Below are 113573 nucleotides of genomic sequence, written 5' to 3'. Positions count from 1 at the left end.
TCCCTGTGTCAGGATCCTGAACTTGACCATCTCATGGTCACTGCCTCCCAGATTCCCATCCACTTTTGCTTCCCCCACTAATTCTTCCCGGTTTGTGAACAGCAGGTCAAGAAAAGCTCCCCCCCTAGTTGGCTCGTCTAGCACTTGCACCAGGAAATTGTCCCCTACGCTTTCCAAAAACTTCCTGGATTGTCTCTGCACCGCTGTATTGCTCTCCCAGCAAATATCAGGAAAATTAAAGTCACCCATGAGAACCAGGGCGTGCGATCTAGTAGCTTCTGCGAGTTGCCGGATGTAAGCCTCATCCACCTCATCCCCCTGGTCCGGTGGTCTATAGCAGACTCCCACCACTACATCACTCTTGTTACTCACACTTCTAAACTTAATCCAGAGACACTTACTCACACTTCTAAACTTAATCCAGAGGCAGTCGACCTGTAGTGAATAGAGAGATACCAGCAGAAGGCCCTGGAGTAGGGAGAAGGAAGAACTCAAAAAAGATATATTGCAATTTGAAAAGGTTCAGAAAAGAGCAACAAAAATGATTCGGGGAAGGGAACAACTTCTATATGAGAAGAGATTAATAAGATTGGGACTTTCAGCTTGGAAAAGAGATAACTACAGGGGGATATGATAGAAATCTATAAAATCATGACTGGCGTGGAGAAAGTAAATAAGGAAGTGTTGTTTACTCCTTCTCATAACACAAGAACCAGGGGTCACCCAATGAAATCAATAAGCAGCAGGTTTAAAACAAACAAAAGGAAGTATTTCTTCACCCAATGCACAGTCAACCTGGGGAACTCCTTGCCAGATGTTGTGAAGGCCAAGACTATAACAGGGTTCAAAAAAGAACTAGATACGTTCATGGAGGACAGGTCCACCAATGACTATTAGCCAGGATGGGCAGGGATGGTGTCCCTAGTCTCTGTTTGCCAGAAGCTGGGAATAGGCGACAGGATATGGATCATTTGATGATTCCCTGTTCTGTTCATTCCCTCTGGGACACCTGGCATTGGCCACTCTTGGAAGACAGGACACTGGGCTAGATGGACCTTTGGTCTGATCCAGTATGGCCGTTCTTATTTGTATTACAGAGAGAATGGGTTGAAATTTTCCAATCAAAGCGTTTTTCATCCAAAAAAAAAAAAGGCCGTGTTCAGGACCCTGACCCATTCCGTGAATTTTTGTCAGTTTCGTTCAATTGTTCTGGTTGGACTGAAAAAAGGAGGAAAGAACTCAGAAAAGGCAAATATCGTTCAGGGGTGTATTCACAGCAGTGTTATACACAAGACATGGGAAGTCATTGTCCTAGTGAGGCCTGGGGCCAATTGTGGGTGCCGCATTTTCAGAAAGAGGTGGGCAAATTGGACCACGTCCAGAGGAGAGCAGCAAAAAGGATCAGCAGGTTAGAAAAGCCAATCTACGAGGAAAGGTTACAAAAAACAGGCATGTTTAGTCTTGGGAAAAGCCGACTGGGGGGGGATCCAATACCAGTCTTCAAATATGATCAGAGCTGTTATAAAGATCCATTGTCCCACGTGTCCACGGAAGACAGGACAAGAAGTAAGGGGCTTAATCTGCAGCGAGGGAGATTTAGGGTAGATATTTGGAAAAACTTTCTAACTTTCTGGAATAGGTAGTTGGTCCTGCTTTGAGCAGGGGGTTGGACTAGATACCTCCTGAGGTCCCTTCCAACCCTGATCTGCTATGATTCTAGGTGTCCAAGAAAGGTGGTAGAATCCCCATCACTGGAGGGTTTTAAGAAGAGGTTGGACAAATACCGGTCAGGGATGGTCTAGGTTTACTTGGTCCTGCCAATCTGACATTTCTATGATTTTGATGCCTGCTTTTTGATGTCAAATGTCGTGGGTTCAAATCCCGCACGTGGCTGTGAAAGGGGCAGCGAAGATGGCTATTTCTTCCCATGAAATCCCATGGCCTGCAATAGGAGGGCAGACTAGATTATCACAGAGGTCCCTTTTGGCCTGGGAAATCTCTGAATGTCCCCCTCGTTTTTACAAATGCGTGGGGAAGCTAAACCTCTGTTCCATAGCATTGTAGGGTGGTGGCCTGACAGTTGTCTGACCTGCTTTCTGTTCCCAGCTCTGGCCTGCAGGCTGATCTCAGCTGACTCCCTTCTGTGGTTGCATGACTCAGTTTCCCCATCTATAAAATGAGGTTAAGGATACTGGGCTCCATTGCGATCTCCTTGTGAAACCTGCCAGGGATTATTCTGAAAGCCCCACGATGCCAGGGGCCACCTGGAAAGGAAAGCGAATCCCAGCCCACCCCAAGCAGTTTACAATGCGTGAGATGGGGGCAGGTGAGCAGCGAGATCTGATTCAGCTGAGTGGGTCTGCCAGGTGCTGAGAATCCACTCCAGCCCTTGGTAAATTGTCCCCGTGGTTAACTGCTCTCACCACTAGTTCCAGTCTCAGTTTGTCTAGTTTCTGGATCGTGTTGTACTTTGTCTGCTGGACTGAGGAGCCCATGATCCAGTATTTGTTCCCTGTGTTGCTATCTGCTGACTGGGATCAAGACACACCTTAACCTCCCCTTTGTTAAGCTAAATCGATCAAGTTCTTTCAGTGTCACTCCAAAGCCGATTTTCTAACCCTTTCATCATTTGCGTGGCTCTTCTCTGAATTCCCCTGCACTCTTATTTGCATCCACACCTCCCTCCCAGCCTTCTACCCAGCTCCCCAGATCCGCTTCCTGCCTGACACGCTGTCCCGTGGCTACGCAGGAAGTGCTTGCCCAAATCATGTTGCAAAAGGTCCCAGCCTCCTCAGAATGCTCATTAACTTGTGATTTATAGCCGGGATGAATGTTGCCGCCAGATCAAAGGGCATACCCATCTGCTTCACTCTGATGCCATGTCAAGGAGTCCGCCGGAGTGGAGGGTCTTTTTGTTGCCAGGATATGACTCATGGGCTTGCACAAAGGTGTGGTTAAAGCTGGTTTCAGTACTTTGGAAAGTGACATATGATGAGGAAAAAAATTTGACTAGCGCGCTGAGGCTACGTCAGCTTTTGGATTTCAATTATTTCCTGCAGCAGGGAGTTCCACAAATGAGTTATCTGTCACCGGAAGTGTATTTCCTTTTATATTGGACATCAGTTCGTTGCACTGTTGATATCATTCCCATAGTGCCTAGAGGTCCCAGCTGAGACCACAGCCCCCGGGTGCTGCACAGACCCCAAGCCAGATCAGGGCACCTCCCCCATTGTGCCATGCCACCTTGGTCTCGTGTTATGAAAAAGGGGTAAATAGCAACATACTGGCCCTAATCACATCTCTAACCCTAAGCAACTACTCAACCCTAAACTTAACTCCAAGTATTAAAATTAACCCCTACCCATAACTGTAACCCTATACCCCATCCCTAACCCTAAAACTAACTCCTACCCATAACTGTAAACCTATACCCCATCCCTAACCCTAAACTAACCCCTACCCATAACTGTAACTCTATACCCCATCCCTAACCCTAAAACTAACCCCTACCCATAACTGTAACCCTATACCCCATCTCTAATCCACCAAAAGTGATTTGAGGGCTGCAGAAATTGCCTGACAGGAAGAATGGTTTAGCTTATGACAGAGAGGATCATCGTGTTGTATAACAGGAAGAAAATCCCGGGAACTAAAGGGCTTTTAAGACTCGTGGCAAAAGTGAGAACAAGAACCAATGGCTGGCACTTAAACCAAGCAAATTCCAATTGGAAATATGGCACTTTAGAGATCAGCTAAATTCCTGGAGGATAGGTCTGTCCATGGCCGTTAGCCAAGATTTTCTGGGATGCAACCCCATCATGCTCTGGGGTTCGCTAGCCAGACGCTGGGACTGGACGACAGGGGATGGATCACTCACTAATTGTCCTGCCCTGTTCATTCCCTCTGGGGCACCTGGCTGTGACATTCTATACCTTGGGGGAGCGTATTGTAACCCCCGATGCTTCATTTTCATATAATCGTGATCTTACATATAAAACATGCCTTGTAAGGTATGCGGAGAAAGGTTACGAAGTGGCCAGCTGCAGGTCCGTTTTCTAGGCAGAGGGGCCACGGGGCTCCGTGCGCTGCCCCTGACCCGAGCACTGGCTCTGCACTGGAGAGGGGACAGTGCCAGCAGGCGAGAGCCGCGGGGAGCCGCTTGTGTACCTCCGCCTAGGAGCCGGACCTGCTACTGGCCACTTCCGGGCGCATCGTGGTCCGCGGAGTGAGGACAGGCAGGCAGCCTGCCTTAGCACCCCCAATGCGCCTCAGACCGGGAGCCAGCCGAGGTAACCTCTGCACCCCAACCCTGTACCCCAAACCCCTACCCCAGCCCTGAGCCCCCCCAAACCCGGAACCCCTTCCTGCACCCCAGACCCCTCATCCCCGGCCCTACCCCAGAGCCTGCACCACCAGCCCAGAGCCCTGACCCCCTCCCACACCCCAACCCCCTGCCCCAGCCCTGAGCCGCCCCAAACCCTGAACCCCTCATTCCCGGCCACATCCGGCAGCCCTGCACCTCAACCCTCTGCCCTAGCCCTGAGCCCCTCCCACACCTCAAACCCCTCAGCCCCAGCTCTGCTGAGTCGTGGACATCAACAATTTTCTTCAACTGAGTCCCCAGAAAAAAAGTTTGAAAACCACTGCTCTAGGAGATCCAGTACAAGTTCTGGGCCCTGTACAGAAATAACTCCCTGGCCCATGCCATGCCATAGTTCAGTCTGGAAGATCCTGGTGATCACTCATGAATCACCTTGAAAGGTGACCTGCCAAAGGAAAGACCAGCTGGAATTTGTTTCCTGGGCCACATGCCAGGTAATGAGAGGAGAGGACACTGCATTGGTATAAGTACATCGGCTCTTTATTAAGAGAGCTATTTCTAGAGACGCTCCTTGGGCAGCGCCATTCCAGCCACAGGCACACAGACCGACTTCCAGATGCCTCCTCCAAATGCTTCCCTCCTGCAGCCTGTGCCCCTCCCTCCGAGTTCCATGCAGGTGGCTGCAGGGTTTGTGCCCTTTTAAGAGACCTGAAAAAATTTCCAAAAGCGATTTATTTCCTGCCTGTCAAATGGGAAGTGTGGCTCAGTGGATGCAGCACTGGGGAGTAGGGGGTTGATTCCCAGCTTTGCTGCTCGCCTCTAAAAAAATTTTTGGTCCCAATCCACTTCCATAGCTTCTCCAAGGAGAGCACTGTGACATTATTGACATAAACTGTGACCATATAGATTATTGTTGCAACCACTGTTATATATTTGCAGCAAATATTGTACAAAGGTTGTCGTGTGAGGCGTCTATGAAAAGGTTATGATTTGCTGATTATGGTTATGCTGTCTGTATGTGTGTACCATTTTTGTAGTTGAAGTTATGAATATTGGCTTTGGACTTGTATCTCAATGTGTTTTGATTCTAAGTAGCCTCAGCTAAGCATTTGGTCAGCTTCTTCAGAAGGGACTATTCTCAGTAAGTGCCCAGTCAAGAAACACTTAACAGCCAGTGGACTTTGGGAGATGCCAATCCACATCAGAGCTTTCCTGGGAACGTTCAAACTAACATGTACACAATGGCGTCGGCCTGTAAAGAACTGAGTCATGCATGGACATGTGACTTGCCCAAGTGACTCCAAACTCCATCTTGCTGTGATCTTGCACAGGAGAACCAAGTTTCAGAGTAGCAGCCGGGTTAGTCTGTATCCGCAAAAAGAAAAGGAGAGTTCTTGTGGCACCTTAGAAACTAACAAATTTATTTGAGCATAAACTTTCGTGAGCTACAGCTCACTTCATTGGATGCACCAAGGGGTTTCCACCTACAAGAGAGAGAATATAAAAGGCCCTGGAAGCTCCTCCATCTTGTCTTCAATCCTGCTTCTTGCCTCTGGAGGAACTTTGCTACAAATGGAAGCTCTGAACAAAGGACTGAATGACCCATCCCTGCTGTGGATGTTCTCCAGAGACTTGATTTGAACCTGCAGTTTAATCCTTCACTGCTACAAGACTGAACCAAGATGGTTTTGGGGAAATATCAAGGATATAAAAACTGCTTTCCCCTGGTGCTTGGGTTTTCAAACTGGGGGGTGCTTCTCCCTGGGTCAGCAGGGGGTGTGCAACCAGGACCTTTTCCATGGAGCAGGGGCTGGCAGAGATGCTGTGACTTCAGGGGCAGGAGCGGTAGCATCAGGCGGTATGTGCTGGAGAAGATCCTGGGGGTGGGGATGGGCGTGGGAGCCCCTTGCTCTGTATCAGTGTCCCATCCTCTTCCTTATTTAGCACTCCCCAAATTTTGGATGTCCTTTGCACACCGTATTGGGGCTGGTTTTATGCTTCCTTTCAGCTCATGGATTAAAAACATTAAGTAGCATAAGACTAAGGGTATGTCTACAGTACAAAATTATTTCGAAATTATTCTATTCGAATTTTCGGAAGCTATTTTATACATTCGGTCTTCTGTGAATTCATTAAAGAGCGTGAATTCGGCAGATTGCATCCACAGTACCGAGGCTAGCACTGAATGTCGGAGCGGTGCACTGTGGGTAGCAATCCCACAGTTCCTGCAGTCCCCGCCACCCATTGGAATTCTGGGTTAAGTTCCCAATGCCTGATGGGGCAAAAACATTCTCGCGGGTGTTTCTGGGTGTGTGTTATCAGAAAGCTATGGCAGACAATCGTTTCGCGCCTTTTTTTGGCATGCAGACGCCATACTGCTCTCAGCAGACGGTGCACCGCGGCTCTCCTGCTACTATGAATCCACCTCTCATTTTCTCTCCTCTTCCTATGTAATCTCTACTATCTACTCTTTCTCTTCCTCATCGAACGCTTCCGCTGCCAACTCTGCTCGGCCATCGTGAACCGAGCAGCACACCTTCCACCGCCAACTCTGCTCTCCCGCTGGTGCCACGCTTCCGAGCTTCTCCACGTTGTCTGTCCTTGGCTCCCACCTCCGTGAAAGCCACAGAAGACAACCATTTCCTGCCTTTGTTCAGCTACCGTGAACCGAACAGCACCTCTTCCGCTGCCACTCTGCTCTCCTCCGTTTCGTGCCCTTTTTCCAGGATTACCCGTGCAGGCGCCATAGCCATGGAGCCCACTCAGATCTCTGCTGCAGTTTTGACCATTGTCAATACCTCGCGCATTATCCAGCAGTATGTGCAGTCCCCGCAAAACCGGGCGAGGAAGCAACGACAGCGTGATTACTATACCGATGAGGACATGGACACAGACGGCACAGCATATGGCGATTGGGAGATCATGGTGGTGTTGGCCCAGGTTCATGCCATGGAACGCTGATTCTGGGCCCGGGAAACAAGCACAGACTGGTGGGACCGCATAGTGTTGCAGGTATGGGATGATTCCCAGTGGCTGAGAAACTTTCGTATGCGTAGGGCCACTTTCATGGAATTTTGTGACTTGCTGTCTCCTGCCCTGAAGCGCAAAGACACCAAGATGAGAGCAGCCCTCACAGTTGAGAAGTGAGTGGCCATAGCCCTGTGGAAGCTTGCAACGCCCGACAGCTACCAGTCAGTCGGGAATCAGTGTGGAGTAGGCAAATCTACTGTGGGGGCTGCTGTGATGCAGGTAGCCAATGCAATCATTGACCAGCTGCTATCAAGGGTAGTGACTTTGGGAAATGTGCCGACCATTGTGGATGGCTTTAATGCACTGGGGTTCCCTGACTGCGGCGGGGTGATAGACGGAACCCATATCCCTATCTGGGTCCTGGAACACCAGAGCGGCCAGTACGTGAACTGCAAGGGGTACTTTTCCATGGTGCTCCAAGCACTGGTGGATCACAAGGGACGTTTCACTGACATCAATGTGGGATGGCGGGGAAAAGTGCATGACGCTCGCATCTTCAGGAACTCTGGTCTGTTTGAACAGCTGCAGGAAGGAACTTACTTCCCAGACCAGAATATTACCATTGGGGATGTTGAAATGCCTATAGTTATCCTTGGGGACCCAGCCTACCCCTTAATGCCATAGCTCATGAAGCCGTACACAGGCACCCTAGACAGTAATAAGGAGCAGTTCAACTATAGGCTGAGCAAGTGCAGAATGGTGGTAGAATGTGTGTTTGGATGTTTGAAAGCGCGCTGGTGCAGTTTACTGACTCGGTTAGATCTCAGCACAACCAATATTCCAGTTGTAACTGCTGCTTGTTGTGTGCTCCACAATATCTGTGAGAGTAAGGGGGAGACATTTATGGCGGGGTGGGAGGTTGAGACAACTTGCCTGGTGGCCAGTTTCGCACAGCCAGACAACAGGGCAATTAGAAGAGCGCATCAGAGAAGCTTTGAAAGCCAGTTTCATGACTGGCCAGGGTACGGTGTGAGAGCTGTGTTTGCTTCTCTTAAAGTTACCAGCCCCGTATATATATATATGAAAGGAAATACATTCACAGTTGTTTAAAAACCATTCTTTATTATTTGTTGCACAAAACATTGAGAGAAATCAGAAGCCAGACGGGTGGGCGGGGGGGGGGGGTATTGGGTTAGGGGGGTGGAGGAGGAGGGAAGGACAAGTCCAGAAACCAAATCAAAATTTAGGATATGCCAGCTTTCTTCTGCTTGTGCAATCCTCTGGGGTTGACTGTGTGGGTCCCCGTAGCCTCCCCGCCCATGTTCTTGGGCGTCTGGGTGAGGAGGCTATGGAACTTGGGGAGGAGGGAGGGCAGTTATTCAGAGGCTGCAGTGGCAGCCTGTGGTCTTGCTGCCTTTCCCACATTAGATCCACCATACAGCGGAGCATGTCAGTTTGCTCCCCCATGAGCTTGACCCTAGCATCCTGCCTGCTCTCGTCGCGCGAGTCCCTCCTCTCTTCGTGTTCACGTAACGCTTTACGCGACTCCGCAATTGTTTGCCTCCACGCATTCAGCGGGGCCCTATCAGTGCGGGAGGACTGCGTGAGCTCGGCAAACATGTCATCCCAAATTCTTTTTTTCCGCCTTCTAATCTGAACCAGCTTCTGGGACGGAGTAGATAGGGGCCACATTGAAACATTTGCACCTGCCGCAGGAGGAGAAAAAGGGAGGGTCGTATTTTAAAAGAGACATTTTAGAGAAGAAAGGGGACACTCTTTCTCAGTGAAACAGGCAATTCATAGTACACAGCACACGTTCTTTCTGTACAATGTCACATTTTGCCTCTTATACTGAAGTGCCTGCCACTTTGGTGTGAGTAAGCCATCACGTGCGGCCAGGCTACAGAATTCAGCTTGCAGGCAGCCTGCGGGCTCTCTGGGATGATCGCTTCACAAAACACCCTCCCTCCCCACACACCCCCCCACACACACACACCGTGGGGCTCCAATGAGGCTCTGAGCAGGAATGAGCCCTTTAAACTAAACACGAACAGCCCAGCGTGGCTGGGTTTCCCCCCACCGCCCACAGCATTGCATCGATCAAGCTCTCACTCACCAGAAGTGCCTTCTCCAGGGTCATGGTCCGGGAGCATGCTTTGGAAGTGTGGGGAGGCTATTGGCTCCAGCGTTAATAATAGTTCCTGGCTAGGGGGGGAAACAGATTCCCCACTTGCCACCTGTGCACTGTCCTCCTCCTCCTCCTCTTCATCCTCCAAAAACCCATCCTCCTCGCTCTGTGCTACTCCCCACTGGCAGGTGTCCACGGACAGTGGTGGGCTAGTGGTGTCGTCACCCCCCATAATTGCATGCAGCTCACGGTAGAAGCGGCGTGTATGGGGCTGTGACCCAGAGCACCCATTTGCCTCCCTGACTTTTTGGTACACTTGTCTGAGCTCCTTGATTTTTGTACGACACTGTTCTGTGTCCCTGGAGTAGCCTCTTTCCGTCATAGCCCGGGAGACTTTAGCGTATGTATTTGCGTTTCTTTTTTTGGAACAAGAACAGGAGGACTTGTGGCACCTTAGAGACTAACCAATTTATTTGAGCATAAGCTTTTGTGAGCTACAGCTCAACATCCGATGAAGTGAGCTGTAGCTCACGAAAGCTTATGCTCAAATAAATTGGTTAGTCTCTAAGGTGCCACAAGTCCTCCTGTTCTTTTTGCGAATACAGACTAAAACGGCTGCTACTCTGAAACCTTTTTTGGGACATAGTTCTGCCCTAACAGATTTGTCTCCCCAACATGCGATGGGATCCAGTACCTCCCATTCAGACCATGCTGGAGCTCATCTGCGAATCCAGGACTGCGTGGTCTCTTGAGATGGTGGACTCTGCATGGTCGCCTGTGATGGTGGACTGTGCTGATGGTGACCAAACAGGAAATTCAAAAGTTCTCAAGGCTTTTACTGCCTACCTGGCTCAGTGCATCGGAGTTCAGAGTGTTGTCCAGAGCAGTCACAAGGGAGCATTCTGGGATAGCTCCCGGAGGCCAATATCGTCGAATTGCGTCCACAGCACCTGTAACCCGGAACGGCGATCTCGATTTTAACGCTACTTCACTTGCCGAGGTGGAGAACAGAAATTGGAGTAAAGAGCCCTTTAAATCGAAAAAACTGGTTTGGTCGTGTGGACGGAATTAGTTTTATTTCGAGGTAACTCGGCTAATTCCTCGCTCGATGGTGGTTCCCTGGTGACAATTTTGAATCCATCGAACACGCCCCGTCTTACTTTCTAATTTGTTAATCGGGACGTCGGGTGGTACTACTCCAAATGCTGCACAGAAGTCCAGGTCGATTACATCAACTCCGTGACCTTTATCATACGAACAGTCAGACTGGGTCAGACCAAAGGTCCATCTAGCCCAGTGTCCTGTCTTCCGATGCCAGGTGCCCCAGAGGGAATGAACAGAACAGGTAATCACCAAGTGATCCATCCCCTGTCGCTCATTCCCAGCTTCTGGCAAACAGAACTTGTAATCTCATTATAAAATCAAAAGGTATCAAGTTAGTTTGACGGGATCTAGTTTCCATAAACCTTTGTTGATTGGCATTATAGATATTACCTATGTCAGCTGTTCCATTATCTTGCCTGGGAGCAGAGCCAGGCAGACAGGTCTATAATTACACACTTTGTGGTTTCTGTACGGTTGCCTCACCTTCACTGAGACTCAGACACATTGCGATCTTCTAGTCTGATATCCTGCATGTTGCTGGCCGCAGAACCTCGCCCACTCATTCTCCGCCGTTCACTCTAGCTTAAACCTGCAGCTGACGCTTGCCCCATGCTGCAGAGGAAGGCGAAACCCCACACCTCCACCCCGGGTCTCTACCAATCTGTCTCAGGGGAAAATTCCTTCCCAATCCCAAATCTGGTGATCAGTTAGACTCTGAGCGTGTGGGCAAGACCCATCAGCCAGGCACTGGGGAAAGAATTATCTGTAGTAACTCAGAGCCCTCCCCATCCAGTGTCCCACTTTTCAATCCTCCTTTCAATCCCCATCGTCTCCAGTTGAACGAATAATTTTCCACGTGGAACGGTATCAAATGCCTCACTGAAATCCAGGTGGATTAGATCTGCTGAGTTTTCTTTGTCTAAAAAATCAGTTCTCGTCTCAAAGACAGAGATCAGGTGGGTCTGGCACAATCCGATTTTGGTAAAACTGTCTTGTACTTTATCCCAGTTACCATTAACCTCTGTGTCCTTGACTGCTTTCTCTCCTCAAACTTTTGTTCCAAGTCCTGGTGTACAACTGAGGTCAAACGAACAGGCCGGTAGTTTCCCTGATTACTTTTTCCACCCCTTTCTGAAAAATAGGTAATACGTTAGCAATTCCCCAGTCATAGGGTTCGGCGACGCTGCATTCACAGATTGTTGTCGGGTTTGCAATTTCACATGCCAGTGCCTTTAATATTCTTGGATGGAAAAGAGGGAGGAGGCTTCGGGCCCGCATTTCAACGGGGTCCTGATGTGACCCAAGAGCAGCGGAGGCAAGGAGGGGATAAAAAAAAACCCCTGTGGTTCTCAGCCAGAAGGGATGGACCTAAGAAGTCGTGGGGGTGGGGGCAGGAAGAGACAGGGCGGAGGTGGGGCCGGTGCAGAGCAGGGGTGGGAAGAGGCAGGGTATGGGTGGGGCCTCAAGAGAAGGAGTGGGTTGAGGGGTGGGGTCTGGGGCAGAGCGGGGCCCGGAAGAGGCAGGGGTGGGAAGAGGCAGGGCGGGGGTGGGGCCTCGAGGGAAGGGGTCAAGTGGGGGCGAGATCCGGGGCAGAGCGCGGGTAGGAAGAGGTGGGGAGGGGGTGGGGCAGGGGCGGGGTAGGGGCAGAGTGGAGGTGGGGATGGGGTGGGAAGAGGCAGACGGGGTGGGGCCTCGAGGAAAGGGGCTGGCTGGGGGCTGGGGTCCAGGGCAGAGGGGGCACTAGGGTCAGGAGGACCCCCCACACACTGCGAGAAGTGCCGGCAATAGGGGGTGTTGCGACAGGATGCGTCGCTGCTCAGCCCCCTCACATGGACAAGGGCTTGAGGAGAACCTGGAATGAGCCTTGTATTTGTTCTCCCCCCACACCTCCCTGGGTGCCCCTTCCCATCCCCCACTATTTCACGGACTCGCCCCAACTCCCCCTGGCAGGGGCTCTGGCTGCCTTGCATTTGCCCCTGCCCCCCACGCCAGGTACCCTATTCTCCCTTCCATACCAGGGGCCCTGTGTACCCCCTTTCGCCCCATATCCACCTCTCCCTGGGTTCTCCTCTGGGTTTCCTGCTGAACTCCAAACACCCTCACACGCTGCAGATTCATTTATTAGCGGCCCGAAGATCAGGGCCTCATTAATGCTGGGCGCTGTAGGGATGGCCCCAGCTGAGATTGGGGCGCCGGGCTAGACCCCAGCTGAGATCGGGGCACCCCCATTGTGCCAGGCGCAGTGCAGAGCCTGGCCAAAATTGGGCCCCCCAATGATTCTGTTTCCTTTCGATCCTGATCCTTTTTTGCATCCGTTCCCATTTTGCATCCGTTTCCTTTTGATCCCCATCCACTTTGTTGTGAGCTCGGCGGAACGTGCCAGCCCGAATTGCCCGCGTTCAGCCCCGAACCGCCAAAGCTCCTGGCCTGCGTCTTCCTTCTCCGCCCTCCTCCCTTTGATTGTGGGGAATGACTCACCGCTCGCCGGCCAAAATCGGTGTCTGTAGCAACTCCACCTGCCTCACACCTTCTCAGGACCCATCCGCCCGTAACCTCCTGGCTCAGGCACGTTTTAATAAAGACAGAACACCATTTATTTCGGCGCCTTGGGCCTGACGGCTCCCTGGCGGGAGATTAAAGCGGTGGCATAAATTGTTATGAACAGGGCAACAACCAAAGCACTTTAACAGCTCTCAGCCCAAGCCGCCGATCAGCTGTTTTGTGGGTGGTAGGAGGTGCTTGGGGCAGGGGGCGGGAAGAGAGATAGAGATAGGTGGGGCTTAGGGGGAGTGGGCGGAGTGGGGGGCGTGGCCTTGGGGCGGAGCACCCGCGGGGAAAAATCAAAGCCAGCGCCTAGGCCCCACGTTCAAGTTGCTTCCTGTCCCAAGAGACCAGTCCCTTACCCCAGGTCAACTGGTTCCCCTAGGTCTCGCCTGTAGCCAATCCCGAAATAAACTTTCTGAAGGTTCATTTACAAGGACAAAGGGATCGGAGAGTTATTTACAGGCGAAAGCCAGCAAACAGCTACAGACCAATGAGCTGCCAGCAAAATCATACACAATTAGGGTTGGAAGAGACCTCAGGAGGTGTCTAGTCCAACCCCCTGCTCAAAGCAGGACCAACCCCCACTAAATCATCCCAGCCAGGGCTTTATCAAGCTGGGCCTTAAAAACCTCTAAGGATGGAGATTCCACCACCTCGGGAACCCATTCCAGTGCTTCACCACCCTCCTTGTGAAATAGTGTTTCCTAATATCTAACCTAGACCTCCCCACTGCAACGTGAGACCACTTCTCTTTGTTCTGTCATCTGCCACCACTGAGACCAGCCGAGCTCCATCCTCTTTGGGACCCCCCTTCAGGCAGTTGAAGGCTCCTATCAAATCCCCCCTCACTCTTCTCTTCTGCAGACTAAACAACCCCAGTTCCCTCAGCCTCTCCTCGTAAGTCATGTGCCCCAGCCCCCTGATCATTTTCGTTGTCCTCCACTAGACTCTCTCCAATGAGATGAACCTTTAATTAAATGTAAGTGGGGGAATGGTCCCGCTATTGTGGGGAACTTTCCTGGCTTCTGCACGACCCCAGTGAAGTGGGCTAGCGAAAGGATCTGAGTCCTCGCTCCCACTTCCTTTACCCAGTGGCCTCCCTGCCCTTGAGGACTCCCCTTCCCCTCTCCTGTCTGGCAGAGTCCTCGTAACCCCAACAAGGCTGGGCCCAGGATTCCTGGGCGGCTCGACCCCCAACCCTGCTGCGGTCACCTAGGGCAGGGGCTAGGGTGTCCCCACTCCGGGGTACTCTCTCTGCACTGGGCACTTCTCTGACCCACTGACCATTACATACAAGTTAAAGCAAATGCAAGTTATTTAATCAACAATTAATTTTAAAAAGAATAAGGGGAAACGGGAAAGGTTAAAGGAAACACATCACCCCGCTCTGTGGCAGGGAACATCACAAACAGCGTCTCTGGAACGTCAGGGCCGTTCACAGTCTGTTCCTTGTAAGTCCCAGGCCCCTTCTCCGGCCCTGGCCGTGCTGCAGGGATGCTGCGGGTTGGACACTCGCTCTGGCGGTGGCCACACGCTCTCAGGCTCTAAGTGGCAGGACCCTTCTTCCCAGTGTCACCCCCGCCCTGTCGGGGTTACGATCCAAGCCTGGTCTGCAAAGCCTCCTGGCTGAGGCGTCTCCCTGTGCTGGGCCCGCTGCCCAGGGTCCCCCTCGGCCCCCCCAGCTGCTCACCAAACCCGGCTCCGGACGGCTCCAGCCCCATCTTCACTCTGTCTTAGCTCCAGCTCCACTCTGCCTCGCTGCTCTGCCTCCAGCCCCCCGGGCTGCTCCTCTGGCTCCGGTTGCTGCAGCTCTGCTCCCAGGGCAAGTCTGCTCCCTCTGGGCTGCGCCTCTGGCTTTGGGGCTGCAGCTCTGCTCCCCGCACAGGGGCTGCTCTCTCTGGGCTGCGCCTCTGGTCCCTCTGGATCGGGCACAGCTCTGCTCCCCAGCTCAGCTCGGGCCCCTGCTCTCTCCTTAGCTCGGCCCCACTCTGTCTGACCCAGGCAAATCCCGCTCACACGGAGGATGGGACCTCCCTGGCCTCCTGACTCCCTGATTAGCCTGCTCGCCCTGTCATTCAGGCTGACCTGGAGCATGGGCCTCTCCCCATTGATCCTGGGGGCTGTCAGTCTCAGGGTCCTGATTCCCCATCGACCCTTCCCCCTTTTTAGTACTGGGGGCTAGCAACCAAAACACCCCCACTGAATGTTAGTAAGGGGGCAACAGTCCCCTTGCATAAAGATGACGTCACGTGAGGAATCTGTCCAAGCAACGTTGCAGTGATCCGTCGGTTCGACGCGTCTGTCAGGGCGGCCCCGGGAGGCAACTCTAGGGATCTCTGGCCCTTCAGAGCTCAAACAGCCAAATGGAGGGAAGGGGCAGTGCAGGGGGCAGGACCTCGGCTCAGGTGCCGGTGGCCCCTCCGCTTTTAGGAAGCTTCCACTGCTCCTGTCTGAAAGGGACCCCAAGACGTCACCGAGTCAAGCCCCCAGCATTGATGCAGGACCAAGTCACCTTATAATTAGAGCCAAGTGAAATTTTCCACCTGAAACTTTGATTTCGGTGAAAAATGCAGATTCAGTGACACGGAAATGCGTCATGGAGTCATATCAGTTTCGCCAAATTGTTCATTTAAATCTGTACCTTTTTCAAATCCCACATCATTTGAAATGGCCAAACAAAGGGGTTTCCAATTCTCCATTTGAAACGACCTGTTTCGAAATTGACTTTCATTTTATTTCTGAAAATTCTTTAAAAAAAAAGAAAAAAAGGGCACACGATTTACATGGAATGTTTCCCATGAAAACATGGAACATTTCAGTGGTTTGGCTCGAAAAGATTCATTTCAAAATGCCCTTTCATTGGGTGACAAAAAAACCCCACCCTGTTCTTTTTAAAAGCTTGCGATCAAAACAAAACGTTTCATTTTGTTGAAACAAAACATTTATTCGCCCCTCCCCTCCCCCGCTAGATTTGGTTTTGAGCTTTTTGATTCACAGGAAATCTGGAAAATTGTTTCATTCCGAACCAGATTGTCTTCTGATATTTCAGACTTGGCAAAGAACTGAAAAAATCCGTTTCCCCCACTTCCCAGTTCTTCAGATAATAGACAGTTGCAAAGAGAGAGCTTGCTTTCAATCAGCAAAAAAGATAAAATCTTATTCACAAGCCAAGAGTGTTCCTTTCGTATTTGCAAAGGAACTGAGCAATACAAACTTCAGCTTGCCGGGGGAAAAGAGGACACATATTCCTCCCGTGTGACTACCCATGGTCTCATCTTCCTTTTCCTCATATAGCCCAGTCATGTGATAGGCAGGGATCCTTTCAGCAGGTGGCTGCTTTACAATATAACAATGAGTAACTAACAGTTTGGAGAAAGGAAGTCAGTGTGAAAGATCTGACGTCACTTGCAGCTTCAGTGATGTTGCAAAAAGTTCGAAAGCAGATTTTACAGCCCTGATATTTCCAAAGTTAAAAAAAAAAAACCACGGAACCAACTTTTAAAAAGATAAACCTTCTTTCTCTATCATAAAGACACAGAAAATATAGTCAGTTGCCGGTTGCCTTTAAAAAAATGTAACAACCCCGCATCACAAATCACTGCGTGGAACTCGGAGGGAGTTGCAGAGGTTGCAGGAGGGAAGCATTTGGAGGAATCACCAGGAAGCCAGTCTGTGTGCCCGTGGCTGGAATGGCACCGCCATTGCATCACCTCTATAAATAGCTCTCTCAGTAAACAGCTGGTGCAGTTGCACAATCACGGCGTCCTCTCCTGTCATTACCTGGCACATGGCCCGTGAAACAAACCCCACCTGGACTTCCCTTCAGCAGGCCACCTTTCAAGATGACTCACCAAGGTGTTGTCCACGCTTCAAAGTTAGGTTGACGTAGCTATATCGGTCAGGGGTGTGAACTAAACAAACTCCTGACCTACCTAGCTCTGCCAACATACACCCCCAGTGTAGACACAGCTCTCTCAAGGGAAGTGATGTCCCCCCACCTACGGATAACCCCTTTCCACAGGTGTAGGGTATGTCTACACTACATCTGTGCCATTATAGTCTCTCTAGCATAAACACAGCCTTAATGATTGCTTTCCCCATCCGCATTCGATTAATAGATTTCTGCACAGAGCCCAGAACTTGCGGTGGGGTTGGATCTTCTAGACCAGCTGCTCTCAACCTTTCCAGACGACTGTCCCCCTTTTGGGAGGCTGATTTGTCTCTCGTAGCCCCAAGTTTCACCTCCCTTAAAAACGACGCGCTTACAAAATCAGACAGCAAAATACAGAAGTCTCACATTAGGCGGTGACTGAAAAATGGCTGACTTTCTCCTTGATACCAGATCATTATAAAATACATGGATCGGAATATAAATCTTGTCCTTCCGTTTCACTGTACAGTCTATAGAGCAGTCTAAATGAGTCATGGTATGAAATTTTGGTTTGCACTGACTTTGCTCGCACTTTTTATGTAGCTGGTGGTAAAACCAGGCAAATCTCTAGATGAGTTGATGGCCCCCCGGAAGACTTTAGTGTACCCCCGGGGGTATGTGTCCCCCCTGGTTGAGAATGAATGGCTCACACAGTGGCAAAGCCCGAAATGTTAGCCTTCATCTTCATCCTCACCCTTGCGTCTCCCACAGCGCACACAGGTCAGGGTAGAGTGTTTACAGTGTTACACTGAAGCCGGCCCGAGTTCATAGCCACCGATGAAGGTTTTAGTCCCCTTTGTCTTATTTGAACGTGCACTCTGGGGGTGCCTCGCCTTTTCACAGGCCAGCTCGTTCGTTCTCCGGGCGCCTGGTACCGATTCACATCGCCTTGTCGCTGTAGCGACAGGTTTCCTCGCCTTCAGGACGGCTCCGAGATTTCCCCCTGGCGACCGACGCGCGTCTGGCGGGGTCCCCCGGCTTTCGGAGACCTTCTTGTCCAAATGTGGCCGTCGTTTTCAAACCATCAGCACGTCGCAAACATAGACACAAGCGCAGCGGGTGTATTGTGCTGATCGGTCTTAAAGCTGAATGCCTGATTTGGCTAAGCTAGCCATCGTCCAGGCCCGAGGCCCGTAGGCCCTGTGCTACAACATTAATTAATACTTATGTTTGTCAAGGTTCCTTCCCCCACTCTGAACTCTAGGGTACAGATGTGGGGACCTGCATGAAAACCTCCTAAGCTTACTTTTACCAGCTTAGGTTAAAACTTCCCCAAGGTACAAACTATTTTACCCTTGGACTTCCACTGCCACCACCAAACTTTATCTGGGTTCCTGAAAAAATGTAGTTTGGAAACATCTTTCCCCCCAGAATCCTCAACCCTTGCACCCCACTTCCTGGGAAAGGTTTGGTAAAAATCCTCACCAATTTGCATAGGTGACCACAGACCCAAACCCTTGGATCTCAGAACAATGAAAAAGCAATCAGTTTCCTTACAAGAAGACTTTTAATAGAAGAAAAAAAGAATCACCTCTGTAAAATCAAGATGGTGAATACCTTACAGGGTAATTAGATTCAAAACATAGAGAATCCCTCTCGGCAAAACCTTAAGTTACAAAAAAGACACACAGACAGGAATAGTCATTCTATTCAGCACAGCTATTTTCTCAGCCATTTAAAGAAATCATAATCGAACACATACCTAGCTAGATTACTTACTAAATTCTCAGACTCCATTCCTGTTCTGTCCCCGGCAAAAGCAGCATACAGACAGACACAGACCCTTTGTTTTTCTCCCTCCTCCCAGCTTTTGAAAGTATCTTGTCTCCTCATTGGTCATTTTGGTCAGGTGCCAGTGAGGTTACCTTTAGCTCCTTAACCCTTTACAGGTGAGAGGATTTTTCCTCTGGCCAGGAGGGATTTTAAAGGGGTTTACCCTTCCCTTTATATTTATGACAAGAGCCATCCTCTTTGGAATCCCCTTTCAGGTAGTTGAAAGCAGCTATCAAATCCCCCCTCATTCTTCTCTTCTGCAGACTAAACAACCCCAGTTCCCTCAGCCTCTCCTCATAACTCATGTGTTCCAGTCCCCTAATCATTTTTGTTACCCTCCGCTGGACTCTCTCCAATTTTTCCACATCCTTCTTGTCGTGTGGGGCCCAAAACTGGACACAGTACTCCAGATGAGGCCTCACCAGTGTCGAATAGAGGGGAACGATCACGTCCCTCGATCTGCTGGCAATGCCCCTACGTATACATCCCAAAATGCCATTGGCCTTCTTGGCAACAAGGGCACACTTTTGACTCATAGCCAGCTTCTCGTCCACTGTAACCCCTAGGTCCTTTTCTGCAGAACTGCTGCCGAGCCATTCGGTCCCTAGTCTGTAGCGGTGCAAAGGATTCTTCTGTCCTAAATGCAGGACTCTGCACTTGTCCTTGTTGAACCTCATCAGATTTCTTTTGGCCCAATCCTCCAATTTGTCTAGGACTTGTGGCACCTTAGAGACTAACCAATTTATTTGAGCATAAGCTTTCGTGAGCTGCAGCCCACTTCATCGGATGAATCTTGGTCTTCCGGCCAGCCAGGTTCCAGATGATGATTTTCTAGACACAGGTTATTTTCACATCCGGCATTTTCTTTTTTTGCACACGCCAAATAATAATAAATATTGTATGGGGCAGTTCAAGGCAAAGTGGCCCATCAACACCTCTGCAGTCACAGGACAAATTCCAGATTGTTGTAAGAAGCCAGTAATCCAGTGTCTTTATCCAGTCCATGATGTTTAGCGTCCTGCCAAGTCATGAATTTCAGCTCGTCTTTGGCAGGTGTTGGGCGCCTTTGAAGACCGAGAGGTCAGAGGTGGAGCGATGGTTTTGTGGGAAGTGTTCGCCCACGGGTAACAGGGTGGTTTTGTCTTTTATCCTTTTTTTTCCATGTGAGTTTGTTCGAGAGCCCACGGATTGTCTGGTTTCACCCCCATAGGTGTTATTGGGCATTTGATGCCCACATGTCGTGATAAGCATCTGTAGGACCCATGGATCTTGAAAGGTATGTTGATCATCATAGCAGAGGACTTCAGTGTAGTTTAGTGTAGACCAGGCTGGGAGCAGGAAGAGGCGGAGCAAGGGCAGGGCCTTTGGGTGGAGCACCCACCCGGAAAGAAGAAAGTCGACACCCGTGTCTGGGGTGGCAAGAATGGGTCGGGAAAGGCTGAAACTGACCCATACCGATGGAGGCTCTGGGAAGGCAACAGGAGTCCGGACTGGAGACCACTGAGCCTGGAAGAGACAAGCCCTGGGGAGAGATGGGTGCTGAAGGCACCCCTTGCTGTGGTATCCTGGCTTCCCCAGATTTTTGTTCCCACCCTGATGCCATCCCCGGAGAGAGAGCCCTGTCCGGCAGGAGGGGAACTCAGCATGCAGGTTTCTGGAGGTACTAATTAGCTGAGCCAGCCTCCATTTGCCTCGCCCTTGTTCTCCCCTCAGGGCTGGGGAGTGACTGAACCATCAAAGAACCCACAGCCAAGTCACCGGCTGCATCACTGAGGGTGAGCAGCGAATATAAAAACTACAGCGTGGCCAGGAGCCAGAGACAACAACGCCGGATCTCCAGGACGGACAGACAGCAGGACAAGGAATCCTGCCAGATACGCTCCTCCGTGCCTCCCCAACTAAGATGGGCGTCTATAAAGTTCGTGTCGCCACCGGGAACTTCCTGCTAGCCGGGACATTCAGCTCCATCTCCATCACCCTGGTGGGGACCCACGAGGAGAGTGACAAGAAGCCCCTCGACAACTTCGGGAAGGACTTCAACCCCGGGGCGGTGAGTACTAGTAGAACGGGGCCAGGTTCTGTGGACAGATCCACCCCGTCGATACGGCGGGGTGTTCGATCATCAATCCCCAGCTTCTGGAGTCATGGGATCATGACGGGAGACGCTCCCTTTTTTGTTAAAAAAAAAATTCTGTCTCTAGCCCTTGTGGGTGGATAGAAAAGCCTAAAAACATGAACGTGGAGAAGGTAAAAGGGTCTGGAGATACTTTACGTTTTTCTTAAAGCTCCAGCTCCTGGAATCAAAGGATCATGCTAGGAAGAATTGCAGCTTTAGTTTTACAAAATACACTTTTAGTCCTCGGTAGTGTGGAGAAAAGCTTCCAAACTTTGCTGTGAAAATTTTCAATGGAAACTTTTTTTTTTAATGCAAAATGAAGATTCCGTGTCCCTGAAATGGTTTTTTTTTTTGCTAATTTGTGTCAGTTTTACCAAATTGTTTTGGTTAGGAGGGGGGCCCGAAAAAACACCCTCCCCCCACAAACCTTTGCTTTTGTTTTCATTTCAAAATGATGTTTCCTTGAATTTTATTTTTAAGAAAGTCGAAAGAAACTTTTTTCAAATGCCCCAAATCAAAACGAAACTTTTTGCTTCGGGCCCTTCGCCCTTCAATTATTTTTTTCCCCTTCCTGTTTCATTCCCCGAAGATTTCAGTTTTTGCTTTCACGCAAAAATGGCATTGTTTGATTTTTGTTCCTCAGAATGCCTCAAACTGAGAAGTCCATTATTTACACAGTTGTACTCGGCGGATGGGTCCAGGCAGGGGTAGCCAATTTTTTCTTAAGGTCCAAATTTCTTGGTCAAGGTCTAGTTAAGGTCCAGCCTCCAGAGAAATTAATAATAAAAAACCCCAGTAATGATAAGAAGTAAATAAAAAGATTTTCAGTCCATTCAAAAGCATCTTGGGGGGAGGGATAGCTCAGTGGTTTGAGCATTGGCCTGCTAAACCCAGGGTTGTGAGTTCAATCCTTGAGGGGGCCATTTAGGGATCTGGGGCAAAAATTGGGGATTGGTCCTGCTTTGAGCAGGGGGTTGGACTAGATGACCTCCTGAGGTCCCTTCCAACCCTGATATTCTATGATTCTATGATCTGGTGGTCCAAATTTGGCCTGTGATTGGCTTATTGACTACCCCTGGTCCAGTGGTTAGAGCAGTCGGCTGTCCTGCCACAGCCTTACTGCATGACCTTGAGCAAGTTACTTAGACCTTCTCTTCCTCCGTTTCCCCATCTGTACAATGAAGATAATAGCGTAGCCCTGCCTTAGAAGGTGTGGTGAGGCTAAATAAATTACAGAGTGTGAGGTGGTGATGGGTAGCAGATAAGTATTACAGATGCCTCAAAAAAAAACCCTCCTCCAACGCACGGAAAATATAAAGCGCCTGGAGTCATGTGAGAATCTCAGCTTGTGTGTGTGTGTGTGTGTGGGAGGGGAGCCAGTGCCTAGTCTTCATAGTGGCATAGACTAGCTTGAAAATGTGACTGCTGCTAACGAAACCAGGAATCAAATCAAACAAATTGATTGGAGAGGGGGGCGGAGAAAAGCCACTGGAATGGTCCGAGAGCTGGGAAGAAAGTGAGAGACTGAAAGATCCTGATTTCTTTCACTTCTCAAATGGGAGATAGAGCGGTGACTTGACTCCGGGGTGCCAGGACTTGCACGGGGAGAACATTCCCAGGGACTTAGCAGAGAAAGACACAACAGCCCCAACAGCTGGAAATTAAAGCCTGCGAAACGCAAGTTAGAAACAAGGCGGAAATTAACAGTCCGGGGGAATTAACCACTGCACCAAACTGCCAAGGGACGAGGCAGATTGTCAGCCTCTTGGCGGCATCAGATCCAGACCAAAGGCTGTCATAGATGCACAGAGTTTAAGAATGGGCGAAGCGGAGGAAATTGATGGGGAAACTTCTGTTCTTGTCTTGCAAAGAAATCTGACAATCGAGCAAAGAAGCAACTCAGGGAATCTCAAACAAGAGTAAGGAAGGGGGATTTTTTACCTCTGGATTTGGCCCTGGGGAGGCCGCTGCTGGTCCCGGTTCTGAGTCCGGTTCTGGGGTCTTCCCCCCCCCAGTTCAAGAGGGATGGGGATAAATTGGAGAGAGATCAGCGAAGAGCCGCAAGAATGATCAAGGACCTGGAAAACCTGCCTTCGAGGGAGAGACGCCAGGAGCTTGGCCCGTGTAGCTTCACAAAGAGAAGGGCGAGGGGTGACTTGGTCCCTCGCTGTAAGTACCTCCATGGGGGAGCAGAAATGTGATCACAGAGGATCCTTCCATCTAGCGGAGACAGGTCTAAGAAAATCCAATATCGGGAAGCTGAAACTGGGCAAATAAGACAGTTTGTTCACAGGGAGTGTAATTTGCCAGAGGAACTTACAGCGAACCAGACAATCTCCGTTGCAAAATGACCAGTGACGGAGTATCCCCCACTGCCCTCAACTGGGGATAAATTCAGTGCCGTTCTCTCAAGAGGTACAGCCCCATGCATAACCGGCTGCCAATCCATGACCGGGACCGCTACTGCCCCAATGGAATAATCATCATCATGATAAAAAGAACAAAAATGGGACAATCAACGAAAGCGGCAAAATATAATTGGATGCAAGGACTTTACATTCCCCACCCGCCCCAGTCCAGGATTCGTGGCAACTGAGTGGAGAGGTGCTTTTGCAAGAGGATTAAATATGTCTATGAACAACCAGAACAGCATCCAGCTTTCCACCTGCTGCAATAAACACAGGCGAGGGTTGTTTGCCCTCAGATCCCTGCTCTCCTGCCAGTTCCTAAGCGCCCGGGGCTGAGGGACAAATGGCATTTACGGGCTTGCTCCTTGATGGGGTTTCTTGCTTTCAAGCAGCTGGGACTGGACACTGTGGGAGACAGGATACTGGGTTAGATGGGCCCAATCCAGGGCAGCAAGGAGAAGGCAGGATGCCAGGGTAGATGGGCCCATGGGTCTGATCCATTGCAGCAGTTCCAATATCTCTTGGTGGATTCATAGGCTGACTTCTGAAAAACAACCCTTCTCCAGCAGGATAAGAGAGACTGCCCACAGGACCGCATTGTGCCGAGCACTGCCAGGCACTGCCCAGACCCCCCTGACTGAGATCAGGGCCCCGTCATGCTGGGCGCTGCCCAGAGCCCACTGCATCAACACAGAGTGTGAGTCACTCCCTCAACTGACAAACTCACAGAGCAAATAAACAAGAGAAATAAGGTGGGGAGGAAAAATGAAGTATTAACTGCGGGTCACATGCCTGGCGAGATGCAGGTACAAATTACAGAACCTGCTTCAAAGACAGGGAAACTGAGTCATTGTAAGAGGCAGGAAATTTGCCAAATGTGACACAGTGAGTCTGTCGGACAGAACCCAGGAGTCCGGGCTCCAGCTCCCTTCGACCCCCCACTCCCCACCCAGAGCCGGGGATAGAACCCAGGAGTCCTGGTTCCCAGCCACCTGTTTCTCCCGCAACTTTTAGGTCTGTAATCAAGTGACCAGAGAGATTGAAGTGTTCTCCAACTGGTTTTTGAATGTTATAATTCTTGACGTCTGATTTGTGTCCATTTATTCTTTTACGTAGAATAATTGGTTTGACCAATGTACATGGCAGAGGGGCATTGCTGACACACATAGAATCATAGAATATCAGGGTTGGAAGGGACCTCAGGTGGTGTCTAGTCCAACCCCCTGCTCAATGCAGGGCCAATCCCCAATTAAATCATCCCAGCCAGGGCTTTGTCAAGCCGGGCCTTAAAAATATCTAAGGAAGGAGATTCCACCACCTCCCTAGGTAACGCATTCCAGTGTTTCACCACCCTCCTAGTGAAAAAGTTTTTCCTAATATCCAACCTAAATCTCCCCCACTGCAACTTGAGACCATTACTCCTTGTTCTGATATCTGCCACCACTGAGAACAGTCTAGAGCCATCCTCTTTGGAACCCCCTCTCAGGTAGTTGAAAGCAGCTATCAAATCCCCCCTCATTCTTCTCTTCCGTAGACTAAACAATCCCAGTTCCCTCAGCCTCTCCTCATAACTCATGTGTTCCAGACCCCTAATCATTTTTGTTGCCCTCCGCTGGACTCTCTCCAATTTATCCACATCCTTCTTGTAGCGTGGGGCCCAAAACTGGACACAGTACTCCAGATGAGGCCTCACCAATGTCGAATAGAGGGGAACGATCACGTCCCTCGATCTGCTGGCAATGCCCCTACTTATACATCCCAAAATGCCATTGGCCTTCTTGGCAACAAGGGCACACTGCTGACTCATATCCAGCTTCTCGTCCACTGTCACCCCTAGGTCCTTTTCTGCAGAACTGCTGCCTAGCCATTCGGTCCCTAGTCTGTAGTGGTGCATTGGATTCTCCTGTCCTAAGTGCAGGACTCTGCACTTGTCCTTGTTGAACCTCATCAGATTTCTTTTGGCCCAATCCTCCAATTTGTCTAGGTCCCTCTGTATCCTATCCCTGCCCTCCAGCATATCTACCACTCCTCCCAGTTTAGTGTCATCTGCAAACTTGCTGAGGGTGCAATCCACACCATCCTGCAGATCATTTATGAAGATATTGAACAAAACCAGGCCCAGGACCTTGGGGCACTCCACTTAATACCGGCTGCCAACTAGACATGGAGCCATTAATCACTACCCGTTGAGCCCAACAATCTAGCCAACTTTCTACCCACCTTATAGTGCATTCATCCAGCCCAGACTTCTTTAACTTGCTGGCAAGAATACTGTGGGAGACCGTGTCAAAAGCTTTGCTAAAGTCAAGGAACAACACGTCCACTGCTTTACCTTCATCCACAGAGCCAGTTATCTCATCATAGAAGGCAATTAGATTAGTCAGGCATGAGTTGCCCTTGGTGAATCCATGCTGACTGTTCCTGATCACTTTCCTCTAAGTGCTTCAGAATTGATTCCTTGAGGACCTGCTCCATGATTTTTCCAGGGACTGAGGTGAGGCTGACTGGCCTGTAGTTCCCAGGATCCTCCTTCTTCCCTTTTTTAAAGATGGGCACTACATTAGCCTTTCTCCAGTCGTCTGGGACTTCCCCCGATCTCCATGAGTTTTCAAAGATAATGGCCAATGGCTCTGCAATCACATCCGCCAACTCCTTTAGCACTCTCGGATGCAACGCGTCCGACCCCATGGACTTGTGCACGTCCAGCTTTTCTAAATAGTCCCAAACCACTTCTTTCTCCACAGAGGGCTGGTCACCTCCTCCCCACGCTGTGCTGCCCAGTGCAGCAGTCTGGGAGTTGACCTTGTTCGTGAAGACAGAGGCAAAAAAAGCCTTGAGCACATTAGCTTTTTCCACATCCTCTGTCACTCGGTTGCCTCCCTCGTTCAGTAAGGGGCCCACACTTTCCTTGACTTTTTTTGTCCGAGAGTTGGGACAATCCTTTGAACACCGGGTGCAAGGCCGAGCGAAATCAATCCAGATGATCCCGTGGTCATTTTACCTTCTAGGCGCGGGTCTCCACCTCGTCGGTCCCACGTTTGTGGCCGGCCCGTGTGGTTTGCCGCGCTGGGGTAGCCGGGTTGGGCCCAGGGTAGGAGCGAGACACGGCAGGGCCAGTGAAGCCGTTCATCGGCCCAGCTTGAGCTAGTGACATAGAGGCACTCTCGAGCCGACACGGAGCTCGGTTTCGGGTCTCTCTTGCCGATATCGGCCCCAGGGCCGGATTAACCCTTCGGGAGCCCCGGCACCCGGACCGTGGCCCCACCCCCGCACCCTTCCCCCCACTCCTGGGGGGAGGGCAGAGAACAGTCAGTGATGGGGCAGGGGGGAAGAGGAGCGAGTGAGGGGGCAGAGAGGAGCGAGCAGTGGGTGCTGGGGGAGGGCCAGAGAGGAGAGGGGGGGAGGGGCAGAGAGGAGCGAGCCATGGGTGCTGGGGGAGGGGCAGAGAGGAGGGGGGGAGGGGCAGAGAGGAGAGAGCCGTGGGTGCTGGGGGAGGGGCAGAGAGGGGGGGGAGGGGCAGAGAGGAGCGAGCCGTGGGTGCTGGGGGAGGGGCAGAGAGGAGCGAGTGGGGGGAGGAGTGGAGAGGAGCGAGCCGTGGGTGCTGGGGGAGGGGCAGAGAGGAGGGGGGGAGGGGCAGAGAGGAGTGAGCAGTGGGTGCTAGGGGAGGGGCAGAGAGGAGCGAGCCGTGGGTGCTGGGGGAGGGGCAGAGAGGAGCAAGCCGTGGGTGCTGGGGGAGGGGCAGAGAGGAGCGAGTGGGGGGAGGGGCAGAGAGGAGCGAGCCGTGGGTGCTGGGGGAGGGGCAGAGAGGAGCGAGTGGGGGGAGGGGCAGAGAGGAGCGAGCCGTGGGTGCTGGGGGAGGGGCAGAGAGGAGAGAGGAGGGAGGGGCAGAGAGGAGCGAGCAGTGGGTGCTGGGGGAGGGGCAGAGAGGAGAGGGGGAGGGACAGAGAGGAGCGAGCAGTGGGTGCTGGGGGAGGGGCAGAGAGGAGAGAAGGGGGAGGGGCAGAGAGGAGCGAGCCGTGGGTGCTGGGGGAGGGGCAGAGAGGAGGGGGGGAGGGGCAGAGAGGAGCGAGCAGTGGGTGCTGGGGGAGGGGCAGAGAGGAGAGGGGGAGGGACAGAGAGGAGCGAGCAGTGGGTGCTGGGGGAGGGGCAGAGAGGAGCGAGCCGTGGGTGCTGGGGGAGGGGCAGAGAGGAGCGAGTGGGGGGAGGAGTGGAGAGGAGCGAGCCGTGGGTGCTGGGGGAGGGGCAGAGAGGAGGGGGGGAGGGGCAGAGAGGAGCGAGCAGTGGGTGCTGGGGGAGGGGCAGAGAGGAGCGAGCAGTGGGTGCTGGGGGAGGGGCAGAGAGGAGAGGGGGAGGGACAGAGAGGAGCGAGCAGTGGGTGCTGGGGGAGGGGCAGAGAGGAGCGAGCCGTGGGTGCTGGGGGAGGGGCAGAGAGGAGCGAGTGGGGGGAGGAGTGGAGAGGAGCGAGCCGTGGGTGCTGGGGGAGGGGCAGAGAGGAGGGGGGGAGGGGCAGAGAGGAGCGAGCAGTGGGTGCTGGGGGAGGGGCAGAGAGGAGGGGGGAGGGGCAGAGAGGAGCGAGCAGTGGGTGCTGGGGGAGGGGCAGAGAGGAGCGAGCAGTGGGTGCTGGGGGAGGGGCAGAGAGGAGAGAGGAGGGAGGGGCAGAGAGGAGCGAGCAGTGGGTGCTGGGGGAGGGGCAGAGAGGAGGGGGGGAGGGGCAGAGAGGAGCGAGCAGTGGGTGCTGGGGGAGGGGCAGAGAGGAGCGAGCAGTGGGTGCTGGGGGAGGGGCAGAGAGGAGTGGGGAGGGGCAGAGAGGAGCGAGTGGGGGGAGGAGTGGAGAGGAGCGAGCCGTGGGTGCTGGGGGAGGGGCAGAGAGGAGGGGGGGAGGGGCAGAGAGGAGCGAGCAGTGGGTGCTGGGGGAGGGGCAGAGAGGAGGGGGGGAGGGGCAGAGAGGAGCGAGCCGTGGGTGCTGGGGGAGGGGCAGAGAGGAGGGGGGGAGGGGCAGAGAGGAGCGAGCAGTGGGTGCTGGGGGAGGGGCAGAGAGGAGGGGGGGAGGGGCAGAGAGGAGCGAGCCGTGGGTGCTGGGGGAGGGGCAGAGAGGAGGGGGGGAGGGGCAGAGAGGAGCGAGCAGTGGGTGCTGGGGGAGGGGCAGAGAGGAGAGGGGGAGGGACAGAGAGGAGCGAGCAGTGGGTGCTGGGGGAGGGGCAGAGAGGAGCGAGCCGTGGGTGCTGGGGGAGGGGCAGAGAGGAGCGAGTGGGGGGAGGAGTGGAGAGGAGCGAGCCGTGGGTGCTGGGGGAGGGGCAGAGAGGAGGGGGGGAGGGGCAGAGAGGAGCGAGCAGTGGGTGCTGGGGGAGGGGCAGAGAGGAGGGGGGAGGGGCAGAGAGGAGCGAGCAGTGGGTGCTGGGGGAGGGGCAGAGAGGAGCGAGCAGTGGGTGCTGGGGGAGGGGCAGAGAGGAGAGAGGAGGGAGGGGCAGAGAGGAGCGAGCAGTGGGTGCTGGGGGAGGGGCAGAGAGGAGGGGGGGAGGGGCAGAGAGGAGCGAGCAGTGGGTGCTGGGGGAGGGGCAGAGAGGAGCGAGCAGTGGGTGCTGGGGGAGGGGCAGAGAGGAGTGGGGAGGGGCAGAGAGGAGCGAGCGGCAGGTGGTGGGGAGGAGTGAGTGGGGGGAGGAGTAGAGAGGAGTGAGCCGTGGGTGCTGGGGGAGGGGCAGAGAGGAGGGGGGGAGGGGCAGAGAGGAGCGAGCAGTGGGTGCTGGGGGAGGGGCAGAGAGGAGGGGGGAGGGGCAGAGAGGAGCGAGCAGTGGGTGCTGGGGGAGGGGCAGAGAGGAGCGAGCAGTGGGTGCTGGGGGAGGGGCAGAGAGGAGAGAGGAGGGAGGGGCAGAGAGGAGCGAGCAGTGGGTGCTGGGGGAGGGGCAGAGAGGAGGGGGGGAGGGGCAGAGAGGAGCGAGCAGTGGGTGCTGGGGGAGGGGCAGAGAGGAGCGAGCAGTGGGTGCTGGGGGAGGGGCAGAGAGGAGTGGGGAGGGGCAGAGAGGAGCGAGCGGCAGGTGGTGGGGAGGAGTGAGTGGGGGGAGGAGTAGAGAGGAGTGAGCCGTGGGTGCTGGGGGAGGGGCAGAGAGGAGCAAGAGGGGGGAGGGGGCAAGCGGGGGGGAGGGGCAGCGGCCAGCAGCGGGTGGGGGAAGGGTGGAGAGGAGCAAGCGGTGGGCGGGGCCTCAGGGCGGAGCGCAGGCAGAGCGGGGGCAGGGCCCCTTCTGAGCGTGGGTAGTGACAGAGAGGGCTAGCCCGGGCCCCGAGCGCCATCGGGGTCTGTGAACTGGGGGGGCCCATAATCTCCACTGGAGTCCGTGGATCTGCCGGCACGGTGAAGCACCCCGGATCTGTTCACCGCCAGCGGTGGATCTGCTCCCCTGGGTGCCAGTGCCAAACGGCCGCCTCTGGGGACGTGGCTGCCAAAATTAGCTGACAGCAGGACGTCGGCCTCTGCTTTAACTGAGGCCAAGCTTAGACGCACCCGGCTGCTCTGACCCATTTGGGGCAGCTTCTGAAACGTGGTGGGCACCAACAGAGGGCTCAGCAAGGCTTGAAAGGGATTGCACCCGTCTCCTAGACACGGCTAGGCTCCGCTGAGGTACCTCAAGCTGTAGCCAAACCGGTAAACCTTGGCCTCTACTTCCGGGCGAATGAAAGGCAGGTGCCAAGTAGAACACTAGTTGCAACAGTGACCGGGCTGATCTGTGTTTTCTTGGAGACTTCCACACAATGGGGGCACAGGAGGCCAACAAGTGTTTTATTTTGGGTAGGGGGTGGAGACAAATGCTGCCAGTTAACCCCTGAGTTGCTGGATTAATCCCTGAGCTACACCCTCATGCTCTGGTCCCCCCTCATTGCCCCCCGCTGCAGGTGGAGGAGTTCAAGCTGTGCTGCCGGCGCTGGCTGGGGGACATCGTCCTGGTGCGGCTACACAAGGAGCCCTACTCCTTCTACCCCAGCGACAACTGGTACTGCAGCTTCGTGGAGGTCGTCTCCCCCCACGGCCAGTGCTACCGCTTCCCCTGCTACCAGTGGATCGAGGGCTACCGCACCCTGGAGCTGCGGGAGGGCAAAGGTAGGGGGCTGCGGGCTGGGGGCAGGGCATGGGGGCCTACCTGGTGCCGCTTGGGGTCATAGCGAGCTAGCTATCCCCGTACACGACCCCTCTGTCTATCCATCCCCGTACACGACCCCTCTGTCTATCCATCCCCATACACACCCCTCTGTCTATCCATCCCTGTACACCCCTCTATCCATCTCCATACATGCCCCTCTGTCTATCCATCCCCATACACACCCCTCTGTCTATCCATCCCCGTACACAACCCCTCTGTCTAGCCATCCCCGTACACTCCCCTCTGTCTATCCATCCCCGTACACCCCTGCCAGGGTTCCCTCCCCACTCTGAACTCTGAGGTACAGATGTGGGTACCCGCATGAAAGACCCCCTACGCTTATTTCTACCAGCTTAGGTTAAAAATTTCCCTGAGGCAGAAATCCTTTCCTTGTCCTTGGATGGTACTGCTGCCACCACCAAGTGATTTAGACAAAAATTCAGGAAAAGGGTCACTTGGAGTCCTTATTCCCTCAAAATATCCCCCCAAGTCCCTTCACCCACTTTCCTGGGGAGGCTGGAGAATAATATATACCGGACCCTAGCTAGAACACGCGTCTATATAGTGCGAATTTGCATATAATGCGGTCACAGCCGTGGATCCCAAATTTAATTACTTTAATTGCAATTCATTTTAACGCAGTCCCCGCTATAACGCAGTTCCCACGTTAACGCAGTACCACACATGGATCCCAAATCCCACATTCTAACCAATTTAGCACAGACCAAACCCCTTGGTTTTTAGGACACTGAAAATTAATCAGGTTCTTAAAAGAAGAATTTTATTTATAAAAAAACGTAAGAGAATCACATCTGCAAAATCAGGATGGAAGGTAACTTTACAGGGTAAATAAAAAGGTTTTAAACACAGAGGATTCCCCTCTGATGCTGTTACAAAACAGGAATGAAATTACCTCTTAGCACAGGGAAAATTCACAAGCTAAAACAAAAGATAATCTAATGCATTTCCTTGCCATTACTTACAATTTTTGAAATCTTAGATGAATCATTTCAGGTATGTTTTCAGGAGATGTTTTACCTGCCTGGTCTCTCTCTCTGTCTAGAGGGGGAACAAACAAAGAAAGCACAAACAAAAACCTCCCCACCAGATTTGAAAGCATCTTCTTTCCTTATTGGTCCCTTTGGTCAGGTGCCATCGAGGTTATTTGAGCTTCTTAACCCTTTACAGGTAAAGATTCAGTACAGCTACCCAGGAGGGATTTTATGCTACCCGTATCTGTATGTATATGACAACCCGCCTCTGTCTATCCATCCCTGTACACCCCTCCTATCTATCTATCTATCCCATAAACACCCCTGTCTCTCTCTCTATCACCTTTTCTCCTCTCGCCCAGGCCAGACGGTTTGCGATGATGCCGATTCCCCGTGGCTGCTGGAGCAGCGGCAGGCTGAGTTGAAGCACCGACGAGAGTGCTATGGGTGAGTGAGACCCCGGTGGGGTTTGGGGGAGCTCTCCGGGGCTCAGGCCCGCGCGGGGTCCCGGGGATGGAGGGGTGGTAGGAACCGCAGGACAGGTAGGCCCGGGACTGCGGCTGAGGGTTAGTTGGGGCAGCGGCAGGCCAGGGCTAACGTCCCCGGCGGTCTCTCCCTGCCCAGGTGGAAGGAGTACGCCCCCGGCCTGCCCCGGTGCCTGGCGGTGGAGAGCATCATTGAGCTGGACTGCAACACCATGTACTCCTTCACCAAGAGCACCAACTTCCTGCTGCGCGGGGGGAACGCGTGAGTGCGGCTTCCCCACGGCCAGACCCATCCCCAGCGCCGAGCCCCTAGGCCTGCCCTTAGAAATTACCCCTAACCCTGTACAGTAACCGTAATCCTGTACACAGCCCTGTCCAGTAATCCTAACCCTATAAACTCCTGCTTGCGGTGAATCACGTCAGTGCAGCTGCCCCACAGCCCAGACCCCTTCCCAGGGACTAAGCTAACCCCAGACCCAATATACTAACCTCAACCTTAATCCGAGCTCCCTAACCCCACCCCATACACTGCAGCCTGACCCCAAACCTTCACCCAGGCCCGCACTTGCCTGCTGCAGGCGAGGAACCTCCCGCCCCCTCCAGCTCCGCCTCCGTCCCAGGGACGGGCCAGAACCTCCAGCCTGCTCCCCCACGCTCGCCCTGCCCCCCGCCCCGTCCATCTCCGCCCCATTCCCGGGGAGCGGCCTGAACCCGCGGCCTGCCCCCACACACTCCCTCTGCCCCCCAGGCAGGTGGAGCTGCGCCTGAAGGGTTTCCTGAGCTGCACCAACTCCTGGGCGAAGCTGGACGACATCAACAAGGTTTTCTGCTTCAAGAAGACCCCGATCACAGGTGGGTGACCCCTCCACCCCCATCCCGAGCCCGCTCGCCTGGGCCCTCGGGAGCCCCCACGCACAGAGCAGGATAATTGGGATAGGTGTGATGCAAGCGGCTAGAGACCCCAGTGATGCTTGTGCCAGGCGCTGCCCAGACACCCCCCGACTGCGATCAGGGACCCCCTAGTGCCAGGTGCTGCCCAGACCCCCCCCCCGACCGCGATCAGGGACCCCCTTGTGCCAGACTCCTCCGACTGCAATCAGGGACCCCTGTGTGCCGGGCACTGCACAGACCCCCCCCCCGACTGCGACCAGGGACCCCCTTGTGCCAGGTATTGCCCAGACCCCCCCGACCGCGATCAGGGACCCCCATGTGCCAGGCACTAACCAGACCCCCCCCCCCCCGACTGGGGATCCCCATGTGCCAGATGCTGTCCAGACCCCCCCCCCGACAGCAATCAGGGACCTCCTTGTGCCTGGTGCTGCCCAGACCCCCCCTGAGATCAGACCCCCCTCATGCTGGACCCGTCTCCCCTGAGTCCCGGCCCGGCATGTTAACCCCACGGCTGCCCTGCCCGTGTCCCCCCAGAGTACGTGCGGGCGCACTGGAGAGAGGACACGTTCTTCGGGTACCAGTTCCTGAACGGGGTCCATCCGGTGCTGATCCGGCGCTGCACGGAGCTGCCCTGCAACTTCCCCGTCACGCCGGCCATGGTGGCCTCCTCCCTGGGGGAGAGCACCAGCCTGCAGGACGAGCTGGAGGTAAGTGGGGCGCCGGGGACACCCCTGGGGGGACTCGGCCACGGTCTGGGCTCTCGGCTCCCTCTCCAGCGTCGCTCCGGGCATGAGCAGCCACGGGTCAGAGGTGTCCAGCCAGCCCAACTCCAGGGCCAGGGGCCGCACTTGCACTGGCCACTCAGCTCCAGGGGCTAGTCCCAGGGCACTGCTGCAGGGAAGCTCGCAGCGCTGGGAGAGGGCACTGCTGCGGGGAAGCTCGCAGCCCTGGGGTCTCAGCTTTCCCCCAGCCCCCGCACTCCGCTCTGCTCCCCCTGTGCCTTGCAGAAGGGGAACATCTTCCTCGCTGACTATCAAATCCTGGAGGGCATCCCGGCCAACACGATCAACGGCTACCAGCAGTACATTGCCGCGCCCCTCTGCCTGCTGCTCCTACAGCCCTCCGGGGAGCTCGTCCCCATAGCCATCCAGGTAACGGCCCCCGGCCCCCCCACGCTGCCCGGCGGGACCCCCCCACAGCCCCGGCCCCTGCACAGTCCCAGAGCTGGGCCTTGTGTCTAAGAGACCGGCCCAGGGAGAGAACCCAGGAGTCCTGGCTCCCGGCCCCCTGTGTTCTAACCACTAGACCCCACTCCTGTCGCAGAGCTGGGGAGAGAACCCAGGAGTCCTGGCCCCCAGCCCCAACCTGCTCTAATCCACCAGCCCCCACTCCTCTCGCAGAGCCAGGGAGAGAACCCAGGAGTCCTGGACCCCAGCCCCAACCTGCTCTAATCCACCAGCCCCCACTCCTCTCGCAGAGCCAGGGAGAGAACCCAGGAGTCCTGGCTCCCAGCCCCAACCTGCTCTAATCCACCAACCCCCACTCCCCTCCCAGAGCCAGGGAGAGAACCCAGGAGTCCTGACTCCCAGCCCCCTGTGTTCTAACCACCAGCCCCCACTCCCCTGCCAGAGCCGGGAGAGAACCCAGGAGTCCTGGCCCCCAGCCCCAACCTGCTCTAATCCACCAGCCCCCACTCCTCTCGCAGAGCCAGGGAGAGAACCCAGGAGTCCTGGCTCCCAGCCCCGACCTGCTCTAATCCACCAACCCCCACTCCCCTCCCAGAGCCAGGGAGAGAACCCAGGAGTCCTGACTCCCAGCCCCCTGTGTTCTAACCACCAGCCCCCACTCCCCTGCCAGAGCCGGGAGAGAACCCAGGAGTCCTGGCCCCCAGCCCCAACCTGCTCTAATCCACCAGCCCCCACTCCTCTCGCAGAGCCAGGGAGAGAACCCAGGAGTCCTGGCTCCCTAATCCCCCCACACTCTTCTGTGTGCCTGCGTGTGCCCAGTTGTGTGTGTGTGTGTGTGCCCAGTTGTGTGTCTGTGCACACCCCAGCTCTGTGTGTGTGTGTGCCCAGTTGTGTGTCTATGCACACCCCAGCTCTGTGTGTGTGTGCCCAGTGGTGTGCCTATGCACACCTCAGCTCTGTGAGTCTCCTCTTCCTAACACTGGATTTGCTGCACCGTCATGTCCCCGCATCCTGGCAGCCAGGTCCCAGCCCCTGGGCCCCCCGGGGGAAGCAGCAGGATTCACACATCTGGTTTGTGCCAACCTGCCCCCCCCCGCCCCTCCTGTGTTTCTCCCCCCCCCCCTCAGCTCAGCCAGTGCCCGGGCCCCGACAGCCCCATCTTCCTGCCCAGCGACTCCGAGTGGGACTGGACCCTGGCCAAGACCTGGGTGCGCTACGCCGAATTCCTGGTGCACGAGGCCGTCAGCCACCTGCTGCTCACCCACCTGATCGACGAGGCCTTCGCCCTGGCCACCCTGCGCCAGCTGCCCCTGTGCCACCCACTCTTCAAGGTGAGGGGGGGCCGGGGGCCAGCTGTGCCCAGATGTGCGGGAGGGAAGAGCCCAGCCGGGGAAGCATGCCGGACGGGCCCCGCCCCCGGCATCCAGCTGTGCCCAGCCGCCCGTGCGTGTGCCCGGCAGGGTGCGTGTGCCCGGTGTGCCAGGCTGGGCATGCCCCACGCCAGCACCTCCCCCACCTCGTGGATGATGGGGGAGAAGGAGCCGCTGCTGGCTTCTCGGTGGGGCCGGGTCTTTGCCCCTCCCCGGATACATGCGGGGGTGGGGGTGGGGGGTGGCTGCCTGCTTGCTCTCACCCACCCCTCTGTCTCTTCTCCGCCCTAGCTGCTGCTGCCCCACACCCGCTACATGCTGCACATCAACGTCCTGGGCAGGACCCTGCTACTCAGACGTGGAGGGCACATTGACAAGGTGAGAGGATGCCATGGTCAGGGGCATTGGCCCCCGCTCCCCTCCCAGAGCTGGGGAGAGAACCCAGGAGTCCTGGCCCGCAGCCTCCCCGCTCTAACCCACCAGCCCCCACTCCCCTCCCAGAGCTGGGGAGAGAATCCCGGAGTCCTGGCCCCCAGCTCCTCCTGCTCTAACCACTAGTCCCCACTCCCCTCCTCGAGCCACTTACTTGGGAATAAAACGTGCCTGTCGCCCGAGCTACCAGCCTCATCTGGAACGGGCAGGATGAGAACTCAAAGCAACTGTGACAGCCTGGAAAATTGGGCTGAAATCGACAAGCTGAAATTCAATGAAGACAAGAGCAAAGTGCGCCACTGAGGAAGGAAAAATCCAATGCCAACTCCACAATGGGACATAACTGGCGGCCGGGGGTGGGGGCGGGGGGGTTCGTACTGCTCAAAAAGTTCTGGCAGTTAAGGTTGGGAAAAAGGGTAATATCATTCTAGGCTGTATTAACGGGAGTGTCGTGTGTAAAACCCGGGAGGTTATTGTCTGGCCCTGGTGAGACCTCAGCTGGAGAACGGGGGTGGGGGTGTCACACGTTAGGAAAGACGTGGCCAAATTGGAGAGAGTCCGGCAAAGCGGAACAAACATGATAAAACGTTTCGAAACCCTGAACTATGAGGCCAGGTTAAAAAGAACTGGGCACAAGGAGCCCTGAGAGAAGAAGACCAAGAGGGGGACCTGAGCGTCTTCAAATATGTTACAAAGAGGACGGTGATCAGTTGTTCTCTGGTCCTGCTGAAGGCAGGACAAGAAGTAATGGGCTTAATCTGCAACACGGGAGATTTAGGTTAGATATTAGGAAAAGCTTTCTCTCTCTCAAGATACTTAACTCTGGAGCAAGCATGGAGGTTGTGGAATCTCCGTTATTGGAGGTTTCTAAGAACTGGTTGGACAAACACCGGTCAGGCGTGGTCTAGGTTGACTTGGTCCTGCCTTGGCGTGGTGGGGCTGGACTCAGTGACCTCTCAAGATCCCTTCCAGCCCCACAAGTCTACGGTTCTGTGAAAACGCGGGTGTTGGGAGTGATCAATCATTTTTGGGGTACAACACAGAGCGAAACATCGGCACATTTGTCACGGGTCGTATTGTGCATCGATATTTTGTGCTGAAATAGACCGCGGCGGTGTTTCATTCTAACCCATCCCCTGGCCCGGTGGCTTGGAGGTTGAAGGCTCTCTCTCTGGTGCCTTCCCAGGGCATGGGCTCGGGGCTCGAGGGGACGAAGGTGCTGATGGCCAAGGGCATGTCCTGCCTGACCTATGCCTCCCTCTGCTTCCCTGATGACATCCAAGAGCGCGGGGTTGACTGCATCCCCAATTACTACTACAGGGATGATGGGCTGAAGATCTGGTCGGCCATTGAGAGGTAAGGAGCAGGAGCAGGAGCAGGGGCAGAGGCTAGCGAGGAAGCAGATGGCATGTGGAAAATTCCCACCAGCCTAGAGTTGCTTGGAAACACGGCTTTCCCACCACATAAAGAATTCTGAGTTAAGAAAACCCTGCAATTCCCCAAAAGGAACTTTTTCAAACACACCGGCCCCCACACACTGAGCTAGATTGCATGAATGCTCCTTGAGCCACTCATGAATCACACAGAGAAGAGCACCAGCCAATTCTCCCCAGCCTTGCACACCAGATCTATCCCATCTTGTCCTGCTCAGAAGCCTGCCCAGTTTAAGTTTATTACCTACTCCGCCCCTCGCTCAATGTGGAGAGCACATACACCAGTCTTTGTACCTGAGCTGAGATTTCCTGAGCACTTCAACCAAACCAAATTGTTTTAGGTAAAATATAAAACAGGTTTATTAACTATAGAAAGATAGATTTTTAGAGGTGAGAGATAGTTACCAAAGAAAATAAAAGGTAAGCACACAGTCTAAATCTCAAACCTTATTACACTAGGCAGCATTTAGATTAAGCAATTTTTCTCATTCCACTGGATGTTACAGTTCTTAGTACACAGGCTTCTCCCTGAAGCCTGGGACCAGTCTCCTCAGTCAAAGTTTTCATCTTCCCAACATTCTTGTTGCTTTCGGCGTAGGTGAGGGAGGAGAGAGGCCAAGGAATGATGCTGCTGTCCCTTATTTTATACCCTCAGTCCGTGTGCCTAGAAGACACTTGCCCAGACACATCCTGGTGGGCTTTGCTGAGTCACTGGGTTGAGCAATCCCCCTGGTGGGTCTTGTGCAACTGAGTCAGAAAGTGGAACAGTCCCCATTGTGTGGTGCTTGGGAAGCCCTCATTGAATTGTAAATCCCTTGATTACAACTCTCCTGCTTATTAATGATCATTCAACATCCTCCTGGGTGGGGGGAAGTTCTTTGACTGTCACTAGCAAATTTACAGCATATTTCAGTAACAACCACCCAGCAAAATCTCATAACTTCATACACACTAACGATATACATATTGGGAAAGAACAACGGGTTTCAGAAGATCGTAACCTTTCATGTGATATCTTACATGGCATGCTTTGTATGAAATATCACAACCACACGTGAATGACTCATATGGATTTTACAGGGAGCTATTTTGAGGTACGGTGTGTCACAGATTATATTCCTGATACCTGGAGGGTCCCTGGTAACAAGGCGGCGTGGTGCCAACAGGCAGCTTTGGGCACTAAAAAATTAACCCTACCACAATGGAAAAGTCAACCGCCATCAAATATTGATGCCTGGCTTGGTGATCTGGCTGATCACCAGCTAACGAATCACTGGCAATCAGAGAAAGGGAATGCCTGAAAAATTCAAAGCAATTTCGGCTGACCTTTTAGAGGTCTATGATCAATATAGACACTGAGGATAGATCACATTCCCTCCTTTGCTTTATCCTAACCCCCTTTACTTACTTTGTGTGGTAGATTGGTTGGCTTTGGAAAATGAATGAAAACTTATAAATACACAAAAATGGAGAGGAAAAGTCAAATGTTTGGGAATTTTTTCCCAAAAGCAAATTCCGGGGAAAGGTCTCATTGGGGGTGAATGGAAACACTTTGTTTCTGTCAAGCCAAGACATTTTGTGTCAATGGCAACTCTTGTTTAATGTGGTAACTTCCACAAGAGCAAGTCCAATTTGAAATGAAAAGTTCAACTCTGCAGTAGACTGTGGATGAGATCCAAGATCACCTGGAGGTCAGGCCAGGGGCTTGGCCACCAGGCCATGCTCCCACACCTAGAAAAGGGCGAAGTGGAGGGGACAGTAGGTACTGGCAAGGACGCGTGGTAGCACTGGGCCCTTTGCAGTCGCTGGCTGAGTGAGGCTGGTGCACTGGGGAGCGATGAGGCCTGCATTGACCCATCAAGCTGACACATCTCTGCTCTCTCCAGCTTCGTCTCCGGCATCGTCAGATACTATTACCCCAGTGATGCCCACGTCCTGGCCGACTGCGAGCTGCAGGCCTGGGCAGACGAGATCTTCAATCAAGGTTTCCTGGGGAACGAGGCATCCGGTAGGGGCCATGTGAACCCAGAGCTCTGCAGCCGCCAGTCACCGGGCTCCATGCGGGGTCGTGGGGAGCGTCTCCGAACTGCGTGTCTCAGGAGACTGAACGACTGTCAGCCAGATCCCGGCCGGTGTCAATGGGCGTCTCTCCATTGCAGTCAATGGGGCCAGATCCCGGCCGGTGTCAATGGGCGTCTCTCCATTGCAGTCAATGGGGCCAGATCCCGGCCGGTGTCAATGGGCGTCTCTCCATTGCAGTCAATGGGGCCAGATCCCGGCAGGTGTCAATGGGTGTCTCTCCATTGGAATCAATGGGGCGAGATCCCGGCCGGTGTCAATGGGCGTCTCTCCATTGCAGTCAATGGGGCCAGATCCTGGCTGGTGTCAATGGGCGTCTCGCCATTGGAATCAATGGGGCCAGATCCCGGCTCGTGTCAATGGGAGTCTCTCCTTTGGAGTCAATGGGGCCAGATCTCAGCTCATATCAAGTGGCCCTGCAGGGGACAGGGAGCAAGATCTCTGTCCCCATAGGGACAGGGTGGTCTGGGTCATGGCAGTGGGACAGGGCCGTGGGGTGACTGGGAACGGCCCTGCCATGGGAAAGGGCAGGGTGGGGACCTGACGCGTGGCTGAGCTGAGGCCTGGAGCAGGGGAGCGACTCACCGGGGCAGGCTCCGGCTGAGGTAGGCATTGAACCCGGCTCTAGGGGTCCCAGTGCCGAGGCCGCGGAGCAGGGCAGGGCCGGGTCAGTGATGCCCGTTCTCCATCCCGCAGGCTTCCCCTCGTCCCTGCAAAGCATCCCTGAGCTCATCAAGTACCTGACCATGTGGATCTACTGCTGCTCGGCCCGGCACGCCGCCCTCAATAACGGGCAGGTAGGGAGAGGCCAGCCTGGGTGCTCGGAGCCCCATTTCCTGCCCCCTCACAGAGCCCTGGGGTTCAGCCACCGACACCCCCACCCTGCCCCCCAGACGGGGCCCTGGGGTCTGGCTATGGACACCCCCACCCTGCCCCCCATGGGGCCCTGGGGTCCAGCCACCAACATCCCCGCACCCCACATGGGGCTCTGGGATCCCGCCACTCACATCCCCACCCTGCACCGCACCCCACTGACACCTCAATCCCCAGGACCCTGCTCTAGCAGCCAATCCCCCAACCAGCACCCAACCCCAGTGAGACCCCGGACACCTCGGGACCCTCCCCTACCACCACGCTCAGCACCCCCGACCCCCGCCTTGACTTTCCTACCCGTTGCCCATGGGTGAGACTGTGACCAAGCCCCGGGTGCCCTGGTCTCTTGGCTGAGCCAGACCTTCCCTGTGCTGGTGCCCTCTGGGCGGGGTGAGGAGGGGATCCCTGGCTGGGCTTGGGGAGGTTCCTGGCTGGGCTGGGGGGTCCCCGGCTGCTCTGACTGCGGGGGTCTCTCCGGGCTGCAGTATGACCTTGGCGCTTGGATGCCCAACTTCCCGGCCACCATGAGGAACCCCCCGCCCCAGGCCAAGGGCACCACCTCGCTGGAGAGCTACCTGGACACCATCCCGGAGGTCAACAGCACCAGCCTCGCTATCTACGTCCTCTGGGTCCTCTGCTGCGAGCCGGGGGACTCGGTGAGAACACGGGTGCCAGGGGGCGCTGTGGGGCAGGGAATGGGGCGGGGGCTCAGCAGGGGGTGCTCTCCCCCGGCAGGCAGGGCTGGCTCCAGGGCGGCGCTAGGGGGCGCTGTGGGGCAGGGAACGGGGGGCTCAGCAAGGGGCGCTCTCCCCTGGCAGGCAGGGCTGGCCCCAGGGCGGCACTAGGGGGCGCTAGGCAGTGGGTGTCTGTTGAATGACCCATTCCGCTGAGTTCTCCGTCCCCTCCCTTGTGGTAGCAGTAAAGGACCCGCTGACATTTCACATGAGCCGGGGGGTGAACCAGGGTGTCCTGGCCCAGTTGCACACTGGGGGACACCCACAAATGCCCCCCTGTTGTTTCAACCGGCCGCAGGATTCTCCTTCCCTCCCTGGCCTGAACTCTTCCCAGTGTTGCTACACAGCTGGTAAACACCTGCCCTGTGCTCTCGGCCCAGGGCCTGAGGGTCCCTGGGTCACCGGCCGCCCCACCCCAGAGGTGGCCGCATCTCAGCGCCGGGCGAGGGGCCCCTGGGTCACCGGCCGCCCCGCCCCAGAGGTGGCCGCGTCTCGGTGCCGGGCGAGGGGTCCCTTCCGGGCTGTCCCTCACCTCTCTCCCGTTCCCTTGCAGAGATCCCTGGGCACGTACCCTGACGAGCACTTCACAGCGGAGGAGCCCAAGCAGCTGATCGCAGCCTTCCAGGGGCGCCTGGCCCAGATCTCCCAGGAGATCCAAGAGAGGAACAAGTCCCTGCCCATCCCCTACCGCTACCTGGATCCCCACCAAATCGAGAACAGCACGTCCATCTGAGCCCGGCCGGAGAGCCCCAGGGACGGGCCCCGTGCGGCCGCTGGCACCGCTGTCCCTGCGATCCTGTCCCGGGAGCAATAAACCACAGCCTGGTTCCACTCTGAATGGCTGATTCTGTATAGTGGGGTACTGCGTGGGGGGCTGGCAGCCAGGACTCCTGGGTTCTCTCCCTGGCTCTGGGCAGGGTGAGGGTGGTTAGAGCAGGGGGGGCTGGCAGCCAGGACTCCTGGGTTCTCTCCCTGGCTCTGGGAGGGGAGTGGGGGCTGGTGGGTTAGAGCAGGGTGGGTGGGGAGCCAGGACTCCTGGCTTCTATTGTCCATAGGCAATAGGCATAAGTCTCCTGTGCTCACTGTGCCTCAGTTTACCCCTCATCAAAACGAGATGATGTTCCCAAGCTCCACCACAGGGGGAACTAAGATTAGCCTGGGGCAGGGCCAGGTTCTGACCTGGGTCAGACTCGGGGTCAGCCCCGAGTGGCAAGAATGACTCCCCCCAGGGAAGGACACGCCTTGAAATCTCTAGCCTGACCCTTTATTTACATGGTCACATACAGTCATTAACGACCCCAGTCGTGAGGTGTCTAGTTCATCTCCTCCGCCCACCCCGACATGTTATAAATATAGATATAGTCCCCTGCCCTTCCCCCGCCACCCCGGCCGCTTCCCTCCCCCCAAGATTCACCCAAAAGTCATTGCACAAAAAAAAGTACAATTTGTACATGAGTCTATGAAAAATGATAGACAATCAGATCCCCAGACCGGGTGGCCGGCTCCTCCCTCAAAGCTGTGAGCCTCCTGGGCCTTTAAAACACGGCCGATCACAGGCCACCCCTTTAAGAAAAATTTTTTTTGGTCTGCAGACAAATATTTACCAAGCACATTGAGTGTCATCAGAAATGCAGGGTAGAGAAAGATGGCCGTTCACAGGGCACCCCTTTAAGAGATGGATGATTACATGCCACCCCTTTAAGAAAAAAATTTTTTGGTCCGCAGACAAATATTTACCAAGCACATTGAGTGTCATCAGAAATGCAGGGTAGAGAAAGATGGCCATTCATAGGCCACCCCTTTAAGAGATAGACACTCACAGCCCCCCCTCCGGGAAGTTTTTTTTGTCTGCAGACAAATATCTTCCAAGTAAATCGAACCACCATGAAAAAATGCAGCATAGACAAAAGTGGCCACCCCTTTAAGGAAAAACAAATCTACAGATTAAAAAATGACCACCCCTTTAAGAAATATGTTTCCCCCCCGCCCCCTCCCCGCTGCAGACACATCCTGACCAGGTGCATGAGGCACCTCATTCTCACTGCACCGAAATATTGACCGAGTACAGTGACCCCTTGGCCTCCACCTCTGGGTGGGTTTTACGGGAGGGGAGTTTCGTGTTGGGTTGGGGGGGGCGGTGTGTGTCTGCAGATCACTATTGACCAAGTCTGTCGAGCAATGACAAAAACCCATGTGGCAGAACCTAGCCAATCAGCCTCAAGCCTTTTATGACTATATTTTTTGTCCACAGACAAATATTAACCAAGTGCACCCGGGCTGGCATTGCGATAATTTTCCAGACAGGTCACTGGATCCTTGGACCGCAAGGTCGGGCATATTACGATTATTATTGGCCCAGTTTTTCACAGGCCACTGTAGCTGACTGACAATCTGGGCAGGTTAGGCCCCCGCCAAGGGGAAACCTGATCACGAGGCGAGGGCATTTCCAACCATTTCATAACAACTGTGGGGGGCAGCTATTTCACTCAAGCAACCAACAAACCGCAGGGGAGAAAAGCCATCCCGGCTAAAGATTCGGCACGGCCGAGAACGCCAAAGACTTAGAATCATAGAATATCAGGGTTAGAAGGGACCTCAGGAGGTATCTAGTCTAACCCCCTGCTCAAAGCAGGACCAATCCCAACTAAATCATCCCAGCCAGGGCTTTGTCAAGCCTGACCTTAAAAACTTCTAAGGAAGGAGATTCTACCACCTCCCTAGGTAACGCATTCCAGTGTTTCACCACCCTCCTAGTGAAAAAGTTTTTCCTAATATCCAATCTAAACCTCCCCCACTGCAACTTGAGACCATTGCTCCTTGTTCTGGCATCAGCTACCACTGAGAACAGTCTAGAGCCATCCTCTTTGGAACCCCCTTTCAGGTAGTTGAAAGCAGCTATCAAATCCCCCCTCATTCTTCTCTTCCACAGACTAAACAATCCCAGCTCCCTCAGCCTCTCCTCATGAGTCACGTGCCCCAGCCCCCTGATCATTTTTGTTGCCCTTCGCTGGACTCTCTACAATTTATCCACATCCTTCTTGTCGTGTGGGGCCCAAAACTAGACACAGTACTCCAGATGAGGCCTCACCAGTGTCGAATAGAGGGGAACAATCACGTCCCTCGATCTGCTGGCAATGCCCCTACTTATACATCCCAAAATGCCATTGGCCTTCTTGGCAACAAGGGCACACTGCTGACTCATATCCAGCTTCTCGTCCACTGTCACCCCTAGGTCCTTTTCCGCAGAACTGCTGCCTAGCCATTCGGTCCCTAGTCTGTAGCGGTGCATGGGATTCTTCCATCCTAAGTGCAGGACTCTGCACTTGTCCTTGTTGAACCTCGTCAGATTTCTTTTGGCCCAATCCTCCAATTTGTCTAGGTCCCTCTGTATCCTATCCCTGCCCTCCAGCGTATCTACTATTCCAAGCTATTCCAAGCAAAAACCAACTGGGGGGGCAGGGGGCGGAGCCACATTCGTTCAGCCCCCCACGGCTAGAGGCAGGAACCAATTGCAGGACCTCCAGCCCCACAAAGCAGCTGTTGGCAGGAAGTGAGCAGAATGTTGTTCCCCTGACTGCCCCAAGAGGGAGCTAATCCCACAGCACCCAGATTCATATATATATATATATTAGAAAACAAACCTTGAAGGCCCTCTTTACCCATCCCAAAGAAGCAAAAAACGAGCAAAAAAATATTTGTTCATAGCTTCCGAGGCCAGCCAGGACATTTTGCTCAGGTAGTTTGACCTTCTGGAGACCACAGGCCAAAGACCTGCCCCAAAATAATCCCTTTTTGTGCTAGAGAAGCTCTTTAAAAACAAAAAAACACACCCCATCTTGACTGAAAACTTGCCCAGGATGGAGTATTCACCCTACGCAACTTGGTAACTTGTCCCAAGATTGTGCCCTTTAAAGTCACACCGCCACCTTTAAGAGCAATGGGATAGTAAGGACCTGGGGATTACCGTGAAGGAGAAGCTGGCTAGGAGTCAGCAGCGTGGCCTTGTTGCCAAGAAGGCCAACGGCCTATTGGGCTGTGTGAGTAGGAGCATGGCCAGCAGATGGAGGGACGTGATTATTCCCCTCTACTCATCACTGGTGAGGCCACATCTGGAGTATTGTGTCCAGTTTTGGGCCCCCCACTACAGAAAGGATGTGGATAAATTGGAAAGAATCCAGCAGAGGGCAACGAAAATGATCAGGGGCTGGGGCACATGACTTACGAGGAGAGGCTGAAGGAACTGGGCTTGTTTAGTCTGCGGAAGAGAAGAGTGAGGGGGGATTTGATCGCAGCCTTCAACGACCTGAAGGGGGTCCCAAAGAGGAGGGAGCTCGGCTGTTCCCAGCAGTGGCAGATGACAGAACGAGGAGCAATGGTCTCACGTTGCAGTGGGGGGTCTCGGTTGGATATTAGGAAACACTATTTCACGAGGAGGGTGGTTCCCCAGGGAGGTGGTGGAATCTCCTTCCTTAGAGGTTTTTAAGGCCCGGCTTGACCCCTGGCTGGGATGATTTAGCTGGGGTCCCTTCCAACCCTGATCTTCGATGATTTTATGATGATGGGGGGGTCCTGACTGCCATCTAGCGGCCAGCTGTCTGTACTGCATGTGCGTGAGATTTTTTTTTTCCTTTTTTTAACCCCTGAAACGCCAGGTGGGTAAAGAAAAGTCCAGTTGGGGGTCGGGGACACCCCAGGACAGCCGCTCTGCCGTGACCCCCCCCCCCACATTCCTCTTGGGCACCGTTCGCGTGGTGCATGAGGAGACAATCCTGGGTGGGTCCGATGGGCACGTCCGGGGGCAAGGTCTGTGGTTTTAACCCCCGGCGGGAGGAAGAGCGCAGCCCAGACCTCGGCCGGTGACGGAAACGCAATCCACGAGGAGACGGTAGATTTCACTGTTACCGGGTGGATCCAGCCCTGGCCCCCGACGGATTCACTCCCAGCCCACTTGAGTCAATCGCCTTCTCTCATCCTGAAGATGTGGAAAAGCCCCCTTGTCCCATTCCCTGCCCCCCTGAGCCAGCCAGTCCCTGCTCTGGGGCCGGATGGGAGCTGGCGCCCCCTAGAGGGGACAAGCCCCGTGCCCCATTCCCACCCCCCAATGCCCCAGTCCCGGCCCTTGGTCCGGATGGGAGCTGGTGCCCCCTAAAGGGGAAAGGGCCTGTGTCCCATTCCCTGCCCCCCTGAGCCAGGGAGTCTTGGCTCTGAGGCCGGACAGGAGCCGATGCCCTCTAGAGGGGAAAGGCCCCGTGCCACATTCCCCCCCCCCCATGCTCCAGTCCCTGCCCCCTGGAGTCATATGGGAGCCCAAATACTACAGTGCTGGATAGGGAAGCCTCGTGCATACAGCCAGCATGGCCGTGGGCGGGAACTGAACCCAGGACCTCCAGCCCCCACAAAACATCTGTTAGCAGAGAGGGAGCAAAACTTTGTTCCCTTTGCTGCCCCTAGAGGGAGCTAATCCCCCGGCACTCAGCCGGCAAACTACAGTAACCCCATGGGGGCGTCACTCCATTCCCCCATCGTGTCTGTCCGGGGTTCTCTGCAGAAAGCAATTAGGGTCTGAACAAACCACCCAGCCACCCCCATCTCCTCGCAGTGGTACAGTCTGAACCCCAGGGGACACTGCCCATTACAGGAATGAATGTGAATTCCCAGGTTGGCTGAAGTCCCATGATGCACCTGGGGACCTTGATTGGAGGTGAACGGCAAATTCCAGGTTGGCCGAAGTCCCATAATGCACCTGGCTTTGTAGTAGAAGGTGCATGGAATTTCCCAGGTTGGCCAAAGTCCCATAATGCACCTGGCTCTTCGGCTGCAAAGCAAACAGCGATTCCTAGGTCAGGGCCACAGTCCCACAATGCACCTGGGGAGGCGGGACCAGCGCACACAAAGACGAGTCCATTTCTGGTGACCGGCACCAGTTGCCCGCCTGCCCCGGCCCATCCTCCTTCCGCAGGGTGTGATGGGGTCGAGGCGGGGGAGCAATCTGAATCTGCCCCGCGGCAGAAAGGCCCACAGGGACTGGCCGGAAAGCGTCAGGTGGTCTTGGCCGCAGATCTGGATAAGGGGGGGTGGAGGCAGAATTAGTCACGTCAGAGCCACTCGGTCTCCCCCAGTTTCCCCCCCGCTCCCGCTTTTATTGGGGAGGCACTCTAGGCCACATCTCTATGGCTAGGGAGAGCTGGAGGACTCTAAATGCAATAGAGTTGGGCCTGTCCATGACCATAGGGCTTGGGCCAGGGCAATAGAGTGGGCAGAGTGGCTCTATGTAGGTGGCTGCTCTGGGCCCCGCCTCTATGGTTCAGGAGAGTTGGAGGACTCCAAATGGAACGGAGCATTGGGGTGACCTCAGTGGGGGCAACCCGTAGGCCACCCATGACCATAGAGCTCATGGCTAGAGCGGTGCTACCGTCCCAGGCATTCTAGCCCCGTCTCTATGGTTATGGGTCAGTCCATAGGAGTGGGGGTGGAACCAGGCTCCTGGCGGGGGCTCTGTGATCAGGGCGGGGTGGGAGGTTGTTGGAGGGGAAATTCGGAGGGAGGGTGAAGGGGAACGATATGGTGGAGCTATGCGAATGATCCGGTGCATATTAATCAAATATGTAAATGAGAGCAGTGCTCATTTGCATAGACCTGTGGTTTCTGGACCTGGCTCTGGTTGTAGGGGGATTAGGGATTTGTTCCCGGGGAAAGAGGAGAAGCTAAGAGCTGCCGGTGGCCGCTGATGGAGTGTCTAAGGGGGAGGAGCCCAGGGTAGCCCCGCCTTCCAGGAGGTGGAGCCAGGAGGGGCGTGGCAGGTGCCTCTGTCTCCCAGCATGGCTTGGCCTTGCCGAGTTGCTCCTGGGGGCTCCTTTATCCACAGGGGGGCGGTTATCGCAGCTCCCCTGTCCCCCAGCCCTGGTCTCACCTCGGCCCAGCCTGGCCTTCCGCTCGCTGGCCTCCCTCACTACTTGTTCTGCCGGGCTTTCTCCAGCTTCTTCCGCCGGTCCTCGGGGATCTCGTCCAGGCTGATGCCGTGGTTACTCGCCCTGAAGGAGGGGGGCAGAGTGAATCCTGGTGCCCAGGCCGCTCCCCTGCTCTAACCACCAGCCCCCACTCCCCTCCCAGAGCCGGGGAGAGAACCCAGGCATCCTGGCTCCCAGCCCCCCCTGCTCAAACCACTAGCCCCCACTCCCCTCCCAGAGCCAGGGAGAGAACCCAGGAGTCCTGGCTCCCAGCCCCCCTGCTCTAACCACCAGCCCCCATTTCCCTCCCAGAGCCAGGGAGAGAACCCAGGAGTCCTGGCTCCCAGCCCCCCTGCTCTAACCACCAGCCCCCACTCCCCTCCCAGAGCCAGGGAGAGAACCCAGGAGTCCTGGCTCCCAGCCCCATCCCACTTTGCTTCTTTCCAGGCGTCCCCTCCCATCTCCCTCAAGGCCCTCTCCCCTCTCAGGGTGGCCTCAGGGCCTGGGCACAGACGGTGGCCACCCATCCCCTCCCGTCCTGCCCCTCCCATCCCCCCGTGGAGGTCAGAGGGGGCTCCAGGCCCATGATGCTCTTACCCCGGCTGCAGGTCGGGGGGCGTAGGGATGGGTTTGTTGAATCCGTCTCGTCCCACCAGCCAGTACGTGTCTTCTACACCTTTGCCCTACGGCAAGGCAGAGAGAGAGAGAGAGACTGTGAGCCCAGGGCTGGAGTGGCAGGGGGGCTGCGGGTCAGGAGTGGGGGGCACCGGCAGGGCTGGGGCGGGGGGAGGGCTGAGCTAGCAGGGGCTGTGGATCAGGAGTGAGGGGCACCAGCAGAGCTGCGGGGGGCAGGGCTGGGCCAGCAGGGGCTGTGGGTCGGGAGTGAGGGGCACCGTTACCTTGAGCTCCGTCTTGCCCCGAATGTCCAATTTGAATCCCTCCTTTAGCGAGAGCAGGATGGTGACCGTGCGGATGTTCACGTGGATCCGGTAAGCTGTGGGGGGCGGGGGGCACCAAGAACATGGGGGGTGAGCACCCCTAATAAAATTGCCACCCTCTGCTCTGTCCACCCTCCCCCTCGCCCCCCACATACAAACACCCCTGGGTGCCACCCCAGGAGAGTCTCTCCTGCCCGCCCCAGCGCTGCCCCGGGGACGAGGTGGGGACTCACGCAGGCCGGTGGACTCCATGCGGGAGGCGGTGTTGACGGTGTCCCCGAAGAGGCAGTACCGGGGCATGGTGAGCCCCACCACGCCAGCCACGCAGGGCCCTGTGGGGAGACAGGCCAGGAGACGGGTTACGGGGGGGACGGACAGGGTGACAGGGTGCTGGCCTGGGCGGGACCGACACAGCAACGTGGCCTGAGATTGCAGAGAGCCTGAACCCATTGTTCTGACAGGGGGAGGTGCCCCCTGAATCTCAGTGGGGAGTTATCTCCAAACCCCACTGCTCTGGGGGGCCCAGCCAGCCCCAAGCCAACAGGGAGGTTGTGGGGGGGGAGCAGCCCTGATTCCCCACCACCACTCGGTGAAGTAAACCCCGGGGAAAATACCAGGATCCCACTGCTGACATCAAAACCTCTCCAGGGGTAGGGGCGGAAAGAGTTCCCCGGTGGAGGGGAATGAAGGACCCCATTATGGTACCACTCCAGATGGGGATCCGGTAAGCTGGGGGGGGGGCATGGGGAGGGCAGAGGAAAAGGGGCACGGCCATCATGAATGAGCGGAGGCCCACAGAGGCCATGGCATTGTGCCCGCGCCATACCGGAGTGCAGGCCAATGCGGATGCGGATCGGCACGTCGGGCATGTGGCGCATGCGGAAGGAGCCGACGGCGCTCAGGATGTCCAGCGACATGTTGGCGATTTCGCCCGCGTGCCGGTTCCCATTCCGATGGGGCAGCCCCGAGGCCACCATGTAGGCGTCTCCGATGGTCTCCACCTGCCGGGGAGGGGCGGGGGTCAGAGGGGGAGCCCTGTCCTCCCCCTGCGGGGCGCCCCACCCCCAGAACTCCCCAACTCCCCAGTCCCTGCCTCCCAAATCTCTGCTCCCCCACCCCCCAACCTCCACCTGCCCCTGGCTGGGCCCCCCAACCTTGCCCCTACAATCCTGCTCCCCTGTGCCGCCAGGCACTGCGCCCCATCTCCGGGGTCCCCAATTCCCCTGTGTCAAGATCTTCCCCCGTCTCAACGCCCTGCCTCCCGCCCAGGCCGGGCCCCACCCCCCAGGCCTGGCCCCACCCCACAGGCCCGGGGATGGGGGCAGCACCTTGTAGACATCGTGGGAGCCAATGATGGCATCGAAGAGGGTGTAGAGATCGTTGAGCAGGTCGACCACCTCGATGGGCTCGCTCATGGCCGAGATGGTGGTGAAGCCCACGATGTCGCTGAAGTAGAGCGTCACCTCCTCGAAGTACTCGGGCTCCACCGGAGTCCCCATCTTCAGAGCCTGCGCCACCGACCTGCGCCACCGGGGGGCGTCATTGGGGCTGGGACGGCCCCTCCCCGGCCCCCCACCGCCTCCCCAGAGCCTGCGCCACCGACCTGCGCCACCGGGGGGCGTCAGTGGGGGTGGGACGGCCCCTCCCCAGCCCCCCACCGCCTCCCCAGAGCCTGCACCACCAGGGGGCGTCAATGGGGCTGGGACAGCCCCTCCCCGGGCCCCCACTGCCTCCCCAGAGCCTGCGCCACCAGGGGGCGTCTGTGGGGCTGGGACGGCCCCTCCCCGGCCCCCCACCGCCTCCCCAGAGCCTGCGCCACCGGGGGGCGTCAGTGGGGCTGGGACGGACCCCGACCCCCCGGCCTCCCCAGAGCCTCTGCCCCAGGCCCCAGTCTCAGGTGGGACCTGGCAGCCGGGCCGCACGTTGTTTCTCTGGGTACCACCGGCTTGGGGATGCGGGGAGTGTCTGGTCAGGCGCAGCCCGGCCCCTGGGAGGACTTGGGGGGCTGGCTGGTGTACAGGCCCCCCTCCAGTGGCACGGCTGTGCCGGCCTCGTGAGTCTGCCCTCGTATGGCTCCGGGCTCCCGACCCCCCCGGCTGGGACTCACGGCGGCAGCATCTGGGTGAGCAGCTTGTCCGTCTTCTGCTTCTCGATCTCCAGCTCCTCCGTCCGCTCCCGGATCAGGTCCTCCAGGTTGCTGGAGTACTGCTCCAGCATGCGTAGCATGGAGTCGATGATGTTGGTCTTCCGGCCCTTGTTGATGTTCTTGAACTGCGGCGGGGGGGGCGGGAGGCGTGAGAGAGACGGCTCCTGCCTGGCTCTGGCGCACCCCCCCAATGGCTCCGGTGTCTCTGCTCCCTGCCTCGGCATCCCCACTCCCTATTGACTCTGGCTCCAACATCCCGGCCTCTCCTGGGCACTGGCTCCCACATCCCCACCGGCTCCGGCGCCCCCCCCCCCCCCCCCGTGCCCCATCCCCCATGGGCCCCCCGCTACCTGGTCAAAGATCTGGTCAACGGTGGGCCGCCGCTCGGGCTGCTCGCTCCAGCATTGCTTCATCAGCTGGATGCACTCCAGAGGGGCCTGGTCCACCGAGACCGAGGGCCGGCAGAGCGGGGGGGGGTTCTCCACCTTCCGGATGATCTCTGCCCACGAGAGGAGACCCACGGTCACCGCGGGCGCCTGCCACACCGCTCTGCCCCCTCCTACTGCCCCGCCGGAGCTGGGGAGCAGCCCGGGGCTAGGCTAGCGGGGGGCTGTGGGTCAGGAGTGAGGGGCACCAGTGGGGCTGTGGGGTGGGAGTGCAGGGCACCGGCAGGGCTGCGGGGGCAGGGCCCGGCTAGCAGGGGCTGCAGGTCGGGAGTGGGGGGCACCGGCAGGACTGGGCGGGGCAGGGCTGGGCTAGCAGGGGGCTGTGGGTCAGGAGTGAGGGGCACTGGCAGGGCTGGGGGGGCAGGGCTGGGCTGGCAGGGCGCTGCGGGTCGGGAGTGAGGGCCCCCGGCAGGGTGGGGAGGCAGGGCTGGGCTAGCAGGGGCTGCAGGTTGGGAGTGGGGGGCACCGGCAGGACTGGGGGGGCAGGGCTGGGCTAGCAGAGGGCTGTGGGTCAGGAGTGTGGGGCACCGGCAGGGCTGGGGGGGCAGGGCTGGGCTAGCAGGGGCTGCAGGTTGGGAGTGGGGGGCATCGGCAGGGCTGGGGGGGCATGGCTGGGCTGGCAGGGGGCTGTGGGTCGGGAGTGAGGGCACCGGCAGGGCTCGGGGCGCAGGGCTGGGCTGGCAGGGGGCTGCGGGTTGGGAGTGAGGGCCCCTGGCAGGACTGGGGGGGCAGGGTTGGGCTAGCAGGGGGTTGTGGGTCGGGAGTGAGGGCCCCTGGCAGGGGTGGGAGGGGGCAGGGCTGGGCTAGCAGGGGCTGCAGGTCGGGAGTGGGGGGCACCGGCAGGGCTGGGGGGGCAGGGCTGGGCTGGCAGGGGGTTGTGGGTCGGGAGTGAGGGCCCCCGGCAGGGGTGGGAGGGGGCAGGGCCGGGCTAGCAGGGGGCTGTGGGGCGGGAGTGAGGGGCACCAGCAGGGCTGGGGTAGGAGGGGGCAGGGCTGGGCTGGCAGGGGGCTGCATGTCGGGAGTGAGGGCCCCCGGCAGGGTGAGGAGGCGGGAGCTGGAGGAGATGGGGGCCCAGTCCCTCCCCCCCGTACCGTCGGCCGGCATGTCCAGCATGCAGTAGGGGGCGCTGCGGCAGATCACCTCCTGCATGATGATGGAGATGCTGTAGACGTCCCCGCGGAAGGTGCCCTTGCGCTCCAGCGACGGGTCCCGCAGCAGCTCCGGCGCCGTCCAGAACCGATCTGGGGCCAACAACAAGCAGGGCCGGCTCAGTCGCCTGTAACTCCCTCCCCGCCTGCAGACACAACGACCCCTCCAGCCGCGCCCCCCCCCCACCTGGACACTCCCCCGGGGCGTCACCTTCGGGCCTGGGCGGGTCGTGCGGGACCTTCTGGGCCTCCAGCAGCTCGTTGTAGCCGTGGTCCGTCACCTTCAGCACGAAGCGCCCGTCCACCACGCAGTTCCGCGACTTCAGCCGCCCGTGGACCACCTCCCGGTGATGGAGGTACTTCATCCCCTGCAGGGGGGGGGGCGGGGAGGGGGGGAGAGAGAAAGACAGGGGGGTGAGATCAACCTCCCCCACCCCTGGCTGGTCCCCAGGGCCGCCGGCAGCACTGGGATCCACTCTGACTGTGCGACAGCCCCGATTGGCCGTGGGGGAGATCCAGTGGATCCCTCCAACTCAGCCGGGGAGTTTGCTCCTTGGTTTATTTGCATCAATAGGTCCCAGGGGATCTCTGGTCCTGAAGCCCGGGCGAGCGAGTGGATCCCTCTGGCTGACCCAGGATTGAGTGGATCTTATGTTCTGTGAGGATGGCCGGGCTCCGGTGCCTAATCGATCCAGTGGATCCATCAGCTTGATCGATTAAGTGATACGGTGAGTTTGCTCTCTGATCGATGCATTGAATCAGTAGGTCCAACTGCCTCCTGATTGGTTCGATAAATCCATCTGCCCCAGCCAGTTGATCTATCCCGTGGATCCTCTGACCAGATTTTTTGGCCAGTGTATCCCACTGGGTCCCTGACCAGCACCTGGCTGATCCAGTAGATCCTTGCTGTCACTAGACCTACTGACTAGCTTCCCTGGGGTGTCTAATTAATAGATCCCAATGGATCCCCAGCCCTGCTGTCTGAATGATCCAGTGGATCGCTCTACCCATGCCAGTTGATCTATCCAGTTGGCATCTTGCCTGGTGTGTGGTGCCAGTGGATCAAAGATTGACCCCGTTTTGATCCAGTGGATTCCTCCACTGCAGACAGTTCAACTATTCATGGGGATCGCTGTCCAGTTAGTGTGTTGTACCCGTTACAGAGTGTGGGGGAGTCCGGGCCCTGCACCCCCCTCTTCCTGGGATTCGCCGTGACTCTCAGCCAGCCAGTAAAGCGGAAGGTTTATTGGACCATAGGAACACAGTCTAAAACAGAGCTTGTGGGTACAGCCAGGACCCCTCAGTCGAGTCCTTCTGGGGGTCAGGGAACTTAGACCCCAGGCCTGGGGTTCCCTGCCTTCAACCAGCCCAAAACTGAAACCAAAAAACCCCCTCCCCCAGTCTCACTCCTCTTCCCCCCGGCTCCTCCTCCAGCCTTTGTCCAGTTTCCGGGGCCAAGGTGTCACCTGGGTCCAACCCCCTCCCGGCTCAGGTGACAGGCTCAGGTCTCCTCACTCCATTGGAGTCACCCCCGGCTCTCTCATCCCCCGTGCAGATAGTCCCAGCAGATGTAGACGGCATTCCCCGGTCAGTCCGCCCCCCTTCCTGCTCCCTCACATCTCTCCCCCCTTCGAGACTGAACTGAGCGGGGTCACTCTGACCAGTGACCTGGGGAAGTTCGGGGCCCCCTCTCCGGGACAGCGCATCCGCTATCATGTTGGCACTTCCCTTCACGTGGACCACGTCCATGTCCTAATCCTGCAGAAGCAGGCTCCACCTCAGGAGCTTGGCGTTGGCTCCTTTCATCTGGTGCAGCCAGGTCAGGGGAGAGTGATCAGTGTACACGGTGAAGTGTCGCCCGAAGAGATAGGGCTCTAGTTTCTTGAGGGCCCACACCATGGCCAGGCACTCCTTCTCGATGGCCGCGTAGTGTTGCTCCCGGGGTAGCAACTTCTTGCTCAGGTACACGGTGGGGTGTCTCTCCCCCTTTTCATCCTCCTGCATTAACACCGACCCCAGCCCCGTGTCTCAGGCGTCGGTGAACACCATAAAGGGCTTGTCAAAGTCTGGGTTTGCCAGAACTGGGCCACTGACCTGAGCCTCCTTCAGCACGCAGAGAGAGCCCTGTGGCACTGCTCGGTCCAGACCACCTTGTCTGGTTTCCCCTTCTTGCATAGCTCAGTGATGGGGGTGGCTATGGCGCTAAAGTGGGGCACAAATCTTCGGTAGTATCCTGCCATCCCAATAAAGGCTTGGACCTGCTTTTTGGTGTGGGGAGCGGGCCAGTCTCTGATCACCTCCACCTTGGCTGGTTCCGGCTTTAGTCGGCCGCTCTCCACCCGGTGGCCCAGGTAAGATACTTCCGCCATCCCCACCTTGCACTTCTCCGCTTTTACAGTCAGCCCAGCCCCCTGGAGTCGGTCCAGCACTTGTCTAACCTGGGACACTTGGTCCTCCCAGGTCTGGCTAAAGACACAGGTGTCATCAATATACGCCACGGCAAAACTCTCCATCCCCCTCAGGAGCTGGTCCACCAGGCGCTGGAAGGTGGCCGGCGCTCCCTTGAGGCCGAAAGGCAGGGTCAGGAACTCATAGAGCCCCAGAGGGGTGATAAAGGACGATTTCAGCCGGGCATCTGCATCCCGCGGCACTTGCCAGTAGCCCTCTGTAAGATCCATGGTGGTAAGGTACCGAGCTCCTCCCAGCTTGTCTAAGAGCTCGTCCGGCCTGGGCATGGGGTAGGCATCGGATACAGTGATGGCATTGAGCTTCCGATAGTCCACACAGAACCGGACCGACCCGTCCTTTTTGGGGACCAGCACTACCGGCGAGGCCCAAGGGCTGGCCGATGGCTGGATCACCCCCAAAGCCAGCATGTCCCGGACCTCTCTTTCCAGGTCCTGAGCAGTTTTCCCTGTGACTCGGAAGGGGGAGCATCTTATCAGCGGGTGAGACCCTGTCTGCACCCGGTGGACAGTCAGATTAGTGCGTCCAGGCTGGTTGGAAAACAGCTGTCGGTACGGATGCAGCACCCCCCTGATCTCAGCTTGCTGGGCAGGGGTTAGCTGATCCGAGAGGGGAATTGTTTCCAGGGGGGAACCAGCTCTGGTCCCAGGGAATAGATCTACTAAAGGGTCATCTCCCTGCTCCTCCCACTGTCCACACACGGCCAACACCACATTCCCCCTGGCATAATATGGCTTCATCATATTCACATGGTACACCCGGCGGTGGTGCGCCCGGTTCGACAGCTCCACCACATAGTTTACCTCATTGAGCTGCTTGACAACCTTGAAAGGGCCCTCCCAGGCGGCCTGTAGTTTGTTCTTTCTCACGGGGAAGAGAACCATCACCAGATCCCCGGTGGCGTAGGCCCGGGCCCGCGCCGTGCGGTCATGCCAGACCTTCTGCTTCTTCTGGGCTCTGGCCAGATTCTCCCTGGCCAGGCCCATGAACTCAGCCAGTCTCTCTCGGAAGATCAGGACGTACTCTTCCCACTCCTGCTGCAGTTCCCGCTCCCTGAGCTCCAACTCTCGCAGTTTTAGCTCCTTCTCCCATTGCGGCCACCTCAGATCCAGCGATGGGGAGCTCTGCCGGGAGGATCCCCCGCTGGCCGCAGGGGTCACGGTGCCCTCCGTATTTGCTGGGCTCCTCCCGGCCCTTACCCTAGGCATAGGTAGAAGGGGTCTCGGGAAGCCCTCAGCAGCCGCCTGTCACTCCCCGCTGGGACGGACACCGGTGCTTGCACTGCATCTGCCAGGCTGCTTCCCTCCGAGACAGGGATCGGTTCGTTCCAGCGATCTCCCTCCTCCAGCTGGGCAATCAGCTGTTCTTTGGTGGGCCTCCCGATGCGCAGCCCCCTCTGCCTGCACAGCTCCACCAGGTCGCTCTTAAGGCGTTTAGCGTACATCTCCCTGCTGGCCACTCGCAGGCCTGTGTGCTCGCCGCTCCCCACGGTTTCCAGGGAGAACCCCTAGGGTGCCAGCCTTTCTCGAGGTCACCTCCTCTTTGCCAGGGTCGAGCTGCAGACTCCTCCGCCCCTGGGACCGCTTGCTGCAATCCCCCGGTGGACTCTGTTACTGCACAGTCCTTCTCGCTGGTCACACACTCCCAGGGGTAACCGCCGCCCCCGAAACCGCTCCTCTCTGAGCCTTCAGCACCCCTGGTCCTCGTCAATCCCCCTTCATCTTACTGCTCCCCAGTCACTTACAGCAGGAAGCGCCATCAACGGGGTGCAGTACATCCCACCGCTCCCACCAGTTGTCACGGAGTGTGGAGGCGTCTGGGCCCTGCACCCCCCTCTTCCTGGGATTCACCGTAACTCTCAGCCAGCCAGTAAAGCGGAAGGTTTATTGGACCATAGGAACACAGTCTAAAACAGAGCTTGTGGGTACAGCCAGGACCCCTCAGTCGAGTCCTTCTGGGGGTCAGGGAACTTAGACCCCAGGCCTGGGGTTCCCTGCCTTCGACCAGCCCAAAACTGAAACCAAAAAACCCCCTCCCCCAGTCTCACTCCTCTTCCCCCCGGCTCCTCCTCCAGCCTTTGTCCAGTTTCCGGGGCCAAGGTGTCACCTGGGTCCAACCCCCTCCCGGCTCAGGTGACAGGCTCAGGTCTCCTCACTCCATTGGAGTCACCCCCGGCTCTCCCATCCCCCGTGCAGATAGTCGAAGCAGATGTACACGGCATTCCCCGGTCAGTCTGCCCCCTCCCTGCTCCGTCACAGTACCAGTGGATCCCCAGCCAGTAGGTCGATCCACTGGATCCATAGAATCATAGAATCATAGAATATCAGGGTTGGAAGGGACCCCAGAAGGTCATCTAGTCCAACCCCCTGCTCGAAGCAGGACCAATTCCCAGTTAAATCATCCCAGCCAGGGCTTTGTCAAGCCTGACCTTAAAAACCTCTAAGGAAGGAGATTCTACCACCTCCCTAGGTAACGCATTCCAGTGTTTCACCACCCTCTTAGTGAAAAAGTTTTTCCTAATATCCAATCTAAACCTCCCCCATTGCAACTTGAGACCATTACTCCTCGTTCTGTCATCTGCTACCATTGAGAACAGTCTAGAGCCATCCTCTTTGGAACCCCCTTTCAGGTAGTTGAAAGCAGCTATCAAATCCCCCCTCATTCTTCTCTTCTGGAGACTAAACAATCCCAGCTCCCTCAGCCTCTCCTCATAAGTCATGTGCTCTAGACCCCTAATCATTTTTGTTGCCCTTCGCTGGACTCTCTCCAATTTATCCACATCCTTCTTGTAGTGTGGGGCCCAAAACTGGACACAGTACTCCAGATGAGGCCTCACCAGTGTCGAATAGAGGGGAACGATCACATCCCTCGATCTGCTGGCTATGCCCCTACTTATACATCCCAAAATGCCATTGGCCTTCTTGGCAACAAGGGCACACTGTTGACTCATATCCAGCTTCTCGTCCACTGTCACCCCTAGGTCCTTTTCCGCAGAACTGCTGCCGAGCCATTCGGTCCCTAGTCTGTAGCGGTGCATTGGATTCTTCCATCCTAAGTGCAGGACCCTGCACTTATCCTTATTGAACCTCATCAGATTTCTTTTGGCCCAATCCTCCAATTTGTCTAGGTCCTTCTGTATCCTATCCCTCCCCTCCAGCGTATCTACCACTCCTCCCAGTTTAGTATCATCTGCAAATTTGCTGAGAGTGCAATCCACACCATCCTCCAGATCATTTATGAAGATATTGAACAAAACCGGCCCCAGGACCGACCCCTGGGGCACTCCACTTGACACCGGCTGCCAACTAGACATGGAGCCATTTATCACTACCCGTTGAGCCCGACAATCTAGCCAGCTTTCTACCCACCTTATAGTGCATTCATCCAGCCCATACTTCTTTAACTTGCTGACAAGAATACTGTGGGAGACCGTGTCAAAAGCTTTGCTAAAGTCAAGAAACAATACATCCACTGCTTTCCCTTCATCCACAGAACCAGTAATCTCATCATAAAAGGCGATTAGATTAGTCAGGCATGACCATCCCTTCTATCCTCTCACTGCGTAGACCACTCTGGCCAGTGGTTGGTTAGCCCAGTGGATCCCCCAGTCCTACCAAGGAGCACAATCTAGGAGTGGATCCTATCCAGCCTCCCAGCCCCTGGAGTAGATCCCCTTCCCCTGCTGTGAGTGGATTCCCCTTCCAGCAGATCTCCTCCACCTAGTGCTTTGGGCATCAGGATCCCTTCCTGAAGCCGGGGCTGCAGGTGAATGGATCCCCCCCTGCCAGGATCCTGCAGCATCCCAGCGGATCCCCTCTGCTTAGTGCTCTGTGTGAGAGGGATCCCTTCCTGAAGTGACAGCAGGCTCACTCCTCAAATGGATCTCCCAGCAACCTTCCAGGCAGCGTCACCTGGAAATCGATCCCCTCCAAACTGAGCTGGATCCCCGCCCTGCCACCAGTCCTTCCCTGTGTGAACAGATCCACTTAGGTGATTTCTGGCAATGGATCCCTGAGCTCCCAGCAGATACTTGCTGTCACGGGATCCCCATTGGCTAGCCATCCAGCAAGTGGATCCCCCCCCATACCCAACGAACAACAGATCCTGGCTGGCAATTCAGACAGCTGGATTCCCCTGCCCACCCCCTTCAGATCTGCCATGTATCTGTGGATCCCGGATGGCTTTGCAATCCCTGCAAGTGGATCTCCTGGGCCTCTCTGCAGATCGGTCATCTGAACGGGATCCCCTCTGTGTGGTGATTTCAAAGTGGATCCCTCCCCCCCTGCACACGCACACTGCTCCTAGCTGATGCCCCATGTCCTTAAATTCACTCACCAGTGGATCCCCGGGGATCCTCCCCCACCAGGTGCGATTCCCGCCCCAGACCCCAAGGCAGGATCCCTGCCCTGTCCTGCCCCCGTCCTCCCGGCTGTACCTTGATGAGGTCGATGAGCAAGGAGGACTTGAACATCCAGTCGAGCTTCATGTCCTGGTTGCGGATGAGGTCCTCCAGGCTGCCGCGGGAGCAGTGCTCCGAGACGATGGCGAACACCCCACAGTCATAGAAGAACCCCAGGAACAGGTTCACGTTCTCGTGCCGGAGGTCCCGGAGCTGGAGGTGGGGAAAACGGGGGAATCCCAGTGGCCAGGCAGGGGAATGCAAGGGTGTATCCAGCCCCCCCGGAGCAGCGCTGACACCCAGTGGCCAGGGAGGGGAATGCACAGCGTGTATCCAGCCCCCCGGGAGTAGCGGTGACACCCAGTGGCCAGGGAGGGGAACGCACAGGGTGTATCCAGCCCCCCCGGAGCAGCGGTGACACCCAGTGGCCAGGGAGGGGAACGCACGTGGTGTATCCCAGCCCCCCAGAGCAGCGGTGACACCCAGTGGCCAGGCAGGGGAATGCACAGGGTGTATCCAGCCCACCCGGAGCAGCAGTGACACCCAGTGGCCAGGCAGGGGAATGCACAGGGTGTATCCAACCCCCCCGGAGCAGCGGTGACACCCAGTGGCCAGGGAGGGGAATGCACAGGGTGTATCCAGCCCCCCCAGAGCAGCGGTGACACCCAGTGGCCAGGGAGGGGAACGCACATGGTGTATCCCAGCCCCCCCGGAGTAGCGGTGACACCCAGTGGCCAGGGAGGGGAACACACAGGGTGTATCCCAGCCCCCCAGAGCAGCGGTGACACCCAGTGGCCAGGCAGGGGAATGCACAGGGTGTATCCAACCCCCCCGGAGCAGCGGTGACACCCAGTGGCCAGGGAGGGGAATGCTCCCTGTGTCTCAGCATGGCCATTACACTGAGACCCCCACTGCTGTTCACACTCACCTTGCAGAAGCTGGTTTTGGTGGCTGGCTTGATCTCCGTGTGCTTTTCCCCTGGGAACTTCTTGAGCCAAACCCAGTCACCCTAGGGGAGGAGACAGAAGGGCAGCCCGGTAACCCCAGAGCCGGGAGAGCGGCCGATTCCCACAGCCAGCCACACCAGGGCAGGAATAAGAACCAGCCAGGTTTGCGACAAACCAAGCCAGAGACACCCTGCCCCATCTCATGCTGCCCACCTGGCCCTAGCACGCCCTCCGGAGGTGTCCAGTGGGAAAAGCAGCAGAAGCTGGTCTTCCCAACGGTGAGGAGAGGGTAGCAGAGATGCTGCAAACATGAGGGGGGATGGGGGCTGTGTGACGGAGCAGGGAGTGGGGAGGACTGACCGGGGAATGCCGTCTACATCTGCTGGGACTGTCTGCACGGGGGATGGGAGAGCCGGGGGTGACTCCACTGGAGTGAGGAGACCTGAGCCTGTCACCTGAGCCGGGAGGGGGTTGGACCCAGGTGACACCTTGGCCCAGGAAACTGGACAAAGGCTGGAGGAGGAGCCGGAGGGAGGAGGTGGGGGGGGGGGTTGGTTTCAGTTTGGGGCTGGGTAGTTGAACGCAGGGAACCCCAAGGCTGGGGTCTAAGCTCCCTGCCCCCCAGAAGGACTTGACTGAGGGGTCCTGGTTGTACCCACTAGCTCTGTGTTAGACTGTGTTCCTGTTGTCCAATAAACCTTCTGCTTTACTTGCTGGCTGAGAGTCACGGTGAATCCCAGGAAGAGGGGGGGTGCAGAGCCCGGACTCCCCCACACTCTGTGACAACTGGTGGCAGCGGTGGGATGTACTGCACCCCGCGGATGGCGCTTCCTGCAGTAAGTGACTGGGGAGCAGTAAAATGAAGGGGGATTGATGAGGACCAGGTGTGCTGAAGGCTCAGAGAGGAGTGGTTTTGGGGGCGGCGGTTACCCCTGGGAGCGTGTGACCAGCAAGAAGGACTTTTGCAGTAACAGAGTCCCGCTGGGGATTGCAGCGAGCGGTCCCAGGGGTGGAGGAGTCTGCAGCTCGACCCTGGCAAAGAGGTGGTGACCTCAAGAAAGGCTGGCACCCTAGGGGTTCTCCCTGGAAACCGTGGGGAGCGGTGAGCACACAGGCCTGCGAGTGGCCAGCAAGGAGATGTACAGCAAACACCTTAAGAGCGACCTGGTGGAGCTGTGCAGGCAGAGGGGGCTGCACATTGGGAGGCCCACCAAAGAACAGCTGATTGCCCAGCTGGAGGAGGGAGATCGCTCAAATGAACCGATCCCTGTCTTGGAGGGAAGCAGCCTGGCAGATGCAGCGCAGGTACCGGTGTCTGTCCCAGCGGGGAGTGAAGAGGAGGCTGCTGAGGGCTTCCCAAGACCCCTTCTACCTATGCCTAGGGTAAGGGCCGGGAGGAGCCCAGCGAATACTGAGGGCACTGCGATCCTCCCGGCAGAGCTCCCCATCCCTGAAGCTGAGGTGGCTGCTTTGGGAGAAGGAGCTAAAACTGAGAGAGTTGAAGCTCAGACAGTGGGAACTGCAGGAGGAGTGGGAAGAGCAGGAAAAGCAGCGACAGCATGAGCTGGAGGAGAAGGAGAAACAAAGACAGCAGGAAGAGAAGCAGAGACAGCATGAGCTGGAGTTGGCCAAGCTGAGGAGCAGTGAGCCCCCGGCTGCAGTGAGTGATGGGGGACCCCGGACGGCTCGGAGCTTTGACAAGTGCATCCTGGCCCAGCGTAAGGAGGGGGAGGACATGGATGACTTCCTGGATGCCTCTGAGATGGCCTGCGAGCTGCATCAGGTTGATCCTGTGGACAGGCTCCCGTTTCTCACCCCCTCACTGGACCCCAAGGCCATGGCATTGTACCGCCGACTGGAAGGGGCGGAGAAAGGGGACTACGAACTATTCAAAAAGGCCCTGCTCCGTGAGTTTGGGCGCACTCCTGAGATGTATCGGGAAGGGTTCCAGAGTCAGCGTAAAAACCCCTGAGGCCTCATATCTGCAACTAGCCACCCGCATGGAGGGACATGCCACCAAGTGGGCAGAGGGGGCCCAGACGAAGGAGGACCTGGTTAAACTGATCGTACTAGAGCAACTGTATGAGCGGTGCCCATCTGACCTGAGGCTGTGGTTGGTGGACAAAAAGCCAGAGAACCTGCGACACGCAGGGCGGCTGGCCGATGAGTTTGTGAAGAGCCAGACAGGGGCTGGCAGGGAGGAGCCCCAAAGGAACAGGCCCCGCACGATGCAGAGAGAGAGTCACCATGGGACCTCCCAGCATGGAAATATGGAGAACCTCTTCCCAAGGGGAACATCCAGAGTCAGGGCCAACCGACCGGCTCGAGGGGACCAACGGGACATGGGCTGCTATTACTGTGGCCAGAGAGACCACCTACGGACCCAGTGCCCAAAGCTCAATGACAGACTGAGCAGACCAAACTCACCCAGGGTTAACTGGGTAGGGACCCAGCTGGATGAGGGGCAGGCTTCCCAGGCAAGGGGGGCTGGCAGCTTATCAACTGCTCAGGAGGGGGAGGGCCCCAGGCCAGCTCCTCTGAGGGGTTGGATGCCCCAGACTCAAGGGTCTCCATTTACAGGGTGGGTAGGGGCTGTCCCTGTGGAGCGAATGCCTTGTTCCCCTGGAGGTGGATGGGAGGAAGGCCCAGGGATCCAACTTCATGTCGGCCCTGCTCCGGTGCCTGTGGGAGAAATGTGGTGTCCGGCACAACTGGGCCTCAGCTTATCACCCCCAGGCCAATGGGCTGCGGGAGAGGTTCAATGGGACACTAAAGATGATGCTGAAAACCTTTATGAACCAGCACCCACAGGATTGGGACAAGTACTTACCTCACCTGTTGTTCACGTACAGGGAGGTGCCCCAGGAGTCTACCGGATTTTCGCCTTTTGAACTGTTATATGGCAGGAGGGTAAGGGGGCCCCTAGACCTGATGAGAGATGAATGGGAGGGGAAGGCCACTCCCGATGGACAATCCGTGGTGGAGTATGTCCTGATCTTCCGAGAGAGACTTGCTGAGTTCATGGGCCTGGCCAGGGAGAATTTAGTGAGAGCCCAGAGGAAGCAGAAGGTCTGGTATGACCGCACGGCGCGGGCCCGTGCCTACGCCACCAGGAATCAGGTGATGGTCCTCATCCCCGTGAGAAAAAACAAACTACAGGCTGCCTGGGAAGGTCCCTTCAAGGCTGTCAAGCAGCTAAATAAGGTAAACTATGTGGTGGAGCTGTCGAACCGGGCACACCACCACCGGGTGTACCATGTGAATATGATGAGGCCATATTATGCCAGGAGGAATGTGGTGTTGGCTGTGTGTGGACAGTGGGAGGAGCAAGGAGATGACCCTTTAGTAGATCTATTCCCTGGGACCAGAGCTGGTTCCCTCCTGGAAACAATTCCCCTGTCTGATCGGCTAACCCCTGCCCAGCAAGCTGAGGTCAGGGGGGTGCTGCATCCGTACCGACAGCTGTTTTCCAACCAGCCTGGACGCACTAATCTGACTGTCCACCGGGTGCAGACGGGGTCGCACCCGCCGATAAGATGCTCCCCCTTCCGAGTCACAGGGAAAACTGCTCAGGACCTGGAAATAGAGGTCCGGGACATGCTGGCTTTGGGGGTGATCCAGCCGTCGGCCAGCCCTTGGGTCTCGCCGGTGGTGCTGGTCCCCAAAAAGGACGGGTCGGTCCGGTTCTGTGTGGACTATCGGAAGCTCAATGCCATCACTGTATCTGATGCCTACCCCATGCCCAGGACTGACGAGCTCCTAGACAAGCTGGGAGGAGCCCGGTACCTTACCACCATGGATCTTACAGAGGGCTACTGGCAAGTGCCGCTGGATGCAGATGCCCGGCTGAAATCGTCCTTTATCACCCCTCTGGGGCTCTATGAGTTCCTGACCCTGCCTTTCGGCCTCAAGGGAGCGCCGGCCACCTTCCAGCGCCTGGTGGACCAGCTCCTGAGGGGGATGGAGAGTTTTGCCGTGGCGTATATTGATGACACCTGTGTCTTTAGCCAGACCTGGGAGGACCACGTGTCCAGGTTAGACAAGTGCTGGACCGACTCCAGGGGGCTGGGCTGACTGTAAAAGCGGAGAAGTGCAAGGTGGGGATGGCTGAAGTATCTTACCTGGGCCACCGGGTGGGGAGCGGCCGCCTAAAGCCGGAACCAGCCAAAGTGGAGGTGATCAGAGACTGGCCCGCTCTCCACACCAAAAAGCAAGTCCAAGCCTTTATTGGGATGGCGGGGTAGTATCAAAGATTTGTGCCCCGCTTTAGCGCCATAGCCACCCCCATCACTGAGCTATGCAAGAAGGGGAAACCAGACAAGGTGGTCTGGACCGAGCAGTGCCACAGGGCTCTCTCTGCGTGCTGAAGGAGGCTCTGCTCAGTGGCCCAGTTCTGGCAAACCCAGACTTTGACAAGCCCTTTGTGGTGTTCACCGACGCCTGAGACACGGGGCTGGGGGCGGTGTTAATGCAGGAGGATGAAAAGGGGGAGAGACACCCCACCATGTGCCTGAGCAAGAAGTTGCTACCCCGGGAGCAACACTACGCGGCCATCGAGAAGGAGTGCCTGGCCATGGTGTGGGCCCTCAAGAAACTAGAGCCCTATCTCTTCGGGCGACACTTCACCGTGTACACCAACCACTCTCCCCTGACCTGGCTGCACCAGATGAAAGGAGCCAACATCAAGCTCCTGAGGTGGAGCCTGCTTCTGCAGGATTAGGACATGGACGCGGTCCACGTGAAGGGAAGTGCCAACATGATAGCGGATGCGCTGTCCCGGAGAGGGGGCCCCGAACTTCCCCAGGTCACTGGTCAGAGTGACCCCGCTCAGTTCAGTCTCGAAGGGGGGAGAGATGTGAGGGAGCAGGGAGGGGGGCGGACTGACCGGGGAATGCCGTCTACATCTACTGGGACTGTCTGCACAGGGGATGGGAGAGCGGGGGGTGACCCCACTGGAGTGAGGAGACCTGAGCCTGTCACCTGAGCCGGGAGGGGGTTGGACCCAGGTGACACCTTGGCCCCGGAAACTGGACAAAGGCTGGAGGAGGAGCCGGGGGGAGGAGGAGTGAGACTGGGGGAGGGGGGTTTTTTGGTTTCAGTTTTGGGCTGGATGGTCGAACGCAGGGAACCCCAAGGCTGGGGTCTAAGCTCCCTGCCCCCGAGAAGGACTTTAACAAGGGGTCCTGGGGGTACCCACAAGCTCTGTTTTAGACTGTGTTCCTATTGTCCAATAAACCTTCCATTTTACTGGCTGGTTGAGCGTCACGGTGAATCTCAGGAAGAGGGGGGTGCAGGGCCCGGACTCCCCCACACTCTGTGATAGGCTGCCCCCTGCATTTTCAGTACCAGGTGCTTCGGTTCTTTATCCCTCACTGCACCAGGCTCTGGGGTCAGTCCCTGATGTCCAGCCCTCCCCCCTGCTCTGACCACTAGACCCCACTCCCATCCCAGAGCCAGAGAGAGAACCCAGGAGTCCTGGCTCCCAGCCCTTCCCCTTCTAACCACCAGGCACAGGGCTGCTCAGTGTTTAGTGCTAGAGCTTTAAAAAATGCAACCCTCCTTTTCCACCCCCACAGCTCCATCCCCCATGCCCTGAACAGAGTTGGCATCTGGCCTGGGGGTGTGTGGGGGTGGGTCTGGGGATGGCAGACGGGGGTTGAGTTGTTAGTTGCCCCTCCCAGCTGGCTAAGACCCACCATCAAAATTGTTGCATCCTGCAGCTTTGGCCTCATGCCTTCGTCCTCAGCTGGGGAAAGCCAGGCCCACGATCACCCACCCCAGCCAGAAAGAGAACAAACCCGGCGTGAGCAGGCAGCCGCTCAGCCAGCTATGGCACCGTCCCACCAGTCGCTATGAGGACTATGATTCAGGGTGGGGGGGGGAGCAAGGTTTGCGCCAGGCTAAGGTTTCCTTCTCAAAACCCCATTTCACAGGTCTTTGTCAATCTCTCCCCAGTAGAAGCAGTAGGAAAATTTTCAGCAAAACAGTTTCCCATTGGCAGACGCTGTTTGGGCCGTGCCAAAATTTTTGGCATCAATTTTGTTCAAAAAATTGGGGAAGGGGCAAGCGGGGAGAGGGCAATTTCAAAAGGGTGAAAAACATCTGATTTGGGGGCAAAACATTTGGGTGGGTTTTTTCCCATTGTGAAATGACTTTTCATTACTCGATCGTCAAAGAGAATTCAAACCAACCATGGAAAAAGTTCGGACTGAGCTGAACGAAACATTGGAATTCCTCGAGACAAGAGACTTCCAGCTGAAACGAAATCTATTTTGCAATTGGGTTTTGCCTTTCAAATTCTGAAATTTTGAAGGTGGAAAATGTACCCCCCTCAAAAAAATTGTGTTTGATTCCTCCCCCCCCAAAAAATCTAAAAAAACATTAAAAAATTGCAAGACAGAAAATCCATTTCTGACCAACTCGATTCAAAACTCCCCGATTCACCAGCGCACTTCCACACAGATTGAGTTCCGAGAGTCCCATTCAGATGGACGTGTAGCCAGAATCGGAGTGGAAAACACCAATCCTGCGTGGGACAGATTCACTGATAGGATCGGGGCCTCGGGACCCGAAAGACCAGAGCTGCTTTCGGCGGGGGGAAGGGTGGTCAGTAGTATACGGCTGAATAGCATTCATCACCATGTCTTTTTTGACAGGTTTCCATGCCCCATTCAGGGCTTATATCCCACCCTCCGTCCCCGTTTCCGTTGGTGTCGAAGTTCGGCGCCATCGGCCATTTGGAAAAAAAAAATTGATTATTTAATCTTTAAGCTCTCTCACGCTATTCTTTCAATGTTTTTCTCTAAACAAACAATCAAATGTATCAAAGCAGAAGCATGCAACACCCCCCCCCCATTCAAACATAAAACATAATCAACAGGGTTTTTTTTCAAAATGGCCAATGGCGCTGAACTTCGACACCAACGGAAACGGGGATGGAGGGTGGGATATAAACCCTAAATGGGGCTTGGAAACCTGTCCAAAAATATATGGTGATGAATGCTATTGAGCTGTATACTACTGTGGTCAACCTGATGGGTTCAAACCCCATTTTCCAGCACTTCAGAGAGGCAGTGGGCACCATTTACCCAATTTTCCAGGGGTGTGTGAGTCGCGGGAAACTGAGGCATGGAGTAACTCAGCCCTTTCCCCAAGGTCTCACCACCGAACCAAGAATAGAACCCAGGCGTCCTGCCTCTTTGCTAACAGACTCTGCTTGACACAACTCAAACAAAGCAGCAGAAACAAGAAAACCTGGGGTATTTTTGGTAAGAAAGCCCAAAATTTTAGAGCCAGGGTTCAAGGGTCACGGGGGGGAGTCATGGCAGGGTTACAAAACCCTCCCTTTCTTTATGGCTAAGAAACATGCCATTGGGTTTAGCACAGGGAGAAATTGTGTCCCACACAAGAGTTTGAACGCATCTGGCTTCCAACCCCCTGAACTTTCGCCTGGAGCTGCAAAGCGGGATGGGGTGTCCTCCACCCGCGGGGTTATTCTGCCAAGGATGCCAGCTGGGGTTGATTTGAGGCCTCGTGTCAAAGAACAGAGATAAAATTCCAGGCTGTCCCACTTGGCACAGAAAGAACAGGGCAATTTGGACAGTGGCCGTCAAAAATTCACCCATTGCCATACCCGGACTGGCCACTAGTGGGCAACAAGGAGTCACCCCCGGTGTTGGGAGAGTCCCCAGTGGGACTTCACATTGTCACACACCCCCCCCCAAACCCTGCTGCCAGGGGAGAGGAAATCGAGTCTCAGCCTCGAGGAGACCCCACTGGCCGATGGGTCAGCTGCTGAACGTGGACTCAGGAGGGTTGCAATGTTGGTGGCATGCAGCTCCTGGAGTCGGGGATCGTTACAAGAGGAACACAGCCCAGATCTGGGTCGGAGTCTGGGCAGCACCTGGCCCAACAAGGCCCAGATCTGGGTCTGAGTCCAGGCAGCGCCCGGCATGAGAGAGCCCGGCCCTCGATCGGGGTCTGGGCAGTGCCCGGCACGATGGGGCCCCGGTGAGCAGTAGCTGGCCCCGTAACACCAATAGTAAGAACCACTCCCCCTTCCCCGGGGTGCCCCCTACTGCATGCCGTGTGCATCGCGGGGAGAAATTCTCACTTCTCGCACCATTAAAAAAAAATCAAAATACCCTCCCCCGGCAAGGGGGATCCCCCTCTCCCTCCAGGGACAGGCAGATCCAACAGGCAGGGGATGCGGCTGATGAGGAGATTGGACCCAGGCCCGGCAGTGGTGTTACTGACTGAATGCCAGGTGACGGGGAAGTGGGGGGCGGCTACCAGGTGCCATAGCCGCTGCTTTCCCTCCTGTCCTTGGGAGAGGAGCGAAACCCGGGGGGCAGGAAGGGAAGAAGCCGAGGGGGAGGATGCGGGAGCCCAAAGGCAGTGCCTGGAGCCTTTGGCCGCTTACCTGCACGGCTGCCACTAGCCCTTGGTTGTTAAACAAAAGGAGGAGGAAGGGGACGTGGCTGTTGCATTTTTGCTTCTCATCTCCCTAAGGATGGCAGGAAGCAGCTGTCAATCATGTGGCCTGGCGGGGTGGGGGGAGAGAGAAGCGGGGGCGAGGGGGGACGCCCCGAATGCTGGCGGGGTGGGGAAAGGTGAAGGAGGTGGAGGAGCAAGGGGGTATCCTGTTCAGACGGAGGAGGGGATGGCTGGTGCTGGGGGGCGGGGTGGGAAGCACAGGTGTCCCAGGGGGGATGGCACGGCCAGGGGTGGTGGGAAGAGCCATCCCAGGGAGACACGGAGGGAGTGAAACCCAGGTGGATACTTACGCAGGGGGTATTTTCCCAGCAAGGGGTATTTACCCAGGAAGGGGTATTTACCTGGCAGAGAGTGTCCTGGGGTAAATACCCAGTGCGGGACAATGCCCAGGGGGTATTTACCTGGTGGGGGCACTCAGGGGCTGTGCACAAGGGGCAATTATCTGGTGGGGGCACATGGGGGCAGTGCCCAGGGGTATTAACCTGGTGGGGGCACCTATGGGCAGTGCCCAGGGGGTATCTAGCCAGTGAGGGGGGGTCTGTGCCCTGGGGGCAGTGCCCAGGAGGTATTTACCTGGGGGGGGTCTGTGCCCTGGGGGCAGTGCCCAGGGGGTATTTACCCAGTGGGGGGTCTATGCCCTGGGGGCAGTGCCCAGGGGGTATTTACCCGGTGGGGGGGTCTGTGCCCTGGAGCCGGTGCAGAGGGAGGAGGTACCGGGGGGGCTGGGGGAAGGTTACCTCGGTGACAGCAATGTTGGTGTTGTCGGGGGCAGCTGCCAGGCTCTTGAAGCTCCTCATGTCGGAGACACTCTTCCCCGCCAGGCTGGTGCGGCTCTCGTCCATCTTCTGCCGGGGCCAAGGGCAGAGCATCAGCCTGGCTCTGGGGGGGCCTCTGACCCCCAGATCCCTTCCACCCACTGAACTCCCTTGGCATCTCTGACCCCTGACCTCTAGGGTGTGCCCCTCTGCCCCCACCAGGGAGCATGACTCCCAGTTGGCATCTCTGACCCCAATCCCCCAGCCCTGGGGGTGTCTCTCCCTCTGACCCCGGGGGCGCCACTGCCCAGTGTCCCTGATCCCGAGGCATGTCTGTGACCCCAGGAAACACGTCTGATCCCCCTGGCCCCTCTCCCCCAATGCCGTCACCATGGCCGTCCTACCTGACCTCCGACCCTCCTCCCGCTTCACCCCACCGTCCCGAACCCCTGACCCCAAGGACTCCCTACCCCTTCCGAAGACCCACTTCCCCAGCTCCGCCCCACCCATCACCCTGGACAGCCCCCGCCCCTTGGCCCCAGTGGGGTCCCCCCCCCGCCGTCCTTTGCCCCCCCCCCACTCTGCTTCTTACTTTGTTGCTGCTCTGGGTGTGGATGAAGGTCAAGTCATCCATGGTCAGAATGATCTTGTTGGGCCCCTTCATCAGCTGGGCGTGCAGGATCCGGCGCCTGCAGGGTGTGGAAACACAGATGCATGGGGGGCAAGCCCCAAAGTGCGTGTGGGGCATTGCACCTCCCCCCTGACTGCTGGGAAAGGATGTGGGGAGCCCAGCTTGGGAAATGGGAGGGGGGGAACCTTGCTTGGGCTACCTCCCCTGCTGGGCACTGGAACATGGAAACATCAGATGACCCCCTGCCCCCCAGGATTAATTAAAAGGGGGAGTCTATGGAGATAGTAGGGCAGCAGGCATGCATGTGGGGTCTCCCCCGGCAACCTCTGCCTGCCAGTCCCAGGAAAAGCCAGGAGATGGCACGGTTGTCAATACAATTGTTAGCCCACATCTAGTGATAAGGAACAAGGATCCAATATGGATGGCCTGGGACCCCACACGGCCGCCAATGACGCCATGAGCCCACAACGGGATGGGCCGGGACCCCACATGGCTGCCAATGACACCACGAGCCCACAACGGGATGGGCTGGGACTCCACATGGCTGCCAATGACGCCATGAGCCCACAACGAGATGGGCCGGGACCCCACTTGGCCACCAATGACGCCATGAGCCCACAACGGGATGGGTCAGGACCCCACGTGGCTGCCAATGACGCCATGAGCCCACAGCGGGATGGGCCGGGACCCAACATGGCTGCCAGCGACGCCATGAGTCCACAACGGGATGGGCCGGGACCCAACATGGCCGCCAATGACGCCATGAGACCACAACGAGATGGACCGGGACCCCACTTGGCCACCAATGACGCCATGAGCCCACAACGGGATGGGTCAGGACCCCACGTGGCTGCCAATGACGCCATGAGCCCACAGCGGGATGGGCCGGGACCCAACATGGCTGCCAGCGACGCCATGAGTCCACAACGGGATGGGCCGGGACCCAACATGGCCGCCAATGACGCCATGAGCCCACAGCGGGATGGGCCGGGACCCCACGTGGCTGCCAATGACGCCATGAGCCCACAACGGGATGGGCTGGGACCCCACGTGGCCGCCAGTGACACCATGAGCCCACAACGGGATGGGCCGGGACCCAACATGGCCACCAATGACGCCATGAGCCCACAACAGGATGGGCTGGGATCCAATTTAGCCGCCAGTGACGTCATGAGCCCATAGCAGGAAGTTGCCCACCACAGCTCTCACCTGATGTAATAAGCGAGAACCGTTCCCCCAACAATCAAGCTGGAAACCAGGATGAAGAGCAGCAGGATGAAGCTGGGGTCCACCCCTACAGGGGAGGGAGAGCAGGGGCGGGGTTAGCGATGGAGGGTGGGGGAGACCTCCAGCTCCCCCAGCCCCACTCAGGATCAGCCCTCCCTCTCCCCTTGAAACCTACACAGGAATGCCCCCATTTCCCCTGCTCCCCGCAATCCCTTACAAGGGGTTTCCGGGGTCCAACCCTCTTCTTCTCCCCGTTCCAATACCCCAAAAAGGACTCCCCTCATCTCCCCCAATCTCACCCATATGGACCCCTCCTCTTTCCCCATTTCCGCTCAGCAGAACTCCTCCTCTTTCCCCTCCTCCATCCCAAAAGGACCCCCCCTCACTCCCTGCCACCCCACGGATGGAAAGAGGGCAGGAGAAGGGGATTCTCTGACTATTGGCCACAGCTCATTGGTCATGGGATAATGAAGGCTCCAGAACCAAGCCAGGAGGTCCCAGGGCAACCGTCAAGCATCAAACTGGGCAAATCCGTGGCCAGCTGAGGAATTCCCGGCTGGTGCAGAGCCATGAGTCGCCTGCTCCGAAAACACAGGCTCCAGCCAAAGGAAATTCTCCAGGAATAGGAGCAGTATGGGGTCTATGACACACAGGGGAGGGGCTCTGTGCCCAGCCAATAAAGGTCAGCTCAGAGTAAAATAGCCAGCCCAGTGCATTCTTAGCACACAGCGGGAAGTGCCAGGATCCAACATGGCCACCACTAAAGTCCTTCACCATGAACAGGAACTGGACAGAGACAGACAGTCTGAGGCATGTATGGAAATGGATGGGTGTGCAAGGGGATGCATGATTGGACGGAGAGGTGAGTGGATGGACGGACATATGGACAGATGGGTGGGTGTGAGGAGGGTGGGACTGACAAATGGATGGATGGACAGACAGATGGATGGGTGTGTGGGTGGGTGAATGGATGGACAGATAGGTGGGCACATATGGGAATGGGTGGATGGACAGACAGATGGGTAGATGCGCATGGGATGGATGGATGGACGGACAGACAGATGGGGGTTTGTGCATGGGGTGGGATGGGTGGACAGAAGGATGGATGGATGGATGGATGGATGGATGGGTTTGCATGCAAAGGGGTGGAGGGAGGGATGGACGGACAGACAGACAGGTGGGTTCGTGTGGGGAGGGAGGTGGATGGATGGGTGGGTGCGCGGGAGATGGATGGGAGGTTGTTGGGAGGGTGCACTTGGGGATAGATGGATAGACAGGTGGATGGACGGACAGACAGGTGGGTGGGTATACGTGAGGACGGATGGGTGGCTGGGCATGGGGATGGGTGGATGGACAGTTGGATGTGTGTGAAGATAGATGGATGGATGAGTGGATGGATGTGCATGCAGAGAGATGGATGGACAGACGGATGGGTGGACGCACTTGAGAATCGATGGATAAAAGGACAGGTGGGTGCAGACATGGTTGGGAAGGTGTGTGTGGGGACAGATGGCTGGACAGATGGGGGATGGGCACACATGGGGACAGGTGGCTGGATGGACAGACAGATGGGTTCATATGGGGACAGACAGATGGGTGGACAGATGGGTGGGTGGGGGCATGTGGGAACGGATGGACAGATGAATGGGCATATGGGTGCATGAGGGGACAGACAGTTGGACGGACAGGCGGACAGGGGCGTGTGACGTTATTGACATAACCTGTGATCATGTAGATCATTGTTGCAACCACTGTTATATATTTGCAGCAAATATTGTACAAAGGGGGTCGTGTAAGGTGTCTATGGGAAGTTTATGATTTGCTGATTATGATTATGCTGTCTCTGGGTGTGTATCATTCTTGTAGTTGACGTTATGAATATTGGCTATGGACTTGTATCTCAGTGTGTTTTGATTCTAAGTAGCCTCAGCGAAGCATTTGGTCAGCTTCTTGAGAAGGGACTATTCTCAGTAAGTGCCCAGTCAAGAAACACTTAACGGACAATGGACTTTGGGAGATGCCAATCCATATCTGAGCTTTCCTGGGAACATTCAAACTAACATGTAAACAATGGCGTCGGCCTGCAGACTGAGTCATGAGGGCACGTGTGACTTGCCCATGTGACGCCAGACTCCATCTTGCTGCTGTGATCGTCCACAGGGCAGAGGATATAAAAAACGGCTGCAGCTCCTCCATCTTGTCTTCAGTCCTGCTTCTTGCCTCTGGAGGGACTTGGCTACAAACTGAAGCTCTGAACCAGGGACTGAAAGCCCCATCCCAGCTGGGGATGTTCTCCAGAGATTGGATTTGAACCTGCAGTTTATTTCATCCCTGCTACAAGCCTGAACCAAGAACTTGGCCATTACTCTATGGAATTAGAATCATAGAATATCAGGGTTGGAAGGGACCTCAGGAGGTCATCTAGTCCAACCCCCTGCTCAAAGCAGGACCAATCCCCAACTAAATCATCCCAGCCAGGGCTTTGTCAAGCCTGACCTTAAAAATAGCTAAGGAAGGAGATTCCACCACCTCCCTAGGTAACCGATTCCAGTGTTTCACCACCCTCCTAGTGAAAAAGTTTTTCCTAATATCCAACCTAAACCTCCCCCACTGCAACTTGAGACCAGTACTCCTTGTTCTGTCATCAGCTACCACTGAGAACAGTCTAGATCCATCCTCTTTGGAACCCCCTTTCAGGTAGTTGAAAGCAGCTATCAAATCCCTCCTCATTCTTCTCTTCCACAGACTAAACAATCCCAGTTGCCTCAGCCTCTCCTCATAACTCATGTGTTCCAGTCCCCTAATCATTTTTGTTGCCCTCCGCTGGACTCTTTCCAATTTATCCACATCCTTCTTGTAGTGTGGGGCCCAAAGCTGGACACAGTACTCCAGATGAGACCTCACCAATGTTGAATAGAGGGAAACGAGCACGTCCCTCGATCTGCTGGCAATGCCCCTACTTATACATCCCAAAATGCCATTGGCCTTCTTGGCAACAAGGGCACACTGTTGACTCATATCCATATTAAATTGATTCCATTTAACCAGCTCTAGCTCTCATCTCTCTCTTTTTCCTTTTATGAATAAACCTTTAGATTTTAGATTCTAAAGGGTTGGCAACAGCATGATTTGTGGGTAAGATCTGATTTGTATATTGACCTGGGTCTGGGGCTTGGTCCTTTGGGATTGAGGGAACCTATTGTCTTTTACTGGGGTATTGGTTTTCATAACCATCTGTCCCCATAACGAGTGGCACTGGTGGTGATACTGGGAAACCGGAGTGTCTAAGGGAATTGCTTGTGTGACTTGTGGTTAGCCAGTGGGTAAAACCAAAGTCTTCTCTGTTTGGCTGGTTTGGTTTGCCTTGGTGTGCACAGAGACCCCAGCCTTGGGCTGTAACTGCCCTGCTTTAAACAATTTGTCCTGAATTGGTATTCTCAGTTGGGTCCCACCAAAGCCAGCATCATTACAGGGCGCATGGGGACGGATGGCTGGATGAACGGGTGGAAGGGGGTGAGTGGGGACAGGTGGGTTGGTGCACATGGGAACGGATGGCTGAATGGATCAGGGGGTGGCGGGCATAGGAACAGATAGATAGATGGACAGGCAGGTGCACATGGGGACGGATGGATAGATGGACAGGTGGATGGGTGCACATGGGGACGGATGGTTGGACAGATGGGTGGATGAGTGCACATGCCGACGGATGGATAGACAAATGGGTGGGTGGGTGCGTGTGGGGCAGATGGATAAACGAACGGGGGATGGGTGCGCATGGGGACAGATGGCTGGACAAACGGGCATGCGTGGGGACTAATGGCTGGATGGACAAACGGGCGGATGGATGCACGTGGGAACAGATGGCTGAACAGACGGACAAACGGGTGTGTGTAGGAACAGATGGCTGAATGGATGAGTGGATGGGTGCCCATGTGGACAGATGGCTGGAGGGATGGTGGAAGGGTGCGTGTAGGGAACATTGGCTGGATGGACAGGTGGTTGCTGCGCATGGGAATGGATGGCAGGACAGACAGGCAGATGCGTGCATGTGGGGACAGATGGCTGGACGGGCGGACGGGTGCACGTAGGGAAGATTGGCTGGACAGATAGGTGGGTTGGTGCACGTAGGAATGGATGGCTGGATGGACGGGCGGATGGGTGCACGTAGGGACTGATGGATAAATGGATGGGCGGATGGCTGCGTGTGGGGATGGATGGACTGGAGGATGGGTGCTTGTGGAGACGAATGGATGGACGAGAAAATGAGTGTTCATGGGGACAGGCTGCTGGATGGACGGGCAGACTGGTGCGTGTGGGGACAGATGGAAAGACGGACGGGTGGATGGGTGCATAGGGATGGATGGTTGGATGGATGACCAGAGGGGTGCTCGTGGGGATGGATGGCTGGATGGATGGGCTGATGGGTGCTCATGGGGATGGATGGATAGATCAACAGGTGGATGGGTGCTCGTGCAGACAGATGGATAAACGGATGCGTGGATGGGTGCATGTGGGGATGGACAGCTGGACAAATAGGCGGATGGGTTCACGTGGGGATGGATGGACGGACAGACGGGCGGATGGGTGCGCATGGGGACAGATGGCTGGACGGACGAGGGGGTGGTGCACATAGGAACAGAAAGATGGACGGGCAGGTGCACGTGGGGATGCATGGATAGATGGATGGGCAGATGGGTGCGCTTGGGAATGAATGGATGAACGAGCGAATGGGTGCACATGGGGATGGATGGGTGGCCGGGCGGATGGGTGCGCGTGTGGACAGATGGCTAGACGGACGGGCAGATGTGTATGCATGGGGACAGTTAGATGGACAGACAGGAGGGTAGGCAAGCACAAGGACGGATGAATAGATGGACAGGTAGATGGATACATGTTGGGACGGATCGCTGGATGGACGAGTGGATGGGTGCTTGTAGAGATGGACGGACAGGTGGATGGCTGCGCTTGGGGACAGATGGCTGGACAGAGAGACAGACGGGTGGGCATGCACGGGGTGGATGTCCAGCTAGACCGACAGACCAGATGCGTGCAGGGAGGGACACATCGGGAGGCCAGAGAACAGATGGACAGACGGCGAGCACTCACCCCCAGAACAGACAGATGTTGGGTCGAACCAGCAGCTCGAGTCGGTGCCAGGGCTGGCACTGTGGGGCCAGTGGATGGCGTGCCCCGCGTAGCGCAGCCCCTCGGGCCCCGTGGCCACGCTGTAGGTGGGCCAGAGGTGGTTCCCTTTGCCGTCCGTGTCAAGGATGATGTAGCTCACCACAGGGTCGCCATCCTCATTGGCTGCCAGCGGCTGGCAGAAGCCGTCCAGTTGGAAGTCCCGGGCGTGCTCGGCGACGCTGGAGCCCATCACCCAGCGGCCGGCCTGCTGCGTGCGCTCCACCGCCTTGGCCAGGTAGTAGATGGAGTTGTAGATGGTGCCGAAGAGTGGGTGCACCTGGGGGCAGAGGGGGGACGGGGTCAGGGGCAGCGGGTGGCGGGTTTTGGCACGCCCCGTCCAGCTGCCTAAGGGTGCTGTCTCCTCACTGGTCACATCTGTGCACCTCCAACCCGCCTCCCCCTTGGCCCTGGTCCCAAAACCCCTACCTCTCTGCCCGTCCCAGGGTCAAGACCAGCATCCTACGGCCTGTGCCCTCCGTGTCCGGTGCCCACCTGTGCGGGGTCCAGGTGAGCCGGCAGCTCGTGCGCCCGCTGGGCATCCTGGAAAGCCTCGCGGAAGCTGCGCTCGGGGGCGTCGATGGTGACGGTGAGCACGGCGTCGTAGGCCAGCCGCAGCTTGGTGTTATTGCCCAGCACGGGGTAGGGGGTCCGGTGGTAGGGCAGGCTGTATGTCAGGGCGTCGTAGGGGATGAAGATGAAGGTGCCGTCCGTCATGCGCAGGTCCTCGGCCTTCTCCAGCAGGAGGCGCTGCTCCTCCCCGCCCAGCAGCACCGAGTGCATGCACATCACCACCACTGCGGTGGCAAGGGGACATAAGGGGGGAGGGGAGGAAGACGCACCAGAAGGCTGAAAAGTGCCCGACAAGTTAGAGCGGTGGGCAGAGCTGGCCCCCCTTCTGGTCCCCAGCCCCCCACGGCTTGGGATCGGGCTCCCCCTTGCACCAGGACTTTGGTGTTCCACCAAAGTCACCTCAAGAGTCCTCTGACTTCCCATCCCCGCACACCCTCTATTCCCCCCACGCCTCTGTCCCTCCATCCATCCTCAAGCACTTCTGTCTGTCCATCCATCCATCCCCCACACACCTCTCCATCTGTCCGCCCATCCATCCTTTCCCCACACACCTCCCGTCTGTCCATCCATCCACCCCACACACCTCTCCATCTGTCCATTCCTCCACCCGACACACCTCTCCGTCTGTCCATCCATCCCCCCCACACACCTCTCCGTCTGTCCATTCATCCACCCGACACACCTCTCCGTCTGTCCATCCATCCACCCCACACACCTCTCCATCTGTCCATTCCTCCACCCGACACACCTCTCCGTCTGTCCATCCATCCCCCCCACACACTCTCCGTCTGTCCATTCATCCACCCGACACACCTCTCCGTCTGTCTGTCCATCCACCCCACACACCTCTCCGTCTGTCCGTCCATCCATCCATCCACCCCACACACCTCTCCATCTGTCCATCCATCCACCCGACACACCTCTCCGTCTGTCCATCCATCCATCTTTCCCCCCCACACACCTCACCATCTGTCCATTCATCTACCCAACACACCTCTCCGTCTGTCTGTCCATCCACCCCACACACCTCTCTGTCTGTCTGTCCATCCATCCGCACACCTCTCCATCTGTCCGTCCATCCATCCATCCCCCACACACACCTCACCGTCTGTCTATTCATCCACCCCACACACCTCTCCGTCTGTCCGCCCATCCATCCATCCCCTACACACCTCCCATCTGTCCATCCATCCACCCCACACACCTCTCCGTCTGTCTGTCCATCCATCCATCCCCCACACACACCTCACCGTCTGTCTATTCATCCACCCCACACACCTCTCCGTCTGTCTGCCCATCCATCCATCCCCTACACACCTCCCGTCTGTCCATCCATCCACCCCACACACCTCTCCATCTGTCTGTCCATCCATCCGCACACCTCTCCATCTGTTCATCCATCCACCCATCCCCCACACACACCTCACCGTCTGTCTGTTCATCCACCCCACACACCTCTCCATCCATCCATCCCCCACACGCACCTCACCGTCTGTCCATTCATCCACCCCACACACCTCTCCGTCTGTCCGTCCATCCATCCCACACACCTCTCCATCCTCCATCCATCCATCCCCCACACATACCTTTCCATCTGTCCATTCATCCATCTATCCCACACACCCCTCCATCTGTCCATCCATCCGCACACCTCTCCGCCTGTCCATCCATCCATCCATCCCTCACACACAGCTCTCCATCCATCCATCCATCTACCCCCCACACACACGTCTCCATGTGTCCATCCATCCCCCACAGGCCCAATCATCCATCCACCCCCCACGCCTCTCTCTCTGTCCGTCTGTCCATTCAACCACCCCACACACCTCTCTGTCTGTCCATCCATCCATCCCCCACACCTCTCTGTCCATCCACCCCCATACAAACATTCTTATGCCTTTATTTATCTACCCATTCCCCCTACATCTCTCTGCCCGTCCATCCCCCTATACCCACACCCATCTTCTCTATCTAGGCACCCAGCCCCTGGTAAATGCACACGTCTCCAGGCCAGCAGGGCTGGCCAGAGCCCAGGGGACCTCGCTGAGCCCTCCCACCATCGAACCCGCAGCTTCCAGCTCAACCAGCATGCCCCCTTGGCCGCGAAAGTCTCTCAGTGATGGGGCATTCCCTCTCCTTTGGGGGCTGCTCCCAGCGGCTGCTCCCCCTCCCGGGGCAACATGGACCCCTTATTTCCTGTCTGAATTTGTCCGGTTTCAGCTCCCAGATATTCCTGACTCAGAAATCCTGGCTCCTCTGCTCTAACCACTAGACCCCACTCCCTTCCCGGAAACAGGAGAGAACCCAGGAGTCCTGGCTCCCAGCCCCCTTGCTCTAACCCCTAGACCCCACTCCCCTCCCAGAAGCAGGAGAGAACCCAGGAGTCCTGGCTCCCAGCCCCCCCTGCTCTAACCCACTAGATCCCTCTTCCCCTACCCTCCCAGAGGTGGGGAGAGAACCCAGGAGTCCTGCCCCCTCCCACCGGCGTACCTCTGATGTTGTCGGCTCTCTGCACTCTCCGCAGGGCATTCCGGGCCCCGTCGGTCCCGGGCTCCATGGTGGTCACCACGCCCACGGGCAAGCCGAACTCGCGCAGGGAGCTGGCCAGGCCCTGCCCCACCTCCACCCACAGGTCCTGCCGGGAGGTGACCACGGCCACGTGGGCCCAGCGGAAGAACTGGAGGACGGCGTAGAGGACAGCCGAGGCCCGGGGCAGGGGCCGGGCGAAGGTGCCCCACCGCTCGACCTCGGCGTCCCCGTTCAGGCAGGCCCAGGAGAAGACGGGCTTGTTCCAGGCCCGGCCCAGCGGCCCGGCTGCCCCGCAGGACCCCGGGTTGAGCGGCCCCACGAAGCCCGAGGCGTAGCGCTCGGCCTTGACCAAGGCCACCAGCGCCTGGCTGGTCTGGCACTCCTCGTTCAGCAACACGTAGTCGAACCAGTAGCCCTGGTTCATGGTGGGGTCCTTGTTGAGCCGCCCCACGGCCAGCTTGGCGGCCACCTCGGGCAAGGCCTGGGCGAAGATGGGGTCGCAGGTCCAGGGCCCCATCACCCCCACCTTGAAGGTGGCCGGCTGGACCCAGGCGGGCCAGCCCAGGAGCAGGAGCCAGAGCAGGGGGGCCTGGGGCCGCCGGCGTCCCCACCTGGGGTGGTTGGAGAGGCGCAGCAGAAAGCTGTGGACACCGAACCAGGCGGGAGGCATGGTTCAAGGGAGCCTGGAGGGGACGGGTGCAAGGGGGGGAGAGGGAGCCGGGCTCTTTAGCCCCGTGGGGGCCAGGCCCTGGAGGCTCGGGTGGAAAGAGGTCTGGCCGCCGCGCCCGACATCACTGGAGGGGAGGTCACTGCCGCCGGAGCTACGGGGAACGGTGCGCCTGGAAGAGAGAGGAGACAGGTGTCAGAATGGGAGGCAGAGAGTGGGGGAGATGGGAGCCAGGACTCCTGGGTTCTCTCTCCGGCTCTGGGAGGGAAGTGGGGGCTGGTGGGTTAGAGCAAGGGGGGCTGGGAGCCAGGACTCCTGGGTTCTCTCCCCGGCTCTGGGAGGGGAGTGGGGACTAGTGGTTTGCGCAGGGGGGCTGGGAGCCAGGATTCTCCCCCTGGCTCTGGGGAGGGGAGTGAGGCGTACTGTACTGTCTTGCTACCCAACGGCAGCCATCTTACTGCCAGGGGCAGCCCTCTTGTTGCCAGCAGCAACCACCCTACTTCCAGGGGTGGACGTCTTGCGGCTAGGACCATCCATCTCACGGCTGGTGGAGACCATCTCGATGTCAACAGTGACCACAACGCCAACTATGGCGGCTGAATTGCCCACAACGGCAGCCATATTCTTAACGACGGTGGCCACCAGCCGTATCGTCACAAACAACAGTCATATTGCTAACAATGGTGGCCACATTCTTAACTTCGGTGGCCAATTGCCAAGGGACTGTGCAGAAATTACACAACATTTAGTGGGTGGGTCCTGACTTGTGCGGGTTTGTTTCGGCATCGCAAAGCGTTACAAGGGGTGGGCGGCTCTTGAAAATCACCAGGAAAGCGTGTTGCATCAATTATGGCCAGCCCCGCCCTCCCCCCCCCGCAATGGTGGCCATATTCTCACCATGCCAGCAATATGTTCCCTAATGGTCGCCAACAACGGCCGCCAAACTGTTAACTGCAGTGGCCATATTGCGAACAGTGGCGGCCATGTTGTGAACGGCGGCCATATTGTGAACAGTGGCGGCCATATTGCGAACGGCAGCCATATTGCGAACAGTGGCGGCCATATTGCGAACGGCGGCCATATTGTGAACAACGGCGGCCATATTGCAAACAGTGGCGGCCATATTGTGAACAACGGCGGCCATATTGCGAACAACGGCGGGAATATGGCGAATAACAGTAGACAAATTGTTAACAACGGCCATATTGCCAATATGCCAGCCATATGGTCACTAACAGTGGCCATATTGCTAACAACGGTGGCCATATTGTAGACCTACTGTTAACGGCAGCCATATTTGTGAATAACAGCGGCCATATACGGCCACCAGCGGTGACTATAATGCTAACAATGGCAACCATCTTTCCAGGGCATGACCCCACAGCCCGTACCAGCCCGCCATGACCCTTGCCTTGACAGCAGGCAACCCCCGGCCCCTCGTCGCTCCCGCCCCACATGCATGGGGCCTTGCATGGCTCATTTCCACGGCAGGCCAAGCGGGAGGGGTCGCGGCGGGCGAGGACAGCTGTCCTGGCCTAAATCCACCTGATCTCATCAGCCTCGGCTGGTATTAGCCAAATCACGGCGACACGTGGCGCCCGGCACGTCCATAAACCTGCCCGCTCCCCTCCCCCACCCCAATCCTAATCCCCCAGCTGAGCTAAACGGGGATTAACCCTTTGGCCCCAGCTGCCCCGTTGCATTAGGTGTGAAGCAGCCCAATGGCCCAGGCAGCCACGTGTGAGCGCAGCTCCGGCGGCCCCAGCCTGCATGTCGCCTGCCCCACGTGGATGGGCCGGAGCGGGGCGGGGCGGGGCTAGAAGAGGCCACGGGCAAGGTGGGGCAGGATGGAGGGAATGGATGGGTGGCCAGGGGGAGTCAGTGGTGACCTTGGTCCTCAGTCGGTTCTCGGGCTAAGCAGGGAAGAGAGCCAGGGAGCGGGGCAGGGGGCTCAGCAGGGGGCGCTCTCCCCTGGCTGGCAGGGCTGGCCCCAGGGCGGCGCTAGGGGGCGCTGGGGGGGCAGGGAGCGGGGCGTGGGGCTCGGCAGGGGGCGCTCTCCCCTGGCTGGCAGGGCTGGCCCCAGGGCGGCACTAGGAGGTGCTGGGGGGCAGGAAGAGGGGCAGGGGGCTCGGCAGGGGGCGCTCTCCCCTGGCACTGAGAGTTTGAGGCTGGAGGAGATCACACGATCGTCTAGGGTGACCTCCTCCATAGCACTAACTACCCAACACACCCAACCCCCGACATTAAACCGCGGGATCCCAGCCCACAGGTGACTCAACTGGCCGAGAACAGGCGGGAGCAAGGTGCCCCCCGTGCCCGCAGGGAACTGACTACGTGAGATGGGCCCAGATGAGCCCCACGGGGGAGCTGCGCCCTATGCTACAGAGGAAGGCATAACCCCCCACCCCCCGCCATAGTCCCTGCCACTCTGACCCAGGGGGGAAAATTCCTTCCCGGCCCAAATCAGGCGATTGGCTGGATCCCGAACCCGTGAGCGAGACCCACCAGCCAGACTGCTGGCGAGAGGATGCTCCGAACCCCGCCCCATGTCCCAGCTGTGCCCAAGTGTGGCTGCCTCAGAGGAAGCAGGCACACCAACACATGAACAGGGCCAGGAGCCACCGGGGCGAGTACCCTTCCTGACCCTTGCAGGGGACCAGGTGGGGCCCTGAAGCATGACCATTAGGAACGTGAGACCGAAACCGGGGGGGAGAAGGGGGGACCCAGAGCCTGGCCAGCCCTGCCCCCGATCCTCATGAGCAACCCCCTCACTCAACCCCCCTCAGATACTTCTCCAGCTCTTTCTCAAAACGAATTAAGCCATTTGGCCCCCACAGCACCTCGTGGGAGGCTGTCCCAGGCCCACCCATCTCCAGTGGGTAGAAACCTTCTGTTCTCTGGCATCCACTGATCCCTGGCCCATTGATCCCCATTCGTTCTGGTGCCAACATTGCCCTGGGGCTGGACTCCCACCGATGGATTTAGGTACAGCCACCTCGCCCCCCTTGCTGACTGCATCTCCGGCTGACAAGGCATGCTCAGCGAGACAGGCTCTCTGGTCCCCTGGGCATCCTCATGGTTCTTTCACCCTCCCCCAAGTCATTCCCAGCTGGCAAGCCCCCAGCCCCATGGCCACACAGCCAGTCCTCGCCAGGAGGCCAGCCGCGGTTTTTGCCACAGCCGGAGACGTTCGGCATGCAGTCCTCTCGGCTCTCTGTGCATCCCACAATGCATTGCTCTGCTCTGGGAGACCCACCTGGATTTCCCAGCATGCCTTGCTCAGTGTGGGCCAGCTGATGCATTCTGGGAGAACTGCCTGGATTTTCCCAGCCTGCATTGCTCAGTGAGAGTAGCACTCCAGCTGATGCATTCTGGGAGAAGTGCCTGGATTTTCCCAGCATGCATTGCTCACTGTGGGCTACATGCCGGCTGATAAACACATAAACTAGGTTCACTGGGGGAAGGAGACCAAAGCCCTGAGGTAAGTGGGAAAGCGGGATACCGGGAGGAAGCACAGGCAGGAACGTCTGTGAGGGGAGGGCTCCTGCCTCATACTGAGAATGAGGGGCGATCAGCAGGTTATCTCAAGTGCTTATATATGAATGCACAAAGCCTTGGAAACAAGCAGGGAGAACTGGAGGTCCTGGTGATGTCAAGGAACTATGACGTGATTGGAATAACAGAGACTTGGTGGGGTAACTCACATGACTGGAGTACTGTCATGGATGGTTATAAACTGTTCAGGAAGGACAGGCAGGGCAGAAAAGGTGGGGGAGTAGCACTGTATGTAAGGGAGCAGTATGACTGCTCAGAGCTCCGGTACGAAACTGCAGAAAAACCTGAGAGTCTCTGGATTAAGTTTAGAAGTGTGAGTAATAAGAGTGATGTCGTGGTGGGAGTCTGCTACAGACCACCGGACCAGGGGGATGAGGTGGATGAGGCTTTCTTCCGGCAACTCGCAGAAGCTACTAGATCGCACGCCCTGGTTCTCATGGGTGACTTTAATTTTCCTTATATCTGCTGGGAGAGCAATACAGCGGTGCATAGACAATCCAGGAAGTTTTTGGAAAGCGTAGGGGACAATTTCCTGGTGCAAGTGCTAGACGAGCCAACTAGGGGGGGAGCTTTTCTTGACCTGCTGCTCACAAACCGGGAAGAATTAGTGGGGGAAGCAAAAGTGGATGGGAATCTGGGGGGCAGTGACCATGAGTTGGCTGAGTTCAGGATCCTGACGCAGGGAAGAAAGGCAAGCAGCAGGATACGGACCCTGGACTTCAGGAAAGCAGACTTTGACTCCCTCAGGGAACAGATGGCCAGGATCCCCTGGGGGACTAACATGAAGGGGAAGGGAGTCCAGGAGAGCTGGCTGTATTTCAAGGAATCCCTGTTGAGGTTACAGGGACAAACCATCCCGATGAGTCGAAAGAATAGTAAATATGGCAGGCGACCAGCTTGGCTTAACGGTGAAATCCTAGCGGATCTTAAACATAAAAAAGAAGCTTACAAGAAGTGGAAGGTTGGACATATGACCAGGGAAGAGTATAAAAATATTGCTCGGGCATGTAGGAATGAAATCAGGAGGGCCAAATCGCACCTGGAGCTGCAGCTAGCAAGAGATGTCAAGAGTAACAAGAAGGGTTTCTTCAGGTATGTTGGCAACAAGAAGAAAGCCAAGGAAAGTGTGGGCCCCTTACTGAATGAGGGAGGCAACCTAGTGACAGAGGATGTGGAAAAAGCTAATGTACTCAATGCTTTTTTTGCCTCTGTCTTCACGAACAAGGTCAGCTCCCAGACTGCTGCGCTGGGCATCACAACATGGGGAGTAGATGGCCAGCCCTCAGTGGAGAAAGAGGTGGTTAGGGACTATTTAGAAAAGCTGGACGTGCACAAGTCCATGGGGCCGGACGAGTTGCATCCGAGAGTGCTAAAGGAACTGGCGGATGTGATTGCAGAGCCATTGGCCATTATCTTTGAAAACTCGTGGCGAATGGGGGAAGTCCCGGATGACTGGAAAAAGGCTAATGTAGTGCCAATCTTTAAAAAAGGGAAGAAGGAGGATCCTGGGAACTACAGGCCAGTCAGCCTCACCTCAGTCCCTGGAAAAATCATGGAGCAGGTCCTCAAGGAATCAATCCTGAAGCACTTACACGAGAGGAAAGTGATCAGGAACAGTCAGCATGGATTCACCAAGGGTAGGTCATGCCTGACTAATCTAATCACCTTCTATGATGAGATTACTGATTCTGTGGATGAAGGGAAAGCAGTGGATGTATTGTTTCTTGACTTTAGCAAAGCTTTTGACACGGTCTCCCACGGTATTCTTGTCAGCAAGTTAAAGAAGTATGGGCTGGATGAATGCACTATAAGGTGGGTAGAAAGTTGGCTAGATTGTCGGGCTCAACGGGTAGTGATCAATGGCTCCATGTCTAGTTGGCAGCCGGTGTCAAGTGGAGTGCCCCAAGGGTCGGTCCTGGGGCCGGTTTTGTTCAATATCTTCATAAATGATCTGGAGGATGGTGTGGATTGCACTCTCAGCAAATTTGCGGATGATACTAAACTGGGAGGAGTGGTAGATACGCTGGAGGGCAGGGATAGGATACAGAGGGACCTAGACAAATTGGAGGATTGGGCCAAAAGAAACCTGATGAGGTTCAATAAGGATAAGTGCAGGGTCCTGCACTTAGGACGGAAGAACCCAATGCACCGCTACAGACTAGGGACCGAATGGCTAGGCAGCAGTTCTGCGGAAAAGGACCTAGGGGTTACAGTGGACGAGAAGCTGGATATGAGTCAGCAGTGTGCCCTTGTTGCCAAGAAGGCCAACGGCATTTTGGGATGTATAAGTAGGGGCATAGCGAGCAGATCGAGGGACGTGATCGTTCCCCTCTATTCGACACTGGTGAGGCCTCATCTGGAGTACTGTGTCCAGTTTTGGGCCCCACACTACAAGAAGGAGGTGGATAAATTGGAGAGAGTCCAGCGAAGGGCAACAAAAATGATTAGGGGTCTAGAGCACATGACTTATGAGGAGAGGCTGAGGGAGCTGGGATTGTTTAGTCTGCAGAAGAGAAGAATGAGGGGGGATTTGATAGCTGCTTTCAACTACCTGAGAGGTGGTTCCAGAGAGGATGGTTTTAGACTGTTCTCAGTGGTAGAAGAGGACAGGACAAGGAGTAATGGTCTCAAGTTGCAGTGGGGGAGGTTTAGGTTGGATATTAGGAAAAACTTTTTCACTAGGAGGGTGGTGAAACACTGGAATGCGTTACCTAGGGAGGTGGTAGAATCTCCTTCCTTGGAAGTTTTTAAGGTCAGGCTTGACAAAGCCCTGGCTGGGATGATTTGATTGGGGATTGGTCCTGCTTTGAGCAGGGGGTTGGACTAGATGACCTCCTGAGGTCACTTCCAACCCTGATATTCTATGATTCTATGATGCATTCTGGGAGAACTGCCTGGATTTTCCCAGCATGCATTGCTCAGTGTGGGCTTCATGCCAGCTGATGCATTCTGGGAGAACTGCCTAGATTTTCCCAGCATGCATTGCTCAGTGTGGGCTTCATGCCAGCTGATGCATTCTGGGAGAACTGCCTAGATTTTCCCAGCATGCATTGCTCAGTGTGGGCTTCATGCCAGCTGATGCATTCTGGGAGAACTGCCTAGATTTTCCCAGCATGCATTGCTCAGTGTGGGCTTCATGCCGGCTGATGCATTCTGGGAGAATTCCCCGGATTTCCCAGCATGCATTGCTCAGCGGGAATTGTGCTTGTCATAAATGTTTTTCACCTAAAAAGTCTCTTTTCTTGAACTTTTCCCTCCGCCATTTTTGTTCCCTCTTGTCCCTTGAATCTCTTTCCCTCATCTTTTCATCTAATAAAACAAAAAGGGCCTTGTTTTACTAATCCCTAAACCACTGCTCAACCGCGGCTCTCCCGGCACTTTGAGGGTGAAACCGAGGCACGGCGCAGGGGGAGCAGCTTTCCACGGGCACCCAGCAGACTCCAGGCGTTCGGAGTCCCTCTCCTGGTGACACAGTTGTATCCACTTCAGCCTGGTTATAAAACAAATAATTTTTTTTTTTAAAATCCAGCCATTGGCCCTGTCTCCCAACCTCAAAGCAGCTCGTAGCATTGCCGACTGGTTCAGTCTCTCGGGGCAGAGACGGCTGGTACTTGCTAAGAGTGGGGGGGAGGGGAGCACAATTTAAAGGTTCCCCCTGAACAGCTTGAGTCTCTCCCCGCCAGGCAGGTGTCCCCCTCTCACCCTCAGCGGCCCCCCTCTGCCACTCCCAGCTTGTGAGGGTGCTGCCCATGGGAGCCAGCTGAGGTAACTCAATCAGGGTGAACTGCAAACAAAACGGGGCAGACTAACCCCAAATGCTGGTGGATATTCCAATACTTAGATTTACCCAGCCAGCCCAAAACAGCTTCTGTAGCACCTCCTGGGTTACTCAGATGTCCAAACAACGCAGTTCCCTTAAAGTGATCCAGCCTCCGGCCTCCATCCAGACACACACGTCAAACATAGGATGATAAATTCTGAAAATCTTGTCTCATCATATAGAGGAAAAGGTTCTCCTGACCCCAAGGAACCAAGCCCCGGACCCAGGTCAAATGGTAACTCAGATCTTACCCCAAATACACGCTTATAGTCAATTCTTGTTATCTAAGCTAAAATTTATTAAAAAGGAAAAGAGAGAGAGTTGGTTGAAAGATCAATGTACAGACAGACTTGAGTTCAATTCTTGAGGTTCAGACACAGAGCAGAGATGAGCTTGTAGTTGCCAAAAGACCTTTTAGAAACAGTCCAGAGGTTATAGTCCAATGTCCATGTTCAGGGTGACTCCAGTCAGTGACTGGGGATCTCCATCCTTATGGCTTAAGGTTTCCCCCTCTTGAAACCCAAAGCAGATCTGAGATGAAGGAGGATCCTGTCCCAAGGTTTTTAGACATTTTCTGCAGCCTTTTGGCCTGAGAAAACAATCGGCTTAACTTTCCTTCTCCCAAACATCATGGCAATTAGCACAGGGTAATTTATCCATTAAACAGTTCAGATACAGGTTACCACAACCTTCAAAGAGACATATAGACAATAACCCTATTTCACTCAAGTGTCTTCCTAAATGTTAATATTCCTTTTTTGATCTTTGAACCAAAGCTTAGCAATAGACAAGACTTGTTTGCTGACATTACAAGACCTGAGCGAACATCTCCCCTTCTGTCTCTAACAATGCCGCTGCATTGCAAAGCTCTATTTATTTACATCTCTTCCTAACCAGACTTTAAAGTTCGGCCATAGGTCAGGTCAGTCAGAGTTAATTAACTCTTTCTGGCCCTGTCCCCTTATTACACGCATTACGTCACACAGCTGTTTGCTGCTGCCTGTCCCCATGGCCGCAGCTTGCATCTCACCAGCTCCTGAAGCTGCCGCACAAGGTGAGGGCCCAGCCGGCAAAAATCTGGCAGAAATCTGGGGGAGGGAGAAGGCCCCCACATGTGCCCCCCACACGCGTCACTTCTGTCTTTGGGGACAGGGGTTCAAATCTCCCTCAAGGCTCCACGTTTCCGAGCATCTGCCTATTCAAGACGGATGTTGACAAATCGCCAAGGGTCCAGCGTGCTTCCATTCCCAGCGCGACCGCTGCTGGAATCCTGTGCCCACGGTTCCAGGAGGAGGCGGGTCAATTGGAGATGGAGTCTGGGAAGAGCCACGAGGGGAGCGGGTTAGTTCATGAAGCAACTGATCAATGGCTCCATGTCTAGTTGGCAGCCGGTGTAAAGTGGAGTGCCCCAAGGGTTGGTCCTGGGGCCGGTTTTGTTCAATATCTTCATAAATGATCTGGAGGATGGTGTGGATTGCACTCTCAGCAAATTTGCGGATGATACTAAACTAGGAGGAGTGGTAGATATGGTGGCAGGTAGGGATAGGATACAGAGGGACCTAGACAAATTGGAGGATTGGGCCAAAAGAAATCTGATGAGGTTCAACAAGGATAAGTGCAGGGTCCTGCATTTAGGACGGAAGAATCCAATGCACCGCTACAGACTAGGGACCGAATGGCTAGGCAGCAGTTCTGCGGAAAAGGACCTAGGGGTTACAGTGGACGAGAAGCTGCATATGAGTCAACAGTGTGCCCTTGTTGCCAAGAAGGCCAATGGCATTTTGGGATGTATAAGTAGGGGCATTGCCAGCAGATCGAGGGACGTGATCGTTCCCCTCTATTCGACATTGGTTGGACCTCATCTGGCGTACTGTGTCCAGTTTTGGGCCCCACACTACAAAAAGGATGCAGAAAAATTGGAAAGAGTCCAGCGGAGGGCAACAAAAATGATTAGGGGACTGGAACACATGAGTTATGAGGAGAGGCTGAGGGAACTGGGATTGTTTAGTCTGCGGAAGAGAAGAATGAGGGGGGATTTGATAGCTGCTTTCAACTACCTGAAAGGGAGTTCCAAAGAGGATGGATCTAGACTGTTCTCAGTGGTAGCAGATGACAGAACGAGGAGTAATGGTCTCAAGTTGCAGTGGGGGAGGTTTAGGTTGGATATTAGGAAAAACTTTTTCACTAGGAGGGTGGTGAAACACTGGAATGCGTTACCTAGGGAAGTGGTGGAATCTCCTTCCTTAGCTATTTTTAAGGTCAGGCTTGACAAAGCCCTGGCTGGGATGATTTAGTTGGGGATTGGTCCTGCTTTGAGCAGGGGGTTGGACTAGATACCTCCTGAGGTCCCTTCCAACCCTGATCTTCTATGATTCTATGATTCGGTCATGAGATGGGTCCCTGGGAAGGGATGGGGAAGGAGGGCGGTTGGGAGGGACGGGGGTGAAATGGATGGCATAACCGAGAGATTATGACCTCCAAAACCTACTTGGTGAATGAGGCTGGAAGAGGTGACATCCAAAGGCTTTGAGACTACGGCAGCAGGTTCAGACTCCCAACCAAGCCATCAGCAAGGGCACTGAGGGGATGTGGACAGCTGGGATGAAGTAGATGTGACAGTAGGCCAGCTTCTTTTTGGCATCTCTGGGTCGGAGGCTCCAGTCGGCCACAGAAAGTAGCCGAGTGAGGTGGGCGAGGTCTTTGCCTGCGACTCCTTCGGCGGGTGAAGGGAATCGTCCGTAGAGTGTGAAGATCATTTGCGATCTCTAGCAAAGCCAGAGAGCCGGAGCCAAGATGCTCGCTCCATCACAATCATGGTGAAAATGGACCAGGCCAGAGTTCCGGCGGCATCTACGAAGCCCTGCGAAGACGTCTGTGCCAAGAGTTGACCTTCACCCGGGATGGGCCTTAAAATCGGGCCTGGTGCTTTGGTGGCAAATCATCAGTAAAGGTGTTAAATTCAGAGTTGCATTTTGACACAAGCACCTGATTCGCTCTCCGGGATGATAATGTCACAGAGGAGTAGCTTTTCATAGACTCATCGAAGATCAGGGTTGGAAGGGACCTCAGGAGGTATCTAGTCCAACCCCCTGCTCAAAGCAGGACCAATCCCCAACTAAATAATCCCAGCAGGGCTTTGTCAAGCCAGGCCTTAAAAACCTCTAAGGAAGGAGATTCCACCACCTCCCTAGGGAACCCATTCCAGTGCTTCACCACCCTCCTCGTGAAATCGTGTTTCCTAATATCAAACTAGACCTCCCCCACTGCAACGTGAGACCATTCCTTGGGACCAACTTGAGACCTTTGGCAACCAACAAGATCAAGACACTTCTGATCCTTGGTATAGGGAGTAACCTTGGCATGGTGCCAGCTCCCAAGGTCATTAACGCCATCCACAACCAAGGAATTGGGAGTTAGGTGTGAGAATAAAAATTCCGAATCCTTCTTCAGGGACATGAGTATTTTTTGTTGGCTCATCAATAAATGCAAAGTAATGCACATCGGAAACCACAATCCCATCAGTGCATGCAAAGAGATGGGGTCTATTTTAGCAGTTGTGATGAAGCAAAGGGTTTTCTTGTTGTGTCCAATGGTTTGCACGCAGAGGGCGTTGGACTCAGTTTCCCTGGGTGTTACTGCTTGAACAAGGTGATGGGAGAGGGAGTTTGTTGTTACAGAGGGCCAGCGAATGGCCTGGAGAATGGAGACCCCAGTGACTGGTGACCTGGTGACCGGGAGGCCCAGCACGGCACTCACAAGCCAGTTCCGGCCAGTGGGAGGACAATGAGCTGCGAAGAGAGGACCCCGGTGACCTGACCAGCGGGTTTCAGCCAGAGGAGAAACAAAGGACGGCTGAGAGAAGAGGAGGCCCAGGCGACCCTGTTTACCTGGACAGAAGACAAAGGACAGAGGCGGGATTTGGGGCCGGTGAGATCAGATGCCCGGGTGGGAAGCAGGGGGTCTCGGAACTGGAGAGAGGGAGCAGGCAGAGCCCACCTGGATGCAGGGGAGACGGGGATGTGCGGTGCTGAGGGAGGCCAGGCTTGAGGGCCCGGAGAGTTTCCTGTGCTGGGTTCAGACGCTCAGTAAACCCTCCTGTTTTATGCTCCAGTCTGGAGAACAGGGGGGCATTATTCCCTCTGGGCGTGGAGGCTCCGGGGGTCCAGAGCCAGTGGACTCCTTGAGGGGGCCCACAGCGAGAAACAGGCGTGCTAAGGCTCAGAGAGGTGCAGCTCCAGGAGGCAGAGAGGCTTAACCTCCGAGAGAGAGTGGACCCCCAAGAAGGGCTGTTGCACTGAAGGGGGTTCCCCCCAGGGACCGCACGGGGCCAGGAGTGGGCCTGACCTGTGGGTCCGTGACAACGTGGTAGCAGAGGATGGTTGGTGGCTGCACCCTGTGTGAGTGGCTTTGCAGTGAGTGGCTGCCAGCGATAAAACGAGGGAATTGAAGGAACCAGGGCGGAAATGGCCTAGAACCAGCTCCGTAAGAGGAACCTGGCACGTCTGGACAGGGAGAGAGGGCTGAGCATGGGGAAGCTCACGAAGGAGCAGCTGATGGCTCAGCTTGTGGAGAACAACCAGTCTGAGGAACAGGCTCCAGAGCCCAGGGTGCCCGGAGAGCTGGGAAGGAGCCGTGGGGGAGGTCGGAGTAACAACCGGGAGTCTCTCAGACCCAACTCCCCAGTCAGCCCAGGGGGACCCCAGTCAGGTTTCTCCCTGGAGGAGCTGTGGAGACTGGAGCTGGAAGCGAAGGAGATGGAGATGGAGATGGAGGAGCGGAGGCTGGTGGACCGTGCAGAACAGCGGAAGCACGAGTCAGAGTTGGAGGAGCGGGGGACCAAGAAGTCCTGCCAGGGGGTAAGTGGGGAAGGGCCCCGAGACACCAGTGTTGTGGGGAACACTAGACACCAAACTGCTGCCCCGGTTTAAGGAGCGGGGGGGATATTGATGCTATCTCACAGACTTCGAGAAGGCTTGTGAGCTGAACCAGATTGACCCTGCAGACAGGCTTCGCTGTGTGACCCCACTGCTGGGTCCCAAGGCCATAGAGGCGTTCAGCCAAAGGGATGGTATTGAGACGGAGGACTATGACCTGGTCAAACAGGCTTTGCTGCTGAAGTTTGAACGGACCCCCGAGGCGTACAGGAAACGATTCCAGAGCGTACGCAAGACCTCAGGGGTCACTTACAAGAAGGTCGCCAACCTGCTGGGGGAATATCTTCGTAAGTGGGGGCCGCTACCGCAGAGGACTTGTATAACCTGGTGGGGTTGGAGCAGCCGTATGACATCTGCTCTCCAGACCTTAAGGTGTGGTTAGTGGTAGGGTGACCAGAACAAAATATTGGGACACATGGCGGGGCAGCCACAGACTCACCCCACGGCCAGGGCCGGCTCTAGGTTTTTTGCCGCTCCAAGCAACAACAAAAAAGCCGGAGTGCTGCTGAAGCAAAATATCGGGACAAATGCCATCCTGACCGTACTTCGGTCGGGACACAGGACAAACAACTAAATATCAGGACAGTCCCGATTTTATCGCGACGTCTGGTCAGCCTAGTTAGTGGACCAGAAGCCCATAGATCTGCGTTGTAGTGGATGAGCTTGTAGACAGCAGATCGGGGGCAGGAGGGAGACCCACATCGGGGACTCAGAAGGGGAGTCCCCCAGAGACCTCTCAAAGGTGGGACTCCAGGAAGCCCAACTCAGGGGTGCCCGTGAAGCACGGGGAGGGCCGACCCACCTTGTGGGACTTGAGGGACCTGAACTGTAATTACTATGGCCCAAAAGGACTCAAGGTGGTGTCACGCCCAAAGAGACAGGAAATTTTCGCCCAAGAGAACCGTCGAAGGGTTAACACGTGAAAGGAAGACAGCCTGTAACCCAGACAGAGAGCGAGCTGGGAACGGGTCACCCGGCCAGCTCCTGGGGCAGAGCTGGCCAGGGGAAGGGGGAAGGCAGACAGGCTTCCCCTCCAAGCCCAGCAGATAGGCCTGCTTGTGAGTCCTGGGCTCAGGCCCCTCTGATCCCGAGGGGGAGCGGCAGGTGGGGAGACATTCACAGAGCGACGTGCTTCTGGGACTGAGACTCTTGCGGGTGTGATGCAACCTCACCAGCGGCGGGGGGGGCCGTGTAAGTCGGGGGGAGGTTCCCAGACGGCTGCCGTCCACCCGGGGTTCCTGTGAAGACACAGGGCTCTTAGCTGGGGTCCTTCAGCACATCAGCCTTGATGTACTCATGGGAAGTGACCGTCTCTTTAAGACAGGATCCAAACCCCATGCCAGGAACGGCCAAAGAGCTGAACCCGGAGATTGTCAGGCGGACAGGGCAGGAGCCAGTGAGCATGTGAATGGCCCGTAAATGGGGCTGGCAGGGACGGGGGTCCTTTCCCCCCTGGCTAGTAGCACAGGGGAAGAACTGAAAAGCTCCGGTTTCCTGCCCATCTGTAGCCAGCCCCTGGATCTGAGTGGGACAACAGCCCTGCACAGGGGAGAGGTGGCTCCCACTGGCAACCAAAGCAGTGGGCCCACTCCCTACCCTCACTGGGACACAGGTGCTGGGGGTGGTCAGACCCCCAGTTAAGGTCCTGTAGCGAGGACGCATCTGAATGGGGGCCCCAAAGAGGTTGGGGTGCATGATCAGCTGCCTGCAGAGGTGCAGATGGGGGATGGACTGAAGAACTGGCCAGACGGTGCCCCAGTCCTTGCCTGTGGCTAAGGTCAAGGAGAGCCACTTGGCCTGGCACCAGCAGTCTACCCAGCAGGGGGACGTGGAACCACCAATGGGGGGAAGTGAGTTGCCAGGGACAGGGCTGAGACCAAGGCCTTGTCCCAAGGTGGGGAAACTGAGGCACAGCCCTTGTGGGCTGGGCCCTGAACCCAGCAGCTGAATTCAAGACCTAGCCACAGAAGGATCTTTCCTGGAAGAAGCGGGGGCCTTGTGGGGTGTTGCAAGATCCTGGGGAAGAATCCATGTGAGAGAAGCGACCCGGGACCAAAAAGAGCTCCCTCAGGGAAAACTGAATGTGGGGGTCAAGGGATTCCTTGAAATACAGCCAGCTCTCCTGGACTCCCTTCCCCTTCATGTTAGTCCCCCAGGGGATCCTGGCCATCTGTTCCCTGAGGGAGTCGAAGTCCGCTTTCCTGAAGTCCAGGGTCCGTATCCTGCTGCTTACCTTTCTTCCCTGCGTCAGGATCCTGAACTCAACCAACTCATGGTCACTGCCTCCCAGATTCCCATCCACTTTTGCTTCCCCCACTAATTCTACCCGGTTTGTGAGCAGCAGGTCAAGAAAAGCACCCCCCCTAGTTGGCTCCCCTAGCACTTGCGCCAGGAAATTGTCCCCTACGCTTTCCAAAAACTTCCTGGATTGTCTATGCACCGCTGTATTGCTCTCCCAGCAGATATCAGGAAAATTAAAGTCGCCCATGAGAATCAGGGCATGCGATCTAGTAGCTTCCGTGAGTTGCCGGAAGAAAGCCTCATCCACCTCATCCCCCTGGTCCGGTGGTCTATAGCAGACTCCCACCACTGCATCACTCTTGTTGCTCACGCTTCTAAACTTAATCCAGAGACACTCAGGTTTTTCCACAGTTTCGTACCGGAGCTCTGAGCAGTCATACTGCTCCCTTACATACAGTGCTACTCCCCCACCTTTTCTGCCCTGCCTGTCCTTCCTGAACAGTTTATAACCATCCATGACTGTACTCCAGTCATGTGAGTTATCCCACCAAGTCTCTGTTATTCCAATCACGTCATAGTTCCTTGACATCACCAGGACCTCCAGTTCTCCCTGTTTGTTTCCAAGGCTTTGTGCATTTGTATATAAGCACTTGAGATAACCTGGACGAGGATGAGGTGGACGAGGCTTTCTTCGGACAACTAACAGAAGTTTCCAGATCACAGGCCCTGGTTCTCATGGGGGACTTCAATCCCCCTGACATCTGCTGGGAGAGCAATACAGTGGTGCACGGACAATCCAGGAAGTTTTTGGGGAGTGTTGGGGACAACTTCCTGGGACAAGTGCTGGAGGAACCAACTAGGGGCCCTGCTCCTCTTGACGGGCTGCTCACAAACAGGGAAGAATTGGTGGGGGAAGTAGAAGTGGGTGGCAACCCAGGAAACAGTGACCATGAGATGGTCGAGTTCAGCATCCTGACAAAAGGAAGAAAGGAGAGTAGCAAAATACGGACCCTGGACTTTAGAAAGCAGACTTGGACTCCCTCCGGGAACCGATGGGCAGGATCCCCTGGGAGGCTAATATGAGGGGAAAAGGAGTCCAGGAGAGCTGGCTGTATTTTAAAGAAGCGTCATTGAGGGCGCAGGAACAAACCATCCCGATGTGGAGAAAGAATAGTAAATATGGCAGGCGACCAGCTTGGCTTAACAGCTAAATCTTCAGTGAGCTTAAACACAAAAAGGAAGCTTACAAGAAGTGGAAACTTGGACAGATGACTAGGGAGGAGTATAAAAATATTGCTCGGGCATGCAGGGGTGTGATCAGGAAGGCCAAATCACACCTGGTGTTGCAGCTAGCAAGAGATGTTAAGAATAACAAGAAGGGTTTCTACAGGTATGTTAGCAACAAGGTGGTCAGGGAAAGTGTGGGTCCCTTACTGAATGGGGGAGGCAACCTAGTGACAGAGAATGTAGGAAAAGCTGAAGTACTCAATGGTTTTTTTGTCTCGGTCTTCACAGACAAGGAAGTCAGCTCCCAGCTTCACAGTCAGCTCCCAGACTGCTGCACTGGGCAGCACAATATGGGGAGGGGGTGAGCAGCCCTCAGTGGTGAAAGAACAGGTTAAGGGCTATTTAGAAAAGCTGGACGTGCACAAGTCCATGGGGCTAGATGCGCTGCATCCAAGGGTGCTGAGGGAGTTGACTGATGTGATTGTCAAAAGCTGGCTAGATCATCAGGCTCAACGGGGAGTGATCAACAGCTCAATGTCTAGTTGGCAGCCGGTATCAAGTGGAGTGCCCCAGGGGTCGGTCCTGGGGCCAGTTTTTTTCAACATATTTATTAATGATGTGGAGGATGGTGTGGATTGCACCCTCAGCAAGTTTGCAGATGACACTAAGTTGGGAGGAGAGGTAGATATGCTGGAGGGTAGGGATAGGGTCCAGAGGGACCTAGACAAATTAGAGGATTGAGCCAAAGGAAATGTGATGAGGTTCAACAAGGACAAGTGCAGAGTCCTGAACTTAGGACAGAAGAATCCCATGCATTGCTACAGGCTGGGGACCGACTGGCTAAGCAGCAGTTCTGCAGAAAAGGACCTGGGGTTACAGTAGATGAGAAGCTGGATATGAATCAGCAGTGTGCCCTTGTTGCCAAGACCAACGGCATATTGGGCTGTATTAGTAGGAGTACTGCCAGCAGCTCAAGGAAAGTGATTATTCCCTTCTATTCGGCACTGGTGAGGCCATATCTGGAGTATTGCGTCCAGTTTTGGGCCCCGCACTACAGAACGGACGTGGATAAATTGGAGAGAGTCCAGCGGAGGGCAACGAAAATTATGAGGGGGCTGGGGCACGACTTACGAGGAAAGGCTGAGGGAACTGGGCTTGTTTAGTCTGCAGAAGAGAAGAGTGAGGGGGGATTTGGTAGCAGCCTTCAACTACCTGAAGGGGGTTCCAAAGAGGATGGATCTAGACTTTTCTCAGCGGTGGCAGATGACAGAACAAGGAGCAATGGTCTCAAGTTGCAGTGGGGGAGGTTTAGGTTGGATATTAGGAAACACTACTTCACTAGGAGGGTGGTGAAGCACTGGAATGGGTTCCCTAGGGAGATGGTGGAATCTCCATCCTTAGAGGTTTTTAAGGTCCAGCTTGACAAAGCCCTGGCTGGGATGGTTTAGTTGGGGATTGGTCCTGCTTTGAGCAGGGGGTTGGACTAGATACCTCCTGAGGTCCCTTCCAACCCTAGTCTTCTATGATTCTATGATGGACGGATGAACAACGGGGAGTGAGGGGGATGGACGGATGGAGAAAGTGGAGTGAGGGTGTGACACTGTACCTCGGGGGAACACCCTGCACCCCCATGTTCATCCTTATAATATGATTGTGTGGTATCCAATGCAAAGTTGGTCATGTCGGGTGTCTTCGGAAGGGTCATGATGCGCTGAGCATCGTTGTTTTAGTGATGTTATAGGTTGTAATTTCATGTATATAATTATGAGGCTGAAAATGTGTCCTTATGGCTTAAAATAAGCCCAGGAAAAAACTCTCTGGGAACAGAGGAGCAGTTCACAACTCATAGAATCATAGAAGATCAGGGTTGGAAGGGACCTCAGGAGGTCATCTAGTCCAACCCCCTGCTCAAAGCAGGACCAATCCCCAACTAATTCATCCCATCCCTAAATCATCAGGGCATGTATGAGACAAACCCACCCCAGCCTCACAGGAACACAGGACGCTGGCCTAGGCAGCAGCAAAAGGATCTGTTGGACTCTCAAGGGAGCCATGGTCAGTTTGGGACTGCGATGAGGTAATGTTCACCTGACCCTGAAGGTGGGGGACAACGCCAAAAGGGAAGAAATGACATGATAAAAGGGAGAGATGTTTGCCATACTCTTCCTCTCTCTTCCACCTACATCTGCAGACATCACCACCAAGTGACTGAAGCGCTGATCAAAGGGGAGAGCCTGGCTGAAGGGCAACCAGCCAGCCTGTGACGAGAAGCATCGAAGTTTGTAAGGGCACTGAAAGTGTTAAGATATGCTTAGAAGGCGTTTTGGTTTTATTTCATTTGACCAAATCTGACTTGTTCCACTTTGGCTTATAATCATTTTAAATCTATCTTTTGTAGTTAATAAATTTGTTTGTTTATTCTACCCGAAGCAGTGTGTTTGGTTTGAAGCGTGTCAGAGACTCCCCTTAGGATAACAAGCCTGGTACATATAAATTTCTTTGTTAAATTATGAACTCATAAATTTGCAGCGTCCAGCAGACATAACTGGACACTGCAAGACGGAGGTTCCCAGGGTTGTGTCTGGGGCTGGAGATATTGGCTAGTGTCATTCGGTTGCACAATCCAAGGAGCAGCTTACATGCCAGAGGCTGTGCGTGACCAGCCCAGGAGTGGGAGGGTTCTCACAGCAGAGCAAGGTCAGGCTGGCTCCCAGAGTCAAGGATTGGCATGACCTAGCAGATCACCAGTCCGGATAACACCAGAGGGGAGCGTCACAGAGGCGCATCGAGCAGGCTGTATGTGCAGTTTGTTACTCCAAGTGAAGTTCACACTTTAAGCACTGATATTTGTGATTTAAGTGAGTCTTAAGTGCAGTGGCTAAAAGCAGCCAGGAGGAGGTCACAGTTTTGTTATTTCCTGTTTGCTGATTTCAGGAAAGGGAAGTAAGAACAGAAAAGCAGGAAAATGAGTGAAAGCAGTGAAGCGATTGCGAAGCTGGAGCTTTTTCGGCTGCAGGCCGCAGAAAAGGAGAGGGAGCACCAGAGATTATTGCAACTGAAAGAACTGGAGATAAAAGAAAAAGAGAGAGAGAGAGAGGAAAGAGAAAGAGAGAGAAAACACCCACTGGACCTGCAGAACCAGAACCCCCCGACCCCAACGACTCCCATCACTCCAAAAATCCACAAGTGGGAACACTTATGTCCTACGTACTGTGAAGAGGATGATATTGCTGAATATCTGACTACCTTCAAAAGGCTGTGAAATCCCTGATAAGAGAGTTCCTACCCTGACTGTGAAATTAACTGGTAAAGCTCGAAATGTGTTCAATGGAGTGTCTGTTGAAGATGCTTTAGACTATTGTAAATTTAAAGATACAGTTTTGGGACATTTTCAGATCACCCCTGAAACATACAGAGTTAAATTTAGGAATCTTAAGAGGGACATTGGGATGAGTAATGAGGAATATGTGAACAAAACGAAAGATTTGTTGGGAAAATGGGTGAGGGGTAAAGAGGTGGCAAGTTTTGAGGGAACGTTGGATCTTGTTGCTCAAGAGCATTTCCTAGGCACGCGTCAGGCTGACGCGAAGCAGTGTCTGTGGGACAAAGGTGTCGAGTCTGTGGAGGATTTGGCTTTTTTATCTCATGCCTTGGAACAGACTCCAGCATCTATTGAGGGCAGGCCGCAGAAAGAGGGGTTTAAAACTGGTGGGGAGGGAGGATCCCATTTTGCCCCTGGGAAAAGGGAAGGGGGTTGGGAGCCTAAACATTCCTCTACCCCTCATCCCAAATCTCCGGAAAAAGCAGACGAGCCCAGGAGGTGCGATCAGTGTAATTCCACTGATCCCCTGGGGAAAAAACGCCCTGGGCTAGGGGGAAGCAGACAACCAATAGCTCATGTTAGTTCTGTTGTCCTCAGCACAGAAACCGCTCAAGCAGTTGAAACCGACCGTATTGGCTCTGGGAGGTTAGCCTCTGGAGAACCAGATATGGAGCATGTTACGGCTGTCCAAATTGATGGCAGGGAATACTTGGGCAGAGGGATACAGGGGCCCAGATCTCTCTGGTTAAGCAGAGTGTGGTCCCAAAGGCCAGTATGTTGCCTGGCCAAATGGCAGAGATTGTGGGGGTGGGCGAAAGCAGATTTCTTGTACCACTAGCTAAAATCCATGCGGGGTGGGAAGGTTTGGAAAGTGTTTTGACTGTGGGGGTAATAAAACACCTTCTAGTCAACCTGCTTCTTGGGAATTATTTTTCCCATGTAGCTCAGGTTAAAGTATTTGCCTGCAGCAGGAGGGAGTGGGACCCCCGAGGGAAAGGGGAAGGTCTCAGGAACTGCTGAGAGAATGGGAGAGAGTCTCCTTGATTCTTCTGCAGCTGGGGGAAGCCACATGCTTCCAGGTGGTTGAGACCAACTCCTGCACTGCAGCGGGAGGCACCACCACATCAGGAAGGGATGGGGGCGTAATGCCTGCCAGGGAGAGAACTGTCCAGGTTGTTAGCTGCCAGCAGGTTGCTGCTGAACCAGACAAACCCGGCTCTAGGGAGCAGAGAGAAGTGTGTCCCAGAGGAGAGCCCAGAGAAGGGGCAGGGGATCTCAGAAACCACCAAGATGGGTGAGGATTCCTGTGACTCTGTAACACAGGGAAGCAGGGTGCTTCCAAGTATGGGAGGGGCTGAGACGAGCTCCTTTCCAGCAGAAGGCAACATGCCCTCAGGCGCAGGGGCAGGAGAGGCGTTGTCTGTAATTAAGGAAACTGTCCCAGTTGTTAGCTGGCAGAGTATTGCAGCTGAACAAGAGATAGATCCCTTCTTATGGAGCACAGAGAAATGCGTCCTAGGAGGGGGCCAGAGGAGGAAACGGGGGAAGGAATAGTGGGGGTACAGGAATGTATCCTCACTAGTCACTTAGGGCAGGATGCCCAGGGCACTAGGAGGAGGCTGGGTCAGCGTCTGTGCACCCAGGCACTCAGCCTGTGACCCAGGGTTGGAGAGGGAATTGTGTCACTGACCTCCTGGAGAGGAGCAGTCACACCGCTGGCTTCTCAGGGACAGAGAAAGGGGTGTCGGAGGGTACCCCAATCCAGGTCCCAGTTTTTCGGGATGTTATTTCTGATAAGTTTTTGGAAAGTAACTGTCTCTTTACATCTACGTGCAGCTCCAACGCCTGTGACAGCTGGAAATTGCCAGGTAGTAGTTTGTGAGAACACAAATGACCCAACTGACAGAGAAGGGGGTGTTTTCCCCCAGGCTGGTGAGAGACAAGGAGCAGTTATGGGAGAGCTGCTGGGAAAAGGTGCATCTGATCAAAGAGCAAATACACCTAGCCCAGAGAGCACCGATCACAGCCCTCTAGGGGGCAGGGGAGGACTCAGTGCTGGGAGTGGGAAACACAGGGTAACCCCAAAAAGGGAGCTGGATTTTCTGCATATGTACAGTCCTGGGGTTGGGAGATCGCTCCCCAAAGGGCCAGCCAATGTGCAGGATCCCCCTGAACACCTATCTTGCCAGACCCTGAGGCACCAAAATGCCTGAAATATGATTAAATTAAGAGCCCACAGAGAGGGGAACACTGACAAGCCAGTGACTGATTACATGGGAGAGAGTCAAAGGACACCGTGGGTAATGAACAAACTAAGCTCAAACTATACTATCTGAACAGAGGGTGTGGTATCATAAAGATACTTGTAAATGCCCATCTGTGATAAAAATTTTGGTATTAATGTTAAGTTTTGGGGATAAGAATTTTGACACAGATGATAAACCTTATGATAATGCTACTTTTCAATGAATACCTGTAAACAGGTTTAAAGCTTATCACAGGAGAGGAACCATAAAAAACCTGGTTTGCTGTGTGAGAATGGGGAAACTGAGGCACACTGCCTCATGGCCTTAATGGCTGGATGCCAAGAGAACTATCACAAACTGACTTCGAGATAGTCAGTGACTAACCCTCTTGCAGTAAACTAAGAGGGGAGGTGTGATGCTCTGTACTTTGGGGGAACACCCAGCAACCCCATGTTCATCCTTGTAAAATTATTGTGTGGTATCCACTGCAAAGTTGGTCATGGCAGGTGTCTTCGGAAGGCTCAGGATGCACTGAGCACTGTGGTCATAGTGATGTTACAGTGATTGTTGTTATAGTAATGTTATACTAATGTTATAGATTATAATTTCATGTATATAGTTATGAGGCTGAAAGTGTGTCTTCGTGACTTAAAATAAGCCCAGGCAAAAATTCCCAAAGAGCAGAGGGGCAGTTCACACCTCATCGGGGCAGGTATGGGACAAACCCAGCCCAGCCTCACAGGAACAAAGGACACTGGCCTAGGCAACAACAAAGGATCTGTTGGACTCTCAAGTGAGTCACCCCCCTTCCTTTGGGCAGTTTGAGACTGCGGTGAGGTAATGCTCACCTGACTCTGAAGGGGGCGGGGGGGCAGCAAAGCCAAGAGGGAAGAAAGAAAATGAGAAAAGGGAGAGATGTTTGCCATGCTCTCTGTCTTCGACCTACATTTACAGACATCACCACCAAGTGACTGAAGCACTGATCAAAGGGGAGAGCCTGGCTGAAGAGCAACCAGCCAGCCTGTGGTGAGAAGCTTCTAAGTTTGTAAGGGCACTGAAAGTTGTAAGATCAGCTTAGAAGGCGTTTTGCTTTTATTTCATTTGACCAGATCTGACTTCTTATGCTTTGACTTATAATCACTTAAAATCTATTTTTGGAGTTAATAAATCTGTTTGTTTATTCTACCTAAAGCAGTGTGTTTGGTTTGAAGCGTGTCAGAGGCTCCCCTTGGGATAACGAGCCTGGTACATATCAATTTCTTTGTTAAATTGACGAACTCATATAAGCTTGCAGCATCCACTGGGCATAACTGGACACTGCAAGAGGGAGGTTCCCAGGATTGTGTCTGGGACTGGAGATATTGGCTAGTGTCATTTGGTTGCACAATCCAAGGAGCAGCTGACATGCCAGAGGCCGTGCGTGAACAGCCCAGGAGTGGGGGTTCTCACAGCAGAGCAGGGTCAGGCTGGCTCCCAGAGTCAAGGTTTGGAGAGGCCTAGTAGATCACCGGTCCAGATAACACCAAAGTGGAACGTCACAGGGGGACTGATGGATGGACAGAGAAAGGGGAGCGAGGGGGATGGACAGACGGACAGACAAAGAGGACTGAGGGGGTTGGATGGACGGAGGGATGGATGGACAGATGGACGGAGAAAGGGGAGGGAGGGTTGGATGGATAGAGAAAGGGGAGTGAGGGGGATGGACGGATGGAAAAAGGGGAGTGAGGGGGATTGTTACCTATCACCTCTGTGTTCTTGGGGAACCAGGGAGCAGTACCCAGCCTGTCTGACTCACCAAAGACCTTTCCCCCACTATCTCCCACCAGCCTCTGCTTGAGCCAAAACCAATCAGAAGAAAGACGTACAAAAAGCAAAGAAAAGGCGGTGGGAGACCCACCTAAACCACTGGAATAAGGGTGACAGGATTAAGGCAACTCCCCTCGCCTCATTTGCATGGAAGATGGGACAAGGAGGCATCCCCATTAGCTTACAGAATGGAGAACAGAGATTCCAAGGCAAGAACCGCAGGGAACTCTGGGACCAGAAAAGCAGGGAAGCACTGCAGGATGGGGGATCTCTGCTCCAGATGCGAATAAGCCCACGCCTTCACACCCCCAGCTCAGTAGTTATCAGACCAATTCTAGTAATAAATCCTTTATAGATATCCAAAATAGTGAAGCTCCCTAATTGCATTGAGCGCTCCCTCCAAGGAACACTGCCCACAGCCAGGAATGATCAGCTCCCGCGGTCTAGCCTGAACAAAACAACTTTGGGATCCTCCCTTGAGCCATCAGTTTACCCACGAACAAATCTAGTGTTCTCCCTCGAACCATTGTTGTTTCCCTACAAAAACCCCGACCCACACTCCAGTAAGTGCTCTGATGCCTGGATCCAAAATCTGTGGCAGTTCCATTGGGACTTCATCTTCTCCTGACTGATCGTGCTGGGGGCTCTGCCTGACTCCAGCAGTCCAGACCCTCAGCTACCCCCCACCACCTGGACCCCCATCAATTCAAGCTTCACAGAGTGGTGAGAATCCATCTCTCTCTCTCCCCCCCACGATGGGTGTTTTTTGGTTTCCTTATTCGCTCTGCAGTAACACTCCTCATACCTAAGCTAAAAGGTCCCTGCAGCGCCCAAAAATCCTGTGGGGTTTGCTCATCAAGTGGGTTACTACCAGAACGTGAAAATGGGGATAGGGACATGCTGAACCAGGGGCCTATGAGGGTGACAGCTTGGCGGTGCTGTTCAAGCCAGCCTGCTGAGTCCAGGGGTCAGCTTGGGAGTGCTGATTAACCCGGTCCTCTCAGAGGCACTCTGTTAATGTGTGTTCATCTAATTCTGGGGCTGGAAGAACCCAGTCCTGGGAAACCTAGGTCCTGCAGGATAGCTCCATTGGGAGGGAATTTGCAGCAGGGAGAAGTAGAGCTCCCTATGAGAACATAAGTGACACAAGCAGGACATTGATAGAAGTACAGAAATGCCCCCCACCCCCCAGAAAAGTAACCCTAATAAATGAGCATACCCCAAAGTAACAGGCAAAACTGGTAACAAATTGGTGGAGAATGCGGGCAGCCCATGACCCTAATCACGTGTTACTTGTTGAGTAGTTGCTGTAGAGTGGGGAAACTGAGGCACAGACCTGCACAAACTCTCTCTTCCTTTTTCAGACTAAGCTCCTTTAGCGAGGTCTCTCTTTCTGTCTCATAGAATATTTGGTAACGTCATAGAATATCAGGGTTGGAAGGGACCCCAGAAGGTCATCTAGTCCAACCCCCTGCTCGAAGCAGGACCAATTCCCAGTTAAATCATCCCAGCCAGGGCTTTGTCAAGCCTGACCTTAAAAACCTCTAAGGAAGGAGATTCTACCACCTCCCTAGGTAACGCATTCCAGTGTTTCACCACCCTCTTAGTGAAAAAGTTTTTCCTAATATCCAATCTAAACCTCCCCCATTGCAACTTGAGACCATTACTCCTCGTTCTGTCATCTGCTACCATTGAGAACAGTCTAGAGCCATCCTCTTTGGAACCCCCTTTCAGGTAGTTGAAAGCAGCTATCAAATCCCCCCTCATTCTTCTCTTCTGCAGACTAAACAATCCCAGCTCCCTCAGCCTCTCTTCATAAGTCATGTGCTCTAGACCCCTAATCATTTTTGTTGCCCTTCGCTGGACTCTCTCCAATTTATCCACATCCTTCTTGTAGTGTGGGGCCCAAAACTGGACACAGTACTCCAGATGAGGCCTCACCAGTGTCGAATAGAGGGGAACGATCACATCCCTCGATCTGCTCGCTATGCCCCTACTTATACATCCCAAAATGCCATTGGCCTTCTTGGCAACAAGGGCACACGGTTGACTCATATCCAGCTTCTCGTCCACTGTCACCCCTAGGTCCTTTTCCGCAGAACTGCTGCCTAGCCATTCGGTCCCTAGTCTGTAGCGGTGCATTGGATTCTTCCATCCTAAGTGCAGGACCCTGCACTTATCCTTATTGAACCTCATCAGATTTCTTTTGGCCCAATCCTCCAATTTGTCTAGGTCCTTCTGTATCCTATCCCTCCCCTCCAGCGTATCTACCACTCCTCCCAGTTTAGTATCATCTGCAAATTTGCTGAGAGTGCAATCCACACCATCCTCCAGATCATTTATGAAGATATTGAACAAAACCGGCCCCAGGACCGACCCCTGGGGCACTCCACTTGACACCGGCTGCCAACTAGACATGGAGCCATTTATCACTACCCGTTGAGCCCGACAATCTAGCCAGCTTTCTACCCACCTTATAGTGCATTCATCTAGCCCATACTTCCTTAACTTGCTGACAAGAATACTGTGGGAGACCGTGTCAAAAGCTTTGCTAAAGTCAAGAAACAATACATCCACTGCTTTCCCTTCATCCACAGAACCAGTAATCTCATCATAAAAGGCGATTAGATTAGTCAGGCATGACCTTCCCTTGGTGAATCCATGCTGACTGTTCCTGATCACTTTCCTCTCATGTAAGTGCTTCAGGATTGATTCTTTGAGGACCTGCTCCATGATTTTTCCAGGGACTGAGGTGAGGCTGACTGGCCTGTAGTTCCCAGGATCCTCCTTCTTCCCTTTTTTAAAGTTACGTCCTGTAACTTAAGTTAAGAATCATGCTTAGAATAACTGTAGGACCGTGCAATAAGGAGTTAAAGAGTAGTGCCTTAAAAGTAAAGATTTTAGAGCAATACTGTGACTGCATGACAGGGCTTTTGGGAGGGATCATTAAGATAAGGGAAGTAGAGATGGCTGGGAAAAAAAAACCGCTTGGCTCCTCGTTTGAGTCAGGAGAAAACCAACAGGTTGGAGAGATGAGTAATGAAGAAGGGGAAATGCCCCTGGGAAAGGGGGTGCTTTAAGGGTGAGAATCCCCTGACCGAAGTGCGTCTGAGCTTTGAACAATGTTGCACAACCTTTAAGTGACGGGGTAGCGCAACGGATGCAGTGTCTGCATGGGCATTATTTTACGCATGTCTGGACAGGGTGGAAATGGTAAAGGGAAGGCAGGAACTGGAGCTGGAGAACAAGCAGTTACAACAGTGTTTGAACAAATGTGAGACAGACGGGTGTGAATTTATAACAGAAAAGCTTAAAATGGTGACTGTAGTTAGAAATATGTAAGACGAGGGAGACAAGGCGAACAGGAACGCAGAAAAGTATAGGAAAGAGTTAACACACACAAAAATTTTGTTGGAATAAGCGAGAGCAGCAGCTCGCTTCCTTGTAGATGAGAATAAGGCAGCAGCAGGCCATCAGGAGTGTGAGGCAGAGATTAGTAAATTGCGTGCCCAATTTAGTGCCCATAAATTCAGTTTATGGTCAGCTCCCAGACTGCGGCACTGGGCAGCACAGTATGGGGAGGGGTGAGCAGCCCACAGTGGAGAAAGAATAAGTTAAGGACTATTTAGAAAAGCTGGACATGCACAAGTCCATGGGTCCAGATCTAATGCATCCGAGGGTGCTGAGGGAGTTGGCTGATTTAATTGCAGAGCCACTGGCTATTATCTTTGAAAATTCGTGGCAATTGAGGGAGGTCCCGGATGACTGGAAAAAGGCAAATGTAGTGTCCATCTTTAAAAAAGGGAAGAAAGAGAATCCGGGGAACTAGAGACTGGTCAGCCTCACCTCAGTCCCCGGCAAAATCATGGAGCAGGTCCTCAAGGAATCCATTCTGAAGCACTTGGAGGAGAGGAAGGTGATCAGGAACAGTCAACATGGATTCACCAAGGGCAAGTCATGCCTCACCAACCTGATTGCCTTCTATGATGAAATAACTGGCTCTGTGGATATGGGGAAAGGGGTGGACGTGATATACCTTGACTTTAGCAAAGCTTTTGATACAGTCTCCCACAGTATTCTTGCCAGCAAGTTAAAGAAGTATGGGCTGGATGAATGGACTACAAGGTGGATAGAAAGCTGGCTAGATCGTCGGGCTCAACGGGGAGCGATCAACGGCTCCATGTCTAGTTGGCAGCCGGTATCAAGCCGAGTGCCCCAGGGGTCAGTCCTGGGGCCGGTTTCGTTCAATATCTTCAAAAATGATCTGGAGGATGGTGTGGATTGCACCCTCAGCAAGTTCACAGATGACACTAAGCTGGGAGGAGAGGTAGATATGCTGGAGGGTAGGGATAGGGTCCAGAGGGACCTAGACAAATTAGAGGATTGGGCCAAAAGAAATGTGATGAGGTTCAACAAGGACAAGTGCAGAGTCCTGCACTTAGGACGGAAGAATCCCAGGCACCGCTACAGGCTGGGGACTGACTGGCTAAGCGGCAGTTCTGCAGAAAAGGACCTGGGGGTTACAGCAGACAAGAAGCTGGCTAGGAGTCAGCAATGTGCCCTTGTTGCCAAGAAGATCCAACGGCATATTGGGCTGTATTAGTAGGAGCATTGTCAGCAGATCGAGAGAAGTGATTATTCCCTTCTATTCGGCACTGGTGAGGCCACACCTGGAGTATTGCGTCCAGTTTTGGTCCCCCCACTACAGAAAGGATGTGGATAAATTGGAGAGAGTCCAGTGGAGGGCAACAAAAATGATTAGGGGGCCGGGGCACATGACTTACGAGGAGAGGCTGAGGGAACTGGGCTTGTTTAGTCTGCAGAAGAGAAGAGTGAGGGGGGATTTGATAGCAGCCTTCAGCTACCTGAAGGGGGGTCCCAAAGAGGATGGAGCTCAGCTGTTCTCAGCGGTGGCAGATGACAGAACAAGGAGCAATGGTCTCACGTTGCAGTGGGGGAGGTCTAGGTTGGATATTAGGAAACACTATTTCACTAGGAGGGTGGTGAAGCACTGGAATGGGTTCCCCAGGGAGGTGGTGGAATCTCCATCCTTAGACAAAGCTCTGGCTGGGATGATTTAGTTGGGGTTGGTCCTGCTTTGAGCAGGGGGTTGGACTAGTCCTGAAGTCCCTTCCGACCCTGATATTCTATGATTCTATGAAGAGCAGAAGCCAGGAGAGGCCCCTGCAGCTTACCTAATTTGAAAGAAGATGCTGGCAGCTCTCTCTAATTCATTACCCCAGCCAGAAGAGAATGGGATTATCACTTGCCATTATCAGGGACCCAAACTAGTACAGAGCACTTACTTGGGACTAAATTCTGAGACAAAAAGGACCATGGGGGCTGTGGGTCTAGAATACCTAACCTGGAATGAACTAATGGCAAAAATCAAACAGGCAGGGAATTTGCTGCGAGAGGCGGGCGTCTTAAAAAGATAAATCAGCAAAAAGACTACCTCAGAGCCAGTACAGGCTATCACATTTCCGAATGACGGTCCCCACTCTGCCAGTCGACCCACTGCCCCAGTACGGAGTGCATCCCCCCACGCCCACTCCCTGTCTAAAGCCACATCCCTGCCCCCTCTTCTGAGTGGAGACTCTCGAGGGAGTCAGCCGAGCAGGAGGGGTGCCCAGGTCCCTGCGGGCCTCCTCAGCTGTTCACAGGACTTCACTGCGACGTGTGGGGCAGACCCACCGTGAGGGCTACAGTGATATTTGCCCAAGTGCTAGTGGACACCGGAGCATCCGTAAATATTCGAAGTCCTTGGTGGCTCTCCGGAGGGAGACCCTGGATAAAGGAAAAAACTGGGGACACCTGGGTGACTCACACAAAGGGGCATCAGAAAAATCACTTAGCCAAAGAAAAACCACACCAGAGCCACAGACAAGGTCGAACAAACAGAGGCAGTAACTACCCGGGGGAAACGTTGTCCCGGCTCTCTGCTGAACCTGTGATCCCGCTGAACCTCTGGAGGTGCTTGCCAACTGGAACCCAGGATGTGGAATTGCTGGGCCACATTCATGGATTCTGTGGAAACGGGAACAACCCCCTGGCCCTGCAGCATCGCTACCAGTTCTACGCTGTCGGCAACTCCTCGGGTTGCCCCCGGGAAAGCGTTGCCAATTGCACGCAGAATCGCTCAAGTTTTGTTAGGAAACTAAGACCATGCCAGACTCCGTCCCATTCTTCTCTAAGCCGGTGTGGTCACCATTAAACGCAACCAGTGACAGCCTCCCAGGTGACAGAAGGTGCAGGATAGTCTTGGTTTCCTCCACTGTTTGGGCAGCTGTGATGGGTTCGGTCACAGAGACCCGCTTGGGACTGTCACCTGACGTGCTGGAATTACCTCAGAGCCCGTTTTCCCTGCCAGCTCGGGACTCCAGAACCCTGCCTTGTTGAGCCAGACACGCCAGCCTGCTGCAACCCAGACGCAGGTCTGGTCCATGCCCCCAGAGCTGCAGACTTTACCTAAAAACAGCTCAGCAGGTCACCTGTCTCCAGCACCCAGACACCCAGTTCCCAATGGGATCCAAACCCCAAATAAATCTGTTTTACTCAGTACAAAGCGTATACAGGGTAAACTCATAAATTGTTCGCCCTCTATAACACAGAGAGAGAGAGAGAGATCTGCACAGCTGTTTGCTCCCCCAGGTATTAATCACTTACTCTGGGTTCATTAATAAACAAAAGCGATTTTATTAAGCATAAAAAGTAGGATTTAAGTGGTTTCAAGTACTAACAGAACAAAGTCAGTCACCAAGCAAAATAAAGCAAAAACATGCAAGTCTAAGCCTAATACGTTAAGAAACTGTTTACAGGTAAAAATCTCACCCTCAGATCTTCCAATAAGCTTCTTTCACAGACTAGACTCCTTCCGAGTCTGGACCCAATCCTTTCCCCTGGTACCGTCCTTGTTAGTTCCAGCAGGTATCTTAGGTGGAAAGCAGGGGTGTTCTCATGACTGGGGGACCCCCCCATATTTTTCCACCCCCTTTAGTATCTTTGGCACAAGGTGGGAATTTTTTGTCTCTCTCTAGGTTCCCACCCCCTGCTTCTAAACGGAAAAGCACCAGGTTTAAGATGGATTGCAGTATCACGTGACATGGTCACATGTCACTGTAACGCCTCATTCTTCCTACCCAGGAAGGTTTGCAAGTAAACAGAGCTATTTACAACCAATTGTCCTAGTCAGTGGGAGCCATCAAGATTCTACACCACCATTAATGGCCCACACTTTGCATAATTACAATAGGACTGCAGAGTAATACTTCATATTCCTAGTTTCAAATACAAGAGTGATACATTCATACAAACAGGATGAACACGCTCAGTAGATAAGCTTTGTAATGATACCTTACAAGAGACCTTTTGCTTAAAGCATATTCCAGTTACATCATATTCACACTCATAAGCATATTTCCATAAAACATTATGGAGTGCAATGTCACAGGAGCAACCACGTCCCTACACGTCATCATTAGCGTCGGAACCAGACACCTCCGTTACCCGGAGATGAACTGTAGCTGTCTCTGATCACGCCAGCAGGCAAGAATATCACACGGTTCCTCGTAAACCGGGAGCTGCCGAACTGGACTTTAGCTGGACAGGACTTGATTCAGCAAGGTCCCCCAGACTGGGTAGTTCCATTAAAGGGCACACATTGTGACAAGCTCATGCCAACAATTTGGTTTAAATTCTATGGGCACGTTGCCATTTCGGAGGGATTCCATGAGCCCGGATTGTACAGAATGGAACTGGGCCAGCAACAAAAAACAGTTTTAAATTTTGATTCTCTGATCACAAACCTCGCTCCCCTCCGATGTTTAAGAGCCCCAATTTCAGGACCCTGTGTGTTGAAACTGGATCAACAAGAAGATTTGGTTCTTCAACCTCAGACTTCTCTGAAGGAGGTTCAAATCCACTTTGAAAGCATGAATATCTCTCACATAGCACCTGTATGCGCTCCCTTGACTGGAGCTAGCCATAAGGGTTGGGATGAATGGGTAAGAATGTGGCAAGGGGCCGACCATGTAAACAGAGTAAAAAAGGGAATTAAGTGATTGGATTGCACCTGTAGGAACAGGAATCTCTTTGGTTGATGCCACATAGAAGTTCTGGCTAATAAACTATCATATGCCACCAAAAATATAGGGAAGATGGGAACTCCATTAACAGCATCTTTGAAACAGTTAAGTAAGGAAGAGCAGTTAATCAGTAAGGTATTTCCCAGGTGGGAAAGACGCAAAGATGAAGAGTTAATGATGTCTGGTGTACAGTCCCTCCAGAATAACATCTCATTGACCTCAGCATGGGACAAGCTCAGGTTTTCACCCAAAACGTAGTCATGGGAATGATTCGGCAAGCCATAGCAGGACAAATTCCCCTGGAGGCAATCAACTTGATTCGGCCCCATGTGACGGAGGAAGAATTAGTCCTCCGGCCCGGGGGGAAGACTAGTTAACGCTTCGTACAATCACCACCAGCAAAGCTTGCAGTTATTCCTGATAACTGGGGCAGGCAAAGAAATTAGAGTAATCCACCCAGTAGGCCCACTGGGATTACAGATGAATGATAACTCAGCAATGGACTCCAGAGATCCTAGCACGTGGGCCTGGCAGACAGAATAATGCGTGGAACACACTAAATGTAAAGGTGTGGTGGAGAAAAGAAGGTTTGGGCTCTATCTGTGAAAACCAAGCATTGGAGGAACAGGACAAATGCTTCTTCCCACAACCTGGGAATAAGTCTCACGGCTCCTTCGATGATATCCAGGAAGAGGGGTCTGTTATTGTCTAGTGGGTAAAGCTTGTGTGTGAGTAAGAACGAGACGTAATATTGGATCAATTAACGGACACTGGAGTCAACCCACGGGGCCGTACGTTAATCGCTGTTTCTGTAACACCATGGTTAGTTGTGATGTTAAATTTCCTGTGCCTACATGGACTGTTCAACATTTGAAAGCCTATCCTGAGCTCCCCAAGGGGGTTCCCCCATTTCACTGGGAGTGGGTCTCACGGCCATTCATGGACGATTAACTCATCCCTCTTCACAAGCTGAGCTGCAAAGGCTCAGAACTTTGGGAGAGAAAGGCAAACTCGAGATTCAACACCGCAACCGGGAGATCCCTAGGCTGGCAGCTACAGTTAAAAACATGGGCCACCACTCCTTGGGGGAGACTTTGCTTGGGTGGAGCCCCAGGGAAACAGCTCTTTTAAATATCATGCTTCACCCCACTGTGGACAGAGGGAGAAAGGGGCGTGAGGGGGACGGGCGGATGGAAAAGGGGGAGTGAGGGGGTCGGGCGGATGGACAGACAGAAGGAGAAGGGGGAGTGAGGGGGATGGATGGACGGATGGAGAAAGGTGAGTGAGGGGAATGGATGGATGGAGAAAGGGACTTCAGGGGGATGAATGGATGGACTGACGGACAGAGAAAGGGGCGTGAAGGGGATGAATGAATGGATGGATGGACGGACATACAGATGGAGAAAGGACAGCTGGACAGCTACAGGGTGATGGATGGGGATGGACGGGACCCACTGGGGCATGGCTCACGCTGTTCTGACACCCACAGCCCCCCCTCCTCCCCCGAGTCACCCCCAGCTCCTTCTATCTGACCCCTGCTCACAGCTGGGCCTGTGCAGAACCAGCCCCCGGGGTGCTCCCTGCCACAGGGAAAGAGGAGAGCCCCTTCCCCAGCCACCTCCCTCCCCCACTGCCCCGTTCAGCTGCCATGCCCATCCCCAGCCTTGGGCAGCACTGAGCGCAGGCCCCCTCACTCTTACTGGCTGCCCCCCAGCAGGGTCTCGTGGGTCCAGGCAGTGTGTGCGGGGGGCTGCCCGAAATTACCGTGGAGCGCATAGGGGCTGGGCTGCCCCCACCCTGCAGTGGGGCCAGGGGAGGTCCAGAGGCACCCCCAGAGGTTAAGGGGAGGGAGATTGCCAGCAGCGAGGTGTTCTCGTCCCGTGGCAGCTCGGACCCCGGCCAGCAACACACTGACTGTGGCTCTGTACAGCCCCTGGTATA

At 55.3% G+C, this 113573-nt stretch overlaps 2 protein-coding genes across 2 annotated transcripts; one reads left to right on the top strand and one right to left on the bottom strand.

The window, feature by feature from the left end:
- Positions 1-20674: 20674 nt before the first annotated feature.
- On the top strand, positions 20675-41636 carry LOC141978737 (arachidonate 12-lipoxygenase, 12R-type-like). The gene is made up of 14 exons (XM_074941059.1): positions 20675-20821; positions 30181-30385; positions 31780-31864; positions 32042-32164; positions 32651-32754; positions 33328-33500; positions 33801-33944; positions 35108-35311; positions 35642-35728; positions 36969-37138; positions 39102-39223; positions 39991-40091; positions 40653-40823; positions 41455-41636. The coding sequence occupies exons 1-14, from the start codon at positions 20675-20677 to the stop codon at positions 41632-41634; spliced, it is 2016 nt and encodes a 671-aa protein (XP_074797160.1). The 3' UTR covers positions 41635-41636.
- A 5314-nt stretch (positions 41637-46950) lies between these two features.
- Positions 46951-77489, bottom strand: GUCY2D (guanylate cyclase 2D, retinal). The gene is made up of 19 exons (XM_074941144.1): positions 77124-77489; positions 76554-76908; positions 71430-71514; positions 70182-70278; positions 69572-69679; positions 68761-68844; positions 60320-60400; positions 59428-59604; positions 52738-52894; positions 52470-52619; positions 51283-51431; positions 50894-51057; positions 50115-50307; positions 49613-49787; positions 49020-49118; positions 48748-48842; positions 48446-48531; positions 47812-47932; positions 46951-46961 (listed from the first exon to the last, which is right to left on the bottom strand). The coding sequence occupies exons 1-18, from the start codon at positions 77415-77417 to the stop codon at positions 47851-47853; spliced, it is 2631 nt and encodes an 876-aa protein (XP_074797245.1). The 5' UTR covers positions 77418-77489; the 3' UTR covers positions 46951-46961; positions 47812-47850.
- Positions 77490-113573: the final 36084 nt, after the last annotated feature.

Source organism: Natator depressus, chromosome 28, assembly GCF_965152275.1.
Source record: "Natator depressus isolate rNatDep1 chromosome 28, rNatDep2.hap1, whole genome shotgun sequence".
NCBI lineage: Eukaryota > Metazoa > Chordata > Testudines > Cheloniidae > Natator > Natator depressus.
Note: the sequence above shows the minus strand (reverse complement) of the source record. Positions and strands in the feature narration are given on the sequence as shown.

What these genes read in the sequence shown, in the direction of transcription:
- LOC141978737 (XM_074941059.1), top strand. Translation starts at nt 20,675, where the DNA reads ATGGGCGTCTATAAAGTTCGTGTCGCCACCGGGAACTTCCTGCTAGCC. An exon ending in GTGGAGGGCACATTGACAAG is followed by an intron (nt 35,729 to 36,968) that starts GTGAGAGGATGC and finishes GTGCCTTCCCAG; the next exon opens with GGCATGGGCTCGGGGCTCGA. An exon ending in GCTGCGAGCCGGGGGACTCG is followed by an intron (nt 40,824 to 41,454) that starts GTGAGAACACGG and finishes GTTCCCTTGCAG; the next exon opens with AGATCCCTGGGCACGTACCC.
- GUCY2D (XM_074941144.1), bottom strand. Translation starts at nt 77,417, where the DNA reads ATGTGCATGCACTCGGTGCTGCTGGGCGGGGAGGAGCAGCGCCTCCTG. An exon ending in CTCACCTGGACCCCGCACAG is followed by an intron (nt 76,909 to 77,123) that starts GTGGGCACCGGA and finishes CTCTGCCCCCAG; the next exon opens with GTGCACCCACTCTTCGGCAC. An exon ending in AACATCTGTCTGTTCTGGGG is followed by an intron (nt 71,515 to 76,553) that starts GTGAGTGCTCGC and finishes CCTCCCCTGTAG; the next exon opens with GGGTGGACCCCAGCTTCATC.